The sequence below is a fragment of the Lissotriton helveticus genome (genome assembly GCF_964261635.1).
Source record: "Lissotriton helveticus chromosome 1_1 unlocalized genomic scaffold, aLisHel1.1 SUPER_1_unloc_15, whole genome shotgun sequence".
In the NCBI taxonomy this organism is placed as follows: Eukaryota; Metazoa; Chordata; class Amphibia; order Caudata; family Salamandridae; genus Lissotriton; species Lissotriton helveticus.
In genome coordinates, this window is record NW_027611654.1 from 3,110,465 (window position 1) to 3,254,643 (window position 144,179).

The window sequence follows — 144,179 nt, forward strand, 5'->3', positions numbered from 1 at the left end:
GGGTTCTGTTCTGCTTCTATGCAATCAAATTTCAGAGTAGCAGTGGGTAGAGAATTTTGAGGGCCTTTATAATCAGAGGGCTGATGGGAAAGTTAATATCCATGCTGCATCTGTGTCTGCTAGTAACAAAGTGGTGTTCACATTAGATGACATCACAAAAGGCATTCTAGCCCAGTCCAGCAACAAGGCCCCGGGCTGGACAACATACCACCTGACCGGTTTAATGGAAATATGGAAGTCTGTGCCACTTTTTTAATGCAGGTCTTAAATGTGGTTGTACAGCAGGGGCCCTTACCCTCTTGGTCAACCACAGTGATGGTCCACATTTTTAAGAAGGGGGATAAAGAGAACCCAGAATATCACCGTTCATTTTCTTACTGGATTCTACAGTTAAGGTCTTGGTAGGGTGATTCTAAATAGGCTGTGCGACTGGGCAGATAAAAAGAAAGAAGATTCTGAGTGATGTCCAGTATGACTTTAGTGTGGAAGGTCAACTTCATAGCAATGTCTGAAGAATTAATAATAGGTATAAAGTGGCTTGGCCTGAATTCTTACACCTGGCTTTGATGGACTTGACGACTTCTCTAACTAGGGTGAACCAAGCCAAACTATGGGCTTTGATCAGTGAGATGGGGGTCAATCCCAGAATTCTGGCTCTTTAGCTGATCCCCACTCCTTTACCTCTGCCTTGGTGCACTTTTCTCAAGATGCTAAGTGCACTCAATCATTTTGGAATGAGTTGTGGGGTTCGGCAGGGGTGTTACCGGCCCTTTTTTCTGTTCAGCTTATATGTTAATGGATTGGAGTATGCGCGATTACCTGTTTTGGCCAATTGTCCTAAGATTATTGACAGATCTCTCCCTGTTCTATTATATGTGGATGACATGGTCCTGATAGCTTGGACTGCACAAGGGTTGGGCCTGTTGTTGGCTGAATATGTTTTTTTGGGGGGCTTCTAGACGTAACGGCTAACTTTTCAAAGTCCTACATAATGGTAGTGGGCCCCAAAGCATCAAGGTATCAAATGGTACCCTGAGTAAAGTCAAGGCCTTCACCTATTTGGGTATTTTATTTAATGTTAAGAAGTGTTGGAAACCTCTGATTGAAGCCAAAAGATAGGAGTCTGTAAAAAACTATGGGGGTGGTTTCTAGTTTTGCACATAGGCTTAGGTCTAGGGTACCAAGGGATCTCACAAATTCATCAGGCCAAGTATATTGCAGAGCTGTGGTATGGAAGTGAGGTCTGGGGTATGTTAAGTTGAATCAGATTCAAATAATGGAGAATAATTCCTTGCGTAAATGATCCAGGTCCCCCACTCAACTCCAACATTTTCTGTGCATAATGAACTGGGTCTTGATTATGTTGCGGTATAGTGTAGTTCCTATATTCCCAATAGGCTCTGCGCATTGGAATAATATATCCTATAGATTTGACATAGGACTTAGGTCTACTAGGTCTCTATCAAATATATTAGACTTAATTGTGAGTGCCAGCTAGCTCAGAGGTCACTAGAAACTTTCTCGAATAAACAAGAAGGGATTAGTTTCTGACACCTGCATAAACATGACAACTTTGTTTCCCAAGATAAAACGTATCTTCAGAGTTGTGGAAACAATAGATAGATATTTTACTCAGTCAATCGTACATGCTTCGTTTCATCAGAGGTGCAGAGAAATAGAGAGACAGGCGTTTTCAATAAAAGTATTTATTAAACAGTCTTCTTTCTCATGCAGAAGAAATGTACTGCTACAATCGTAATACATGAGATGTATCTGAGACAGGAGTGTAAACATTTCTTGCTGGCTCTGGTACAGATTTGTTTATAATTGAACTGTGTTTAGTGGTAAAAAGGAAGTTATAAAATTGAAGGAGTCTGACATTCAAAGTCAGCTAGTGTTTAAGCATGCAGCAGCGTGGTACACTCCCTGTGTAACACATGTCAACACCAGGACTTGATATGTAATTTATATTCATATTATTGGCAGGATGTACATAGACTAAACCATCATAATTTTTTGATGTTATTTCAAATAAAGGGATTTCAGTTTCCTCCATGGTTACACATTAAGTCAGCATTAGCATCCTATCAGAAGGAGCCTCTTATCTTTTCCCAAGTCAGTATCTTTGGGCGGTTGCAGTGCCAGGGCTTCAAACATTCAATGCACCAAGTAGAGCATTCCCTCTGAGGTGCCTAGGCGCTATACATGGTTGAATATAAAGGCTGGTGGTACATAAACAACATGGCGGCATAAACAGTACTACACACATTGCTTCCTTGTATTCTGTGTCCCAGGGAGGCTGACATGAGTTCTTCTGTTTCATTCTTACATTGTTCCTCTTCACAAGATGGGGTGTGATTGCATCAGAGGTTTAAATAATGACCTCAAAGCTTCTCGGCAGGTGAGCACTGTAAATCATAACTGTACATTTGGGTCGCCGGCAGGTGAAATAATTCACAGTAATCTTGAGAAACACATCCTGTCAAGCTATACTGTTTCGCAGCTTCACCTGTGGGAAAAACACACAGACAATAATCAGTCATTAACAATGCTGCTACATACTTTTTTTCTCCATCTAAGAAAGAAATATGCCTATCCTGGTCCAAAGTTCCCAAGATCTCAGATTGGCCATTAATACACACACTGGTAGATGTTGAAAGCAACCTGGACCTGATTCAAGGACCTGAGATTCCAGGTTGAATTGTGAGTGTCACGAAAGCTAAGGTGGGAATTAAGAGGTCTGCCATGAACAAGGACACCGTGGGCTGGACTGGTAAGTAATAGATTGAGCCTTACCTTGTCAAAAATAAATGTCAATCATCCACATTATTTTAAGGAGGTTATCCAATAAATCTTTTTTTTTCAATCCTTGTTTACCTTTGTCATTTACAGTAAATGTTGAACACTGTACTTGTTAAGTTAACTGATTACCTCTACTCAAGAATGCTCAGTTGTTTTTCTGCAAATGTCATAGCGATCTGTACCACGTTTATGACAGAAATTTCTTATTTGTATCTCTTATCTCTTTATGCTAACACCTCTGGGGCTCTTCAATATTCTTCCATTGTCCTTAAATACCACTTCCTCTTGGTGACGAGCCTATCCTTGTGGTTTATCACATTACAATCCTCTGGCAACCAATGTTGCAAAGTGAGAAAAAATATGATCCATCTCTTGTTCTGCTGGGGGTACAGCAGCAACAACACAATCCTGTGGTTCCCATGGCTTCAACATGTAGTTTGGCGGAGACTGACCTGAATGTGCCACCCTAGATGAGTTGCACAGTCTGCCTTACATTTATGAAATCACCTGGCATACCCCGTATTCACGAATAGCTCAGACACACATGTTCACTATGCTGGTTCTGGTATTGTTGCTGGCTGTCTGTTGTGTCTGTTTCAAGTCATGAATTAAAGAGCATGAAACGGTGAGTATGTAACTTGCTGTGCTTGCATAGAGCACAGGACACACGTAAGAGTGAACTGCTACTGTTAGAAAAGCTGGATTATCACCCTCCTGATCACCTGCTCCTTACAGCATTCCATAGTGTCTTATTATTTCAGAGGGTATTGCTCTTGTGTAGTGCAATCCCTTGGGATGTACTGTATGATAGATATTTAGTCAGAGCAAAAAGGTAAGAATGGCAGGAACTGAGGGAATTCTAGTATTTGGCATCTAATTATGTATTCTATCATCTCATCCCCCAACAGATTACCAAAAATAATATGAAAACACATTTTCTAGATGTATATTGATTAGGTGGGACAGAGTTGCACCACAATCATAGAAGGCCCTACTCTGTGAGGCTCCTAATTACTCAGGGAACAGCATGGTCTTTCTACACCCAGCAGTCCATGCTGACTCCCCCTGTGGGAACATGCCTTGCAGACATCTGGGCATGCTATGAGCCATATCACAGGTCCCAACAACCTCCTAAGCCACTGTGGACCTAAAGCTTTAAAGCACTGGGGTAGAGTAGACTGTGCAGCGGACACACACAGTGGGCGCGCCAAAAGCAAGTCCGCCCGCGCCCGTCTGCACCCGTCCGCGGCCGTCCGGGGCCTCAAATGCTGTCCAATTTAGTATTCAAGCAGCAAACTTAGAAAGCTACACCTAGGGGTTTAACACACTGGAGTCATAATATATCAGTAGAACAAGGAGTACAGACATGTGCTCACTGCCCATTCAAGCTAACCACAGCATTAGTTGATCGCACAAATCCAGAAGTCAAGTGGCTGAAATGCATACTCATTAATTTCAGGTCACTAAATAAACACAAAAATGAAATATATGACTGCATCATAGAAAAGAATGTGGACTTCTTATTTTTGACAGAAACCCGGCTGGATGAATTCTCAGCTCCTGATGTCCTACAGGCACTCCCACCGCAATACGGGATCCTGAGAGTGGACCGCCCAATAAAAAAGGGGGGAGGCGTAGCAGTGATACATAAATTATCTATAGACTGCTCGATGCAAGAGGCAGTGATAGGTTACTGCGAAGCTGCATCATTCACAATAAACGCCAAGCTCACACTAAATGGTTTTCTGATTTATAGACCGCCGCACCCATCTTCAGGCTTCAGGGAAAGCTTTTGGAGTGTCTATTCCAACCAGCACTACATCATCATAACCTGTTAGTTCTGGGGGATCTAAACCTACATTTTGACAGCAAAACATGCGGGGAAGCGCAAGCCTTAATCCAAGAGTTGGCAGGCTTCTAACCTGAATTAAAATCAACATGGATAACACATCAACTAGGACATCTTTTAAACTCCATTTTCTCAAACCTCCAGGGGCTGTCAGTTGACTGCCCAACAGCGGCCGTGTGTTCGGACCACTATTTAGTCACCTTTGTAATTCCTCTAACAAAACTTCTATCAAAGAATGACACGCCTTATAATAGCAGACATAGGAAATTGAGACATTTCAAGGAAAGCAGCTTTACACAGGCTCTGTTAGCAAACCCCCCCTCCCTTAAACACAGAGATTAACCAGGAGAGTCAGGAAGTAAATAACTGGATTAAAGGTGCACTGGATGTGGTGATCCCATGGTCAACCAGTACCCCACGCAGAAACACGAAGAGTGCGCTGTGGTTCAACCAGGATTTAAGGATGGAAAGACAGGCGTGTACAAAGCTAGAACGTAAATGTAGGAAGGGCTTCTTATACTCTGACAAGACGGTATATAAATTAAAACTGAGACAGTATCATGCACTTATAAAGAAAACACGGGCGGCATACTACACGGGGAGAATAGAAACAGCAGAGAACTCATCTAGGGTATTATTCGGCATTTTGAAAGAACTATCCTCACTAGAACGAACTGTAGCACCAGCCCCTTGTTCAGAAGAATCATGCAATAAAATCGCAGAATTCCTCACGGAAAAGGTGTCTAATATTCATGACACCTTTCCAGACAATGCTCAAAATGGACACTTAAGCCACAAGGAACAAATGAAGGAGTGGGGGGAAAATAGCATCTCCCATTTCACTCCTCCTTCTCTAGAAGAGCTGAGAAAGATAGCACTGAGCATAAAATCGGTCTCACCACAAGACCCAGTTACACCCAAGGTCATCAGTGCAGGACTAGGGACAATATTACCATACATCCAGCAGCTGTTAGAGTGCTCATTCAGAAAAGGGAAGGTACCTGATATACGGAAAAAAAGCCTTTGTCTGCCCACTGAAAAAGAAGCCGACAGCTGACGGAAACATAATGGAAAATCTACGACCAGTCTCACTGCTCCCTTATTTCTCAAATATAGCTGAAAAAGTGGTCAATGTACAGTTAGTAGCACACATTAAGAAACATGACCTATTGCACCCAACACAGTCAGGATTTAGATCATCCTACTAAACAGAAACAGCACTGCTCTATGCTACAGAGTCAGTACGAAAATGAAAAGACGAAGGCCTGACAACTCGACTGGTTCTCTTAGACCTCAGCGCAGCTTTCGACACGGTGCCACATGAGATGCTAGTGCACCGACTCAGAAGGCGCAGCTTTCTGGTGTCACAATCCACATACACCTCAGAGCACATCAAGCTAGCACAGGGAGTGCCACAGGGTTCAATACTGAGCCCGACGTTGTTCAATCTATGGTTGCCCCCTTGTCCGAGATTGTGGAAAAACACAGTGTCACGATAGTGTCATACACAGATGACACACAGCTTGTGGTCATCTAAACTCCAAATTCAGCACTAGCGGCCAATAGCTTTGTGGAATGCCTGAAAGATTTAGCCAGGTGGATGACAGATAACTGCCTGAGACTAAATGGCAGTAAGACGGAAATATTAATAGTCGGAAACACCCCCATCCATCTGGTCATCGGCATGGTGGCCAGTAAGCTTAGGACAAGTCCCCACCCCGAAGACGGAGGTAGAAAACTTGGGGATATGGAGAGACCATAGATTATCCTTTGAGACCCAGATCAAGAGGGTTGCAGGCAGATGCTTCGGAATCCTCTGAATATTAAGGAAGACCCTAGATATTCTACCTCTGGCGGCAAGAAAAACCCTGACCCATGCACTCGTCACATCTAGATTAGAATATGTAAACCTACTGTATCTTGGTGCCAACAAAAAAGGACTCCAAAGGCTACAAACTGTTCAGAACACAGCGGCCTGTCAAATATTTAATCTGTCAAGGAAAGCACCCTAGAAGAATGCCCTAAAGACACTACAGTGGCTACCCATCCAGAAATGTGTAACATTTAAGGCACTGTGCATTGGACACCGCATCTTACAGGGCAGATGCCCTTCGTACCTTAATGACCTCATGACTCCATATAAAGCATAAAGGCACCTGAGATCCACTGGGACCCATCTGGTGAAAGTCCCAAGGCTCAAGAAGGCATGAATGGGGGCACGCTCCTTTGAATACTTGGCAGCAAAAAGCTGGAACACACTACCTTTGACCCTCCGGGAGGAACCATCAGAGAAACTCTTCCGTAAATAATTGAAAACATGGCTGTTCACCCAATAGTAAGAAATAGTACATGAATCTGTAAGACACCACCTCCTGAAGATTGCAGAATATTTGATATAGCACAGGGACACACATGGGGGTGTAACCAGGCGCTTCACAAATGCAAAACATAAATAATAAATAAAAGAGTACTGCCCATTCGCCCCACTTTCTGATGACTGCTGCCGGTGCCGCCCGGTGACTTCACATAATGCTGATTGGAGTTGGCAGGACTAATGTCTCCACGGCCCATCACAGATGCCCTGTGCTGTCCTCAGAGGTCCAGAATGCTGGACTAGGCCCCATAGCTCTAGCAGTGTCCACCAGAAGAGAGTCATTCAAGTGAATGTGAGGGCCTCATTTGGGGACACATTTCTTACCCTCACACTGGAGCTGCTCCAATATCAAAACAATGGTGTAACCTGTATTTTCCTGGGCTTGTTGAAGTTAGGCTCACCCCCCCACCCTTTACTTGGGCATCAATTCAAAAGATCCTTTCTACTACCTCGGTCCTGGTCTACAGGTTTGCCTCCCAAGCTTCTAGAGACTGTTGAACCTTGGACACTATCACCAATGACTGGATGCCTTGCTCATTGTCGGTCTCCTTCATACCCCTGTCTTATGAGCCAACCCACTGGAGTATAGGGCCTTAAATTATGCACCTGTATTTGTTGATGCTACTGCACTACATGTTTTGGCCTGGTTGATTCACACTTTCCTGCAGTGGCAGCCTGCCAGTCAGCCACACTGTTTAACCCCACCTGGACTGGACAGTGATTGCTGTCTCTCACCTGTCTCACATCACGGTGCACCTGGGCCTTGCCTTCTTTACATTTATTACTCAAACTGGCTCCTGACCCAATGTCCTCATGTAAATCCTCTCACCAGCTACTCTTCAAGGGTGTAGTCAGGGAGGGAGGCAAGAAGTAGGCCTATGTATCGCCATCACCGGAAAGAACCCTAGACGCCATCCTCAAGAAAGTTAAATCCTTAGCGACCCAGCTGTCTTCCATGGGCCTGAAGATAGCCCATCATATGAAGACACCAAAACCACATAGAACAACATAAGCTCCTTTCAGGCCCCAGTGGGCACAGTGGACTAGTGGCTAGACAACACACAAGACCAATTTGGGCACCAGGAAGGGATGAGTACGGACAACTTTCTTGAGCTGGACACCATGTGGATACATTTGGATTGCCTCTCCAGAGATTTCATGGACTCCACAGAACTGGCCCGTTTCCTGGACTGCCTAACCCTGTATGCCATGGACACCACAGCCCCATAACTCAACGAGAGGATGGGGCTGTACATGGAGGGGAGCGGCAACCCTGCTGGAGAAGTCCACCTGACCAATCATAAAGGGGTTATTCTGAATATAACATGTTACGTAGAGGCTGATTAGGATAGTGGGGAGACCGCCAACAACAGGGTCTTGGTGGTAGTCTCCCCACCATCCTAAGCAGCTTTTGTGGGCGGAAAGCCTGACACCCATGCATCCAATGGGCTCCTTGAGCCTGCCGGTGCTGGGTCGGGTCTCCCAATCCCTACAATAGTGCCAGTGAATACCAGGCACCGCCGTAAGGACTAGGATGGTCACTCTCCACCAGCCTTTTTTTTGGCAGTTCAGCTGCCATGGAAAGGATGGAGGGATGGACATGGGGGGTCCATAGTAGGCCCCCTCCACCCTGGGACCTTTTCTATGGGTGTGGGGGGCACTGTGGTGTCCCCCACCAGGTCCATGTACCATGTGTATATAGGACAGGGATGTGTTACATATCCCTTTTTTCCATTGCGGTGGGTTTTGCAGCAGCCACACCCGTCGCAATGGAAAACCTGTGCAATGCAAGCGCCGCAGGCACCATCGTATTATAGATTCATATGTGGGACACCCATCTCCTTTAGGGTGGGGCTGCCCGCCATCCTAATCAGGTCCATAGGTCAGTGGCAGACCTAACTCAGATAGATTTGAGGGAAAACTTGCGTTCATTCATGAAGCCCACAGCCAAAACCAACACTGATTCCCATGCTTCCCAGGGTATATGACCGTGGCAGACCAGAAGATGCCCTTCTCACTGGCTCCCTCGGGACCTGCTGTACCCCTCCCTTATTTTCTCTCCTCTCTCCCCCAGAGATGGGACACTGGCCATAATTATCTCTTGCACCTATGGCCATCATGAGTATCCCAAGCCCTCATATGTCTCCTGGAGTGGTATGAAAACAAAACAAACAGATACTGTAAAACTGCCTGAACAAACATTTACCACCCTTTTTTTTCTTTGTCTGTTCCACAACCTCATTGGCTTAACGCCCCAGTGCCAAATCCCCCCATCTGCCTACTTCCAGCACATGACCTTAGATCATGTTGGGGTTTAGGCTGCCCCTCGCCTGCCCCTCTCCTTTGGACCCACAGCACTTCATAAAAACTGTGCTCTCCCTCCTTTCTCCAAATGTCCTGGTCCTTCAAACTACCTCCCCCACCTTCTACTCATTGGTACTGTGACACCACTGCAGTAGCCAAAATACACATACCTTCTTTCTTCCTGCTGTATACTTCATTGGTTTAATTTGTTAATTGCCACTACCATAGCCCACCACCCCTTACTTTACTCACACGCAAAGGTAATGTGCTGAACTCTCGTGTTGAATAGAAGGAGAGCGTATCTTCCCTGACCTCTAAGCACACTGACATTAGCCCTTTTCCAAGAGACACATCTTTCAGCAAGGGAGCCATAGAAACCCAAGCAGGACTGAGCGGTACAAGTCCTCTAAAACTGCTGAACCTCAAACAGTCATGACCCTACCGTACTCGGTGACACCAAGCTTAAGTCCAAACTATGTGGGGTGGCCATTCACGTTTGCAAATGCCTTCCCTGTAATGTTCTACATAACTGGTGAGATGATGAGGGACAAGCTCTGGACAGGCACTATGGTGTTCAGCGTGGGTTTGCCTGTTCTCCTAATAGTGACAAATCCGCCTTTCTTTCACACCGCAACTACCCCATCAATGAATTCTGAAAATTCCATATCATATTGGGAGATGATTGTAAACTAGCGCTGGACGCTGTTCTGGATGGCAAGGGCCATATCTATAATAAAAAGTCTTGAATGGCCCTACTAACAACACCTCTTTAGACTTGAGAAGGATTGGTACCGGTCCAATTCCTGGCCTTAAGAACACAAACAATGCCATTCTCATGGCACATACTGTGAATGGTTTGCAAATGCTCTTTGATTCTTTTATGGTCTGTATGGAAAGATTCAATTTAAAGGTGATCCTTAAGAAAACATTCACAATGACGTATGGTGAAGGAGTTTTCAAACACAACAGTTTTCCATTAAAGGCTACAGACATCCACAATGAATACCTTTTGTAAACTAAGGATTGTATTTGAAGGCTCTGGAAATTGGAAACCCCAAATAATGCTCAAGAGCCAGCAGCCTAAAATTCGTCTGTTCTATTTTCAGATTTGCCTCTAAATCAGCGGTCAAGTCCAATAGTTTTAAGATTGCTCAGTGTACCTGGTTTATCTGCCACAAAGAACTGGGACTACCTTATAATGAGGATACCATCTGATGACAACCAATGGATATATGCTAATCTAACTGGGACAAATGTGAAACCACTCTGAACAGATGTCTCATTTCTTATTTGTCTTTCTCTTGATAATACTTTTAAAATACCCTGACTGGATTTTATTAGAACTTTGCATTTTCTCCTAGTCTTAAGTGTGTACTCTGAAGAAGGCACCATTAGCATCATTCTGTCAAAAGAAGAGCTGAAATGAAAATTAGGAGGGATCACACTGGCTGCAGGGAAGGGTGTGAAATGTAAACAGTCTCAGCCCATGCTATAACTTTACCTGGAGAAGGCACTCAGTTGTATTTGTTCATCACTTTATATTCACCAGTTTTCTATATATTGTGTGATGGCGCCCACTTGAATGGGACACTGATTTAAGGAGTCTATCCTTGACATGGAACCTCATTACAAAGCACTTTTGGGCTGATTCGCAAGCCTCTTGTGCCACCCATACGCACTTTTCCCATGTTAAAAATGACACAAAAGTGAAGCAAGGGGCTTGTATATAAGCCCCATTGAATTTTGTCGTCCTCTATACGTTCTACAGATACGGAAGACATAGTTTTAAAAACAAAAAGATCTCCATTTTACCCAATGCAGACCGGCCATTAGTTATCTTCACTGTGCCTATCTGTACATCTGAATTGAGTTTTAAAAATAATGTTGGAGAGTTAGGAAATGTCCTCTCCTATCAGTTTCTTCATCACATGAATTGGTTGTATGTTTTCCTATTCTTTTAAGATTTATGCATTTAATGTTTTGGTTGCAATAACTGTATGTGTTATATTTTTATGGTTTCATGTGTAAACTGAATAAAGATTGATTGATTGATTGATTTGAAATGAGCGTACAAGGCTGCTCTGCTCAATCAAACCAGAGACATTTTCATATACATAACTGCACATAGTGCTTATGTGCTTTGTCACTCTATTTCATGATGTGGATTTTACGCATTAAGACTGTTCTAATAAGCACCTTTCTGGCATTAGGAAATGAGCATTCGCCATACAGCAGGTGGCTTACTTCACTTGAGATCTGCCGAACACACACATAGGAGGAGCCACGCTGACTGCTGTAGAGTGTGTGTGTAATTCTAAGAAAGGGGTAGCCATATCCCATAAACACTTTAGAAGCTGAGTGCATTGTCTTTAACAGGCTGAAAAGGAGCCTGGTGACCTGGTTGTGGTACAGAGCAGCAGCAGCTATCTGGATACTGAGATACACACATTCCAATGGGTCAGATGTATCAAACTGTGATGCAGCGCAACTCAGAAAGACAACTTAAAAAAGTTTTGGTGCATACCTGCTCTCTGTCAGTGCAGCCCAGCGCCAGAGTATTTACCATTGCTTCATGGTGCAAGGGTGCCTGCATTGGAGTCAGTATTGTTTTTGTGAATGAGGGGACACCTTAGAGGTGTTATCCTCTTTGTAAGAGTGCTTCAGAATGCAGTACATGTGGAAAGAGGAAGTTATAGAGATATTTATTCTTGCTGTGCCTCCAACATTGTCTAGGTTTACGCTACACAAATACCACATCATCAGGTTCAAAGCGACATGATTTCTGCTTAGTATTTTGTGGAAATGAGCACGCTGAAGACATTCAGTTGGACTAGTGTGAGCAGCATTTAGTTTGAAAGAAAGGATTAGAAATCTAGAAGATTGTTGCAGTGGGAGAAATAACTCAAAATTACAGAAATTGGTTTAGCTCACCAGGTATGGAGGCTGTTCCGTGGAAGCTGGCGCAGGTGGTATGCTCCCCGGTGCACTGAACATCTCCAGCCACTGTGCAGGCGTCCAAGGCCTGGTCAGTGTAGCAATCTTTACATTGATATCCATTGGGGGTCTCGTCTACTGCAGGAAATGAAATAACACAAGACAGGAATTGAGAAATCTAATTATGTTCAGTAAAGGGGTGCAAAATGGAGGCCAAATACTCCTAACCTAACAACACCAGCATTAAATCCCACACTTTGTCTGAAAATAAAACAAATGTTATGTTCAACTTATGAGGCACAGATTTTTCACTCAATTTTTGCCCAGAATGACAATTGGGTTTCATTGACTGCTGTAGAATAGTGTGTGTTTTTGGTAACGCGCTAGACCTGTGCATTGTGTCACTCATTTTCACGACTCCAGCACCCTCGCAGTGTAGAGTTTCATGACTCTCTGGTGGCGCAGGCCTCACAATCATTTCTATGAGGCGTGGCTTTGCATGGCCTCATGGATTAGAGAAGGGTAGCTCAAAGGGCTGCCTTGCCTTTCTCTACAACAAGGAGGCGTTCCATGGGTGTTGCTGCGGGTGTTCCCGATCAACACCCATGGAATTTGACCCTGTCCCCGATTTATCAAATCATGTTAACCTGGGGCATCACCAAACATGCCTCCCAAGAGCAGTGTAATGAGGAGAAATGCTCATATTTCTCCTTGCTTTTTCCCCTTTGCTGCACTCATAGAATGAGTAAAACTCCACTTGTGATTCTTGCTGTGCAGGAAGGTGCCTTTTCCTGCATAAAAAACACTTTTACCAACAACACAGACACGCTTTTACCATGGTGCAAGGGTGCCTGCATTGGCGCTCGATTTCTAATTGTGTCCCGACGCTAGTTGAAAGGAGAGGAATGCGCTACATTGTGTAAATACGGTGGATTCCTTCCCTTTCAAATTGGTGTAGGGCAGAGCAGCAGAATTCCTTCAGCCACTGTCCTATTACAATTCTTTGTGAATTAGGCCCTGTGTTCTTCATGTCTGGCAGAATTCAGGCAACAATACACCTGCATATCAGCCATACTCCAGAGTGCAATGTACCCTTGCGTTTTGAGTAAAAAATATCTCTGCCAATGTGTTGAGTGTTTTTTTAACTCACCCAATTGCACATACAAAGTGCTACAACAGACATACATATTTTAGGGCATGGACAAAGTAGGCTCATGACCTCAGCAAGCAGACAATTTTCAGCCACCAGTATGGTGTACTGATTTCACCCTCAAATATTCACGATTCAATTAAGAAACATGTTGTTTGTTTTTCAATGTCCACTCCCTTGCTGACATTTTGAAACTATGAGCAGATGTAGAGCTCACTGGCACATGTAGACTTGCCTTCCCTTAGAGAGAAAGATGTTGTGTGGAGAAGGGACACAGCAGTTTGCCACTTCCTCTTCTTGTCTAGCCTCTCTTTCAAGGCAACAGCTAAATGCCTCAGCGACTCCACTGGCAGCTGCTCAAATACATTCAGACACTAGGGGGGGGGGGGGGTTGGCCAGGCAATGGCTGCATGGCAAATTTCAAGAGGTACTTGAAGGTGCTACGCTTTGGCGTCCTGATACAGACTTAAACACATGTGGAGGGAGGGTCATTTACTCAAAAGTTGACATCAGGCCCAGGCAGAGTGGTTGGAGAGCACAGAGAGGATCAGAGGCAGAGGGCAGGATACCTGAGGTCCCTTGTGAGGGAAATAACAGATGACGAACCTGAGAGGTCAACTAAGGCTAGAGCTGCTTTATGAGGAAGGGATGCAAGCCGTGGTGTGGCCCAGTGTCAGGGGAACCTCCGCGACATAGGAATAGAGGTCTGTTGGGCCGGTGAGTCACATGGGATGCAGGCCAGCAACATGGGTGTGTAGTAGGCCTCCAAGCTCCAAAGACTGCAAATGGTGCATGACTGATGGGCCAACACCCTGGGACACCATTCGCAATACAGAAGCAGCACCTACTACTAAAATTCCTAATGTGGCAGAGCATGCCCCTGTCAAAATAGACCATGGATGACATGAACTATTGAATGCCAAGAGAGGAGAATTTGAGCAATGGTGAAAAGCGCAGTACACACTAGTGACAGACTTGGAGACAGGGAATGGAAAAGGATCCCCAGTATGGTGATAGAGTAGAGCATCAGAGCTGATCGTTAACTAGATCCTTATATTCCAAGGTACAACTGAACTACGATATGGGGCAGCACCCTGGAGAATCAACAAGATGAGACGAGGGACAAGTCCTGGGCCAGGAGCGCTCGACAAGGCCTGAGGGCCAAAGAAAGGGGACTTGGCCTCATTATGGTCTGGCTGGACTACTCTGGAATGGGCTACATATGGAAACACTTTTTTAAACAAATCTTGAACTTCTTGGCCATAATTTTCGGGTCATCGACTCGTCCCATTCAGAGCACTGGCCTGCCATGAATGATCACACAACGTGATGAAAAGCAGCACACTGTCAATACTGCTGGAGCTCAGGAATCAGCAGTGAGAGCCACAATGAGTAGAGAGGACCCGCACAGTTACTTATATAGCAGGAGATTTATTGAGCATCAGGTCCGACTGCAGGCATAATTTTTACAAATGGCCGCAGTGTTTCCCAAACCCTCTGTAGAGTCACACCCACAGACACCAGTTGAACATCTCATCTGTCCTGGGGGAGCTTAAGAACATGTCTTCTCATGGGACAGCTTCCCTTCACCCGGGCTATCTAGCTCCCTGATCCGGCAGTACTACACCTAGAATAAGGTAACCAACTTGTCAATTAGACTTTCATTACTTGTCCGTGTGACTTTCGCTAGGACGTCTAAAGACACTGCATTAACAAAGGTGTTGGGCAGCATAAAATGTACCCCGAGTGGTTTGTAACTGCATACCATCCACTTTTCTTATTAGAAAGAGGGTGGACCCAGAAAACATACAGCCCATTGTCATCCTGGCTGTTCTGATACCTTGGGGGCCAGTTCACCTTTATTTATTTAGTTACTTTCACAATTTCTAGCCACTTGACAATTTTCCCATGTCCTGATAAATGCCAGTGTCAATCCTGGGCAGAAACATGTTGACCATCTACAGAGGTCTAGTTGATTAAAACTCTGATCCCTCTCTTTTTAATCCTATCCCAGTGGACCACTGAATTAAATTGATCTGGCCCTATGGAGCTAGTTTTAGTCACCTCTTTGATTGCTCTCTGCCCCTCACACACCCTATAAAATCACTCATCCTCAAAACACCTCAGCTCTTTCCTGCATGGAATTAAAGCCTACACCGTGGAACTTGCGGTCCAGGTATGATGAGGGAACCCAATGATGAAGCATGTCACCTTCGGGTGAGTGAAGTTTCTTGTTCTGAAATGACTTCTACCCTGGCAGCGGTCACACATACATTCCCTCATGGGGAAGTGTGGCTCACTGGTTAGATGCGGCAGACCCTGAAGCAGAGATTGGCCCGGGACCAGGGTTCAATTCCCGACGCTGCAGGGTCTTGGGTCAATGTCCGGGGACTCGATAATTCTCGCCGAGGTGCCTACGGTAACAATGGGTCCCACTCTGCAACTCTGGGCAATAGCTTGCTTAATCTCCACAACGGCCCCATCAACGCCAGGGATGCCTGGCTTCACCTTGGAGGTGCCCAAGAGGGACCATCTCACAGGGAAAGCCAGGACGGGTTCCCCAGCGGTATACAGCGCCAGGACACTCCGAGATGGAGTAATATTGCGCTTTCCAAGTATACTTACCGTACCTACCTTACCATACAGTCCTATATAGCACAATACATTGGTGTACATATTTTGGATTTCCTTCATTCTGTTTGTGTTTTATGACCAGATGTACGTTTTTGTAAGATTCATAACCCATCTGCCTACCCATGTAATCCTTGGTTTCTTCTCACTATCATGGTAAGGGTACCCAGATAAAATCAATGACTCAAGACACTTGGCTTGAAGAGTGAGGCCCCCGGGCATCAGGATCCCACCTCCGTTATAGTTGCACAATTGTCACAGTTGCCTATAGGTGAGCCCAAGTGAGGGACAGGATAGCTTTCTTTTGACTTACCCATAGGTATCCAGTGGGTATCAAGTCTTTAGTACACAGCATTATAGCAAGACAACAGTACATGCATGAGTAGTACGTCTACAAAGATACACACACCATTCCATTGCTATCTTAAAGAGCAGAGAGTGGGTCACCCCTCCCTAATGCTCTCCAAATAAGGACAAGCTCTGTTGAACTGTCTGTCTGTAATTTCACTGAATACAAATGTACATACGTATTATGTCAAGAGGAAGAAATTACTGCCTAACTTTACTCACTATGCCTTGATATAGTCTTTCTTCAAGAAACACACCCCTTCGACACTAAGAGAAGTAGGTTGTGCCATCACTGGGAAGGGAGAGATGGTAATGCTGCCAAATATGGTAACAATGTCCCTTCTTGCCTCTCTCTCCAAGTCATATCACAAATTAGGAGTGGCAATCCTAATATAGAGTTGTGAGATCCCAGGGACCATTTCGTCCTCATTAGGGGCTCAATACAGATCCAGTCCATGATCATTGGTTTTGCATACAGACCAAGCTCCACTGAGAATGAGATGTTCAGGGCGCTAACAAGAATTTAACTTCAAAAATGTAAATGTAGTAGTGCTTATATAACGCACGTATCACCCCCGAAAGGGGCTGAAGGCGCTGTACACATACCGCTGTGGAACCCTTCCTGGCCTTTCCCTGTGAAGTGTCCACTCCTGGGCACCCCCAAGGTGAAGCCAGGCATCCTAGCGCTGTTGGGGCCATTGTGGAGAGTAAGCAAGCTATTGCCCAGAGTCACAGAGTGGGACCCATGATTAGAATAGGCACCGAGGCGAGAATTATCAGGTACGGGGAAATTGAGCCCAAGACCCGCCAAGGTGGGAATTGAACCCTGGTCCGGGCCAGACCTCTGCATCAGGGTCTGCCGCTCTAATCATTGATCCACACTTCTCCACTCCACAAAACCCATGACATATACTGGAAGGGGGCGTCAGGAACAGTGCACCCGACCCATATCTGGACAAATCTAATCACCCCACTTCCAAGAACGGAGAAGACAGACAATACACACAGACTTCCTGCGTACATGAACATATTTTTAGATATACTGCTATTTGACTTTGATTTCACCACCAAAGTTATTGTGTGATGTAGTTATTAAACCAAGCATGAGCTCGGACCACAACCACATTTAAATATGACTTTGTGTTTAAGCAAGACCACAATAGTTCAATTGAACATGTCTCATTACAAGTTGCACCAGGAAAAACCATTCCTACTCACAACACTCCATACACAGCAGTGCCCTCAGCTCACATGCTATGGCAAAGGGGTAAGTGAGCCTTAGAGGGACATTAATGAGTGCCTCCACCATTTGGAAAAGGAAAGCATAGCCCACCAGAGGGAACTGTCCATGTGAATGTTAGAATTGACCCGCTCTTAAGAAGACACACACTGTAATCAATGTTCCCTCAAATTTCTTTCCTCTGTGTGCATCAGTGTAAGGTCTATGTGTGCTGCAACCAAAGCTATGTGCAGCAGGAACCAGACCACACATGTGGGTGCAGCGCTGTTAGACCTGGCATTTCTTGGTGTGATTACCCCTGACTTTTTGCCTCTACCTCCTCTATTTTTGAAGCTGTGATGGATTTCGTTTGACTGGCTTAGATGCTTTGGGCACTTTGCCACTGCTGATCAGTGTCAAAGTGCAAGTGCTCCCTGTATAAAGTGTAATGGTAATTGGCTGTGCATGATTGGTATGTTTGCCTTACTAGTAAGGTCCCTAGTAAAGTGCACTATGTGTGCCTGGACTGGTAATGCAAATGCTACTAGTGTGCCTGCAGCCCTAATTGTGCCACCCACACAAGTAGCCTTAAAAAGAGAACTCAGGCCTGCCACTGCAGTGCCTGCGTGCAGTTTGTTAAACTGCCATGTTGTCCTGACAAGTGCACCCACTTGCCAGGTCTTACCCTTCCCTTTCTATGCACATCAGATACCCCTATGGTAGGTCCAAGGTACCCGCCTGGGCAGGGTCCAGTGCATGTGAAAGGTAGGACTTCTACTGAGGTGTGTACCATGTCCTGACAGTGGAATGATCTCCATTTCTTTTTTCACTGTTGAAAGGCCATCTTGCCCATAGGATAGGAGGGGGAGGCTGTGTAATATGTTTCCAGCCTATCTTCCCAAAGGTATAAGATGGAGAGGTGAAGTTTAGTATGCCTGAACTCACAATTCAATAACATATCTTTTTGTGAAGGTGGTTTTTGCATTGTGTGTTTAGGAACCACTATTTTAGAAGTGGCTGGGTTTTTGTGCTATAACATTTCTGTGTGTGGATTGACTGTCTGGATCTTAAAGTGATAGCATCTGGGGAATGTTTTGACCCAGGGGAGCAGGTGAGACAGAAACAGGCTAACCTGCATCTGGAGTGTAGGGGGGAGGAGTGGCCCCTAGAAGTGAAGAGGCCTGGGCTGCAGCCATAAAACAATGGCTCCATACCCTGCTGAGTGATTAAGGATCCAGACCCCAACTATCAAAGGAAAAAGGTGTCACTGGCAGGGAGACACCCAGAACTGGTTTGGACAGGCACCATTGCCCCCCTAAACACAAAGACTTCAAAGACATTTAGGGGTATAACTATGAGAGCTTAAATCCCTGAATATTGGAATGGGAATTGCAATTGGATTGTTCAAGACTGAAAAGGATTGAATCTACTTTGTGGTTAAGAGGAACCTCTGCCAAGGAAGATACCACTGAAGAGACTGAAGGAAATGACTTAACCTTGCTGTGTGTTCTGGGACTGGCCTGCAGTTTGCTGTTTTAACCAAGGAAGAGGCTAAAGGGACTTTGCTGTGTGCTGTGTCCTCCTGCTTGAAAGGACTTTGCTGTGCTGTGTCCGGAAGTAATGTACCCACATGGGCCTGAGATGAGCTGGCTCCCTGTTGTGGAAACTCAGGAACACCAAAGTTTCTAAAAGTGTCTCAGCGACGCTGTGTGCGTAAACTTTTTGCAGCCTGAGACCCTCAAAATATTTGCCCTGTGTTCATGGGCACCAGAAGTTCAAGCGTGTCTCAGCAAAGCTTTGTGCGTTTGCTTTTTGCAGCCTGAGACTCTCGGAAGAATTGCCCAGTGATTGGGGGTGCCAGGAGTCTAAGTGAGTCTCAGCAACGCTGTGTGCGTGTGCTTCATGCAGCCTGAGACTTTTCTGAGGATTGCCCTGTGACCGTGCGCATCAGAGGCTCAAGGGAGTCTCAGCGATGCTGTGTGCATGTGCTTTGTGCAGCCTGAGACCTTCTTGAGGATTGCCCTGTGACAGTGCACACCTGATGCTCAAGGGTCTCTCAGCGACGCTGTGTGCGTGTGCGCTGTTGCAGCCTGAGATCTCCATTATCATCATCGACTCGTAATCAACCAAGTTGCATCGGAGGCCCAAGTTGCAAGAGGCGGAGAAGAGAGTGAGGTCGCACCCCCCTGGTAACATGTGTTGGCGCCTTGGGCGGGGTGCTGGCTCAGTGAGAGATGCACCCCTTCTGACAGCGCGAGCCTCTGTTCCAGCTCGTATCGCGGCCTGTACATGCCAAGCAGTGGCAGTACCGGGGCCGGAGCGTGGAGCTGCACTGTGGTTTACACCAGATCCGTGTTGGGGTCATATGTTGACCGAAGCTGACCGCGAGTCAGTACGAGGGGTGGAGAGACCATCTGAAGCACCTTGATCGGTGCTGGTGTATATTACGCATTGCAATAATGCTGCTTTACAAACTGCCTGATTGTTGTTTTAAGCATTGCATTCCTTTGCAGAATGAACTACCTGAGTGTTGCATTACGCATTGCATTATTTCTGCATAACCAACTGCCTGATTGTTGTATTATGCAATGTATTCATTTGCATCACTGCATTATTTTTACATTGCAAAGTGCCCAGTTCTTGCTTACAAACTGCATAGCCATGCATTAGGACTGCATAGGACCACCTAGAATTGCTCATTATTACCGCCAGAATGTACTAGAGGTGGCTGACCTAATAACTGGTCAGAAGGTAAATTACAAATACGCATATGTTGGATTTTTATCGTGTGGTTTCATCGTATATCTTTTTATGTCAGCTTATACTTCTTTTTATATGAAACTCATGTGGAGTCCTTTTGTGGTGTCACCATTGGGTCACTGGGAGCGTGGTTGCAAATACTTTACACATTTGCCTTGAAGATAAGCCTGGCCGCTTGTGCCGAGCTGCAATGGGATGATCGGGGTTATCTGAGAAGGTGTCCTTCCTTTCCCTGACGTGGAAGCGAGGGTCCCTACTTGGCCTACGGTACCTACCTCAGCCAACTAGGGAATCCCGGTTCTAACAAGCGCCAAATATCACTCCAAACATTTGCTTAAAAACATGAATATACAGTGTATTTTCTCACATACAGATCCATGTGAACAGTGTTAAGGGAGGTTTGAAACCCTCCACATAGCAATTTGAAACCATTGCAGCTATGTTGCTGCATTTCTTTTCTTAATGGAGTTGGGCTGCGGGGTGATTGTTTGCATTTGTTAAAGTTTTCATGTTACTTGCAGCTCATGACGGGCGCTGCGATTAACATAAAAACTTTAGCAAATGCTCTCTTTGAGCAGGAAAAATACAATTATAATAACTTAGTTATTACAATGTTATTTTTCGGAGTTTCAGGGCTGGGTTAGGGTAGGGCTGCATCAAATGCATTTTAATGGTGGTGTTCACATCACCGCATTAAAATGCATTTGTCACTCATTCTAGCGCTACTCTGACAATACTGCATTTGAGGCTCACTGCCAATGAGGCAGCACCAGCACGCTAAAACTGTCTAACATATACGAGCAGGCAACTGCACCTTCAAATTTAAAATGCCATGTTTCAGAGATAGCTTGTTCATGAACAGCGCTGATCAGGCAGGCCAGAGTTTAACAGATCAAAAAGCTGTGTCACAACCAGCCTTCCTGTGAGTCTACTCTGGGGGTACCAGCCATCACGTGTGTGATCCATGGGGCTGGTCTTGCCTGCTGTTTCCCACAATAACACCACCCTTTTGGTGACCAGAAGCACACATATGCTTTGAAGATTGGACACACTGGCGGGCAGTAGCTTTGATTTTCCTTGCCGCAGACACCAGCGAATAAGTCACATTAACTGAGCCTCTTACACAGGATGTTATAGTTTTACAGACTGCTGGGCCCATTCACTCCAAAGCCCTGCATCAGCCTGGACAGAGATTGTTGACAAAACCGTCAACTTCTCAGCCCCTGCCGTGCCCTCTGGACATGTGTACTTTTAGGAACCTTAGGCACAGTATTGGTCTTGGCACTTAATCCCGGGACTTGATTGTTGTCAGAGCAGCACGCAAGTGTTTAAGAGGGACTGGCAGAGGTAAGAGGCATTTTAAAAAACAAACCTATAATCAATATTTTTGTATGATCTCGGTTTAAAGCAATATTCTCTTATATACTTCAAAACACTTGGGGGCATATTATCAAGGGTGGCGATATGGAATTTTCTCCGCTTTAGCGGCCGTTTTCGGCCGATAAGCGGCGATAATTCTATCGCCCTATTAGCAGGCTGTTGCTAACAGCAGTTAGAGAAAGGTTTTAAGTGATAGCGAGCGGTTTGTGGTCCGCTTTGCATGTTAGCGATATTTATCGCTAATGACATGCAAAGTGGGTGTCCCCAAACTGTTAGCGACTGAAAACAGTCGCTAACATCGCTATCACCTATTAGCAAGGCAAGCGTAGCGATGGAAATATTCGCGCTAAGCGCAAATATCTCCAAATACTAACACCTGCCCAGACCAGTTCTTAGCCATGTTATCCAATGGGAGGTGGATAACATGGCTAAGAGCATTTCGCCCTTATTGTGTGAATATCTCAGCAATATTCATGCATTTCGCCACTATCGCCGGAAAATTTATCGCTTTCGAGATAAACGTTGCTAATAGCACGTTATCTCAGCGATACATTCCGGCGATGCTCAGCGATAAAAAAATCGTCGCTAAGCCTATTTAGCGATAAATAGTGCTACTTGTTGGTAATATGCCCCTTTGTTTTGAAAATAATCTGCATTGCCACACCTTTGAATCATTGTCATTTAACTAGTGTCACCATCAATGAACCTTGCTTTACCTCCCACCAAGGCAATTTCTTTCTTGGAAAGTGGACTGCTTGAATTTCAGGTCGCTAACCAACCCTTACCTCAGTTACAACCTTCTCCCCAAAGATGGGGTGCAGCAGTCTTACTGCCTTGTCACTTGGTAGCTGCTGCTGAGGGCACATCATTTCAGGGTTGAAGAATTAGGTTTTCAGGGAAAAGGATTGGTACTTGATTCAGGATCCCAAGAGTAAAGAGTGGAGCTTTCATTAGAATAATCTGCAAGCTGCAAAGAGAAGTGAATTAAACATCTTTCAGCAATTGAATGAACACGCAGCTCTGCCGGGTTTTCTCCCCTAACTGCCGTACATCGTATGTCCATAGGATTCCCTTTCTTTTCCAACTCCAAGCACCTATATTTTTTTGTAGTGCCTCTGTCCAATCATGTTGAATCACCTCATGCACTGTAGCTCAGCCATTCTAGTAGCAAGACGATCATTAAACCTTGAAGTAGTCTTCTTGTTTCTTAAAAGCACCACACGTACAATTGTCAAAGTGGGTGGGATTGGGAGGGCATGGTGGGTCCATACTTTAATTTAATACATTCCGCTATCCTTCTGTTTTTTTTTAAACGCATGTCCTGGGAAGGCAGAAATAGCCAAGGCCCACAGATAAGGCTCAGCATTCATGGCATTTCGGGGTGGGGTGGTTAGAGAAGGAAAATGACTCTGTCTCTTCCTTCTTGCCCAGAGTAGACAAGGACAGTGTCCACTTCTGCTCTTCCCCTTGCAAAAGCACTCACTGATTTTTGAATAATGAGTGTAAAAGCATTAAGGTAACCATGTTGTTCCTGCTTACATTTTACTTGCTTTACTTAAACTTACATTACCTATGAGTGTTTGCTTTTTCCAGCATATTACTCTTGTCTAATGCATAGTTTGAATTGAGTCGCATCTAGGTGTTTATATCGGGGCACAATTGTGTTGTAGCTGAAGGCAGTGTAAGTTTCTCCCAGGGGGGCAGTATGGTGTTCAGTGGAGGAGAGGATGTGGTACTATGGTCAGAGCTGCCGAAATTGAAACAGGGGAACTAGTTTCAGCCTTCATGACCAGTACACTGGACCACTCTCCAGAGGGACAACTTGTCCTTGCTTGATCTTAGAAGACCCCTCTAGACCTTGGAAGCCCTGGTGTCTTAGTACCAGCAGGTGGACCCTAGCGGTGGCAAGTGTGGGTTAACCTTAGATGCCTGACAATCACAATCCATACTGAAGCACACCCTAGCGGGACAGTGACTCTGTTACTGATGTCACAGGACCCTTGAAGAGGGTGGCTCTAGGGCGGTGCGATCACACCGGATCTGACTTCGGGTGGGGTATCAAGCTTGCAAGTATATTAAGTTTCTAAAAGCACTTGCTGACTCTTTCCTGGCCTCTAGCAATTGTAGGCAACAATAAAAGGGTCATGATAACTCTGGTGATTAATGTTCTGCCTAGAGAGACAGAGTTTTGACAAGTGGAAGTTTTGGCTCATGGAAAGGTAGCACATAGGGCTTATTTGCCTGATGCAAGGAACATGTACCATCCAGATCACAAAGTGCGCATGTAAATAGGTCAGTGGATTGCTGCTTTCATCAGTAAGATTCTTTTGTTACTTGCAGTTTATAAGTCAAAAGCCTAACATAGAACCGTGAGCTATTAACCATCTGATTAGCCTAATGTTGCAAAAGGTGTTCATTTGAATAGAAATCAATTCTGATTATGAAAGAGAACCCCCAATCATGGTTTTATGTTCTAAATTCAGAGTTTGGGTTTCTCCAGACCAATCACTATTAAACTACACTGCCTACTTGTATGGATGTCATGAGACTCCTACACCTTGTAGTCCTTTGTCTTATATAGAGATTTACACACATATGATTGTCTCTGTGTAATGAGGGTGATGTACAGTGCTCTGACACCCTACACTGGTATCAGTGGTGCTATAAATCAAGTTAAATGAATCTGATCCAGGGCATGGCAATTGAAACTTCAGGGGCACTGCTTAAGGGTGATAGTGAGGGAATCAGTGGTAGAGGGAGTCAATGAGGGCCACCAACAAACACTGTTGCACAGGGCTCCACCATCGCTAAAGCCGGCCCTGCCCTTGAGGGAAGGCCGCCTCACCCATTGGTTAATCCGTTGGCCTTGTTTCAACAATAGTTTCTGTAACTCGGCAATGCAGGATTTGCACACACACCAAACTAAGTTCACAAAATTCAAGGTCTCTCTGCTTCATGCACAAGCACTTTTAACACGTGCTGCCTGCTTTGGACCCACTGGTATTATGCCGAAATAGAGGACAACAATATGCTGCAGTGTTAACTAAATTAAGAAGCAAAAAAAGGCTGCAGCATAATGTAGTATCTGCAAAGATTTTGCCTTACTAGTACCAGTGTAACATACAAATGCAGCAGTGAGAAAGGTGATCAGTCAACTTTTGCAAAGGGCCATCCGCTTCACAGAAACACAAGTAGTATTTTTTAGTAACGTTTGATCCGTTTGAGCTACAAACAATGTATTACTTAAAATCATCAGATTATGTAGCAGATGACGTATTATATGGCAAATATGTCAAAGCTATAATTATGTAGGAAACATGTGCATACTGGAATATTTTGCCATTCTTGCTTGAACTGCTCTTGTGGAAAAGGGAGGAGAAGTGCTGATGATAGAAACTCCATGGCTCGGAGACAAATGGTTTGTGCTTCCACTTGTAAGCGTATTTGGGACACTCTGGGATTGGAAACAAATCTCACTTTGTATGCAATGTATCCCGAGCAAAATCAAATTATATACAAAACAACTGTCAAATAAGACATCATGTTTCAAATTAGGTGTCAATCTTCTTCTTTAATGTTCGTTACAGCATCTCTTTGATTGCTAGCCAACACGTGTTTCGGCTAATTATAGCAGTTTAGGCATTTAGACTTCATCAGGGCTAGAATGTATAACAAAAACAACAGTTACAAACTAAATATGTCATATAAAACATATTTAAAAAAGCAATTCAGAAGAGACAAGTTTTGTTCTCAGCCCCGTGACAAACATGTAACCTCAAAAGACAGGAGCATTCAAATATAGATTTCACCTATGTGTCAAGGTAACAGATTCAATCAACACACCCAATGTGAATACACCATATTCGAATAAACCAAAAGTTACCAAAAAAAAGTTTTTGTTTAATTTGAAAAAAGAAGACAAGAAGTGCAAAGAAAGACTCAAAAGAAACTGAGCAAAAACCAAAATTAAAATTATTTAAATAATTAAAGAAGAAGATTGACACCTAATTTGGAACATGATGTCTTATTTGACAGTTGTTTTGTATATAATTTGATTTTGGTCGGGATACATAGGATGCAATTTGTTAATGTGGTTTTACTACATCATTTATGACGATTGATAGACGTCATTATTATCCCTAGTAGCAGCCCTAATAAGTTCTATTCATTACTGTTGACAATAGAGCGCGAGCCTACAACCTTCTATCTATTGCAAATCTCACTTTTTGAATGTATTTTAATGTCAATAACTCATATTAGACCTCTAATAGTGTGTATTGGTTGGTTGATTTGAAAGCTGTTACTGGGTAGTGAAATGTGAAACAAATACTAAGAAATAGAATGATTCGCTCTTTCTGGCCACTATTGCTTTATATATAATGTCACACCTAGCAATAAATCACCCTGCAGCCCAGACATTAGGCAAGTGCTCCCTCCTTGTTCCCACAGGCTGCCACCTCTGCAATCTGGAAATTGCAGTTTTTTGCGCTGCTCGCCTTTTAAAAGTGGTGAGGTGAGGGTTCTTTGGGGATGTGTGTTGCGCCGCACACCCACAGCATTGCGGACTTGGGCGTGCACCTTAAAGGAAACAATGACTGTAATGCAGACTATTAAAAGTTCAATATGACCTAACAAACCACTTAGCTTGAAAGTAGGAACTAGGCTCCAGAAACTCATGCAACACCACTGTGAGAGGTAGAAAACGGTGGGATATTTGCTTACCATACAGTTGCATACCCAAGACAAATAATGTTAGAAGTTGGCAGGTTGTTACACTGTCCAATTAGGTAACCTTCCTCCTAGTCAGGATAAGGGTGATGCACTACTGGAATAACCCCTGCTCACCCCCTTGGTAGCATGGCATAAGCAGTCAGGCTGATCTCAGAAGCAGTGTGTAAAGCATGTGCACATAACATACAGTAATACAGTGAAAACACATCATACCAGTTTATAAAAATATCCAGTATGTATCTGTGTAAAACAAGACCAAAATGATAAATAATACAATACTAAAAATATGCATTTTGCAAGAATAACCTTAAAACTGCAGTTCCTTGATGTCAGTAGTTCTGTCCGGTGCTATCGTGGTTCTGAAAACAACCAAATCCAACAGTTTCGGTTGACTGCGTTGGTGCAGACTGGTATCAGGGTCAGAATAATTCTAAACAGTACCTTTTGTTCTGGCTGACCATGGCGTTGCAGGCAAATGGCGGCAGTCGGCAAGGCTGTGGTGTGTAGTGGAGTGGTGTGGATTGCGGTGCCCGCAGTGGACAGGCAGTGGTTCAGTGGCAGTCATCCAGTGGTTCTGGTGAGACCAGAGCTGCGCTGTAAAGTGGGCAGTGCGTGTCGTAGTTCACAGTGCAAAATGCAGCAGTGTATTAAACAGCCATCGATGGGGATGAGACGTGGCAGTGCTTAATGTAGCTTACAAACGGTGCCCCCAGACCACGGTGCAGACCACAGCAGCAATGTCAGATGACAACAGCATCCTTGGTGAGATCAGAGTTGCAGAGTGAAGTGAGGCAGTGCAAAGTGCAGTGCCCACAGCCCGCTGTAAAAGTGGCAGCTCTAGCCGTCCTCGTCGGTGAGACCAGGGTTGTGGTGCACAGTGCAGCAATGCTCTCTGTGGTCCCTTCAGGTAATGGAACCAATGTCAGTCTTGGTGGTGGTGGGAGACTGCGGTTTCCCTCTCTGGCAACACAGACACGTGGTCCCAGAGACGGTACCCAGAGGAAGGCCAAGTCTTTGCGGTTCCTGGGACTTCTTGAACAGGAGGCAAGCTCCAACTCAAACTCTTGGAGAAACTCAAACAAAGAAGTTGCAGAAAGTTCAGTCCAGTTCTTCCTTTGCCCAACACAGAAGCAATAACTGGAGGTCAACACAGTAAAGCACACATAGTTCCTCCTCACAACTTCTCCAGCTCTTTTTTTTGGCAGGTTTCTGAGTCCAAAAGAGTTCTAAAGTCCTGGGGTCAGGGCCCCAATATTTATATCACATTTGCCTTTGTTTTCCTGTGTCAGAGCCTCTGTGCTCAGTCCAAGGAAGTTTTGTCCTCTCTGGTCCAACTTCCTGGTAGAGGATGGAGACATCATTGTCCAATTAGCAGACCAATATCTCAAGATATCGCAGGCAGGGGTGCCCCCCTTAGAACCCCCTAGATATAGTGAACCAGTTTTCAGAGTTTTACTCATCGATTTATCACCTCTGCAGCCAAAGTTAAATGATATCCTTTTACCACTTTGCCTACCTTTCTTCGTGGCTAATGGACGGGTGTATCTTGTGGGTAGGGTAATATTACAGAGAAGAAAGTGGTGGAGGCCATATCATCCCTATCCACCTGTAAATCCCCAGGTGAGGATGGCTTCCCTCGAGAATGTTACGATACAGGAAAGGCAACACTGCCCCCTCTGTACACAAGTGATTCTCACAATAAGGCAGCACTCGCTCTCATTCCCAAAGAGGATAAAGGCACCCTGAAATGTATTAAGTACCGCCCGATCTAGTTGATTCATGTAGAATGTCATATTGTAGCCAAAATCCTGGCAGTCAGACTAGGAAAGGTTATTCCCCAATTGAAGGAGTACCACCAGTGGGAATTCACAAGTCACTGTGTTGGTGGATGGTTTTCACAAAATGGAGGAAAACTCTTTTTCTTAAAAACCCCTCACTCATCACCTAGTGATGACATGCTTCATCATCGGGGTCCACCCTAATGACCTAGCGTCATCAGGGTGTGCTTCAACACCTGATTACAGTGGAGCAGGTTTGTGAGTGGTGGTGTGTGAAAAATGAAAAAAATCAGTGAGTTAAAAATTGTCCTGGTTTGAACTTGTAAAATAAAGAATTTTTATTGGCAAGCAACTGGACAATAATAAAAATAGTGGCGAGATAAAATAGGGCAACAATGAACCCGTGTATCTCTATAATTAATAGGGTCTAAGTGTTGGGTCTAGGTCTACATGTTTCAACCTTAATGGTTAAGGTTAACCAGGTTTTCGTCAGGACCATACAACCACGTGGTGGACGGTCTGCGTCCCCTAAAAGACGCACCCAATCCTACCACATGGGACCACTGGATGGCGAAAATGCGCCCGTGGTGTAAGCTCGCTCCACAATGGGTGAGCTAAAAAATCAAAAAACCTGTAAAAGAAAATACCGACAGTTGTCAAAGTATTGAACATATTTACAAGCCTGTAACGTAGTGCAGTGCTTCAACGTTGTGTCAGCATGCTGTCACACCCAGTTACATGGTGAATTCAGTGGTAACATCAAAACTTCTAGCGTTACCAGTGTTGGGCTCTACTCCAGCATACTTCTAGAGGAGGGAAGTGCAGGTGCGAAATGTGGGACAGTGTAGATTACCCACAACTTTCACACAGAGGGAATATCGTAATTTTCTCTATTCACAACTCACACGTGGTTCATAAAATGGTCACCGCGTGTTACATCCTCGCATACCGACTAGTTTGGTGCGAGACTATATCCAATTCGATCGTGCATGCATTGTCAAAGAGAAACTGTACAACACAAAGTGAGACACACACAACAAAGACACACGACAGACAGAAAGTATATATAACCAAGGCTCACTCTCAATGGAGTGTTCAGGGACTTCATGGGACGGGGGAGGTTACCCTCTTTAAAACGTATTCTGAAAGAGAGTGGTATTTTAAAAGGTAAATAAATGCGGGTAAGGAATATCATCCAACTCGTGTCCTGGGCGCGTTCGTTTTTGGCGCTTGTTGAAAAAAGACACGCCCGCAGTGAAACGGGTACTTTTACTTACAGTTAGTTGCCGAGGTATTCAGTTTGTAACCTACTGCCTGCACCGCCCCGCTAGTACTGGGCTGGGTGAAGGCGCGAGTGAAATAGAGTGTCGGCGCTTCCGTGATGGGCGTGGTTGAGCCGCAGTCACGTGGGCGGAAGGCCGACAGGGATGCACGGACGGTGGCCGCATAGCCTCAAATGGCAGCAGGGAATGTCAGAGATCGAATCTCGTGTAGGGTAGTAGGGTAAAGCCCAGGCTCGGAGGTACAATATTTCAAACTACAAAATTGTAAAATACTTAGGAGGTCATAAGGAGTATATCAGATAATATATACAAAGACCTGAAAGGCTGGTGAAATATTGGTGATCGCATCCTAGATAGCCATATCAAAGGGGGGGTCTGAGATAGAACTGGGGTGTATATTACCAGAGTTATGATTTAGGCGTGGTCATAATAACCAGAACGAACCATGACTTGATAAATTACAAGAGTGCTACAGTCATGTTTAAGGACAACTCATTGAATGGTTAGGAGTAGGCTGAATATTACTCAAAGAGTAGGCTTACAGTATTGAGGCCCATGGGACATTATCATTCAGGCCCGTGATATGAGTGGAAAGTCGGTACACCCAACGTTGTTCTTTCTCATATAGGATCTTGTGAGAGTTGGGTCCATTTGGAATCTGCTCAATGACAGTCCACCTCATGTCATTAGGAGTGTGATTAGTATCAAGGAAATGGTCAGTCAACTTGGTGGCATTTTTTCTGCAGCGTATTGTGCTACGATGCTCGCAGATACGTTGTTTGACCTTTCTAGTCGTCATACCAACGTAGTTCTTTCCGCAGATGCATGTGATCATGTACACAACGTTGGTGCTATTACAATTCGTGTGTTTACGTTGTTCCCACACTCTGCCTTCTTCAAGATTCAGTGTTTTAGTGTTCTCTGTCAGATGGCACACACTGCACTCCCCACATTTGTAGTGCCCAACAATTGGTGGCAAGTTCCACATTTCTGTAATGCTAGGGTTTGAGATGATCGTTGCATTCTTTGGTCTTGTGTTGACAAGGCTGTCTTTTAGACTTGGTGCTTTTTTATAAGAGAAGAGGGGTTTGTCCCATTTCAATGCGCCTGTGCTGAGGATCTGCCAATGTTTTTTGATGCTCTTGCTCACATTGTTTGAAACGGAATTGTACGTTGTAACACAAGTGAGGGGAATAGAATCATTCCGGGACATGTTTTCTTCAAGTAGAGAATCACGAGGCTGATTCCTTGCTCTTTTTTGGCACTTCTCAATTACTCTGTTTGGATACCCACGTTGTTTCAGTTTGCACGTGAGGTCTTTAGCTTGAAGTTTATAATCTGATAGTTTGCTGCAATTTCGCCGTAGTCTCAGATATTGGCCATAAGGCAGGTTTTCTCTGAGAGGACGGGGATGGAAACTCTCGTACCTCAGTAGATTGTTCTTGGCAGTGGGCTTAAAATGTGTTTTGGTTGTTAGTTCCTGCCCCTCTTTCTTAATTTCTATGTCCAGAAAGACCATCTGTCGTTTGTCAAACGTGTGAGTGAACTTGAGGTGTGGATCTCGAGTATTAATCCAGATGGTAAACTCTCTGAGTGATTCCTCAGGTCCTTGCCAGATTACCATGACGTCGTCGATATAACGACGCCAAAACTTGATGTGATCTCTGTAGGGGTTCTCTTGTGTAAGGATGTGCCTTTCCTCAAAGTTATGGACATATAGCCCGGCTATACTAGGAGCAAAGACACTGCCCATAGACGTCCCACCGATTTGGAGGTACAGGGAGCCTTCGTACTCAAAATAGTTCCTTTTGAGTGCGAGCATGGCACATTGTAGGATGAACGCCTTTGGTGTTTGATGTTCCCAACTGTTATTTTCCAGAATGCTCCTAAGGACATCCAGGGTGGCATCTTGAGGAATACTCGTATAAAGGCTCTCAATGTCAAAACTGAGTAGGATGGTTTCATCGTCTACTTGTACATTGTTCAGGATGGTCTTTCTGGACATAGAAATTAAGAAAGAGGGGCAGGAACTAACAACCAAAACACATTTTAAGCCCACTGCCAAGAACAATCTACTGAGGTACGAGAGTTTCCATCCCCGTCCTCTCAGAGAAAACCTGCCTTATGGCCAATATCTGAGACTACGGCGAAATTGCAGCAAACTATCAGATTATAAACTTCAAGCTAAAGACCTCACGTGCAAACTGAAACAACGTGGGTATCCAAACAGAGTAATTGAGAAGTGCCAAAAAAGAGCAAGGAATCAGCCTCGTGATTCTCTACTTGAAGAAAACATGTCCCGGAATGATTCTATTCCCCTCACTTGTGTTACAACGTACAATTCCGTTTCAAACAATGTGAGCAAGAGCATCAAAAAACATTGGCAGATCCTCAGCACAGGCGCATTGAAATGGGACAAACCCCTCTTCTCTTATAAAAAAGCACCAAGTCTAAAAGACAGCCTTGTCAACACAAGACCAAAGAATGCAACGATCATCTCAAACCCTAGCATTACAGAAATGTGGAACTTGCCACCAATTGTTGGGCACTACAAATGTGGGGAGTGCAGTGTGTGCCATCTGACAGAGAACACTAAAACACTGAATCTTGAAGAAGGCAGAGTGTGGGAACAACGTAAACACACGAATTGTAATAGCACCAACGTTGTGTACATGATCACATGCATCTGCGGAAAGAACTACGTTGGTATGACGACTAGAAAGGTCAAACAACGTATCTGCGAGCATCGTAGCACAATACGCTGCAGAAAAAATGCCACCAAGTTGACTGACCATTTCCTTGATACTAATCACACTCCTAATGACATGAGGTGGACTGTCATTGAGCAGATTCCAAATGGACCCAACTCTCACAAGATCCTATATGAGAAAGAACAACGTTGGGTGTACCGACTTTCCACTCATATCACGGGCCTGAATGATAATGTCCCATGGGCCTCAATACTGTAAGCCTACTCTTTGAGTAATATTCAGCCTACTCCTAACCATTCAATGAGTTGTCCTTAAACATGACTGTAGCACTCTTGTAATTTATCAAGTCATGGTTCGTTCTGGTTATTATGACCACGCCTAAATCATAACTCTGGTAATATACACCCCAGTTCTATCTCAGACCCCCCCTTTGATATGGCTATCTAGGATGCGATCACCAATATTTCACCAGCCTTTCAGGTCTTTGTATATATTATCTGATATACTCCTTATGACCTCCTAAGTATTTTACAATTTTGTAGTTTGAAATATTGTACCTCCGAGCCTGGGCTTTACCCTACTACCCTACACGAGATTCGATCTCTGACATTCCCTGCTGCCATTTGAGGCTATGCGGCCACCGTCCGTGCATCCCTGTCGGCCTTCCGCCCACGTGACTGCGGCTCAACCACGCCCATCACGGAAGCGCCGACACTCTATTTCACTCGCGCCTTCACCCAGCCCAGTACTAGCGGGGCGGTGCAGGCAGTAGGTTACAAACTGAATACCTCGGCAACTAACTGTAAGTAAAAGTACCCGTTTCACTGCGGGCGTGTCTTTTTTCAACAAGCGCCAAAAACGAACGCGCCCAGGACACGAGTTGGATGATATTCCTTACCCGCATTTATTTACCTTTTAAAATACCACTCTCTTTCAGAATACGTTTTAAAGAGGGTAACCTCCCCCGTCCCATGAAGTCCCTGAACACTCCATTGAGAGTGAGCCTTGGTTATATATACGTTCTGTCTGTCGTGTGTCTTTGTTGTGTGTGTCTCACTTTGTGTTGTACAGTTTCTCTTTGACAATGCATGCACGATCGAATTGGATATAGTCTCGCACCAAACTAGTCGGTATGCGAGGATGTAACACGCGGTGACCATTTTATGAACCACGTGTGAGTTGTGAATAGAGAAAATTACGATATTCCCTCTGTGTGAAAGTTGTGGGTAATCTACACTGTCCCACATTTCGCACCTGCACTTCCCTCCTCTAGAAGTATGCTGGAGTAGAGCCCAACACTGGTAACGCTAGAAGTTTTGATGTTACCACTGAATTCACCATGTAACTGGGTGTGACAGCATGCTGACACAACGTTGAAGCACTGCACTACGTTACAGGCTTGTAAATATGTTCAATACTTTGACAACTGTCGGTATTTTCTTTTACAGGTTTTTTGATTTTTTAGCTCACCCATTGTGGAGCGAGCTTACACCACGGGCGCATTTTCGCCATCCAGTGGTCCCATGTGGTAGGATTGGGTGCGTCTTTTAGGGGACGCAGACCGTCCACCACGTGGTTGTATGGTCCTGACGAAAACCTGGTTAACCTTAACCATTAAGGTTGAAACATGTAGACCTAGACCCAACACTTAGACCCTATTAATTATAGAGATACACGGGTTCATTGTTGCCCTATTTTATCTCGCCACTATTTTTATTATTGTCCAGTTGCTTGCCAATAAAAATTCTTTATTTTACAAGTTCAAACCAGGACAATTTTTAACTCACTGATTTTTTTCATTTTTCACACACCACCACTCACAAACCTGCTCCACTGTAATCAGGTGTTGAAGCACACCCTGATGACGCTAGGTCATTAGGGTGGACCCCGATGATGAAGCATGTCATCACTAGGTGATGAGTGAGGGGTTTTTAAGAAAAAGAGTTTTCCTCCATTTTGTGAAAACCATCCACCAACACAGTGACTTGTGAATTCCCACTGGTGGTACTCCTTCATCTTTGTTTTTTCTATTATTGTATCCAGGGGTACAGGAGTACTCCCCGTTCACTCTGGTGAACATAACCCTTGCTCTCTCCATTGTTTTTGTATATTCCCCAATTGATCCATATTTCTCAGGTCAGTTTTTTACCAGACTGTATCCAGCAATCATTTGTTGACCCTTGCCCACCTTTTGTGGCATGTCCAGGATGATGAAGAAGAGAAATACACAAGGCAACAAGGCAACAGGGATGTCACCAGAACATTTAATAGAGAATCAGATTGAAAATGTCTGCACTGCCAAAAGGTTCCAGAGGTCCCTGCAGGTTGTGAGAGTAGTGGGAGAAGCGGGTGCTGCAGTGAACCGTTACCTGGTCATAGTCAGGATAAAAGTAAAGCTGAGGAAAGCCCCAAAAAAACAATGCCAGAGATATAACACCACCCTCCTCAAAAATGTACGGAAATTAACGGAATACTCAGTCACCCTCAATAAAAGGTTTCAAGTCCTGCAAGAACAAGAGGATGAGAGAGAGCCAGGAGAAAGTCTTTAAGAGATGATCGAATAATCAGTGACATTAAACTTCCAGGAGATACTGGGTCCAATTAAACACCGCAACCACAACAAGATGATGGACAGAGTGCAGACACATTTTAACTACTCAACTCCAGTCAAGAGATCTGGGTTGAATCCATTGTTCTTTTGCTCACGAAGCCACCCTAGTTTGGATCCAGCCATATGCAAATCAGTCTTGACCGTGATCCTCATTGGAACAGTCCAGCCAGAACTGCAAAGCCAGGTCCTCCCAGGCCTGGAAACAAGCATTGTGGGACTAGTTTTGGGGCATCACACCTCATCAGCCAGGCTAGCTTGAATCTAGTGGCACAGTGAGCCCAGGTCTCATGTCTGGTCATACCCAGCGCACTTAGAGTGAGAAAGCAAAAGACACACAGATGATGGACGGAGTGCAGAGCAAATCCAAAATTCACCCCTAGTCAAGAGATCTGGGTGCAATCTATTGTCATTTTGCTCACCATGCCTCCCCAGTCTAGACACAGCCATATGCAAATCAGTCTTGAACCTGTTCCTCTTGGGAGCAGTCAATAGCAAACTGCTAAGCCAGGTCCTACCTGGAAAAGAAACAAGTATCCTGGGACCGGTTTTAGAGCATCACCCCTTATCATCCAGGCTGAATTGAATCCAGTGGCATAGTGAGCTTGGGACCAATGTCTGGGCATACCCTACCCACTTAGGGTAACAAATGCAAAAAGAGCAGATGACGGACGGAATCCTGAGCAAATCAAATGTTTACCTCCAGTCACAGATCTCGGTTGAATGCATTGTTTTTTATGCCACAACATTCCAGTTTAGACCCAGCAATATGCTACCAGTCTTGACCCCTCTCTTCATTGGAACAGTCCAGCCCGAACTGACAAGCCAGGACTGCCCTGGACCGGAAACAAGAATCCTGGGATTGGTTTTGGAGTATCACCTATCATCAGTCAGGATAGCTTGAATCTGGTGCTTCAGTGAGCACGAGACCCATGTCTGGGCATATCCTTCCCACTTCCAAATCCAAAAAGAACAGATAATGGACAGAATGCTGAAGTAATCAAACATTAAGCCTCAGTCAAAGGTCTGGGTTTAATTAATTGTTTTTTTGTACGCCACACCATTCCAATATAGACCAGCCATATGCTATCAGTCTTGACGCCTCTCTTCATGGGAACAGTCCAGCCCGATCTGCCAAGCCAGGACAGCCCTGGACCGGAAACACGCTTCCTGGGATTGGTTTTGGAGTATCATTCGTCATCAGCCAGGCTAGCTTGAATCCAGTGGCCTACCAGTCAGGAATCTTCGGGGCCTCTTATGAGGGAATGAACTGCAAGATAGTCCATGGAGGACAACTCACAGAAGACTTAGAAATGAGGACCACAGTCCACCTTGATTGTTTCCTCTCACATTTTTTCTAATCAGCAAAGCAAGGGCTACTTTCATTCAGTTAAAGAATGAAGGCAGATGCAGAAGAAGCCAGGACTTGGAAGCATTATTGGGTGACTCTGACGACTGTGGTTACCACCCTGTTAGTAAAAACAGCAAATTTTAATATTGTAGGTCATTTGAACCTTTATCTTGAATTGAACCTAGACACCGATATCTACAGTTGCTTAAGGGACATGGTAGCATGTAAATTCACTTAATTGGTTTCAGGCACCGCATATCTGGCTTGACACCTTCAGGACCCTGTTTTTTCTAATGTTCCCTTCCTAAAGGTCCAGACCCCACTCCCTATGACATGGTCTAAGCACTTTCTTATTTCTATATCTATAAGTCTTGAAGGCACTAATTTACCGTAACATCATACTCCTTCGATTGAATGCCGTTGGCAGAAGCTTGATTCTTGGCACTCAGAGTCCCAAATGTTCTTCAGACATGGAGGCAGCTAATAGCTCCTTCCTGGGCTGGATCACTCAATACAGGTGCCATCCTGCTAAGCTGACTCATTCTAAAAGACCTAAGGCCAATCTTTAGTTTGAGGAGTCCTTGACCCTAGCTAAAAAAACTGTAGGGTGCTAGAATGAGCTTGGAGATGCTCATATGAACTCGAAGCCAAACATGCTACATTGACACCATTAAGGCTTATCATAAACTGAGGCAAGGGTGGATCGTTTTGCAAACAAAATATAAACTAGCAGCAACCCTACTAAAACAACATTTTCTCTTCTAAAGGGCACAATGAAACCCTCATTAGCTGGAAAACACATTATATCAACTAACGCTTAGTGTGAAGAAATGGCCAAGTATTTCATTGGGAAAGTTGAGTGCGTTTACCACAATTTTGGTCCTGATAGCAAGAATTGGCACTCACATTCAGTGCTGTCCTTAAGACACCCTTCCCCATTTGCCCTGATGACCCTCTCAGACCCGACCTTTTCTAAAGTTTCAGGATTGTCTGCTTCCTAATTGTCTGAAATGTATATATCTGTTTTTGTCATCAGCCTCGGATCCGGAATTGTGGAGACATGCAAAAGTTGTTCCATTGCTTAAAAAACAGCTCTAGACACTTCTAAGCATGAAAACTTTGCCCTAGTTCTCTGCTTCCTTTTTTTGCTTATTTTATGGAATATCATATCAGTGCCACTCAAGCCCAGTTTCTGGATTCCAGCTCTATTTCAGATACCTCCAAAACCGGTATTAGACCCCTGCACAGCACGGAATATGCTCTGTTGGTAGTCATAGAGCTTCTACGTGTCTCACTGGATGAAGGCAGATCCTCTGCTTGAACTAAGCGCAGATTCAATACTGTCTCTCGTAAGATCATGTTGCACCAGTTGCAGGAGATTAGTAACGGTGGTAAATCTCTTTACTGGTTCAGTTCCTTCCTTTCTGACAGATCTTTCCAAGACATCTCCCTGCCCTACCACTCCCAGAGTCTCATCTTACAAATTATTAAAACCGCAAGTATATTTAACATCTTACTTTAGCCGGCATTTATAAAAGAGTTTCATAGACTACAGGATGGGCTTGCACGATTCGAAAGACCTACAGACGTCCTGGACACAATCTAAACAAACATCACCGTGTCGCCTGTGTGGCTATCAAAAGGAATCCCTAATCCATCTTCTATACGTAGGTTCAGCAGTTAGGGCTCTGAGGAGACAGTACTTAAAAGCTATTTTTAAAGAACTGAACATCCGCACGTGTATGTAAGCCGTAATACGCTGGCTGGGCTGTTCTTCCATAATTCTGGCTTGCCGAGGAGTAAAATACCTGGTAGAAGTAAGAAAACTTTTACCTCAAGCTGATCAAGAGGAAATCAGAGAGGTGTGACCGACAGGGCATGGGCCCTGCGGAGCCAGTTGTGCAATAAAGGGACTCAAAGTGAAACATATTAAGAATTTAACTGGTTAGGTGTTATGGATGTTGGACTCAATTTTAATCATTGTATTTTCAATATTTTATGCATTGGTAAGGTACCTACACGTGTAATCAACAGGATATTATTTAATGCAGTCTGGTTTTAACAGTGAATGCAAAGATATTACATTTTTGGGCTATTTGGAACGATTTTAATTAATCATACAATAAACTTGAACTGAACTGAATTGAACACTCCCAGAGTCAAATGCTATTCTATGGGGTCCCGCAGGGCTCTTCATTGAGCCCCACTCTCTTCAATATCCACATCCTTCCTTTGGCTTTGGTTGCAAAATCTCACAATATCACCCTGGTATCCTACGCTGACAACCACTCTACACAGACATCTACTAATTTCAAGAAGACTTGAAGAACCTGTACTCCTGAGGCACAGCTGGGAGCTTCGTTCGTGGAAACGATATTTTAAAAATTGTGTATGTAAATTGATTTTAATAATTTGCGCACTTACTTCTCACTGTTCTTTATATTGGGGCACTTTCCCTCACTCTATCACACCCGTGCAGCCGAGCTGAACGCTGCCACGGGATAGGAAATTGACATCGCCGCCATTTGCGAGCAAGCCTGTACTCAGGCCACGCCCACCTGAAAAGGCCACGCCCCCGCCTTCTTATAGAACTGACTTCCTGCCCATTAGAGAACCTGTACTCCTGAGGCACATCCGGGAGCTTCGTTCGTGGAAATGATATTTTAAAAATTGTGTATGTAAATTGATTTTAATAATTTGCGCACTTACTTCTCACTGTTTTTTATATTGGGGCACTTTCCCTCACTCTATCACACCCGTGCAGCCGAGCTGAACGCTGCCACGGGATAGGAAATTGACATCGCCGCCATTTGCGAGCAAGCCTGTACTCAGGCCACGCCCACCTGAAAAGGCCACGCCCCCGCCTACTTAAAGAACTGACTTCCAGCCCATTAGAGAACCTGTACTCCTGAGGCACAGCCGGGAGCTTCGTTCGTGGAAACGATATTTTAAAAATTGTGTATGTAAATCGATTTTAATAATTTGCGCACTTACTTCTCACTGTTTTTTATATTGGGGCACTTTCTCTCACTCTATCACACACCGTGCAGCCGAGCTGAACGCTGCCACGGGATAGGAAATTGACATCGCCGCCATTTGCGAGCAAGCCTGTACTCAGGCCACGCCCACTTGAAAAGGCCACGCCCCCGCCTACTTAAAGAACTGACTTCAAGCCCATTAGAGAACCTGTACTCCTGAGGCACGGCCGGGAGCTTCGTTCGTGGAAACAATATTTAAAAAATTGTGTATGTAAATTGATTTTAATAATTTGCGCACCTACTTCTCACTGTCCTTTATATTGGGGCACTTTCCCTCACTCTATCACACCCGTGCAGCCGAGCTGAACGCTGCCACAGGATAGGAAATTGACATCGCCGCCATTTACGAGCAAGCCTGTACTCAGGCCACGCCCACCTGAAAAGGCCACGCCCCCGCCTACTTAAAGAACTGACTTCCAGCCCATTAGAGAACCTGTACTCCTGAGGCACAGCCGGGAGCTTCGTTCGTGGAAACGATATTTTAAAAATTGTGTATGTAAATTGATTTTAATAATTTGCGCACTTACTTCTCACTGTTCTTTATATTGGGGCACTTTCCCTCACTCTATCACACCCGTGCAGCCGAGCTGAACGCTGACCACGGGATAGGAAATTGACATCGCCGCCATTTGCGAGCAAGCCTGTACTCAGGCCACGCCCACCTGAAAAGGCCACGCCCTAACTCCAGTATAAAATATGTGCATTCCTCGTACGCGCAGCGGGCGCGCCTAAGGCAAGCCCGTCTGGGCCCGTCCGGGCCCGGACGGCCCCAGGCCCGGTCACTATGCCCATTTTGCCAAGGCGCTGCCCTACTTATACCCGAGATACGCTTCTGGCTCTGAACCCGCATAAACTCCCCTCCTGTAATTACACTTATACGGGAGATGACTCCTTCATCCGCTGCAGTCTCTGCAACCCGCCCTGCGCGGAGACAGAACACCGTAGCCTTCAACTCGGCCTCCTCAACTGCAGATCGCTTGTCAAGCACGCCCACGAGTTAAACCTCCTAATTCTAGACCACGCCATTGACCTTCTGTTTCTCACAGAAACATGGCTTACTTCTAACAACGGCGCCGATATCGTAAATGCCCTCCCTCCCGGCCACCAAATCTGCTCATTGAACAGACCGTGTGGCAGAGGAGGTGGTTTAGCGATAATCTACAAAGATTACCTTACCTGCAGAATTGCTGACGGCAACATTAGAGACTGCGAAAGCTGCCATTACACCGTACAAATCTCGCCAGAAACGTCCCTGTCTGGGCTGCTTGTATATCGCCCTCCAGGTCCACTTGCCGAGTTCACCAGCAGGCTCATTGACCATGTAACCCTTATGGCCACGACGTCCCCTAACTTCCTTCTGTTAGGAGACTTGAACCTCCACTTCTTGGACCCATTGGACACCCCCGCAGCCGATTTGCGGCTGGACCTCGCCTCTATTGGTCTTCGCCTAATGAACTCTCAGGCCACTCACGACAAAGGTCAGCTACTGGATCCGATTTTTACAAACATTCAGGACCTTAAAACCTGCCCGCCACTCCCCCTTCCCTGGACAGACCACTTACTGATTCCCATCGAATGGCACCTCAACACCTCCCCCCCCCCAACCGCCTAAAATCAGAACTCTCATCAGGCGTTGGCACAAACTTATACCAGAAGACTGGGCACTCAAACTCAGGGATTCCATCCCCTCTCCCACTCAGAACCCTATAACCCCCGACATTGAATTTAATGCTTGGCTCACCCAATCTTTGGATTGCCTCATACCCCGTTCTAGCACCCTCAAACGCACCAAGAGAGTTAACCCTTCCCCTTGGTACACCCCTGAACTGAATGTTCTACGGAAGGAATGCAAGAGAACTGAACGCGCATGGAGGAAAGACAAATCAGCAGACAAGAAAGAAATGTTCCGGTCCTCCCTAAGAACTTACAAACTTGCGCTTCATAAAACTAAGAGTTCATTTTTTGAGGAAAAAATTAAAAACGCATCCTGCTCCGCTCAGGAAACCTTTGCTATCCTAAAAGAACTTCTTCATGTCCCAGATCCCCCAGTAAAACCCACGGACCCTAAATCCGCGGAAAACAAATGCATTAAGCTAGCAACTTTTTTCGATGTGAAAATCCCAAAAATTCTTGCCTCCCTTCCATCTATCGACAGCGGTGGCACAGGCTCAGACTGCCGCATCCCCCTTTCTTGTCATAGTCGGCCCGTCGATTTCTCGGTACCCTCTCTTGACACTTTCGGTCCAGTCACCACAGAAGAGGTAGCCACGACGCTTGCCACAATCAAGAGTGGCTCTCCCTGCGACCGGGCCCCCCTACGCTTCCTCAAAAAAGTGGCCCCCACCATTATCCCTCCGCTCACGGCCCTCATCAATGCCTCTCTACTGCAGGGAGAGGTCCCTCCTAGTTGGAAAGCAGCTGTTGTAAAAGGTCTCCTGAAAAAACCTTCATTGGACCCTCAGGATTTAGCCAACTACAGGCCAATCTCCCTCCTCCCAGGAAATAGCAAAATCACAGAGAAACTTGTGAACAAAAAGCTATCTCTATTCCTAGAATCAAACAACTTGCTCAGGAACTCCCAGACAGGCTTCCGCCCAGGCCAGGGCACCGACACCGCCCTCCTGGCGGCAGTGGAGAAGGCCAGAAGCATTTTAGACTCAGGAGGATCAGTGGCAGTGATCCTCCTGGACCTCAGTGCGGCCTTCGACACTGTCAATCACCAGGTTTTAATCCAGCGGCTGAGAGACACGGGAGTGAAGGGCACGGCCTTGAAGTGGCTTGCCTCGTTCCTCGATGGCCGCTCTTTCCAAGTCTGGGAGAACGACAGCCACTCCCCTGCGGTCCACCTCCGTTGTGGAGTACCGCAGGGTTCATCACTAAGCCCAACGTTATTCAACGTTTATATGTCCCCGTTGGAGGAGCTGGTCACCCCGTTCCGAGTGACGATTATCAGTTACGCTGCCGACACCCAGCTGGTGGTGACCCTCTCACACCCCAACCAAGAACCCTCCAATCTTCACGGCTGTCTTACGGAAATCCATGGTTGGATAAACACCTCCGCACTCAAGCTCAATGGGTCCAAGACTGAAATCTTGCTGCTTGACCAAAAAGGAGCTTCCCTGCCACCAAACATCTGGCCCGCCTGCCTAGGTGACCCCCCTTCTCCCAAAAACGAAGTTAAAAGCCTGGGTGTATGGCTCGAGAAAGATCTGACCTTCAGAGTCCAGGCAAAGAAAACGGTGGAAATATGCTTTGGACTCATCAGAGCTTGCAGGAAGGTGCTCCCCTTGTTACCCCCTATCTCCCGGAAACTGCTGATCCAGGGCCTCATTTTGTCCAGGCTGGATTACAGCAACGCAATCTACTTGGGAGCCCCGGAAGCCACATTCAACACCTTACAGAGAATCCAGAACGCCGCTGCCCGGCTCCTAACTAACACCCCAGCAAGATCATCAGCAAAACCAGCCTTGAAGCAACTTCACTGGCTTCCAGTCAGAGAGAGGGTGGTTTTCAAGGCCCTCTGCCTGGCTCACAAACTCCTTCACAACAAAGGTCCTCCAATTCTCAAAAATTTCATTATTCCATACGCAGCTACCAGGTCACTCCGGTCAAACCAAAAGAACTTCATCACGGTCCACAGAGTGAAAAAAGCCAGGTCTGGAGGCCGCCGCTTCTCGGTAAATACTGCAAAGCACTGGAATAGTCTCCCACGCAAACTAAGAACCAAACCAAACATTCTCCATTTCAGGAAAACTTTAAAAACCCTCCTTTTTCCATGATCTCCCTCTTCCTCCGCTGCTGCTCCCTCTTGATTCTGCAGGTTCTAGCGCTGGGATGCTCACGGGTTACTACGCGCTCTACAAAAACCTTAAATAAATAAATAAATAAATACTTGGTTGTCATCTTCGAGTGGATGGTTGCCAATTGCCTTCATTTAAACTTGAATGAATCTGAAATTCTTCTCCTGGGTAGAGATACTCACCTATGGGTCAACCACTAGAGGCCTCCCACTCTAGGACTATCCTGCAGCCTACACCTGCGGTCAAGAACTTGGGAGTCTGGATAGACAGTACCGTGTCCTTTGAATCTCAGGTAAAATCAGTAGCAGGCATCTGTTTTGAACTCTTACAAGGCCTTACGAGCCCTAAAACCATTCTGGAACTCTTTGACTCTGATTCGCGTTAGATGATCATTCAGTCCAAAATTTTGTCTAGGCTGGACTACTGCAATGCTTTGCTTCTTGGGTCTAATAAGACAGTGAACAAAAGGCTCCAGCTAGCCCAAAATGCTACAGCACGGCTTCTTTTATCTCGTCAGATGCGTTGCTCTATCTCTGGTTTTATTCACTGACAGCAGTAACTCCCAGAGGAGCATACAATTCACTTAAAGGCACTATTTATTTCTCATAAAATCCACACAAGCTCTGGCACCACCATCTTTGCTAACTTGTTTCACCCCTATGCACCTTCTTGTGCCTTGCACTCAGTGGACCTCCACTTAGCCAATGTGCTCCGGGTGAGAAGAGGAAGAACCGATGGGCGCTCCTTCTATTCAAAAGCCGACAGCCTAAGGAACTCTCTGCCTTTATCTAACAGGTGTATCCATGACCACTGGGCCTACAGAAGGGCCATGAATACCTGTCTATTCTCTGTCTAGGTTAGTCTTCCCCTGCTGGTCTTGCCTTTTCCAAATCTAGCGCTGGGACACCTTGTTGCTAGGTCAGCCATGTGCTCTATACATACACAAACATACCATAACGCCAGTTCAGTCAGAAGCAAGAGGTTGAAGGAGGCACGCTTGACTGACTTTTGTCCCTCCCACCACCCTAAAAATCTTGTATTAGAGATGTTCATCATTTGCTAGGAGAAGGTTTCAATATAGAATATTTATTATCTCTTGGTCACTTGGACAGGTGGCAGAATTTGAGGAGATCGAGACAGGCAGGAAGGGTTAGGGGCATTCAGACTATCATCGGATAGAGGAAAAAAGGGCAGCGAGGGATGAGGCAGGTGGACGGCAGGGGTCGAAAGATAGGGGTTGGGGAGGAGGCTTAGTTAGGACAATGTTGGGGAAGTTTGTTGTGGGGAATTGTTTAAGGTTGGGGGCGATAGAATATGTCTATGTATTAGTGAAGCCTTTGTTTCCATTATTGTAACACATGAAAATGCTTACCTCTCCAATAAAGCGGCCTTTTAACCCATTTGGCCTGATAGTAATGCTCATTGCCTGATTGGTGAAGTGCCATTGTTTCAGCCTGAGGAGTCTTTGACTATTGGCTCACCATTGGAGTGCATTAATTATGCTGAGAGAGCTGCTGGTGGAGCATGGATGGTCTTTTGTGCAGCGGAGTTACTAGAACTAGTGCATGCTGCCAGTGTGTGGGCCTGTTTCTGGGTGCGGTCACAGCGTGTTGATGCACCAATTCCAAAACAAGGTCTGTGGATATTCATGCACACCATGTTTGATGGCGGCCATCTTAAGTTGGCATGATTTGCGTTCCGGCATCAATTGACAGTGTATTGTATCAGTGATACGTACATTAAAAGCATTCTAATAGTTTTTTAACTCACCGAAATGGCTTGAGGTTTGCATCCACTTCTGGAGATCTCATCACATGTGTTGGTTCTCAAGTACTGTAATACAGCATGTGTGAAACCCGGCCCGTTGGATGAGAGTCCGACCAGCACCGCAATGATGTCCTTACTTTTGTCACGTAAACAAGGGAAACAGGCTGTGGCCATTTTGAGCACACAGTGGAGGTAGTCTACATTTTTTAAATCAGTTGGTTGGCGCTATGGACACCAGCTAAGATCAAATCTCTGATGATATGCTCAGTATTTCATTTTGGCAAAAGCTTAACATTCATTTAACTTGATATTTACATGCGTCAACAGAAATTGGCAACCTTTTCTGAAAAGGACTTGCACAAAATCAGTATACTACATGTGACAACAGTGATTGGCAAGGTTGCTATAAAAAAAAAATATTTGATAAATTTTCTTTTTTGCTTTTCCTTGTGATTCATTTGATGTGCTTTATTTCTGTGCAATAGTGCTCTAATATTCCGTGGTATATTATTAGATTGGTTATAATGCAAACTGTTATTCTACCTAGCCCTTTCTTACAGGAACCAGGTGAGCCACCAGTAAAATGGCAATTTTGCCATCAATCTTTAAATGCATACTCAGGTGAAACAGATGGTATGAAATTTAAAGCGGATAGGACATTAAGTTTACTTTATTACTATCTGGGAACTGAAGGCCAAAATGTATTTGGCCATTTACCAGAATACACTGATGTGGACCATAAAGAAATGAATGATTTTCAATTTGCAACAGAGTGTATATTTTGAAAGAAAAGTTTATCTTGTTGTTCACAAACATATTTTTTTTTGCATTTTATTTGCAAAGGTCTGGAATAATTAATCAATTGACGTGTAAGTGACTGCTTTAAAAATGTTGGCAAGTTACTGTGAGTTTGAGCGGTTCACATCATAAATTGATTTAGTATCAAATAGTATGTAGATTCAATTCAAAGTACCGCAATGCATTGCATAGCATTAGGAGTGAGTTGACTTAGATGTTGAAGTGCATTCAGGAGAAAGATATTGAAAAAGTGGATTCTACACCACTGTTGTCACCTATATTCTAGTAAAGTAGAAAATAGGCAATGTGTGCTTGTGTGGATCTAATATCTCTCAACAATACAATCAGGGTTGAGAGCTACCCTCTACCATAAATTGATGATCTGATTACAGCAGTAGGTCACTTCAAATGGTTCTCGAAATTGGACCTTTGAGCAACGTACCATCAGGTAGCACAGAACAGACATTCTGTTCACTCAACAGCTTTTGTCACACCTGTTGGGGCATCCCAGTTTTACAATCATTTGGACTAGTCTCAGTGGCATCAATATTGCAAAAGGGTTATGACTAGGATGCCGAATGATATTCCTAATTTAGCTGTCTTCGAAGACACCATTCTTGTGCCTGCTGAGAGAGACACAATAAAGTGTTGGAAGAGGCTTTAGTGACCTTGCAGAAGAATAGGATAAGTGTTATTTGGCGTGAACACAATTTAATATTTAGGGCACCTCCTTTTTAAAAGGATGGGGTCAAACCCAGCATTATGGAATGCATTATTAAAGCACCCCATCCAATAGATACAGAACAACTATGTTAATTTATTGGTATTTGTGAGTTGTGTGTAAAGTCTATTTGAAATTGTGCAGGCCTTACAGCATGTTTCAGGAGTCTCTTAAGGAAAGGTGCAGAGTATATTTGGATTTTAAACTGTCCAGATCAAACACTGCACAATAACAGTTCCTGCACTCTAAGCATATGTTGAGGGCTGTCAGACGTATGTTACAGTTGATGGCAGTTCAAATGGTATTGTGGTAGCTCTATCACAAATGGTTGGAGGGAATGAAGTTACAGTTGGATTTGTAGCAAGGAGAATGAACGAAGTGGAATTGAGGTATTCGGGTATAGAGACAGAAATGCTAGCTTGTGTGAGTGTAGAAAAATGCAGTCAGTACTTGTGGGGATGGAAGCTTTGGTTAGGAACAAACCATGAATCCTTGCTAGACATGTGCCCTCATACTCGCAGATTCTCATTCATTCACGCAGACACTCCACACAAAGTCACTCTTTCATATGTTCTCTCTTTATCCCTCATTCACTTATCATCACTCACTAAATCCACACACCCTCCCTGACGTTCATATGTGCACTCTCCCCAGCCACTCACTCTCCCACTTCCACTTTTCTACTCAGCTACATTTTTAATTACTCACTCTCAATCAGAATCACTCACATATACACTCACCCTTGTTGATTCCCATTCATATTCATCCACAGTCACACTCATAAACCCACTCAGATGCCTACTCTTAGTGATTGTCACTCCTCCACACACACACACACACACACACACACACAGACACACACACATATATATATGAACACAATCACTTTCTGTCACACATACACTCTCACACACTCACTCTCAAAAATGCACAAAACAACAACTTTTCTTTCTTCTGTTGATTCCTCCCTTGGTGACTCATTGTAGCAGCAGGATAGGAATCCTCCACAGTACACTCACTTAGCAATGCATGATTCCTACACCAGGAACAAGGAGCCAGACAGAGCAGAAGACTTGCCACAAGCATCCCTCCATCTTCCAAAAGTGCTGGATCTCACTCCTGCTGTCCTGTGTCTCTCTTCATCTGTTTCAGGGGTACTTTACTCAGTGCCTGAAAGCTCCATTATAGTAGATATTCTGGTTTACCTGAGTTATGCACAGCATGTCTGCTAAATAAAATGGATTGTGCCTGTGTGAGTGGACTGTAATATGGTTACGTCTCTCACACATACTCACTCCGAGCTTTTGTCTACATAGTGAAGCCTCATTCAGTAGATAACTTGTGGCTCAGCTCCTTCCTCCTCTTGATAGAGCAAGGACTCATAGAAAAATCTGCTCCTTTAACTTAACAAGTATTATAAACAGTTTCATGTAAAACTAATGCGCACCACATAAATATGCAGTTTAGTGAAGCATGTTTATGTGTTTGCTAACACTAATAACATGAACGAAGGACTAAACTTCTTTTAATGGGGAAATCTTTTCTGGCCTTGCGTCAACTGCATCTACGTGGTAAGACGTATTAATGCTTGGAGGGAAATTCTTGAGCATGAGCAAAAGGTAATGGAGTCTTGAAGACTCGTGTCCATGGCATCTGCTTGCTTGAAATGAAAACATGCAATTGTACTAATGTTAATGCGGGGAACGTTTTAAAAAAGTAAAGGGGAATAGAGTAGAAATGAGTGGTATACAGTGAAACATTTATTTTTCAAAGTAATATATGTCTTTCTGACTTTATCACTAGGGCATATTTGGGCCTCTCATGTAAGGCTGGAGTGGGCTGAACCACGTGATATTCGTGCATGGACATTGAAAGCTAATCCCGAATGATGACACTAAGTTCGGGAGATGGACAAGGTCTCAGGATGCTTGAACCTGAGAACAAGCAGTGAAAAGTTACAGTGAAAGGATTCACATGTCGCATTTTTGACCAATTGTTGTAGATGCAATGAGAATGTGGATGGGAACAAAAGTTGTGAATAAAAATTAAGGGATGGGGTTGCGAACAATTATTTAATGGAATAAAGTGATATGTGAGCATCAAGTGATGATCACCCCCCTTGCCTGACTAATCCGATTTAATATTTTTACGATATTGAAACATAAATGGGTGGAACATGTAGAACAAAAGGTGTAATTGAGGTAGTCTTAGTTAGTTAGTCAGAACTGCTCGAACGAGAGATGAGAGAACCGAAAGCTGAGGGAGAGATGCTTTGAGAAGCTGATGAAGAACCAAATGCAGAACCTATTATCATAACTAATTGAAATAGAAAGAATAATCTCGAGAAGGAAGACAGTGTCAGAGAGCGGTGCAATGCTGTTGTCAGTATCTTAGAGAGGTAACTATCCTGTCCTGAAGCCTTTGTCGCCTGATCTATCCCAGGGGACTCTTACCATTCCTTTGGCCTGGGAGTTGGCCTTCACTCCATTCTTGGTAATTATATTTTTCATGATTTAGATGTTCTTTTCTCTCTATCCTCTCCTTTTCCTTAGACACTGTCCATTGAGTAAGTTCATAAAAATGTTGTTTGATGATTTAACTGTTTTTCTCTCCTATGAAAAAGGGTGATTGTATTGTGTTTTTGAAGTGGTTCACACCGATTTAACTTAGATGAAGATTTAAACTTACACTGAGTGTGTGGTTATTTGATTGATGGTATAGAAAAGTTAATATTGTGTTCATTATTACCATCAATTAGTTCAACCAATGGTCCATCAACCAGAGTAATGAACTTTTTGATCGGTGACCGGTTAGTTAGAAATAAGAAATGACTAATGTTAAATTGTGAAAACATAAACTTTGACTCCAGCGGTTTACTCAATTTAAAAGCATGTTTATGGGCCCAGGTGAGTATATGGTAGTGGAATATCTGTTTTTGGTACGCCGCTGGATCACTCCCGTAATCAGGAGACTGGAAAGGCCAAGGGGGCCGACCTGTGCTTTGTCAGTGTTCATGAAAGTTGTGTTCTCATGGGCACTGCTAGCAATAAATAAATAGGAGTCTGACCAGAAGTGAGCGGCACTATTGGCGGCTCACAGATGGCGTTTTAGGGACCTGAAAACCTCATTGATGAGCTGCCACTGTTTTGGTCCTTTAAGGGGCCTTTTCGGGATTATAGCAACTGGTCCTATGATCAAGCCTGGGGACGCTTGTATCTTGTTTCCCCTTGTCCCAAAAAATTGTCTAGATTTCCTTTTTTTTGAGGTGCATGTTTCTCAATAAGAGATCTTCCTATGTACACTTAATGTGGGGACCAGTACCCACTGATGAATGTTTACTTTATTGTGGGAGAAAAATAGTAGAGGAGGGCAAGTAACCTTTTACTCACGGTTAAGAAAAATCTACATTTGAAAAAACGTTATCTCTGGCCCATACCTTTGAGAACATGTTTGATGGCAATAAGGAAGTTGTTAGGAAGGGTACTCTCTCACAATCTTTACTTCCCTATATATGTTTACCCTGATATGACATTTTATTGAGTCAATCTATATGAAAGTTGATATTATGTGCTCCATGTTGTTCTTTCCTTTATATACATCAGAGGTGTGGGTGCTCTTGATTTTGGGTTTAAGAGTTAGGGCAAGGAAAAGTGATTTAGAGTACTGAAGATTAGTGGTGAGAAGTGGTGCCACTTTCTGAGTACATATGCTGCCCATCCCCTCTGTTACTGGAGTCAGAGACACAGTCTATACAATCCTTCCTTATACTCTATGTCACAGAAGTATCACACTGTACAAACCTTGAATTCCCTTAGGTCACAACGTCAGTCAAACGCTGCATGTACTCTGCACATCCCTCAGTTACAGGTGACAGAATCACAGAGTGCATGTGCCCTGCACAACTCCTCTTTTACAGGTAGCAGTGTCATGGACTGTACATACTCTAAACATCCACTCTTGTAAAGTTGTCACAGGTGGCACAATCTCTCAGTTACAGATGTTGAATTCATAGACTCTAACTCCCCTGCATGTCCCCCATGTTATAAATATTGGAGTCTCAGACTGCACATCCCCTGCATATCCCTGATGCTACACATGCCAGAGTTACAGAGTGTATGTGCCCTGCACGCCCCTCTGTTACAGAACATACGCTGCACAACCCCTGGGGTACAGATGTTATAGTCATGGACTGCACATGCCCTGCATACCCCCTGAGTTACAGATGTGGGATTCACACTCATTGTACCCTACACATACTCTCTGTTACAGATGTTGGAGTCACAGACTGCACATACCTTGCACACCCCCTGAGGTACAGATATGGAAGCCACAGACTGAATTTATCTTGCACATCCCCTCCATCGAAGATGTCATAGTCAGAGACTGAACATACTCTGAACATCCCTTCTGTCCCCTTTTGTACCCCCTATTACAGATGTGCACTGCCATGCATGCCACCTGAGTTACATATATGGGATTCACAGACTCCATGTAACCTGCATCAACCCTCAATTACAGATGTCAGAGTCACACTGTATGTACTCTTCCCATCCACTCCATTACAGATGTGGAAGTCACAGACTGCATGTACCTAATACACCCCCTGTGCTACAGTTTTCAAAGTCACCAACTGTACTTAACCATACACAACTCCTCTGTTACAGATGTCGGAGTCACAGACTGCATATACCCTGCACATTTATTGTGTACTGGATGTCAGAGTCAGTATAAACTCTCGTACATACCTTCCAGATCTCCTGTGTTGCAGAAGTCGGAGTCACAGCATACTCTACTGACCCGGTACGACATCAACGTGTTTTGTAAGGAGAACTCTCTTCCACAGGCGGCTTGTTCAGCAGCATCGAGACAGTCCTTGTATGCAGTTAGAATAGGATAACCCCCTGTTGGCACAAATGCATGTTTTGATTAAACAAAAAGCAAAACTCAGTATGAGTTCCTGAGCAGACATGGTTACCTTAAAGGAGCCTGGGTGAAACAGCCAAACCAAGAAAAAATAAGCGTTTAACGTGTACTAATATCTTTATTTCAGTTTTTATCCTCCAAATATATTCTTTAAGTAGAGAAAAATATCCCTCCTGATTTGTTTTTTTAAATGGGGTGTCACGCATTACCTGTTCTACCACAATGATTTCTCGTCTTTCACTAATTTTCAACACACATATTTTTACAACTTTTTGCACAGTTAAAACCCACTTTCAATAGCTCCGGGTAGATTTCCAACCTATAATTTTTTGCCAACTGTGCCACTCCATACAAAAGCCTGTCTTATGCAAATCAGTACTAACCTAATACCCATGAGAACAATCCATCTGGAACTACCAGGCAAGGCATTCTCTAGAAGGGAACACAAGAAACCACAAATCTATTACACCATTATTAGGCCTCATTAGTGAATTACAGATCCGGTGGCGCAGCAAGCAAGGAATGTAGGTCAGCCAGTAAATGTTCCCCAATCGTTTGCTACCATGTGGATACAATAGAAGGGCATTCTGGAGGTCATGGAGGCATGTTACAACCAGCCCGTAGATGGCAACAATACGTTCTTCATTTGTGCTGGTGCTTGGCCCTCCTCTCATGGCTGTGATATATATTTGTAACAATCCACCACATGGTGGCTCTCTCTTTCTGTTCCTAGAAATACACAGGAGCAAAGTGTTTACCAGATCAATATAGGATTTATAAACTATTAACAGCAAGGTGCAAGCTCAGGCCTTTCTTACAGCTTTGGTTCAGCTAGTATAGTCCAAATTGTCATACATTTAGGTCTTTAATGGCATGTAGGCTCTTGTATATCTAGTCCCCTCTTCCTTCGCCCTCTTACATTCCACTCAGGCCAGAACACTCCATGGAATTGCCATGCACTCAAGAAATCTCAGTATTCATTCATTCATTTCTTCATTCCTGTAGGTGTGCCATTTGTACTGGTACCTGGCATAGTTGACAAGGACTGCAGGCGGTGCAAGCTGCAGTGGCCTCCTAAGAAATATCCCGGGCCCTGGCGCCTATTATTTTACAAATTAAGCACTGGCCAGAATGTTGATGTGAGAAGTTGGCCTGGTAGGGGATGTTTCCAATTCTGGAACCACCTACTACCTGACCAAACTATCCCTTATGGTGTCTGGTTGTAAGTCAACCTTATTAGACAAGCTATCCTAGGGGTAGCATGGACTAAGCAGCCTAAAGGCTTAACTTAAGAGGTCGTGTTAAGCGAGCTGTTTTACCACATACAATCCTGTAATACCAAATGAAAGGACACCACACAAGTATATATTATAAAAATATATGTGTTTATTACTAAAAACAATCCCCAGTATTCTTTATGAATAAAGGGGCACAAGCGTTAAATCAAAAGCACTGTTTAAACATACAAAGTTGCACAATTATGGATGAGGGCAGGGGGCCACTCGAACCATATACTAAACAAGTGGTATAAGAGAGGCCACTCGAACAGTGGTTAGGCCTAGGGCCTAGGGAATCGCTGGGAGCAGTCAGGACAAGCAATGCTGACGTCGGGAATGGCCCTCGGGATTCGGGAGATGTGCGGAAAGCGCACGCACGCACCAATGTTAACCAATGGTGCGTAAAAGTTGTAAAGTTAAAGTTAAAGGACACTTCCCCTGAACCTAGAGGAACAAAACTTAACACACAGACCCTAGAGGTGTGCACCAGTGTGGGAACACCGGCGGAGCAAAGTTACCTCACCCACAGGAAGTGGGTGCACAGGGTCGAAGTGGCGTCGGGTTTTGACTCGCAGGCTCTTGGTGCTTGAAGCTGAAAGGGCTGCAGGCGGGTTAAAGATGAAGTGTCCGGTGGAGTCCAAGGGTGGACTCAAGTTGTAGAGTACCTGAAAGCAGAGGGGACAGAGTCTGGGTCACTCAGCAGTGACCAGGGTGGAACCAGGACGGAACCAGGCAATGTCGGGCGCAATCAGGTGGTCGTCGAGGAGCTTCTCTCCGCTGTCACGCGGGCTCTGGGGCATCTGCGACGTACAGGAGCAAGTCACGATCTGTCCCACGCAGGCTCTCACCGTCGGTGCAGTCGGCTTCAAGTTTGGAGCAAACAAGCCTTGGCAAGAGCAATCCACGCGGGATCGGAAGATTGCTTCTCACTCGGACCAGGAAGGTCAGAGTTGGGGCTCCTTTTCAGGGGAGCTGTTGTGGATCTGGAGCAACCAGATTCACGAGTCTTCTTAGTTAGTTCGTCGGCACAGGGACCACTAGCCAGCTGGCAAGTGACCGGGCCAACGCGTTGAGCCAAATAGAGCCAAAGGGCCCCACGCAGCACTCGTCGAGTGTGGAGGGCTGAACTTCGGCTCAGGAGCAGCTCAGGGTGGGGGCTTCTCAAACCCCGGTGCACAGCTTCGAGGATCACTCGTGGGCTGCACGGTCAGCGTCTCGTGGTCAATTCAAGATGGCGTGCCCCACGCTTCCGGTCGCCTCCACGGGTCTCAGCTTTGCAGGGACTGTGGATCGGGCTGTTAGAAGGCGGGCAGGCTTGATCTCGTCGATCTCAGTCGCTCGAGTTCCGGCGGGAACTGCAACTAAGTAGACGTCGAGGGCTGGATGGTGCCTGCTGCTGCAGGGTGGTCACTCCTTGACCACAAGGGAGATTCTTCGGGCTTCCACGTTGAGATGGAGGGCGAAGGGTCCAGAGTTTCGTTTCAAATGTTTCTTCCAGGAAATCTGATGTGCATTGGCACTGCTCCCACTCTTATTCGAATCTGGTGGGCGTGATTACCTGCTAGGTCCCCTCCTATGGGTGGGACCCAGGAAGTGGGTGGATACACCCCCTTCCTTTGATCCAGGCCGCCCTGGCACGAGGGCTGGAGTGCCCCAGAACCGGTTTGGCCGGATTATGCAAGGGGCAGCCTTGTGCGCCCCAAGCAGTGTCTGGTTTCTTTCAAACCTCCCTGCTACAATACACTATCTCCTGTCTGGAGGGCGGTGACACCCTCCTGTGACAGGAAACCCTTTGTCCAGGACCCATTTGGTTGAGTTTCAGTCAACTGCAGGGGTCCAGACATTTGTCTGTGGCAGAGGCATCCATTTTGTGGATCTTAAGGTCTTTGGAGAAATTAACCGCATTAAAGTAAAGTAACATGTCTTACCCCTCTAGAGGGGTGGAATGCCATCCCCGTCGCCAGAACTGGCGAGGGGATGGTATTCCAAAGCGTATGACACCTTACACGACATGTTTTGATAAAGCCAAACCAAAGTTGCTAAATAACCGCGAGGATTATAAGGCACTTAATAGTATATGGTATGGCATTATCCTGAAACAGCTTAGGGATTTGTTCCCGACGGCTGCAGACAGGCTCAGCTCATGCTAGAGCTCCATCTCACATAAAACCACGCACTCAGCCTCCAGGATTGATGAGGCCCACTATAGGAGTGGCTTACAGGTTTACATGTGTCCATATATAGGTTTAGATATAGATATACTATACCTAAGCAAGGGGTGTTTACACCACCTTACCCCAGCTGAGTGATCAGCCAGTTGTGTCAATTTAAGAACCAGCCAGGGGTGGCAAAAGATATGCTGCAGCCCCTGGTAGGCCTTGGTGGCCCCTATGCCCTGTGCACCTATAGTGCATTCTACAGGGGCTGACAAGGAGTCCATTTCCAATTGGTATGTGCCTATAGCACATGTGTCAGTAATTTAGTGAGAGAACAGCAGGCTGGGGGTCTGATCAGCAGGCCCACAGCCTCAGTAGTCGAAAACCAGTGAAGCAAAAAGCAAAAATTTGGGGTGACCATAGGATAGCAGACCCTACTCTCCTACACAACCCCCCCCCCTTGTGGTCAAGGAGTGACCACCCTGCAGCAGCAGGCACCATCCAGCCCTCGACGTCTACTTAGTTGCAGTTCCCGCCGGAACTCGAGCGACTGAGATCAACGAGATCAAGCCTGCCCGCCTTCTAACAGCCCGATCCACAGTCCCTGCAAAGCTGAGACCCGTGGAGGCGACCGGAAGCGTGGGGCACGCCATCTTGAATTGACCACGAGACGCTGACCGTGCAGCCCACGAGTGATCCTCGAAGCTGTGCACCGGGGTTTGAGAAGCCCCTACCCTGAGCTGCTCCTGAGCCGAAGTTCAGCCCTCCACACTCGACGAGTGCTGCGTGGGGCCCTTTGGCTCTATTTGGCTCAATGCGTTGGCCCGGTCACTTGCCAGCTGGCTAGTGGTCCCTGTGCCGACGAACTAACTAAGAAGACTCGTGAATCTGGTTGCTCCAGATCCACACCAGCTCCCCTGAAAAGGAGCCCCGACTCTGACCTTCCTGGTCCGAGTGAGAAGCAATCTTCCGATCCCGCGTGGATTGCTCTTGCCAAGGCTTGTTTGCTCCAAACTTGAAGCCGACTGCACCGACGGTGAGAGCCTGCGTGGGACAGATCGTGACCTGCTCCTGGACGTCGCAGATGCCCCAGAGCCCGCGTGACAGCGGAGAGAAGCTCCTCGACGACCACCTGATTGCGCCCGACATTGCCTGGTTCCGTCCTGGTTCCACCCTGGTCACTGCTGAGTGACCCAGACTCTGTCCCCTCTGCTTTCAGGTACTCTACAACTTGAGTCCACCCTTGGACTCCACCGGACACTTCATCTTTAACCCGCCTGCAGCCCTTTCAGCTTCAAGCACCAAGAGCCTGCGAGTCAAAACCCGACGCCACTTCGACCCTGTGCACCCACTTCCTGTGGGTGAGGTAACTTTGCTCCGCCGGTGTTCCCACACTGGTGCACACCTCTAGGGTCTGTGTGTTAAGTTTTGTTCCTCTAGGTTCAGCGGAAGTGTCCTTTAACTTTAACTTTACAACTTTTACGCACCATTGGTTAACATTGGTGCGTGCGTGCGCTTTCCGCACATCTCCTGAATCCCGAGGGCCATTCCCGACTTCAGCATTGCTTGTCCTGACTGCTCCCAGCGATTCCCTAGGCCCTAGGCCTAACCACTGTTCGAGTGGCCTCTCTTATACCACTTGTTTAGTATATGGTTCGAGTGGCCCCCTGCCCTCATCCATAATTGTGCAACTTTGTATGTTTAAACAGTGCTTTTGATTTAACGCTTGTGCCCCTTTATTCATAAAGAATACTGGGGATTGTTTTTAGTAATAAACACATATATTTTTATAATATATACTTGTGTGGTGTCCTTTCATTTGGTATTACAGGATTGTATGTGGTAAAACAGCTCGCTTAACACGACCTCTTAAGTTAAGCCTTTAGGCTGCTTAGTCCATGCTACCCCTAGGATAGCTTGTCTAATAAGGTTGACTTACAACCAGACACCATAAGGGATAGTTTGGTCAGGTAGTAGGTGGTTCCAGAATTGGAAACATCCCCTACCAGGCCAACTTCTCACAGTTGAGGATTGAGTCACGAAACAGATATGTGGCACTTACCAACGGTGTTGTTCTCCAGCCCTTTGATGCAGTGAGTGACGTCAGGAGGGCATTGCTTGAAGATACCTGAGCATTGGCTGGTGCCGGTAGCAAGACACCGCTCGCACATTATGCAATCTGCTGGAAAAAGAAAATCGTATAGATGATTTAGCCTTAGAGCGGGCCCATTTACTATTCCTGTGGAAATGTTTTAGGAATAAGGAGAACCCAAGGAAGTTCTATTGTTCAGTGGTACAAAATAAAACAAAAAATAGGAAATGTATCAGAGAATTCCAGTTGTTTGGATGATAGAAAAGTGAAGTCATGGAAACACAAAAGGGTTTGTAGGGAGAGATGAGCACAATCGGAGGCAGAATGAAGAGTGTAATAGATTGAGACAGAAAGAGACCAATAAAATCACTCAAAGGGATAGATGGGGACTCTGGCCACCGACTGACATGGCCACCTCAGGGTAGAGCTTTGAGACTCCAGAGGGGAGAATTTTTTCACACAGTTGTCAGGAGAGGCTCAAGGAGACTGAAGAAAAGCAACATGAATGAGACAACAGCAACATACATTTGAGGTTATTTTCCACATGAGTAATTACAGTTAAACTCAGTTCTTCAATGCAGTCCTGAAGCCTGGTCTTTCCTTCATCTGAGCCTCACAACTCATTCTGTCAGGAAACAGTCAGTTGGTTAAGAGATGAGTGACTTTACTTGCTTTTAAACACAGACGCTGCTTCAGTGGATTTAAATCACTCTTGAACTCTGGTTGGACTCATTGCGCTGGCAGAGTGGAAGGGGAGGAGTTTTCATGTCAACAGATTTGTGGAGGGAAAATTAAAACACCATTGCTGTAGCTGAGGAAGGAAGAAGCCTGATTCTAAAGAGTTAAGAGCAATTGCCTTTCTTGAAGGCTGCCCTGTGTTTTTAAATTGTTTTTTGAAATGAAATGAATTGTAAATTTGTAGAGCGCGATTGCTGCCCTGAGGCGTCCAAGCGCTAGCGGCCAGTTATAAAATTGCTTAAGAAAAGGGAATCGCTAAGTAGTTAGTGTGGAACATTAAAAAGAAAGGTCTTCAGCTCTTTCCGAAAAGAGGAGAGATTGGGGTTGGACCTGAGTTGAAAAGGAAGTGAGTTCCATAGCTTGGCGCCATTGTGAGTGAACATCCTGCCACCAGCCCTTGTCTTTTTTATTCTGGGGACTATAGCCATACATGCCTGGCTGGAACGAAGATTTCTGCTAGGTTGATACTGTGTTATTAGGTCCCGGACAATCGCCGGTCCTGTGTCCCAAAAAGCTTGGTGGGATATACACATCGCCTTAAAGGCAATTCTTTGTTGTACTGGAAGCCAATGTAGACTGCTCAGTCCAGGTTTGGCTGGCAGTCTGCGCGGTAGCTGAAGCAATGTGCGAGCCACACAGTTTTGCACAATCTGAAGCTTGCGCAATGTATAATCCGGGGCACCAAGATAGAGGACGTTGTTAAAGTCCAAACGGGACTGAATCAAACCCTGAATGGCCACCTGCTTTGCCTCCACAGGCAAAAGAGGGAGAACTTTCTTCAACATCCTAAGGATACCGAAGCAGGCAGCCGAGAGTTTTGTAGCCTGGGTGTTAAAAGATAGGGCTTTGTCCAGCCAAACCCCAAGGCTCTTTATATTGTCCTTGGGTGTTGGAGGGGTACCAAGACATGGGGGCCACAAGGAGTTGAAAAGAGTGGGGTTTGTGGGACCCAAGAGCATCAGCTCTGTTTTCTCCGCATTGAGCTTAAGGGAAGAAGAAGTCATCCAACCCTTTACCTCCTCTAAGCATTTTTCCAGCCCACCTGAGGATGGTGAACCCGGCTCCTGCGCCAGGGAGACCACTAGCTGAGTGTCATCCGCGTAAGAAATTATCTTAATGCCAAACGGACAGATAACCTCAGCCAGTGGTCTCATGTAGATGTTAAAAAGCACAGGGCTTAGGGAGGAGCCCTGCGGGACTCCACACCTCAGTGGCCTGCTTGTGGATACTGTGTCTCCATCAAAAATTTGAAAGGACATGTCGCTCAGAAAAGATTTGAGCCATAGCCATGCTCCGCCAGTTATTCCGACATTCGAAAGACGGCTCAGCAAGGTGTCGTGGCTGACCGTGTCGAATGCCGCGCTTAGGTCAAGGAGGATCACTGACACTGATCCCCCTTGATCCAGGATCTTTCTTGTTTCCTCGGTGACTATCAGCAGAGCGGTCTCCGTCCCATGTCTGGGTCCAAAGCCTGTCTGGGTGGCATCTAACAGCTGGTTATTCTCGAGGAAGTGCACCAGGTGGGTATTGATGTGCCTCTCGAGAATTTTGCTCACCCAGGGGAGCAGAGAGATCGGACGGTAGCTACTGAAGTCACCGGGGTCCAGATTTTTTTTTTTACCAAAGCACGCACCATGGCCCGCTTCCAAGCAGGAGGAACGGTACAGGAGGTGATGGAGGCATTCAGGAGGTTCAAGATGATCGGTAAAATAACCTGCGGTGCCAACATCATGACTTCTGGGGGTGCTGGATCGCATGGAGACCCAGATTTGACCTTGCGGGCTATAGAATCTAAGGATTCAGGGTCTAATGGTGGCAAGTGATCAAGAGTTATCAGGCATTGAGATGGAATATTCCCCAAGTTTGTCTGACCCTGGGCTGTGGGCACTGGGGCTATAGAGAGAAAAGAAGAATACATTTGATTAACTTTCTGGTGGAAGAATTCTGCCAAGTCATTGCAGTGGGCTGTAGATTTATTCAAATGCCTATTAGGAGAGGGAAGTTTAGTCAAATTCTTCACTATTTGAAAGATTTCCTTGGGCTTGGACTTAGCTCGCATGATTTTATCAGAGAAGTACATAGATTTGGCTGATTTGACCTCAGCTTTATAGGATTTAATTGCCTCTCTATATTGGGCTTTATCATCCAATGCGTAGCCTAAGCGGCACCGTCTTTCTATTTTCCTGCAGTGGCGTTTCTTTTCCCTAAGGGCCTCTGAGTACCAGGGGGTTGTTTTTTGAGAGCGTTTCAATGTGATTTTACTTAGGGGTAGGGTGGCCTCGAGGGACTGTGCAATCCAGTCTTCATATTCCTGATTGGCCACACATGGGTCCTCATTATAAGAGGGCTGGTCAATCCCGAGTTTGCTAGACCAGGATTCAACTGATAGTCGGGCCCAACTTCTAGCCTTCCTTACGATGGGTCTAGGAAGGACTGGCTTAAGTATAGTCCACGTGAAGGGAACTAATAGGTGGTCTGTCCATGGGAGGGGGATTGGCAACCCCACCACAATCTCTGTACAATTATTGAACACAGGATCCAGTAAGTGACCTTTAATGTGGGTAGGTGCCTTCACTCGTTGGACTAACTGTAATGCAGCTAGATCATCTGCAAGTGACATAGCAGTATGGTCCAGGGCGACATCAAAATGGAAATTAAGGTCCCCTAACAGAGTATAGTTCGAGGCAGTTCTGATTCGTTCAGCTAAAATGGGCAGAAGGTGATTGTGGAACTGTTTAGAGGGTCCCGGGGGGCGATATACGACAGTGCCTGAAAAACAGTTATTCGGGGAAAATTACAGACTAAATGCAAGACTCTCGCAATCTGGAATTAGTTCACGAGTAACTCGACAGTAATATTGCTCTTTATATATGATGGCTAGACCTCCTCCTCTCCCTTCAGGGCGATCTTGCCGAGTAATTTGAAAGCCTGAAGGGAGGGATGTTGGTATGTCGGGGTCAGAGTCCGTCGTAAGCCACGTTTCTGTGAGAAAGACTGCATCTGGCATACGTTCTTCTAACAGAAGGGCAAGTTCCATCCTATGTTTTGGAAGGGATCTACAGTTTAGCAATAGCATGCAGTAGTCCCGTTTCGCGTCCCGTAGCTGCATGGGCTTAAGGATCTCTTTACACCTTGGGCAGATCACTGGTAGCTCTATAGCATAAAAAGAATGGGAACAGCATTCGATCCCTAAAGGCCTCATACTGTGGAGGGCTTCCGAGCTATAGTACCTGGCATTTGGCGGCTGAGATGGAGGGGGCATGGCCCTCGGCCCGGTCCAGGCGCGGACGGGCACAGACGGGCTTGCCTTTGACGCGCCTTCTGCGCGCCGCTGTCGCGCCCGCTCCGCCCGCCCGCTGCGCGGACGGGAGGTCGTCATGATTATATACGGAGTCGAGGAGGGCTGTTTTATTTTTCACAGGCCACAGGTGACAGCGTAGACTCTGCTATGCAACATGGGAATTCCTATCAGAAGAGAGTTTTGAGGAGAAAACTTGGCTAGGCAGGAAAGAGCTGTGTGACATTTCTGATACTCTGTTTTTCGGCTACCCCTGTTTGAAAGCATGCAGCCATGACTTTTAGAATCCGAGAAGTCTGTGAAAAAAACAACACATTCTGTCAAGAAACACAGCAGGGGAAAGCTGTGTGACATTTCTGATTCCTGGGTGACTGTTTTTCAGCCACCACTGTTTTGAAAACATGAAGCCATAATTTTCGGAATCCCAGAAGTCTATGGAAAAAATGATTAATTTTGTCAGGAAACATAACCTGATTCTGAAGAATTGAATGGAGTTCCTTTTCTTGAAGTGGAACGGATGCTGGGTGTTTTTGAATTACTGTTGTGCTTTCTACAGGGCGAAGGGTAAGCATATTAGAACTTTCAAACCTGCGGTATTTTTCTTCATTTGACAGCTTAGACTCTGCTACACATTAAGTAGACACGGACAGTTCTACCAGCAAAGGGTACAGACCAAATTTAGTTAAGCAGAGGGAAGCTGTGTGACATTTCTGATAAATTAGTTTTCAGCGCTCTGTGTTTAAAAACATACAGCCATCATTTTGGAGAATTCCAGAAGTCTATCCATATCCAGATATGTATTTGCGTTTATAGGGTTACTACCTAACTGCTTTTTGAGGTGACTGGATATCATATATGGTTACTACGCAGTACTTATGTCTTGTTTACACTAACATTGAAGTATAACAGTATGGCCAGTGAAACACCAAATAGAAAGCCTTTGTTTACACAAGTTGTAGGGAAGACTCTACCTTCGGGCACTTGTACTACTGTCCCACAAGATACTACTTCTATAGACCTTATTTTATGATTGGGATCTATGGATGTCAAAATCTCGTTTCTCGCGACCGAAATGAAGTCATTAAGGTTGGACCTAAACTCTTTTCATACCAAAGTGCAAACTCTAGATAAACAAACCACCCTTTTGGAACAAATATTAGATAATGCAAAGTATTGGGTTCCAGATATCTAGCATTTCAAAACAAAAAAAAAAGATATGGAGTTCACGGCCCGAAGAAATAATGTTTGCTTTCATGGAGTTCCAGAAAAAATGGAAATGAATAATGATGTGAAGAACTTGCTACTAACCTCAATACTGCGGTTACTGAACATATCTTTTGAGCATCCCCTTGAGTTGCAGCGAGATCAAAGGATTTGGTCAATTACTTCAACTTCAACCCTTAAATCTAGACCTGGACCATTTATTACTTGTCTCCTGTGTCGATAATAGGTCTGTCAAATACTAACAGCTGCTCGTAAACATGGTCCTTATGCCTTGGAAGGCCATAAAACATTTATTGCTGTGAACTTCTCTACTGAAACAAATGAAAAATGAAAACCGATCCTACAACTTAGGTCAGGACTTAGGAAATGGGATATTAAATATGGTCATTTAGAACCTGCTACAATGTGGATCACAATGGATGGAAAATCAAGGGAATACACAGAGTCTGGGGATCTGGTACGCTTCCTGGAGAGTTTAGAGGACCAACACATGCACTTAACACCACCACTTCTGACTGAAACAACTATGAACAGTCAACTTCAATTACAGAATGATCTTCAAAGCCACCGTACTGGTAGATTACACAGCCATACCTTTAGGAGACAGTGTGACAGAGGTCTCCTGTGAAGTCATCCAAATCTGTATTAAAGTATCTGATGGTAAACCTTCAACTGTTGCCTCCTCCAGCTACATGAGTATATATGTGTAATACACTTTTCTTACTGTTTTACTGCAGTTATTACCTCTGATGGATGCGATTTATTTCCTTTTCTCCTACATTGTTGTTCAATACACCATTTATATCTCATAATGTATTTGCACATGCAAATCTCCTAGATGGACTTTGTAACTCCATGGCGTATCATAATCCGTTTACCATAAGTTGTTTTCTTTTCTCCCCAACCGGAGTGTGCATCTCACATTGAGGTTTATATCAACCGACAAAAGATATACATTGTTTGATCTGTGGTGTTATTTTCCTTTCTAGCAGTTGGAACGGTGTACTTACACCATTTAAAGGTTAGTATTAATATTATTCTGTGATTGTATTTGCACATATTAGTTTCAGGTTTCTTATACTCTGTATAGTTTTTTGTTTCTGTAACACAAATCAAACATACTCCGACATTTCCAGTGAGCATCATGACAACTAATTCTATGCACATTGTATCAATCAATCAATCAGCATACTTGTAAAGCGTGCTACTTACCCGTAAGGGTCTCAAGGCGCTGAGGGTAGGGGTGGGGGATGCTGCTACTGCTCAAAGAGCCAGGTCTTGAGGAGCCTTCTGAAGGTGAGAAGGACTTCGGTCTGCAGTATGTGGGTGGGAGGGTGTTCCAGGTCTTGGCGGCGAGATAGGAGAAGGATCTGCCGCCGGAGGCCGTTAGTGGAGCTGGCGGGTGGGGATGTGGAAGCTGTTCAGGTAGGCTGGTCCGGTGTTGCGGAGTGCTTTGTGTGCGTGGGTGAGGAGATTGAAGGTGATCCTCTTGTCGACGGAGAGCCAGTGTAGGTCTCTCAGGTGGGGCATGATGTGGCTGCAGTGGGGGATGTTGACGATCAGTCGGGCGGAGGGGTTTTGGATGCGTTGTAGTCGTCATAGGTGTTTGGCTGGGATTCCTGTGTAGAGTGCGTTGCTGTAGTCTAGTCTGCTGCTGACGAGGGCCTGCGTCACCGTTCTTCTTGTTTCAGTGGGGGTCCACTTGTAGATCCTGCAGAGCATGCGGAGGGTGTTGTAGCAGGAGGAGGAGACGGCGTTGACTTGTTTCGACATGGAGAGGGAGAAGTCGAGGATGAATCCTAGGTTGCGTGCATGGTCGGTGGATGTTGGTGCTATTCCCAGTGTGGTCGGCCACCAGAAGTTGTCCCAGGCTGAGGGGGTGGGTCCGAGAATGAGGACCTCCGTTTTGTCCGAGTTCAGCTTCAGAAGGCTGCTCCTCATCCAGTCGGCGACGGCCTTCATTCCCTTGTGGAGGTTGGTTTTGGCGGTGTGTGGGTCCTTGGTGAGGGATAGGATGAGCTGGGTCTCGTCGGCGTAGGAGATGATGTTGAGGTTGTGATGGCAGGCCACTTGTGTGAGGGGGGCCATGTAGACGTTGAACAGCATCGGGCTGAGGGATGAGCCCTTGGTGACGCCGCAGATGATGTTGGGCTTTACTAATTCCATTAAAAGGAAGAACATTCTTTCCTACTTAGGGGCCGATTACGATGTTGTTCGGAAAGGCTCCGAATGGGATTCGGAAACTCAGAATCCGATTGGGAACCTATGTTTACGACCAAATTGCACACATTTCCAACCAACCAATTACAATGCCTGGGGCTGCCCAATTTGGATCCGAAAGGCATTTACACAGACCAAGTCTTTCGGAGGTGAATCGTTCGGCTCTATGGGCAAAGTTTCGAGCAAGCAATTGGGATGAACGATATGGACAGCTGTTCCGATGCGGTCTGCCCGACACAAAGCGGCTATCAGATTCTGACTTTGCAGGTCCACCTTCACCCTAAGGCCTCCGGTTGGGGCCCAGGGGGGTACCCAATGGACCCATCTTCTCAACCTTGCTCAGTGTGGCAGACATCATGGGGTGCCCACCACAGGGTGAAAGGTTTTCTCCAAACACCCCTTTTTTCAATGGAAGCCTGTGTTCTCATCCGGAACATAGGTTCCGATTGAAATCAATACAAGTCTGACCCAATGATGGTGGAAAGCATCATAATTGGTTAGTCAGAATTGCAGAAGCTGATTCAGTCGAAAATGATTCCACAACCAATTCGGTCAGAAGAGTTTCCGAACTACATTGTAATCAGCCTCTAAGTCCCCAAACATAGTTATTGCTTTCATTCACGAGACACATCTATCCGGTATAGAATTAGAAAATTATAATGCAATTGGGTAGCCAGATTCTTTACAGATGTAAACCCCCTTCTTACAAGACAGGAGATCCTATATCACATACTAATACTAGAAAATGTAGTGTAGCCGTTCTGATATGGAAAACACTGCATTGTCAAATACTTCAGTCCCGGTCAGATGCAGATGGTCAGTGTCTTGCTCCGGATGTTATCTTAGACAGAATGACACATGGCAGAAAGCAATATTAGGAGACATCTGTGAGGATCATGGAATTTCTGACATATCTTCAGATAAGGGTTTAGTAAACACTCTGCAGTACATGATTCCTATTCTGGAATATAATATTGTCTTATTTCACATTCTATCATACCACAAGTACTTGCGTGTGACATTTGAGAAATAGCACTTTCCGATCATGCTCCTATCAGTCTACAGCTTGATTGGGGGTTAAAACACCCTTGTAGGAAACAATGGCATTTAAAAATATCCCGATACTGACTGGAAAATCCCAATTATTTTCACATTTGACTACTTATATGAAAGACAACACAAGTTAAGTTTCTTCTCCTCAAATATTTTGCACAGCTGTGAAGCCACCGGTAGGGGCAAATTATGAGAGATTCTGCCATAGCCAATAAACGCAGAACAGAACAACAGATCATTTTAGAAAATGATGTCAAAACCCTGACACATGCTCACTTTCCCAATCCAACTGAAGCTTCCAGATCTAGATTGAAAAAAGCAAAATGGGGCTAAAGACGCTATATACTTCAAAAGCAGGAAATATGTTATTTACTAACAGCGCAATAAAAACAGAGGAATTTGCGAAAGGTGTTAGGCCAAGTTGTCCCAAATATGGGAAAGAAGAAAGCAATGGCAAACATATGTTCTTGGATTGCCCAGTACTCCAAGATTTTTGGCGGGATGTAAGTAACAAAGTATCTTTAATACCTAGAGGGTCGCTCCAGGTAAGCAAATCTCTTGTCTTTCTTGGGCTTTTGTTTAACTATGAATCGTTGCACAAAATATTAACAACACGTATTTTTTTATTTAATATTGCTTGAACGCAGGGAAATTTGTAAGAATTGGATTAAAGCTACGCTCCAAACAAAGCAGAATGGTTGGCTTCAAACAAGTCTATGGTTTTGCTTGGCAGTGCTTCTAAGCTTAAGCGTAATGAGTTCTGGCTCCCCTTTGAGAACTGGGTAAACCCTGGTGTAAATGTATAATTATGGTCCTATGATTAGGCCTTTATACGATTTTGCTAGATTACTCCAGTGGTGCCCTCAGCGAGGGTCCTGTCGATTGTAAGGCTTCCTATGGTCAGAGTGCGAGAAGCAAGGTATAGTGTGACCCATCTTAGGTCTAAAACAAAAGGGCTCCAGATGGTGCTACTTCCAGGGAGGCCCCGGAGTTCGGTTGCTGTTGACCTGGGCTGATGAGGACAAAAAAAAAAAAAACTGATAGAAACTATGACAGTTATTCCGGCTACTTATAACTCTGGAGGTAAGCTAATAACTGAGACTCAGGAAGCTATAGTGCTCAGAGATTGATGATGATCACCACAAAGATCAGGATTTTTTTGAGAAAATAAAACTTAAGCTTCAATAAGCAGGATTGGCTCATACTGGCAGGCAAAATAACAAATGATAAAAGTGCCCAAGCTATCTCTAATCTTCCATGCAATATTACACTGGTAGAAGATGGTTTTCATGGGGAATGTTACCGTTGGGTAAAAAAAGAAGCAATAGGTGCCCTTTATGATACCTATAAAGAAGCAGAGGAAACTGGTAATCTCACCTCATTCACAAATTATTATTATTATTGTGTATTTTATATAGCGCGCAGCTACCCCAACGGGGTGTCCCGGCGCTTCTGAGTGAAAGCAGAGTGATAATCCTGGGGGGGTTAACAAAAGAGGAAAGTTTTTAGTGCCTTACGGAAGGATAATTCTTCCTGAATCATCCTAATTGCGATCGGGAGTTTGTTCCAGAGAGTTGTGGCACAGACCTGGAAGGTTTTACCTCCAGAACGTGCTTTCCTGAATCTTGGTATGGAAAGCAGATGTTGGGAGTTGGAACGGAGGTTCCGAGAGTTACAGTAAGGACGGATGCTAACAGAGAGGTAGGCCGATCCCCTACCCCTAGTTGCTCGATGGGCTAAGGTCATGGCTTTGAATGCAGCTCTTTGATGGATTGGTCCTATATAATATAATAAATAAAATAAATAAATAAAAAAAATAAAGCTAGGTCTTTCCCAAACCTGAGATAGATCCATTATACTGCAGTAGCTAGCATCCAATTTCCTTTCTGAATACTGATTAAAAGATATTACCCACCAAAAAACTTAAACAAGTTATCGCTAAACTCATACATAGTTCTCAACTGAGATTCATGCAAGGCAGAAACTCTCATAGCCATCTACGCACTTTGGATCACATACTCTGGCTTTCCAAGGATGTTGAAGGAGGCGGATTAACCTTATCCTTAGATGCAGAGAAGACCTTTGACCGTATTGAATGCAGCTATAGGTTCTGTACACTACATAGGTTTGGATTAGGCAATGCATATATCTCTAAGGTCAAATGGTTATATGAGACAGCCTCCGACAAGTGAATTGTGGGGGTTTCCTTTAAAAAAAAGTTTAGTACAAAGATGAAGCCGCCAGGGTGGCCCTTTATCGCCAGTTTTATTCCTTTTGCACTTGAACTGCTGGCTGCGGCAATAAGATGATGATGCCCCACTATGGGTTCATACTGAAAGACAAAGTTTACAAGCAACTTCAGATTTGCAAATGTTTTACAGCCATAAATCACCTACGTCACAAACTTCCAACCCAATTATTCAATCTATGCTTAAGATTTGAATGCATGCCCACAAACTCCTAAAGAGTAACCAAAGACTACATGGAAAGGCCCCCATGTGGCATAAAACCGATATTAGGATATGTAACCAGACTATGTCCTCGGATGTATGGGAGAGAGCAGGTATTCTAATATTGGATCACTTGCTTACTTTAGAAGGTGATCCTAAAACATTTGAAATACTTCAGGTATAATTCCAACTCCCTTTCTTCCAAACGGGGAAATACAATTAAAACAAGCCCTATTTCGTAGACTAAGACCATATGTTACAATACTTAAAAATTGGGGGGGAAATTCAAAGGTGCAGTCTCTGGATTTTAGAATCTCATAGTGTATACATTACACTCATACCCATTACTAGCAAAACCTCACGTCAAATGGCAAGGGTTAATTACTGTAGCTAAATTCTGATGAGGAATGGGCCGATGTTATTGTGAACATGGATAAGGGAATCAGAGAGGCCAGAATGATACTCTCCTCAAAATTCTTCAAAACTGACACTCATCACCACAAAAACTCAAGACAGCAAGTTTACTATGCCGATCTACCTGCTAAAGTTGCCCACAGGAGGACTGCGATATACTACCCAATTCATTCCGATGTCCAGTCTTGCTTTACAGGTAGAGAAAGCAAAAAACAATCTCCATGTTTAAAGAATGTACACCCATGCCTAGGATTGGACCTCTGGCTTTGAAGCACAGCAAATATAACCAGATAAAAACAAAATTTAAAAACATCTTTATTGCTCATTTACCTTCAAAACTCCAGCATGGTTATTTTAAAAGTGCAGAGAAGAACAAAAGGAGAGAGTGAGAAGAGTTATGGCTCACTTTTCTTCCCTAATGAAAAGGAACTCTCTAGCCCAGTTCAAAACATCTTTAGATGCCCCTCGCTCAAGAGAGTTCAGAAACCCTTTAGGTGTTTAAAGGAACCCTCTTCGACTAAAGCAAGTTAGTGGCATGCTTTGTCACAGAGTTCCTGTTCTTGGGTGTGCTGTGACACCTGAATTTCAGCACAGCAGCTTTTTTCAGAGTGTTGCAGGAATCAGAGGATTAAAATGAACTGGAGGTTACCCACAACTCAAGACAATTTTAATAATGGAAACTTCTGGTAAGATTAAACACATAGCTGGGTATGATATGAGATGGCGATGATCTCCCATATCCTCATTCTACATGTTTCAGCCATCTAATAAAGTGCCTACAGGGTCAGTATGGCTTTCTTCAGGACCGAGATGTCCCTTCAGTATTGTGTCATTCATAATTGATGACCACATGTAAGCTACCACATGCAGTACTGGTATAGTGAATTATAACTTAAGATTTCTTCTATCACTATGTGTGATTATCTGAAGAGAATAAAATAAGTGAGACATAATTTGGATTATTTGGTGGCTGTTTGTGATGCTAGATATAGCCAGCGTAGCTCTCATATGCCATGCACACAGTTCTAAACAAACTGGACAGATTTTATTCAGGTTCCTTTGGTGGTTTGTCTGTCAACCCACAGTATTGGGCTTCATGCAGTAATATTTTGCTTAATGCCTAAACCACTAGTTCTTCCACATTAAGATTATCAGCAATGGCTGACTAGTTACACCACTTAAAACGTGAACCATTCCCAGCATAGAATTGCCTCGGATAGATGACTGCGAAAACAGTAGTTTCCAGCTGTGTATCGACACTACGGGCACAGGCAACCTAGTTAATGGCTATTTGCACTAGCCACTTGCTACCACTCAAACATACATATGTCCAGGTCCGGCCTGTGAAGCTTGCTTACACCCTTGCCGTCCCAAATGGAGATAAAGAAAGTTCCTTGGTAAAGTTCAGGCTTTGGCTACCAGATGAGAGCTAGAGGCTCAAATGAAACTAGATCTTAAACCAGCTTTATCCTTTGAAACATTTCTGCTATGTCAATTAAACAAAGGTAGCATCTGCTGCTTTAGAGAAGCCTGAGAGAAGTCGGAACTCATCATTATGTTGTTTTCTTCATGGAAGAAACTAAAAATAAAACATGAAATGTGTTTTCTAATGAACATATGTGTGAGTGTAGATCACCTTGTGGTAAACTACAATTCACAACCTGACAATTTGGAATTGTATCACTATCACAGGATTCAAGCATATTCTTGGACATTTTATTTTACATCATAAAAATCTGATTTTTTAAAGACTCACACTCACATTTGTAACAAGAAATGAAAGGTGTGAAGTAAAAATGAAAATACAAAATAAAGAAAAAAGCTGATTATTACAAGATAATTGTGATCAATCTTCCATTGCACCTCTTGCAATGTGTATGATCAATATTTAAAATACAATCCTCATTATGTTAATGATAATTAACATTCATTAAAACAGTAAAAAAAAGTGCTAAATTGCTATGAGGTCATTATATTGCATTTTCATAGGAAGGCTAGCAGGACAAGCCCCAAGGTACAGAACTCAGAACCTTAGCAAGGTCCAGCCCGGCTGAATTTCAAGCTGACCTAAGGTACAGTTCAAGAACCCCTAAAGAATATACGTCATTCTGAATATTTTTACCTATAGCCCCTCCTAGTTTGTGGGATGGGGGTTCCCTGGCAATTACAAGTTGTCTAAATTGAAATAAAAAAATGAAAAAAAGAGTGAAAGTCAGGAACAAGGAAAATGGGCAATAATATGATAGAATATAAAGACAGCTGGGGACATTTAAACTTACAGCTAAGTTCTGGAGCGAATTAAGCTCGGCCCTGATCATTACTCTCTTAATATCTACGTGTGCCTTTGTGTATACTCACAACAATCAAGACTGTACAAGGGCATGACCGTCTTACCTGCGGTTATCAGTGCCTGGAGCATGGTCACAGCTGCAAGGAAGGCCCTCATGGTGCAAGAAGAGTGAGGTGTAGGGTGATGGAGTCTCTGACCTGGATCACTTGCCTGGGCCTTCTGCACAGCTCATGCTCAGGGCATGCCTTTTATACTCTCACAGAGGGGGCGGGGCACAGGATACCTGAGTTATGTGCACAGGTTGTGGCTGTACCTTTGTCTGTGACTGGGAGCATGTCTCTGGTTGCTGGCATCATCCCTTAGAAATATAGTGAAATTAACTGGATCAAATGATGTACTGCACATTTATTAAGTAAACACCAAATTGTTCTGAGGCCATGGGGAACACTTTGGGAAAGGGTGTTTAGTGGCCAGTGAACATTATTGGCACTCTGCTAATTAACGCAAGTGTTTGGATGAAAAACAAATCAGTATGGTGCAACCAGGTGAGCGGATAAGCCCTGTAACTCCTCAATTTTGTGTGGGTAACTCCCTCACAATAACAATTAAAGCAAAAACCTAGGCACACATAATAGTAAACAAACAGTATGTAGGTTAATACAACAACTACAGCGTAGAAGCCACAATTTCAAAAGAAATATCTTCAGATGAGTTGAGTAACTGTCAGTCTTTTATTTTTCTTTAGCAGAGAGCTAACGAACAGAAGAAAACCATCCGACACGTGTTTCGTCGCATTTGAAAAATAAATCTGCGACTTCCTCAGTCCTGGGAATGATACAAGGAGTATGGATGATACACATGTCATGACAAAACACTAAAAAGAGTATTGTGAAACGGAGTTGGTGTTAACTAAATACAAATATGTGCAACCCACATCACATTAAGACCGTGTCAACAATACGAGAATCAGCATAGCTAAAGATGTACAGCAAGTGTTCATGTCCTTGGTGGAAAATACAGTCAAACAAACGTGACATTTCAAGTGCCCTAAGAATGAGACTATGACTAGCAAAATATCATGCTTGGATACTATGTAGGATGTGAGGGATATAAGTCATTTGACAAGTGTGTCTGAAGATACTTATAATGTACCTGTATACAAAGGATATTTGTCTTGGCCGTCTATGAGAAGAACAGAGAAAGAGGTGGGAAAACAATAAGGAAATAGCCATAGGAATAGAAACATAAGCTTGTAAAGATGACATTTAGAGTACCGGTCTTAGTCAGACTAGTAAAAGGACAAACTATGGGGCATATCATCAAGCCCCAGATATAAAATTATCGCCGCTTTAGCGTAAATTTTGGACAGAAAGCGGCGATAATTTTATCGCCAAATCAGAAAGGTCAAGCTATCGCGTGAATCCATGCATTATCACCCTTTCCCAAATCGCCCATGTGTGCATCTCTAATGAGATGCAAAGTGGGCGTTCCTGCCTTGACATAACTGGAGAAATGTCACCAAGCAACAGTAGAGATAACCTCTGTTATCGCTACTTTCCTTACACCTGCTTCAGAACTGACTTAGCCATTATATCCTAGGTAAGGTGGATATCATGGCTAAGTAGGCCTTGCCCTATCAGCAAGCTTTCGCCAAACCTTGTGCGATTATCACTGTATTTCCAATAATAATCGCACAATCGGCAGCTTGCGCTCTGAATTTTATCGCTTTGGAGATCTGCGATAAAAATCAGAGTTGGTCGGCGATAATTATCCTCACGTTAAGAGCCCTGAGCGATAATTATGGCCTTGATGATATGCCCCCATGAAAGGAAAGGGGAAAGAAAAAGGAGGGTGGGAAACAAAACCAAAAATATATAGTTGAAGATAGAAAATAAAACAAGTGTTTATCACTCAGCCGGTGATAATTCCAACCCGGCTGGGCTAAACAATCAAACAGATTTGGCTGACTTAGGGGTACCCAGGGATTGAAAAGTGAAACTGATTCAGAATCTCATTGCGCCATCAGATATGGCAAGCACGGAAATATTCAAGATGCTGAGTGACTGAACACCACCTAAGATCATAATAAGACTCGCTCACCAAAGGGCCGTGAAAAAGAAACATCCGGCACATTTGATAGAGTCCTGGAGTAATGGACAAGAAGCAAAAAATAATGAGCTTATCGGCAGGGCACTTTGAAATTATACTTTATTCCTAGTGTAGATAGGCAGCACAACAATAAACAAAGTTACCGAGGTATTGGTAGTATTTCGTTGTGGGCGCCATAAGGGAGACTCTGTGTAAGACAGAGAATTTCAGTAACGTGAGTAGATCTGAAAAGCAGATCACTCGTACGTTAATCACGTGCATCAGGAAAGTTAAGATTAAAGATTGGAAACATTGTATAAGAGCGTGGGCATCGTTAATCCTACCTGAGGCTTGTAAGCCAGAACACCTCCCGGCCAATCACTGTGTTCCGGGTTGAGGACACGTGATTAGAAGGCCAGAAGCTGTCAGAGAGCCACCAGAAATAGCTGGAGCGCACACCTTATTCTTCTCGCATGTGAACTCCTTTTGGAGAACCTCTGTTTCATATCCATGAAACATGTCTGAAATTCAGTGTCTTCACTGCAATTCTTCCTGGCCCTCAAAAACCCCCCAAAGGGTATCGCTTGGATCTGGTGCGGAGGATGGGAATTATCAGCATTCAGAACAGCATTGCATGCGGTTTTCTTGCGGAAAAACCTGCGTTGTAATTGGTAATTCTTAATGTACAGTTCAAAATCTAAGAATTCTAATCTCGTAGTGCTGGATTCAATGGTGAATTTCATTCCCCATGTGTTAGTGTTCAGATGTGTGAAAACTCTTCCAAATGCTCCTGTGTGTTTGACCATAGTAAGAGACAATCATCAATGTATCAACTCCAAAAGATAATGGTTCCCCAAATCAAATCGGCTTCCAATGTACCCATAAACAGATTCGCAAAGGATGGCGAAAATTTGGATCCCATGGCCATTCCCCTGGTTTGCCTGTACCAATGTTTGTCAAACATGAAGACCTTGTTGTACAAAATCAGTTCCATCGTGGAGACTAACATGTTTGTATGTTGCCATAAGGTCGCTGGTCTGTTGTGCAAACGTTGTGTTACCACTTGCAGTCCTAGGTTCGGTCTTATGCTAGTATACAAAGATACTACATCTAATGTGCCCAGTATGGTGCCGGGCTGCCTATGTAGATCTGCCAGTATACTGAGAATATGTTTTGTGTATTGAATATATGAAGGAAGGTTACGTACCAATGGTCCAAGGAAGAGATCTATGTATTCTGCGAGCCTCTCTGTGGGGCCTCCCATCCCTGATAGTATGGGCCTGCCAGGAGGGAACGGGAGGTATTTGTGCACTTTGGGAAGAGTGTAGAGCCATCGGTAAGTGGGTCTAAAGACTTTTAAATAAAGTTATTCGTCTTCATTCAGCAATCCAGCAGTGTGTCAGCTGGTGAGTTTCTTGTTGATTTCAATGGTGAGTGGTCCTATTGGATCGTGGGTGAGACGTTCGTAGCAGGTGGTGTCATTTAGTTGAGTCCGAATCTCATTGTGGTAATTGCTATGATTCATGACCACTACATCCCCACCCTTATCTGCTTCTCTTATGAGGATCTCAGGATCGCTGCTAAGTGTCTTGAGGGCTAGGTGTTCCCTCAGTGTCAGATTGTCTTTATACTTGAAGGATATTTTAGGATTTCTCCTCTCAAGTTTATCAATGTCTTCTAGTACACCTTTGTAAAAATTGTCAATAGAAGTGCGCCCTGGCAGAGTGGGTATCCATTCGGATTTATATTTGAGACCACTAGCCATGCTGTAATCAGATTCAATGTTAAGTTGTTCAATTAGTAATTCCATATCATAGGGTGACTGTTCAAGTAGTGTCGCTGGAATAACATTAATGGTCAAAACATCAGACCCACACTCAATAGGGATGTTTTTTACTGTTTTATTCACGGATTGGTTGCATGAAAAGTGTTTCCTAATTTTGAGACCCCTGATAAATTTAAACAAATCAATTTTGAGTTTGAAAATGTCACCTGAGGCATATGGGATTGAAGCTAAATCCCTTACTCGGGAGAGAGATCATGTCTGAAGTGAGTGGTTTACAAAGAAAGGTTTATGACCTGAACCTCTTTCCCGCTGGCTTCTATTTGTTCCTCAATTTCATTGGAAGGCTAGCAGGACAAGCCCCAAGGTACAGAACCTAAAACCTTAGCAAGGTCCAGCCTGGCCAAACTTCAAGCACAACCTAAGGTGCAGTTCAATACCCCCTAAAGAATATACGTCATTCAAAATATTTTTTCCTATAGCCCCTCCTGGTTTGTGGGATGAGGGTTCCCTGGCATATACAGGTTGTCTAAATTGAGATAAAAAATGAAAAAAGAGGGAAAGGCAGGAACAAGGAACAAAGGGCAATAATATGACAGTAGATGAAGACAGCTGGGGACAGCAAAGTTTTGGAGCGAATTAAGCTCTGTCCTGATCATTACTCTCTTAATATCTATGTGTGCCTTTGTGTATGCTCACAACAATCAAGGCTGTACAAGGGCATGACCGTCTTATTTCCAGTTATCAGTGCCTGGAGCATGGTCACAGCTGCAAGGAAGGCCCTCATGGTGCTAGAAGTGTGAGGTGTAGGGTGATGGAGTCTCTGACCTGGATCACTGCCTGGGCCTTCTGCACAGCTCATGCTCAGGGCATGCCTTTTATTCTCTCACAGAGGGGGTGGGGCACAGGATACTTAAACTATGTTCACAGGATGTGGCTGAACCTTTGTCTGTGACTGGGAGCACGTCTCTGGTTTCTGGCATCTTCCCTTAGAAATATATTGAAATTAACTGTATGAAATGATGTACTGCACATTTATTGAGTAAATACCAAATTGTGCTGAGGCCATGATTATAATTGCTGATCTCAATTCCTACCAAACAAACATATACAAAATATAACTAGGAGTCATAATTATAAATAATCTACTTAGGGGTATTTACCACAGGGTGGAGTATTTTCTGCCTCAATCAGTCACTCAATCAATCTGACATTTATAAAGCACATCAAATCACCTGTCAGGGTCTTGAGGTATTGGAGAGATTGACTGCTGCGTGGTAGTTTGCTCATTTGAACATGCAGGTCTTGCGATCTTTTCAGAATTGCTGGAGTGACAGATTGAGGTTTGATTTGCTCTGTTGCCACAGGTTCTGCCATTTTTGGATCTCAGCGAGTGCCCACGTAGTCTCATTGACGTATAATGTCATTGTATTCAGGCATTAGTGTGTATTAGTTGCTCTGTTGTCTTCTTTTACCTTTGTCACAGGTTCTGCCATTTTTACCACGGGTGCTCCCCTGTGGCCCCTCCCCCTGGCTCAGCCCCTGGTCCTGGTCCTGCCTCCCTCCTCTAGTCCCGCCCTCCTCCTCATGGCAGCCGTTGCAAGGGAGTGCGTATGATACCTAGACCACCGGTCCAGGTCAGCACTCACCCCATCAGCTCCACGTGCAGCGCCTCTGCTAGAGCCCTCCTCCTGTCTCCAGTGTTCGTGCCGGCAGCCCTCCTCTTAGCTTTTGCCCGGTATCTCAGTGAGTGCCCACTTGGCCTCATTGACGTATAATTTCATTGTATTCAGGCATTAGTGTGTATTAGTTGCTCTGTCGTTGTCTTTTTTCCCTTTGTCACAGGTTCTGCCGTTTTTCCCACCACTGCTGCCCCTGCGGCCCCTTCGCCTGACTCAGCCCTCGATCCCACCTCCCCCTCCAGTCCCGCTCCCTCCCCTACTCATGGCGGCCACTGCGCATTTGCACAGTGGACGCGCTCAGCGGGCGCGCCTAAGGCCAGCTTGTATGCGCCCGTCCGCGACCCGACCGCTGCCAGCGCAGAAATCCTGGTTCTCCTAGTCCTAGGCCACATTGCTACAACTCAACCAACCTCCACGCACTAAATCCCGGATGACATGCCAACTGCTCAAGACCCTCGCCAAACACCACCCATGGACAGTTCTCTGCAGACCCTGCAGCAGATCCTTCACCATCGATATAGCTCCCACTACTGTCGAAGGCCCGCCTGATACACACACCACCGAAACCCTGACATGCATTCTCCTCAAAGTGCGCTCCATGCACTGACACGCCATAGAAATCTGAGACCTGATCGATACCCTCTCACACGATTTTCACCTTTTTCACAGAAACCTTGACCATCTAATCCTCCAGCCCGACATCGCCACGGCCATCCCAGACGGCTACAAGATCCAGAGAAAGGACGGCCACCTCCACCCGGGAGGAGGACTCACCATTGCTCCCAAGACCCCCTCCGGCTCTCCACATCCAGCATGAGTGACCCTCACTCCAACACTGAGCACCTCCACTTCCAGATTTAGACCAACCCCAAGACCACGCTATGTGCCACCCTCATCTACAGACCACCAGGACCTCACACCCTGCCCGCTACTACCATCACAGAGGTCGCCACACCCCACGCCATCATCTTCATGGACTACATTCTACTCAGGGACCTGAACTTCGAACTGGACAACGGCAATGACCCCGACACCACCATTTTCCTCAACAACCTTGCCAACCTCAGACTAAAGCAGCTGGTCAACATGCCAATCCACAGAGCTGGACACACCCTCGACCCCATCTTCGCAGGGAAGGACACACATCCGCTTCAGCCACACCACCCACTCCCTCTGGACGGACCACAACTGCGTCCATTTCACCTTCAACACCACCTCTGTACCCAAGCCCACCCCGCGCCCTCCACAATGGAACTGGAGCAAGGTCACAGAGGAACACCTCAACAACACCCTCCTCCATACCCCCAGCACTACGACTGACACCAACTCCGGAGTCAAAGAATTTTACTGCTGGATCTCCTGCTGCGCTGACAAGCTCACACCACTCCACCCTTCCCGCCAAACAACGCCCTCCGAAGGCGGCCTGGTTCACTACAGAACTACAAGAAGCCAGACGCTCCTACAGACGCCTAGAGAAAACCTGGTGAAACCGGAAAAAAACAGAAGCACAGAGCACCACTGGTACGCCGTGAAGGAATACCACCAACGTAAAAGAGAAACCAAATGGACCTTCATGAGAGACAGACCAACGCGACCAACGCCAAGTAACTGTTCAACGTCATACAGCAGTTCGTAAAAACCTCCAGCGATGCCATGAACATCATGCCTTCCCAGGATCTCTGCGACAAGGTCAGCTCCTACTTCCATCTCAAGAATAATGAGCTGGTAGTATTCCAGGCGGCTTTCAGCTGGCGTTGTTTGGTGGGGACAGAAGGGTGCAAACTTGTCTACACAGCAGGAGATCATCACTCAGCCTCATGCTCTTCAATACCTACATGGCCCCACTAACTCCCATTGTCAGACAGCATGGGCTCCGCATTGTATCCTATGCTGACCAAACCCAGCTCATCCTCTCACTAACGAAGTATCCCAATAATGTTAATATCCCCCCTTTCTTAAGCTAACTCAGCGAATCAGTGCCTCCTGCCCAATATCATGCCGACTGCTTTAAAATAGAAGTCTTTCTCAATACAAGTTCTTCAATTTATTTTGATAATTATGATTAAGGAATCACTTAAAATGTATTTATAGAACTTCTATTCTATCATGTGAATTAAAAACTTCTACAACACGAAGAATTGGAGCCTCTCTTCTCCTCTCTCCCTCGGTTGAGGTGAGCATAGTCTGCTTTCTGTTTCTGCCAAAATGCTTCATCTGCTCGCTCAACCTGCGGCGCCAAAGTTTTTCAGGCCGCCAAGAGAAAAGTGAGCACAAGTCGCCACCACCCTACAAAGCAGAAGGTGCAAACACAATGAAACTACGCTACGAAGATAAGTACAAAATCCCCCAACCCCCTCACTAATATTTTTTTCTTTCATGGGTGTGCTATACCCTGTTAGGTATAAAGTGCACGCCGGCCCCCTGATGAAGGCCGCAATGTCAAGCTTGAAGGTACGAGATACACATAAAGTCACAAAAGCGGTACCGCATAAGCAGAGCTCCGGTGTATTTAACTCCCATATTTCCTTCTGTTTAACTGCTCATTGACATGCATAGACCAGCTTCACCATGTATCTATGAAGATAACCATGATGGGGTATACACCCTTGTATGCATGGGATGGGGCTCACACTAAGCCACTAACGATACGATTAACATTAAACCTGTTGTACTTTTGACTATTAATGAGAAAAGACACTATTGAGACCAACTACTTTGCCTTGCAATTTTATAGCCCGATATTATTGATCACCGTGAAATGTGAGACATATGAATGCACAATCAAGCGGATGTGTACTAACAAATCCAACTGTGCCACATTGCTATGCACCACGGGCCATTTTGTGTATGAGAATGTTTGTGTTAATCACGTCACTGAGACGGCAGATAAAGAAAAGAATTGCCATTTTCCGGTTACTTATTTTGACATTACTTCACATAGTGTTTTTTAAGTATGATACAGCTCAATGAAGCACATGGCTGTCACATAGTAAGACATCTTAGAGACAACATGACAGTAACATGTAATCTCCTGATTTTTTCATTATAGAAATGAATTACTCTCCACAAAGAATGGAACTATTGTAGTTCCTAATAGATACTTGTGCAACACGCAAGATACTCCCACACTTCCTTTTGAAGTCCTGAAGAAAGCCCCATTGACCGTACAGGCATATACACAGGGCTGAAATATGTTGACCTATTCATTGGACACTAGTATTGCGTAGGACTAGTAATTCGTCCACACACGCACCACTTTGTTTTTATTAACACTTGATTCCTGTCTCATTAAAATTCCTTTTGGTCAAGGACATACAAGGTTTTTAACATTTCACTTCCCTTGAGCACCTTCACCGCATCTTCAATCACTACTGCAATAACCAGTGGTATTCCTCCTGGTGGAGGTAAGCAAACTACAAAAGGGAGCCCAAGGATGACGCTTACACGTTTTTAGTCCTGGTGGAGAACCAAGATATACCGCCTTCCGACCTTGCTGAACGTGATTGAGGGCTTCTTATTACAAAGTTACTAGCCCTGGTTACTCAGGTCAAGTCATTCATTCCCCATTGATTTTGGATAATATGGTAAGGAAGCTGAATGAATCGCAACTCCTGTCTCCCCCCGATTGATTTACGGCAATGTTATTAGCTCATCATGTTAGCCCTCTTACCTCAATGTTTCCTTACTTTGTCCCCATCCCACTACTGTGAAGCACTCTGATACCCTTTGGGGTCTTGTTCACGCTATACAAAACATTTTACATAGGGCCTAACAGGCTAGGGAGGTTGATCTCAAATCTGGAGAACCAGGTTTGAGTCTCAGTAATGATGCTTAACATCCTGTGATTCTGGGCAAATTACTTAATCTCTCCATGCCTAACAAAATCGAATGTGTCCTTGTGCTCATGTAAAGCGTTTTGATTCCTGATAACTTTGGCTCAAGTTTGCGCTATATGAAACCCCAGAAACATAAAAAAAGAAGCACTGGCCGCTGTACATGAGTTCAACTCGTAATGCAGTGTGCAGTCCTTGCCTTGCTTTGGGACAGCTGTGCTGCAGGATAGCAGGCGCAATAGCGCCAAAGTCAAAGTCGGGACTTACATTTTTTTTATTTTGGAATATTCTTAAAGCATTTCTAAATATTCAATTACATTTTAAATAACAACTAATATCAAACAAAACACAAACATGAAATAAATATATGTTATATGTTGTGCAAACACAAATATTTTTAATAACATATTACCAATATGTTAGTGTACATTTTAAATCGATTTTTAATGGATTTTTTTTTTAATACCACCCATGATATATATCACTAAAATATCTAAACATTTTTATCAAATATTAATTATTGATTAAAATGTATTCCAAGTTTCTCAATTTTAAATTGCTAGCCACCCTTATGATTTACTATACCAACATCTCAATCTTTTAAATATTCTGATTTTTAAATAAGATTTTTTATTGAAATTTATGTTAACACTCATATCCATTGAAATAGCAACAATCTAATTAAGAATATCATCCAATTAATTAAACTTTTCATAAATATTTAAATGTGTCCAAATATTTACACCAATTTCATCAATTTGTGTGTATATACCCGTACACCCTATATGCCCAGCATCCCACTACTAAAACGTTTAAACATCTATCATCTATACCCGGACACACTATTCTCTGACCTATATTTTAATGCAGTTAAAGGTGCGATAATGTAAATGTAGTATACTTGTAAAGCGCACAGCTGCCCCAGCAACGGGGCGTCCCGGCGCTGTATAACTCTGGGGAACCCGTCCTGGCTTTCCCTGTGGGATGGTCCCTTGCTGGGAGCCCCCAAGGTGGAGCCAGGCATCCCCGGAATTGGTGGGGCCGTTGTGGAGATTAGGCAAGCTAATGCCCAGAGTTGCCGAGTGGAACCCCTGATTAGAGTAAGCACCGAAGCGAGAATTATCGAGTCCGCTGACCAAGGTCCACGACCCTGCCGCGTCGGGAATTGAACCCTGGTCCCAGGCTGACTTCTGCTCTCAGGCCTGCCGCCTCTAACCAGTGAGCCACACTACTCCACTATAATAAATGACCTGATATTTTACACAAATAGAACAGCTAAATGGCGCAATGCCTTCACAAGGATGCTTTCCATAAAAGCTATGAAAAACATCCCTCATGCACAAAAATAATGACCACACCATCAAAAAGATGCAGAGCTGAACTATGCATTACCATATATAAATCTGGAATTGTGTTGATACAAGCAGCAAACAAAGAACTAGAGAAGTTTGACAAGGTATTCCAAACGGTAAAAGAATCACTAGAGGGCCCAAGATACCAACTACACCTGACTCCACCAGTAGACACTCCTGACAGCAACGATATTACTACCAGAGGTGCCAATAGACCTAGGGGCCACTATGCTCAAATCTCTAATTCGGGAGATATATTTGAAATAGAAATGACAGTACCTGAGAACGAGACAGAAAGAACAAAGAGGTCTACTTGTCAGGCGAACAAAGAACAGGACCAGCTCCAAAGAGAAGAGTCGTCGTCGCTTCCAAACAATGAGACCTCACACGTAGAGCGTACATCGGCCCAAGTGTATTACCCTATGATAACCAGGAATTGGATGAGGTAGAAGATACCAAGCTTCCTTTACCTCTCTCTAGTACTATACTAGAGTCTTGTAGACCCTCACCCACAAAAGCACTCCCAGCATCACATAACTTAGTTAACACTTTCGACATCTCCAATAGATACGGAACTGACAACCAAACAAGGGATACAAAGAAAATGACGGCGGAACTGAGAACAGATCCAAAACAGAGAAGATCAAAATGCAAACCTCGGATAAACAGGTTAATCATCCCTAAGAAACACTTCAAAACAGAAAAGATATTAAAGAGGTTCAGAAACTAGTTGGCAAGCTGGCACAAGACACTATTAATACCTTACAAGCGATTGAAAAAATTTGGGAGATGTCGGTGAGCACTCACTCTAAGGTCACGCATATCCAAAATGTCGTACACTCCTGACAAAGAAAGAGTAACGAGATGGCCATGCCTTTAAAAAATAGGCACAAACGACCAGATAGGACGAAATCATTGTCAAAAGAGGAAACTCTTGCCTTAATCCGAACATATGAACTACCGGACCACGAGGGAGAGGAAAGAATTGAAACAGTCCCACTCGACTCTAACAGAACATCCAGAAAGAATGATAGTAAATCCAACCCTCACAATTTGCAGCATGTCCAGCTAACAACAACCGAATCCAAAAATGTGAACCTTAGTAACCCAGAGAAACCTCTGACTGGCCTACTACTCAATTGTCGTTCGGCAACCAAACATGCATCAGATATAGCGGCCCTCATCATCAACAAGGATATTGATCTGGCAATCCTTACAGAAACTTGGCTACCGGAATCATCATCCCCAAACATGGATCTCTTAGTACCACCTCAATATAACATTATTAGACTTGATAGACTTAAAAAGTCAGGGGGAGGTATAGCCTGCATTCATCGATCAGGTATAGAGGTCAAACAAATTCAAGCCGACCCTCTAGAATCCTGCGAATATCTAGGTCTTAATATAGGATCAGCTAGCAAGCAAAGATGCAACTTGCATGCTTTTTACCACCCACCAGGAGATAACGCAAAGTTCTCAGACCAGTTAATGGAGATCATAACGGCCAACTCTAACAACGAAGCCAATAACATATTTCTAGGCGATTTCAACTTACATTGGGATGACTGCAATGACAAACTGGTCAACACGCTTAAAGATTTCCTCGTCGAACTAAACCTCACCCAAGCATGCACGCAACCTACACACTCGAAAGGAGCGACATTAGATTGGATTATTTCTAGAAACAAAGATACATCAATCCTCTCCATAACTCCGTGTGACTGGTCTGATCATCACGCCATAACATTTGTGATACCCATAGTGAAAAAAGTCATGACCGTGCAACTCTTCAAGCCCAAAAAATGGATTTGAGACACAAAAGAGGTGAATATTGAGCTACTGGTCGAAAGCTGTGAGAGAGACCTAAAGCCACCTAGCAACCTGCAGAATGTTAATGAGCTGACCGATCACTACATAACAACAGTCGAAAATATCGTCAACAACACCATGCCATTAAAACTGAAAAGAGTCTTGGAGAAGACAAAAAATCCTTGGTTTAATGGGTCACTAAATGAAGAAAGGCGCAAATTGAGAATGGCCGAAAGAAAATGGAGACAACACCCTTCATCACCTGAGCTGAAAGCCCTCAGAAAAATTAGAAACCAATATAACAAAAAGATCATCAATTCAAAAAAGGAATTTATAAGATCAGAACTGGACAATGCCAAAAACAGACCACGAAAACTCTTTGAAATCCTAAAGCAACAATCAAACAAACTAGCCAAATCCGTTCAAGAGAACTCAAAAACACCCTTAAGCTGCGAGGAATTTTCCACCTTTTTCACGGAGAAGGCCAAATCGTTGAAGTAGAGCTCAAAAGCGTCGCGGCGAACCTTCCCATCGAACCATTGCCTACGAGCGATACTGACTCTAAAACGGAGTTTACTAAGACAAACAACTAGGCAAATTGGGAAACATTCGAACTATATGACCAGTACATGATCACCAAGACGCTCTGAGAAATCAAACCTAACAACCACTACCAAGACCCCCTTCCCGCAAAATGCTTAAGAGAAATCAGCCACATTTTGGTTCCAATCTGGACCAAAATAATAAATGCTTCACTATCACAAGGGATCCTCCCTGACTGCCTAAAAACAGGCCAAGTTGTTCCCATAATCAAAAAACCTTCAGCTGATACATCAGATCCGAACAACTTTCGCCCAGTGACCAACATCCCGTTACTGGCCAAACTAATTGAGAAATGCGTGCAGAACCAACTGAGCCAACACATCACCAAGTTCTCCTTGCTAGATGAATGCCAATCAGGATTCAGAGCAGGGCATAGCACGGAAACAGCGATCCTCCATATTGTTGATGACGCGCTACAGGCTCTTGACCAAAATCAAGCTTGCTTACTGATTCTCCTTGACCTGTCATCGGTTTTTGACACGGTAAATCACGAAGTATTACTGACCAGGCTGCAGGACAGGATGGGATTGTCTGGAAATGTGCAGAAATGGTTCGATTCTTTTTTACGGAACAGAACACAACGATTCCTGGTCAACCAATCAATCTCACCTCCAAGCCCTAACTCAATTGGAGTCCCTCAAGGATCGACGCTATCCCCAGACCCGTTTAACCTATACGTCGAACCTCTTACAGAAATTCTCCGAAAATCACAGATATCCTATCACATGTATGCAGACGACACGCAAATATACATAAAGATCGCCTCCCTAGAAGACATGGAACTAATGAATGAGACATTAAAAATGACACTACAATGGTTAACTACCAATCACCTGAACCTAAATGCTCACAAAACAGAGTTCCTACTAATTTCACCACCAAGGAGCCATACGGAAATAAAGGAATGGACTAAGTTTGTGACTGTGCTAAACTGCACCCCAACCCTAGTCAACTCAGCTAAATCGCTAGGAATCACCTTAGACGAGAACCTGGACATGAAAGCCCACATTAATTCAATGGCTAAAAGTGCCCGCTTCCACCTGAATTACTTAAGAAAAGTGAAACCATTCATCTCAGAGGCGGATCTCAAACTGGCAATCCAATCCTTAGTTATCTCGAGGATTGAATATGGCCGCACCACCCTAGCTGGCTTACAAAAAACGTCCATAGCACCACTAAAAGCCTGCCTTAACGCTGCGGCAAGACTTATCACGGGATCTAGGAAATTTGATCATATATCCCCTCACTTAAAAGCATTAAACTGGCTACCTTATGAAGCCAGAATCCAAATGAAGATAGCATGTATCACCCATAAAGCGCTCCACTACAACACTCCAAGATACCTAGCCAAGAAAATTCAGCTATCCGGAGGTAACAGACCAGCTAGGAGCGCTGAGGAGCTGCTGTTACGGCCAGCTATCTTCCAAAAGAAAAAAAACTTATGACAGAGCGTTCTCAGGAGTAAGCATGGGCGGATCTAACGGATCTCGCGTACGCGAATTTGCGAATTTACGGATTCGCAATCCGCAAAAATACGCAAACTCTCGCAGATTTGCGGATTTTTACGGTTTTTGTGTTGGCGAGCGTTCGCGAGGATTTGTGGACCATTTCGCAATTGCGAACTTACTTTTCGGCTCGCAACGGCCACGACTATGTTGTTTCTACGTCTGGTTTATCATCACAGGTTCACAGCACCCTCTGTTTCACCACTGCCACCCTCTGGTACACCCATGCCACCCTCTGGTACATCGTCACTGCCACCCATTAGGTTTGTTTATCACTGTAGATTATGGGGGTGAAAAAAAGCAAGCACACCTGCCCTGCTTCAACTGCCATGAATTAATTTGGGGTTGATTAATGTGTCAGTAATTTAGAAACTTCCAGTCTGGCTGGCACCTGCTTCCTTCCTTATCTGTAATTTGCTTTCTGTTGCAGTGAAAGCAAGCACACCTGCCCTTCTTCCACTGCCATTAATTAATTTGGGGGTGATTAATGTGTCAGTAATTTTGAAACTTCTAGTCTGGCTGGCACCTGCTTCCTTCCTTATCTGTAATTTGCTTTCTGTTGCAGTGCAATTTTTTTTCACAGGACCTTTATGGTCTACTTGTAGCTATTCTATGAGCCTGCTGTTTGGGTCATAGCAGGGTCATAGAATAGTTGCAAATAGGCAACTGAACTCTGGAGGGGCCCCTCAGGAAGCACTAGAGTGAATGGTTACTAATGTTAAGTTTGAACTTTTGCACCTGGTGATTGCTTTCAGTTTAGCAAAAATCGTTTTTCTGCAATTTCGCGCAATTTGCGGGGCGCGAATCCGTGAGAGATCGATTTCGGAAGCCGCGAATGCGTGCGAATACACTATTTTTTTTTTTGCGGCGTGTATGTTCGCGTGATTTTTTGCGTGTTCGCAAGGCGCTTGTAGTGATACGTTTGCGAACTTACCCACGCGGTCGTACACGGGCGCGGCCATCTTGTTTGCGTGACGTAATTCCGTTTCCGGCCGCTATGTGTAATCTCGCAAAGTGTGCTGCTCGCTAGTACAATTTCGCACGTGATCGCGAGGAAAATCTCGCGCGAACTTACCCACGCGGTCGTGAATGGGCGCGGCCATCTTGTTTCTCATTCATTGCTATGGTTCTGGGCATGCTTTCTGTATCCTCTCTGAATCTCTGCCATCCTTTGCTTGTTTGAAGTTTATTTGATCTATTTTACTTATTATCTATCCCTCTATTTTTCTAGCTCTATATTTTTGTGTTTTCTGCTACTTTTAGTTAATTTTAAACTACTTTTTTAAACTCTTTTCTTTTCTTCTTCCCTATTCTATTTCTTCTTTATCATTTAACTTCATTTCTGCCCAGACCATGGTAAAGGGAGCCGGGAAGCACCCTGAGAAGGGGAAGGGTCCCGCACCCCGTGCCCGGCTCCCGTGCGGGCGTTTGAGGGGGGAGCAAGTGATGCCACGGGAGATCTTTAGTGCGGAGGAGGTGGGCGCACTAATCTTCTATGTCCAGCGCCGCTTCCCCAAGACCATCCTGGGAGGCGGCAAGATCGCAACTGGCTATGGCATCCGGGAGCGCCGGAAGCGGTGGGAGAAGGTGTGCCGGGCCATGTTTAAGCTCTCTGGGGTCCGGCGCACCTATAACCAGGCCACCCACCGCTGGACGGATGTCATGGACCGGGAACGGGACTTGCTGGACGCGCTCGGCGTAGTGGTCCCCGGGCTTGGTGAGTAGTAGTAGCTATTTCTAGCTATTTCATCACTACTCTGTTTTATCCGGCTCTGTTATTTGCAAATCTTTGTTCTTTACCAAGAGCAATAATGCTGCCGATTACATTGTAGGTAAATTATATTTCAAAATCTTCTATGCATTTCAGGTGCACTGCTCTCCTTCTCAGTAGCCTTGCTTGCTACTATGCTTATTTGTTTTGTATTTTGTGTTCATTTCATTGGCCTGAGAAATTATGTATGAGTGTAGTGTAAAGAACTGCGTAATGCTAGACACTAAGGGTCATATTTTCAATTACCGGCGCATCCCTGCAAAGTAGCAGGGATGCGGCAGTAATTGTGCGCCATGCCACCACCACCACCCATGGGCCCAAAACGTCACAGAAGCCTTACGCATCTGTGCCGTAAAGGCGGCGCATTGCTGGGGTTGCGTGCCAACCATGGCGCAGCTCCAGCAATGCTCTGGGGTGCCCTATCTCCCCAATGCTGCATCAAGCCGTACGTCGGCTTCAAGCAGGCGCAGGGTTTCAATCACGCATCATTGTCCTAAAAGTGACTGATTGACATCTTGTAGATTTCCCTCAGCCACTTTTAGGATTCGTTCCTGCGCAGGAACGCCCTCCCTTGCGCCGGAGGAATGGAGGAATGTGAGCCGCAAGGGACTTCTAAATCAGCCCCAACAGACTGAAGTCCAGTACTTCCTTTTAGACACATGGCTATAAGAAGAAATAGTGGTGGTGGTCGGTGGATTGATAGTTTGAGTATTCACTGATCTGCAAGCAGGATGGACTTTGTCTGTCACTTCGCATGCTGCGGACTGCTGCCTGCCAGGCCTAGGCAAACCTTTTTAGTAGTCTGTTTAGTGAGTTACATAGGAACTTTCAAAGTCAACGGTCCGCAAATCAGGCAATACGAATAACATAGTATACCACATGAGATAGGTCAATATATCCCGTTGAATAGTTGTCTATCTATTTGCTATTTCTCCAAAATATTTTGTTATTGTTCTTTTGAAATGTTTGATTTGGTTGACAAATCTCATCCATGTTTTCTGGTCTTTCTTTCTTTCATGTTGTACATCAGCTCCCCCCAAGGGCAAGAGGACACAGGAGGAGGAGGAGGAGGGTGCTGTTCAGGAGGATGCAGGCCAGGATCGGGCAGGCGAGGGCTCCTTTGCTGGACCCAGTAAGTTTTAATTTTAATATAGAGTACCTATTTTTTCCTAGCGTTCCTCATTCGATTTTTTCTAAATCGTCTTTGATCTTCTTGTAGACTGGATCTAAATTCTTATCCTGCCTCGACTATGACTCCCTGTGGTATTACTAGATTATTCTTATTAGTCTGTCTGTGTAGCTAACTAAGATTGCACAATTGGCAATTCCATTGGACTCCCATTATAGTCAGCAATAGCTCTATGCACTGAGTGCAGTCCTCTGGGATTGTCCATAATGTCTTTTCAAGTCTTCTAAATGTTTATGCTTTGACAATTGCCAACAATAAAAAGGTGAATGACCACCAAGAATGAATAAGATACTACTTTACTTTTGGTTTGGATAGGAGGACAATCCATTCTACTACTGTTGCAGGGACAAATCTGCACAAACCGAACTATGAACACTAAATAGTGCATTGTTTATCAATTATAATAGGCGCAGGTAGACTTTCTTTCCACATACCTCAGTGATATCAGACTTTGAAGAACCCCCCAATCTCCTTAATGACTAGATAGTGTGTCAGAGTCATTTAGCTCCCAAAGTCACCGATGATTGATCCCCAATGATCATTAGATTATCCAACGCAGGACAAGAGTACGGAGTCAGAGTCAAAAAGTGCCAGAGGCACTCATGCTTGCAAAAATTCCAAAACCTTTAGCTCATCCACTCTAGTCTGGAGGACCAAAAACCACAGAGTCTATTTAAGTTTAAAAGCTTTATTAAAAGTAAACACATGTATTAAAATCAAATTTGTCATAAAAGTAAACGTTTTACTGAAAATGGAAAAGTGCTTAGTGCTAACGATTAATTGGACACATTTCTTGTGGAAAAAGGGACATTTTTACTTTAGAGTAGACAGTTACAAATTATTACATTGTATTTCGTTTTTTTAACATTTGTTTATTCCTCCTAGACCAAATATTATATAGTAGTGAGTGGTGTATTCTAACATTCTTAAATGTACTTTGTAGGTGGAACATCTGGTGGCGGGGCCAGCGCGGAGGTGGTGGTGTTGGGCGAGGACTCAGGGGAGGAGGCGGTGCAAGTGCCGGACGTTCCTGTGAGGGTTCGCACGGTGGTGGCGGGAAGAGGTAAGCTATATATTCCTTACTTATTGAGATTGAAGACTGCATAGTGTGCTTTCTGCACGGGTGTATTATAAATCAACCAGGTAGTAGCCTCCTCTAAATGTACTTCGACTTAGCTGTGAAGTTTTTGGTGAGAAGAATCCCAATAAGATCTTAGATGAACTTGATGGATGGGATGAACGAAAAGCGAAAGAAGGGTGTAAGTAAGTGTGGAAGGACGAGAAATTTTATGATGGCTGGCAAAGAAGAATGATATGTGTTTGCTTGGCCCCCGAGGTGGCTGGGAAGGAAAGAATATGGTATGGTGCATGGCTGGGTCCATGATGAAGCAAGGATGGGTGGAAGGACAGCAGCCTGGGTGGGTGAAACAGAAACTGTATGTGTGCATATACTTTGAATGGATGGATGCCTGGAGCATGGTATTATCTGACTCTTAGATAGCACATGTGTATCTAGAGAGAGTAGATAGTCACTGGATGAACTAAGTGTTACCTTGAAGAGCATGTAACACCGCACCCGCACGTCCGTTCCAGTGTAGGGAAGGCAAGGAAAATAAATTGTAAATTTGTCTAATACTACCATGAATAGTAGCAGTAGTTTGTATTGCAACTGCAAGCACAGCATATATCCGGTTATTACGGTGGACACTCCGTACCTCTCTTAATAACTTAAGTTTAGTAGTAGTACGTCATTCATGTGTGGGTGTATCACTGTTCACTCAATAATAAGCAAAGCACCTAAAGTCATCCCATATGTCATCAAATACATCCCATGTGAAGTGATAGATAATCAAATTATTTAGCTTCTTCATTTTCCTTTTCTAGTACTCATTTGCACTGTAGGGTGAAAGGTAAATTAATTAAGCAGTAGCCCTTGTAACAGAGTATTCTCAGTGCCACCCCTAATAGAAAAGTAATAGCTTCACCACCTGTATGTACTGGACCGGAACAGTAACGCAAGTCTGTCTCACTCATCATGGTGTGCGTCTGTTTTTCTCGGGTGCAAGTTCACTGCGCTGGCATTCTGCCGGCTTGCATAAGATAACGTACCAATTTTCCTAAACAAGACAGAAGAAGAAGAATAAGACTGGTGTACTGTCATAGTCGACTGTAATGGAAGTCCATAGTGGTCGTAGAATTTGTTCATTAAACTCCCACTAATGTTAGAGCAAGGATGCAGAAGTGGGAGGTTAGATAGATACTGTCCTCAATAGTTATGTACTGTGCTTTCAATTTGCTACTTGTACTGTGACACAACTTTCGGCTCAATCACTTTGTGTTATTAATGTTAAGGAGCATTGGTTACAGACTATGTCTTTCTTTCTTCATATAGTTGCTCCTTCCAAATCGACATCACGGAGGGAGCAGGCTCGAATGGCCCGGCAACGGAGGCTGGATGCCACTGTCGCCGAATATCGGCGGCTGGTGGCCCTGGAGGAGGAGGACACGCAGTCAACCGGTGGAACCACAACATCCTCCACTGGGACAGCTGCATCCTCCTCCATGCCCCCACGGGCTGCCAGCCAGCGCAGTGCTCCAGCGGTACGGAGCCGGGCTAACAAAGCCAACCGCCACCGCCAAGCAGCAAAAAGACCAGCTGCCCCCCACAGGAGTTGCAAGGCATGCCAGCGCCGCCTAGGAGTCAGAATGTCCTACCTGGAGCAGGAGGTCCTTAGGTACAAGTGTGATGTATTCCTATAGGTTCTGTATCGATCCCCCTATTCCTGACCCTGTTCTGGTTAATAATTAACTAGCAGCCATCCCACGGTGCAAAAACCGTTATCTGATTAAGCCACACCACGGCACAGGAACGCGTTATCTGATTGGGTCATAACGCTTGCCATCTAATTAGGCAAGCACTATTCCTCCAGCCCCTGATAAGGCATACGGAGTTCTCAAAACAAATCAAACCTATGACAACCTGGGAAAATCCATGCGGCCATTGTTTTGATTTCACCGAGAACTTCAGTAAAGAATGTGCTAACGACCAGTCCGTATGACATCCTTATTGACATATCTATGTCCATCCTTACGTCAATCTCGGCACCTTACAGGTATAAATATTACCGACATTGCCTTAAGCAAACACACGCGGTGGTGACGAGATCGGAGCAGCGAGACTTGCCGAAGAGGCCAGCACAGAGCGGACCCCGCTGGTGCTGCCCCGCCTTCCTGACGCGCTGAGAACGAGACGCTGCTTTTCTCCTGCCGAGAAATCCAGCTCCGGCGCTTCCAAGCGGCCCTCGCAGGCAGCTGGAATATCAAGACCAGAGACGAGAGATACCAGCCCTCAACCATTCTAGATCTCAGGTACAGAACTGAATAACCCCTTGCAGAGAATTCTTGAGTCAGTCACTTGGCAAAACAAACTTAACTTAAACTGCTACTTATCTACTCCCGCCCACGTATTAGGCTTAGGTCAGGTACACTGGGGTAGGCGTAGTTAGAAGCACCAGTTGAGTACGATTAGTCCAATATATATATGTATGTATCTATTTTATCAATTTTAAATATCATATGGCTTAGAAACCATATCAATGCTTTTACAGTATTATTTTATACTTCTGCTTTTATTGTATGCACTTTACTTAACCATAAGTATTGCAATAATATCGATTCATTTCTCTTGTACGAGAAAAGAGACTGATCAATAACTAACATCTTTTATTGAACACGCCCGTCTCTTCCTTTTCTCTACATTCTGGTGAAACTAAGAATGCACTGAACTGACTGAGTAAAATAAGTTGTCTTTTGTTTTCACACGACTCTAGAGATACACTCTTGATTAGGGGAGAGCAAAGTTTTCATGTTCTATGGTTGTCAGAAACTAAATCCCTTCTTGTCTATCCAGGGAGGTTAAACTCCTCCTTGCCTATTCGAGAAAGTTTCTAGTGAACTCTGAGCTAGCTGGCAAACCCAAAACTTTAAGTCTAATATCGTCAGTAGAAGACCTAGTTAACCTCCGTCCTAGGTCTATACTATTGAAGGTATTATTCCAATGCGCAGAGCCTATTGGGATGATAGGAACTACACTACATGGCGCCCAACGTTTGGAAAGGCGATAAAACTAACGCAAGACATTAGAGTAACTCAGTCGTGCTTTTTCACACAGAACCACTTTTTTCCCATAATACTCCAAAGACGTCTGGAGTGGGTGAAAGGTCATATCCGCCAAACCTCGCAGGAGGAGACTCCTATGTATGGTTCTTGGTTTAGTCAACGTTGAAGGATACACTGTTCCAAAATATTGTGCATCTAATCTTTGTTTCCATAAGAAACCTGATCTGCAAACAAACGGAATAACCTTCTGGACAGTAAAATGTCAGACAGTGAAGGAGAAAGAGAGGCAGCTAGAATAGCAGCTGAACTCGTAGCAGCTGATAATACTATGCAAGAAGCAGACCCGGACATAATACTCATCCCGGTCAACAAAAGGAATTCTGTAACATTAAAACTTATAGAAAATGGACTGACACCTAGAGGTGGCACAGTCATATTCGTAATAGAGGCACACGAATATCGGCAGACAGAGGTATTCTATTCATGGATAAACTTTCCAGCAGCTAATGCTGTAACAAAGGTCTTCCACTATTACAAAACAGAGGAACCTCCGGATGAGTACATTCCTTTCGAGGAGGTGGAAGTACCACTCAAATTCCAAGAGCACCTGCTCTTGTTTAATGGCGCCCTAAAACATAATAATCACATCACCAGGCTCGGTCCACTAGGTAGACCAGGAGCAACGTGGCCGGTCCTAGCCGGATACACACCACATCCAGACATCGAAGGGATGTCTGCAGCAGCTCTTTTAATACAATTAAAACAATTAATAAAAGTACATAGACAATTAGTCCAATATGTAATGCGGACTTCAACAATCCAACCAGCAATCAAAATTCCACAGCTGACCCCTCATCAGGGGAACACAAATAAAATTACACCACAGAACATACAGTCCTGTCTAGGTAAAGTACCCGCAAAACGGGAACAAATACCTTTCTGGCTAGCACAAAAAATCACTCAAATAGAGGCGGTGTTTCCGGACACCACCCCGGTAGAAAAACACAGGATTCTGACTATCTGTCTTCCAATGGGAATCGCACCACACGTGGAGGACTGTGACACTTGGGGTACAGTCTTTGCTTCCATATACACAAAAACACATGGTGTACCATCCATGTCAGTAATACCAGATGTGCTAAAACAAATTCAAGATGAATATGGTCCAGAACCCGCTTTAACTCTGGGTATGAAATTACTGAAAGACTTCAAGCAGGTCTCGGCTATATTATTAGCCAACATAAAGGGAGAAGCAGCAAACGTGGCGATCCGCCAAAGGTTAAAAGAAACAGATATAGCAAACCAACCAACTGAAATTGCCAGAATCATAGAGAAATCCTATGAAGAACTAGGAAGAGATAGTCTGGGTGGAATACCGGTGAAACCACAACTGATTGAAAGTCCTGAAAAGGTATTCATTAAAAATAATTTAACAACACAAAAAAAGAGCTGGGAAGGAAATAAACAATCCTATCCTAAAGAAAAAAGATTCCAGACCAGAGGAAGGTCTCCTCGGCGGAGAGAAAGATCTCCTGACCAAGGACGCAAGTCTCCCCAAAGGGAGCCCTCTGTGAAAAAATACAACCTTAGAAATAGGGATAATATAAAGAAACCTGATAGATATTGAGATAATGATACACGTCCCTCTCAATCTTTTCAGACTTCCTCGCAGAAATCGGAAAGAAGAGGACCTGCTCATCCAAATAAAAAATTACAATTTCCAAAAAAGAAGGTAGCCAGCATTAAAGTAATCAATAATGCCGAGAATACTGAGGACACAACTGAAAAACTGAGAATGGGCTCAGACAATGCTAGACAGCGCAGCAGAAGTGAGCATAGCTCGCAAAGTCCTTATGAATCATCTGGAGACAGTGGACATGAATGAATATATTCAAGTGGAAACTGCAGACACCAGAGTTAGCAAACCTCACAAAATATATGAAATAACATTACGTATAGAGGGGGATAAGACTAGAAATATAAGGGGTCTATTTTGGGATAATCTCTCCCAGGGCTATGACATCCTTCTAGCTGAACGAGACTGGCCACCCGAGTTTGTCAGGGAGTGCCCTCATGGCGAAGAAATAATTATGCCTGCCTTCTCAAATCATATTCCAATTCATAAAAAATATACACTTGCAAGAAAGTGGGCAGTAGCTCTAGCTCCTGCTTTATATAAAAATCATGTAGGATGGGATAAGGACTCTCCTCCTCATAAAATCCAGTTAAAATCACAACCTACTGCACAGAGGCAGTACCCAATTAAGCAAGAAGCTAAAAAACAGGTAAAAGAGATCCTAGATCAACTTGAATACCAGGGGGTGATTGAAACTTGCACCTCACAAATGAACAACCCTTTGTTTCCTGTCTCCAAACCAGACAACTCATATCGTCTAGTTTTGGATTACAGACACCTTAACTCATGTTGCAAAACTTTTGCAGTGCAAAACTCGCATAGTGCTGCACTAATGAATAACATAGTGCGCAAAAAATACAAAACAACATTAGACATCGCTAATGGATTCTTTTGTCAAAATATAGCACCAGAGAGCAGATATTTGACTGCGTTCTCGGTAAATGGCTCGCAAAAAAGTTTCTGCCGTTTACCCCAGGGGCACAAGAACAGCCCAGGATTATTCTCAACGAGAGTAACAGAATTACTACAAACATATGATGACGAGGCATTATCATATGTCGACGACATTTACCTAACAGATGATGACTTGGATACTCACTTGAAGAGAGTGAACACCATAATACTTGGGTTCGCAGCAGAGGGTTACAAATTCAACTTTAAAAAATCAAGAATTGCCCATCTAACAGTCCTGTTTTTAGGATATGAATTATCAAGTGAAGGCAAAAGCCTGGCTGACAATTTCCTAGAGAAATGTGCTGTACTCCAAGCTCATAGAACACTAAAAAACTTACAATCAATTCTAGGCTTCCTAAATTTCGGAAGAACATACATTGCAAATTACGCAGAAAGGGTCAAACCCCTTTATGATCTAATAAAACCAGATTTTAAAAGAATCAATTGGACTCAAAAACACACAGAAATTTTGAGATCTTTACAAACAGACATGTTAATTAAAACAAAATTAGAAACACGTGATAACACACGCAATCTTGTGATTCGAGTCATCCCAGGAAGATGCGGATTCACATACCTGACCTCTAATGAGGGAGAAAAGGTACCAATTGCATTCAAATCACACTTGTACACAGAAGCTGAAAAGAAGTTCAGTATTAAAGAAAACATTGTTCATGCAGTTCAAACGGCTATAGCAAGAGAAAAAGACAACGCTGACGGTAGACGTATCACAGTCAGAACAGCGGAATCAGCCTTTGAGGCATTAACAACCCCATGTAATTTACCAACAACAGCGTTGAATCCAGAATGGATACAATGGGTAAATTCAATTACAACGGACAGAGTAAAATACTACTTTGATCCAGAATTAAAGGAATTAAAATATCTAGAATATGAAATGACATACCCTCTGCCAATCGACATTCTGCCCTTACGACAGTACGCCTGTGTAATCTATACAGACGGGCATGCTCAACCACCAGGGTGGGGAGAACAAGCATATAACCCCACATGTGAAATCAGAAAAGAAGTGTGGCACGGAGGGAAACTGAGACCTCTGCTAATAAAAACACACTCAGTAGGAACTAATTCAGAAGAACAAACTGAAATAATAGCATTGAAAATGGCGCTAGATAATGCAGATCGCGAATTCCCGACACTTATAGTGTCCGATTCATATTACTGCGTCAAAACATATAACAACGATTTGCAGAAATGGATTCAGAACGGTTACAAAGATGACACAGGTGCAACAATAAAGCAAAAGGTGCTTTGGAAACAAATAGTTCTTTTACAGAAAGAACTACCAAAAACTCACGTGATACACTCACTGAGTCATCAGCGTGATGGCGTTCACGTTGCAGGGAATTTATTGGCTGAGAAAGCCACAACGGCAGCAACTGAATCGGCTTCCGTAGTTAGAAAAAAGCGTGCAGTAAAATACATTGACGGTGAAACAGTGCTGGCGGTGAAAACGTCATCAAAAGGCGACTGCTCAACACTACCGATCAACTATCCACTCAATTATACATACATAATCGATGCAAACTCCGTTCCTTTTGCTCGAATCCCTGGAGTGGGGGACAGAGTAATTCCAAACACGGACAGGAGAGGATTGTTAATAGCAGACGCACATATGGGTGAGGGTCTCAGACACCTCAAACTAAAAGATTCCCTGGAAGAATTACAATCAGTGTACTGGTGGCCAGGTATGAGCCTGCATCATCACATCTTTGTACAGAACTGCCCAGACTGCAATAGAGATCGCAGTGGCGAGAGAAACGGTATATTACCATGGCGTTTCACTCCAGAATGGATCAACAATAAAAATTAATGCGTCCAATTAACATATAAAGACTATTTTCCACTTGTAATGTAGACCCCAGCACCCGGCTGACGTCTGGACTGTTATAAAAAGATTTGCTAGTCTATAACGGCATATACGCTAGAAGCATGCTACGTTTGGCTAAATGTTTTTTCCTCTTGCCCTAAAGCGTGTGGAAAAACATGGCCAAATGAGCATAGCATAGCGGGACTCTTCTCACTTCCTACCTGAGGGAACGGGATGGTGTAAAGAAAAAACCAAAGGCATAAAGTAATCTATAACAGCGAAGGCATTAGGTTCGGGAGCTGGTTGGGTCAAACATCTAATAAGTGTCCAACGTAGTCTAAACAACCTGCCAAGAAATTCTCTGAGGGGATTCAGTCCGTACGAAATATTGTTTGGAACTAGAATGATGGTCTTAGATCTTGACAGTCAGACTTCAGTGGTTAAAGAAAAAAGCTTTGATATCAAAGATCGTTTGGCTATTTTGCAGGACTTAAACGAGACAAGGAAAGACCTGAGCAACATAAAGTTGAAACAACAGCCAACGACCACTGAAGAAAAACCACCTGTCCCAGCAAGACCTGTCTGGATTCCAAAAGTCGGGGATCTAGTCAGAGAAAAGATCGCGGTAAAGAAGGAATTTGGGCCTTCTTACAGAAAAGCAGTTCCTGTCTTGTCTATCAACGGGACAAGATCAGTAGTACTACCGCCCCTTGCTGGTAAAAAGGAGAACAGAGTTGTATCAATCGACCTGATAAAACCACAATCATGTGGCCGATAACAAACAGTAGGCCAAGTGGACTCCCGATAAGTAGTAGAACACCGAGGTTTGCTACAAACACAGAGGTTCAATCTAAGAGGCTACTCACATTTGAAATGCCAACAGAACAACAACAAGGACTATGCAACAATGCTATGGAACTTAAACCTCTAAAAACCCAAATAAAAACATTTAGCAGAGACACACCAATCTACAATGAAGTAACAAATGACTATGCTGCTGCAACAAAACACACTAATAAAGCAAACAGTAATCCTGAAGCAATAGGAACAATAGACAGAACGGCATCCGGCTACTTCATCAACTTCAATGATTCATCTGAAGATCTGAGTGAATCAAAGGAACAAACATCAACAAAAACCTTTAAAGATAAAGCTAAGGAACTTTTTCAACAGAAACCTATCTGATTTCTCCATGGATTGAATTCTGGGTGGCCTTAGGTGCACTTATCCTCATACTTTGGCTCATCATGGTACTATGTTTGGGACATTTCATTGAGGGAAAATATGCTAAAATGGACACAGCAAGCCAAAAAATCAACTTGGTCCTCAAACCACACACGTCTTCACACGTCGAGAAAAGAGAACTTTCTTCAGTCAACTTCACAGCCAATCCTATACCCGGTGGGGTAGCATGGGACAATACTGATTATGAAATCTATGGTCCGATTGAAATCCTGAAGTATCCACATCAAATCAAGATCTCATTGAGTGACTGTGTAAAACCAAGCTCAGTTGCTGATGATTGGGACTTTGAAAGTATTAATGATATGATGTCTGACCTAGTGATGTCTGCTAAATTTACAAAACATGATTATTTGCAGGGTTCGTCTAATTATGATAAAATGTTCTGCTATAATCACTATAGTAATCATTATCTTCATAAATCTGCACAACCTAGAATTTTTTTTAATTATAATCAATGGGAACACTGTGCAACCCCTCCAAAAGGTAGCTCAAGAACTTTTTATGACAAATATTCATATTTTTCAGGGTTCAACACAAGTAATGCAGAAATATTTTATTTCAAATTATCGAATAAGACAGGTACAAAGACCATGCTTACAAACACTAAATTGATATATTCAGACTCATTTTTTGAGCAAATGAGTACATTTGGTTTTGATTACTGGGACAAAAATGTTGAAGTAAAAAGTGTTTGGGGTACTAAAGAATGGCAAGTACAAGGTATAGAATCATTGTTTAGAGCCTGCATGATCCCAGAACAAATTATATTTTTAAATGACACTGTTCAACAAACTACCTGTCTTGGCCTAGCCAAAATCAAAGACTTAAACAAACCATCTATTCCAAAGCCAACAATGAACAGTAATATGTCTATAGATGAGGAGATAGACGTAAACCATATATTAAGCCAAAATAGAACACATCCTGATTGGAAACAGTGGTTGATCTGGCCCACAGATACTAATAACTGTCAAGACAGATTCCTGAACAAAATCCAGGGGTTCACATTGACCAGGCCAGACCCTAGATATTCCCAAAGACAACACCCAGGGATAATTACAACGTACAGTGTGGGCAAGCTCTGCCTTCAATGGCTACAAACATCCACACTGGCAGAAATTAAGCAACACCTAACTTTACTTACTGATGGTGCTGACTTGCGTGATTTCATTATGGGACCGCGCAAACAGCGTCAAAAACGCTTCATAGCAGCCTCTGTATATGCAGCTTATAACGAAGCCTGGAAAATAACTCAAATTGAAACGTCAGAGAGAATACGGGAAATTGACCGTATTAATTTGGAAAAATCACTTTCTGTAGTGGACAATGGGTTAATGACTCTGTCCTCCAGAATATACTCTTTGGACAGCATTGTGTCTTCAGCAATCGACATAATATCGCAAGACTTACTGTTGTTACAACACGGTCAGTCCCAATTGCGTTCTATTGTACAACTTGGCTGGACGTTACAAAATCTGCGTTCAGGCTATGTGCCTTGGCGTTTATTCAACACAACGTCACTATTCAATATCTTTAACCTTACTGATAAACAAATCAGTATGGCACAGAAGGGTGCTGATTATACAATCCTGAGCATTGAGAAACTCGAGAGATTACCATTGACAATGTCAGAACGACCTGTCAGTGAATGGATAATACATGGGATAATTAATATTCCAATATCTACTTTCAGGTTTCAATACTGCCAAAAATATATACAGGCTGGCATGTACGAAAAATTGGGTAAAGGGTACATTAAGTCAACATGGAACTTGCCCTATTCACATGCATGTGTCAGTAATAAAGGCCGGAAAGTGTTTCTTAGTGGCAATAATTGTGCGATGTCACTAAGCGGTACACTTCTGTGTAATGGTATTAGTTTACACGGAGCCTGTGAAGGGTCCTCAAATAACCTTTCATGTCACCAGCTAGGCACACCTGCGACACAAATAGAACCATTCTTTAGGAGACTTTCGAACGGGAGTTACATTATAATTGTAGACCGCAGATGTTGTAGTTTGGTGCCCGGAATACCTTACCTCATAACTACGACTGCGAAGGTCATGTGCTGTGAACGAGTATTGTTCCCCAGCGCAATGCCAGACAGGGAGGCAAGGTTATGGCCGGATTTGAAAATTGCTTCTATTCGAATTGATACTTTAAGCAGAATGAAAACAGTGCTCCTTCAGACGCCGACCAGGCTCACGTCATCAAAAGAAACGTATGATCTCCAAGTTGCAAGGACAACGGCAGAGATTCATTCATTGTTATCAACTAATTCCCCCATACATTTCGCAGAAATCCTGAACGAAATCTTAAATATTTCTGATACCAGTGGAGTTTCAAATGTATTTAAGACAGTGTTTTCGGGGGCTTTAACACCATTTAAAGCCATTCTGGGTATTTTTCCGGACTTCGTCCATTCCATCTTTGGTGGACTTCCTCTCCTTTTGGGACTAGTGGCACGAATCCTATTTTTGATCCTGTTATTTCGCTATGGCAAACCGTGTCACAGACAAAACACCTGCGACAAGGGAAGAAACAATCCTAGCCATTGGATACCGGGACCGGATATCTAAAATCCTTGGACTGTCCCGGCTTAGAGACCTGAACATGACTTGGTTTCTTTCATTTAGACCAATGTGGCAAAGATGTGTTTTACCTGTATTAAGGTGCTTGCTATGCGGAGAAGAATGCGTGTTGGACACCTGCCTGACGCTACAATCGGATGCGCCAATGGACGCAGAAACTTTGTTGGGTCCGGTCACGGCTCATGCATTGTGCTGTCCCCAGCGGCTACCAATCCTGATGACGGCATTCGTGGAGACTTCACCACTACGATTGAGGGGTAGTGAAGTTCAAGATGAAAGCAGCATCGATCAGGTACGACCTTCTGTCAGCTATGCTGATCAAAACATCAATGGAGGCAATCATGCTCATGAATGCATGGTAACATCTTTTTCCGAGTTAGTGGAACTTTCACAGGAAGCTGTTGACAGCTTTTTCGACAGTCTAAATAATATGATGTTCTCACCAGAGCAGAAATAATGACTTTTGAGCAAGCTAGCACACGGCGTTCCCATCACCCTGAATTTGGCCTTCAACGTTAATGATAAAGTAACATGAACAATTTTTTTTCTCCAGTTCACGGACAGCAGATTTTTTCCCACAAATCCCCAAAATATTTTATTGTTTTTCGGGACACTTAACTTCTGCTTAAAGTAGAATCTATTCTTAGAGAACTAAATTTCTATTTTAGGAACTTTAGAGACATTAGCTGCCCCTTGGCATGTTCATGGATATTTTATTTTGTGATGAAATGGTCTCGCATTTTTTCTTCTGTATTAAGAGCCATTTCATGTGTTATTTTTCAATATTTTATTAATAATGATGTATGAATATGCGTGATTAAATTAGCATTTTTCTACTGCTTGAGTGCATATAGTGCTTATGATTATTTTTTTCTCGTGTATTACATAATTTCAAAATGCATATGGATGTATTTTGGGGTGGTACGGTATACACATACACTACTGTATATTTACTATGCCTAGATTTGTAAATATGGACATAGTCTGCGTGGAGTGGGTGTGATGTATTCCTATAGGTTCTGTATCGATCCCCCTATTCCTGACCCTGTTCTGGTTAATAATTAACTAGCAGCCATCCCACGGTGCAAAAACCGTTATCTGATTAAGCCACACCACGGCACAGGAACGCGTTATCTGATTAGGTCATAACGCTTGCCATCTAATTAGGCAAGCACTATTCCTCCAGCCCCTGATAAGGCATACGGAGTTCTCAAAACAAATCAAACCTATGACAACCTGGGAAAATACCAGCGGCCATTGTTTTGATTTCACCGAGAACTTCAGTAAAGAATGTGCTAACGACCAGTCCATATGACATCCTTATTGACGTATCTATGTCCATCCTTACGTCAGTCTCGGCACCTTACAGGTATAAATATTACCGACATTGCCTTAAGCAAACACACGCGGTGGTGACGAGATCGGAGCAGCGAGACTTGCCGAAGAGGCCAGCACAGAGCGGACCCCGCTGGTGCTGCCCCGCCTTCCTGACGCGCTGAGAACGAGACGCTGCTTTTCTCCTGCCGAGAAATCCAGCTCCGGCGCTTCCAAGCGGCCCTCGCAGGCAGCTGGAATATCAAGACCAGAGACGAGAGATACCAGCCCTCAACCATTCTAGATCTCAGGTACAGAACTGAATAACCCCTTGCAGAGAATTCTTGAGTCAGTCACTTGGCAAAACAAACTTAACTTAAACTGCTACTTATCTACTCCCGCCCACGTATTAGGCTTAGGTCAGGTACACTGGGGTAGGCGTAGTTAGAAGCACCAGTTGAGTACGATTAGTCAAATATATATATGTATGTATCTATTTTATCAATTTTAAATATCATATGGCTTAGAAACCATATCAATGCTTTTACAGTATTATTTTATACTTCTGCTTTTATTGTATGCACTTTACTTAACCATAAGTATTGCAATAATATCGATTCATTTCTCTTGTACGAGAAAAGAGACTGATCAATAAATAACATCTTTTATTGAACACGCCTGTCTCTTCCTTTTCTCTACATTCTGGTGAAACTAAGAATGCACTGAACTGACTGAGTAAAATAAGTTGTCTTTTGTTTTCACACGACTCTAGAGATACACTCTTGATTAGGGGAGAGCAAAGTTGTCATGTTCTATGGTTGTCAGAAACTAAATCCCTTCTTGTCTATCCAGGGAGGTTAAACTCCTCCTTGCCTATTCGAGAAAGTTTCTAGTGAACTCTGAGCTAGCTGGCAAACCCAAAACTTTAAGTCTAATATCGTCAGTAGAAGACCTAGTTAACCTCCGTCCTAGGTCTATACTATTGAAGGTATTATTCCAATGCGCAGAGCCTATTGGGATGATAGGAACTACACTACACAAGAACTTGGTGGAGGGCCTCCACTTCGACCATGCCACCCACCGCAAGGAGTATGATGCCCTGGCCGCAAAATTCACCAGCACCCTCCAGTAGTGGAGTGTCCCTTGCCCTTTTTTTAGAGACTTTTGGGGGGTGGGATTTGGGAGTTGGGTTCTTTTTGGGACTTTTCAAAGACAATCGTTGGGGTTAGGGAGGGTCTTGAGGGAGATTATTTTGTTAGGGCTACATAAATATACTTTTTTAAACTTTATCTGACCACACCTGTTTTTTACTGCTTTTCAGTCTGGTGGGTGGGTGTTTAACAGTAAGTTTGTTTTCCTGAAGAGTCCTAGGACTTTAGTAGTACTACCGTCAATCTCTCGTCTACTCCTAATACTCCATTATACTACCTCCCACCAAACGCTTATTTTACCTGTAATTTGTGTTAGAAATTAGGGCTAGGCCCAGGGCTGGCTCCACGGGAAATGGGGATTAAGGTTGGCAATCCTGGGCGGATGAAATGTCCTCATTGCGGTGGTACTAGTGGTGTGACACAGTGGCAGTTGCATGACTATGGAAAAAAAGAAAACGAAACCTGGTTTGTCCTTACTGTAGCATTACAACGGTTACGGTACGATAGAGAATATAGCAGGTGACAGTACACTAGAACAGTGCCACAATGTAGCCTAACAAATGGTAAAGTATTGCAAGTATAACTAGTACTTGCGTTGAATTTATTTGACATTGGCTCCTACTACTACAAGAAATAGTACTGAAGCTGAGTAAGTCTAGAATATATCCTCGTATTCCTTCACCAACCTTTTGCTATGACCTTATCCTCCCCAGCAAGTGTGTGTAATTATTGATGTCATTTAGTCAGACATCAAGCAAAACCACACAGCCCGGGGGAAGAGGGTTAGGGTTTGGAAAATGGATGGGAATGGGGGTTTCTTTTTGGGTAGGTTTTGTTGAGAGAAGAAAAAAAAAGCACAGCATGGACAAACAATAATTGAAGGTAAAGAAATCTTTGGGTACAAACTAAAGCTAACCACATGCAGTCACACTCATAGAAGAAAACAATGGATACTGTATCTGTATTCTGTATGTTGTTGGAGTTGTACTGTTGAATTTGGTAAGTAAGTTGCATGCAGCAAACATTTCCTCTTATTAGCGGCACTCCTCCATTCCAGCTGACGCTTCGTCCATCAATGTTGGTGACCACTGACAGAAGACACCCTGTTCACTGCCTGCCTGGCGGATGTTGACTGAAACCCGGCCTGTAATTATTGAACGGAAAACAGGAAGTGCTATTACAATACCACTGATAAATAAATATAAGGTATGTACGCTGTGTGGTGCAAAAAGTCACACTTTGATTTTCCTAATAGACAGTACAATATTTTTTAAATTGCGTACTCTGTCTGAGTCACCTTTTTAAGGATAAATAAGCATGGCCAAATTAATTTAGCGGATCTTTCCCCTCAAGCTAGGTGTACTGTAAACTGTATTTTAGAACAAAATTAGACCTTCCCAGCAATGCTCCCACCAAGACCCTTACTAAAGCCAGTCGCAAAAATGTAGAAGACCCCCAATCAGATCTCAAAAAACGAGGCCTAGCAGAAAAATGGTGACAAAACGTACTTTGAAAGTAAAAGTAGGCCCAAATACACCCTTACCCACCTTGGATTGTATTCAAACCACTTGCAAGCAAGCAAAAGTATCCATAGCCAGCATCGCTCCAAGAGTGCTCTAAGACCCCAGAACTCAGTTGCAATAGAATACCCCGAAACACATGCAATCCTGCTGCTAGGGCTAACCCTAACGAACCCTAAGTTACAAAAAGTGCCAAAGGCTTTTCCTTATGGATTTTGTCCAAAACACTTCTATCCGGTATTAGACCTTCACAGGAATGCCCCAAGAGACCCGCCAACCCACCCGCAAAAAAGCACGCGACAACACCCCCAAACAGCCAAAAAGCAAAATCTCATACTTACAATATCTCTCGCTCTTCGGTCCAAACGCGCTGTGCAGCTAGGTCATCATCATAACTCCTGTTTTCCACCACGGATTTCCTGAAAAGCAAATGCAATCAAGATTAGACTGTCGCAGCAGTACTTCGACAGAGACCCCGCAACCCACCCACAAACACCAGGAAGCCCCCCAAACAGGCCCCCGAAAACGCTACATTGAGCAAGATGTCAGAAGAAATAGCAAAAAAAAGGCTTTTCCTTATGGATTTTGTCCAAAACACTTCTATCCGGTATTAGACCTTCCCAGGAATGCCCCAAGACCCGCCAACTCACCCGCAAAAAAGCACGCGACAACACCCCCAAACAGCCAAAAAGCAAAATCTCATACTTACAATATCTCTCGCTCTTCGGTCCAAACGCGCTGTGCGGCTAGGTCATCATCATAACTCCTGTTTTCCACCATGGATTTCCTGAAAAGCAAATGCAATCAAGATTAGACTGTCGCAGCAGTGCTCCCAGACCCCAAAACTCACCCACAAACACCCGGAACCCCGCCAAAGAGGACCTCAAAGGCAAGCAAGTCAGCAAAAATGGCAAGAAATTTCCGCTTCATATTTGGTCCAAAACACTTTTATCCGTTATTAGAGCTTCACAGCAATGGGCCCAGAGCCGTCAACTCACCCGCAAAGAAGTAGAACACCCCCGCAAGTGCTGAGTCTTTCTTCATTGGGCGTAATCCAGCCCTCTGCTTTGAGGGAAATAGGAGTCTGGAGGAGGAGGATAGAGGAGCATGTTCTTCTGAACTTGTGAACCTGAGGAATGTAGACTGCGGCACCTTCAAATCAATAAGCAAACAAGTGAAGACAGTTCTGCTGATGGGCTTGTTTTTGGGATTAGGTGATTAAAGTTTGAATTAAATTAACTGTGCAAAACAAAGAAAGACAGACACACAGGAATAAAAGTGAATAAGGACGAAAAAGAAAGTTATTGATTCATTGTCTCATTTTCAGGGCTCGGTGTCAGGGAATAAGAGGAAGACTTCGTCCTCATACTCTGCGAATTCAGTCAGGATGAGGTCAGCGTCACCGAACAGAGAACAAATTCCCTCATCTACGTTGCTGTCCTCCTCGTCTTCATGCGGCGTGCTTTCTCGTACTTTGTAATCTGGTGGTATGAGGTGCTGATTCATCTTGATCATTGATAGCCTCTCCACATTTTTGGGCGAGAGGCGGCTCCGTTTGGGAGTTACAATGCCACCAGCAGCACTGAAAACACGTTCAAAAGACACACTTGCGAGTGGGCAAGACAAATAGTTTATAGCCAGGTTGGAGAGCTGTGGCCACAATTGTTTTTTCCCATGCCAATACTGCAATGGCTCATCATTAAGAAAGACCTCTGTTGAGTCATTCAGATAGTCCTGCACCATCGACTCAAGGTCCTCAACGGTTCCTCCACTTTGCTTACTTTTTGCTGTGCCTGTGACCTTTTTTCGAGAACCATACCCAAGCAAAGTTAGCCAATCCTCTTCAGCAGCCAATGTTACTCTTGTGTGTGGTGCAGATGATCCGGTTGCCGGTGTCTTTAACGGCTGAGAGGTCACTTGTGCCACAGCCACAGGTGCAGAAGTGGATTCTTTTGACTGGGGATGGCCTGCTGATGCTGATGCTGATGTACTGCCTTCTCCTTCAATATCCTGCTGTTCTTTTTCAAACCACTTGGCTGACCAGGCTAGCCATTGTTTGTACGTTTTAACATCTTCATCAGCAAAAGGAAAGAACGCTTGGCCTGCCAGCGCCTTTTTGTAGCGTGGATCCAGAAGAGTAGCACAAATGTAATGCTGTTCTGAGTTGATCTTTTTAAGACGTTCATCACCACGTAGGCGCTCTAATAATTTCTCCGACAAAAGAAAAGGGTCTTTGTTTTTTTCATCTTTTTCTAACTCAGAAGACACCGCCTTCAGTTGGTGCTCCAGCATGCACAACAATGGGATAGCTTTCCCAAATTACAGTCCTCCTGGCTGACTGCACGCGTGAAGAACTCAAAAGGACGAAGCGTGTCAGTCAGGCTTTTAACTATGTCCCATTGCGCCGCACCCATCCGCAGGTCCTTCTGAGCTGTACCCTCTTTTAAGAAATAGTGATCGAGTACCGTATACTGCTCATACAGACGCTCAAGCATGTAGAAGGTTGAGTTCCAACGTGTTGCCACCTCCTGGATGAGTGCTTTCACTGGCATTCGACGTTCAAGTAGCAGGCTCCTCAGATGCTTCCGGGCCTTAAAAGAATGGCTGAAATGGTTGCACATTTTGCGGCAGGTGGCCATTACCTCGCACGCTGGACTGTCTTTATCACTCAAGAATTTTTGAACTACCAGGTTGATACAGTGCGCCAAACACGGCACTCTGAAATAGTGACCCAGTGCCATGGCCTTAACTACATTGGTGCCATTATCCGAGGAAACATAACCAATCTGGCGTTGTTTTGGGGACAGCCAGTGAAAGACCTTTTTGTTAAACACGTCCAAAATGTTTTGTGATGTGTGACTTTTCTCCAAGCCAAACATAGCTAGTGTTGCATGTTTCCGAGCAGCTTTAAAAACTTGGTCCGGGTCAACACTTGCGTTTAGCTTTGCTTTAACACCTGAAAAAGAGACCCAGTGTGCAGTGATGCACATGTAATCAGCGCCTGCGCCACTGGTCCACATGTCTGTTGTCAGATGTATAGTGTGAACAGCACTCTTCTGCAAAGCTGCCCCAATCGCCTCCAGCTCATCTTCATGTAGTGCTGGAACCGCAACTCTGGCAAAATAGAACCGGCTAGGAACCTTCCATTTAGGGCAGAGCGTTGCCACTAATTCTAGAAAACCTACCGCTTCTACAAAAGAAAAAGGGAGAAGGTCCACAGCTAGCATTTTAGCCAGCTTAGTGTTATACAGACGCGTCAGTGGGTGGTTGCGTTCATATGGCGCGTCTGAAGAAAACATGGTTCTAATGTTGCCCTGGACCAAGCATTTACGGGATGATAATGACTTCGTTGACCCAATTATGCTCGCTGGTGAACTTTTGCGCGTTGGTGTCTAACTCGCTCCAACACTCTTAGTGTGCCTCACATGGGGTGTGCTGCTGACAGGGGTACTGGGTGCAAGTGAAGTGTTTGACACGTCTTCTTCCTCCTCGTCATCATCAGATGCAACATCAACGTTTTCTTGACTTCCAATTCGGGCTTCCTTGATCTCCTTTAGGTGCGCAAACCATTGGACAGCGTGCTGTCTCTCAAGATGACCTCTCTGGCCTCCAGTCCCATATTTGGTACCAAGCTTACCACGACTAACTGCAAGCTTACAAATGGTACAAATGGCAAACTTTTCCCTTTTTGGTCAAACAGTAAAGAAGTCCCAAACTGGGGACTTGAAGTGTCTGTGGGGGCCGGAGGAGGCGGCGATACTGGTGGTGGTCATGCTGCAAATGCCGGATGAAGTGGAGGATCTGGATTGCCCAACTTTTGTACGTTGTGCACTTTCACCGCCACTAATTAAGGTCGAGGTGGATGGAGGTCCCTTCTTGCCAGAAAGAAATATGGAAGCGGTACGAGTTGGTGTACTACTTAACTCCAATGATTGTGGTGGTGTTTCCACTGCCTCCTCGTCGACAACATCATCATCATCACGCTCAGCAGCTTTTCGGGCTAGGGTCAAAATGTCTGTTTGCTGCATGCCCGCTGGGGCTGCAGTGACCTTTATGATGACTGGGTCGTCGTTGTCAGAGTCTTCATCAGCAGCAGTATCCGCCACTTCTTGCTGAGCCTCATCATCACACTCCATAAGTCTGAGACTTTGGACAAGCTTCCTTTTACGCTTAACTACCTTTGTCAGATCATGGTGTGCCTCACTCTCAGACGGCAGTGGTGCTGGTTCCCAATTTTGATCCGTATCATCAGAAGGAGGTGTGCTTGAAGAAGATGTAGACACCACCCTTGATCTCTTCTTTGCTAGTGGTGTGGAAGACAATGAATGATCATCAGGAGGAGTGTCTTCCTCAAATGATACCTCGCCTTGATTGTCGATTTCCTGATGTGCCCCTACTTCGGGAGGAACAACTATTGTGGGCACTTGTGACCCTCCATGCACCTCTGCTTGCGCATCTCCTTGCGCTGCCTCTCCTTCCACATGTACTTGGGCTTGTACTTGCACATGTGATTGTTTTTGCGGCTGTGGTTGTTCAACATTCGTCAGATGAGCTACAACAACCTGTGTTGATTGAGGGACATTGCTGCTGCTTTCTTGCGATGAGCCAACATCACTGGTCGATGGTGATGGAACAACTATACTGGCTGCCTCTGCAGCACTCAAGGGCTTGGACTTAAGTTGGCGTGGTGGTGGTGGTGGCACTGAGCCCAATGGAGCGGGGGTGCTGCTCCCAGCTTGGTCCCCAGCAGATCCTGCTGCTGCTGCAGGCATACTTTTTTTTTTACTCCCAAAAAAAGGGGCGGCCGGCACACCAGTCTCCTTGGTAACTTGCTTCTTCTGCTCCTTACTGGCACCTTTCTTGCTAGATGAGCTACGGGTAACTTTTTTTGGGGCCATCTTCTTCAGAGCAGGTCAGAACAGCAGGCAGCAGTTGCACGAGTTGCAGAGTTGTCTGTGTCCAGACGTGACGTCGCGTGACGTTATGCTGCACACACACACCGCTGCAGGACTTCTTCCTGGCACTGGTGGTTCTCTTGAGTCTTGTGCACCTAAAAGCAATGGAAGACAGAGGAACATCAGTTCAGTTATACACCCCAAAAAATCGACAAAACACAGAAAAATCAGCACAATCCCATGCCATCCATGATGTTTACATTCAAGACACCACACAGAAAGACTAGGCCCATGCAACACTCACTACCCCTGGGGATAATGGATGAAAAGTAGGCAAAATAAGTGCAGGCCTCAGACACTGCCTCTCTTCAAAATGGCCCCTTTCCTTACACCCCAAGCCAGTCCACATCAACAGTACACCCCAAAAAAACTGAAAAACACGCACAAATCACCACAATCCAATGCCATCCAGGATGTTTACATTAAAGAGAGTGAGACCACACTACAGGCACACTCAGTCCATGCACCACTACCCCTGGGCAAAAGGCCACACCAGCAACCCAAAAAAAATGACAAAAATCACACAAAACAGCACAAACCCAGCCCATCCATGGCCTCAATGGTGTTTAAATTCAAGAGGACACCCCACAGAAAGACTAGGCCCATGCAAACTCACCACCCCTGGGCAAAGGGCCCCACCAGCAGCCCCAAAAAACGACAAAAACCACAAAATTCAGCACAATCCCAGCCCATCCATGGCCTCAATGGTGTTTAAATTTAAGAAGACACCCCACAGAAAGACTAGGATCATGCAACACACACTACCCCTGGGCATAATGGATGAAAAGTAGGCAAAATAAGTGAAGGCCTCAGACACTGCCTCTCTTCAAAATGGCCCCTTGCACCCCAAGCACATGTTGCCTGTACCAGCCAGCACTCAAGATGGCCACCACCACCACCCACATGGCCAGTCCACATCAACAGTACACCCCCAAAAAAACAGAAAAACAGCCAAAAATCACCACAATCCAATGCCATCCAGGATGTTGTTGCATTCTGCTTTTCTTTTCCTTCTGTCCTTTTTTAGTGTTGATTATAATTACCTCATCATAGATCTATGCTGAGGTAATTATAATCAACACTAAAAAATGGAAATGGAAACAACAAAATTTTAGAAAAGGTAAAAACATTAAAAGGTGAAAGTATGAAAGTAAGTACAGTCACTTACAACATAACAAATCCACAAGAATGGAAATAGATGGATTTGGTTAATTACATATGAACTCCTCTAAAAACATTAGAGCATTTAAATGTTTCATAATAATGAAAAACATTAGAGCATTTAAATGATTCATATCAATGAAAAACATCTCTAAAATTGAATAACCATCGGCTCTTTAAATAAAAATTGTTGCATAAAAGATGAAGAGAGGAACAATATCTCCTCGCACAAAACCAGAGAGAAATCACATGAGAACCATCTCCCATCTCAAACAAAAACCCAAAATATCACCAATCATGCCAGTTGGCCAGACTGTCATGAAAAGCAATAAGAAGGGAATCAAACTAGACAAAATGGCGTCCCAATAGAATTAAAATTTTAGGACGTAGGAGTTACCACGCTACCTGAAACACACTTAAATAAAGCATAAATAACAAAGCGCATAACACCTAGTGCATGGGGTACATGGCTACTTAGCGACTCTCTATAAAACTGAACACCTCTAACTGAATAGAGCACTTGCGTGGTTCAGTAAAATAAAACATGAATATACAGAACTGAGGACTCTGCAGCCTCATATTATTTGATTACAAAGAAATAGAGCACCTCAAACCATGAGCACGTAAGTGGCTCCGCAACATATGCATCATAAAATTCCAAACTGGAGAACTAAACTTCAGAAAATACAGGAGCGCCTCAAACACTGAGCACCTATGTGGCTCCGCACAATTTGCATACTAAATTCCAAAATACACACTGGTATTGAACTTCTTAAAGTTCAAGCTATAAATGTAGACTCTACAGGACTCATCGCAGTAAAGTGTGAACACCTCTATTGAAATAGAGCACTATTAAATAAGTGGTTCATCAAAATTACATTAAAATAAATCATCAGACCTACCTATAGTAGTTCCATATGCTCCAACTAAGAATCACTAGAATTAATTTAAATTCTTTTTTTTTTTTTTTTTTTTTTTTTTTTTTTTTTTTGTTGTCCTCATATATGCCACCAGAAAATGATTACTCTGAATAGGCGTACCTCAGGCCACTGACACAAACCTTCCTATTCCGACCCTCGTGTTTGTGGATAGCCTTTAAGGATTGCCCAGAGGTAGGATTGTTACCCGTCCAACTTCCTGTCATGATGATACTTGCTACTCAGGAAGGACAGGACCACAAAACCTCTGGCATAATCATTGGAGCTTAGGTTTATTTTATCTTTCGCTCCATGCATTTAAAGCTGACCACAGATTTACAGACTTTTCTCCACCACATAACATATCAAATTTACTCACCACCATAATGTTTTTGAGACAATCTGCAAATATTGGAGGGAGTGCCGATTTCCATACCTTACAGATCTCTCTTCTGGCGATCACTATTACATAAAAGATAAACTGTGATAAATTACTATCCAAAACGTAATCTAATTGGAGACCAAAAAAAACCAAGTTGGGGGTACATGGAATCGAAAATGTAAGTACATCCTCCAAAAACTTACACACCTGTTCCCAAAAGTTTCTTATATTGGGACATTCCAGAAACATATGAATATCATTTGCATCCTGCAACTTACATCTTGGACAAAAGTACTTAACTACCGACATCTTAGAGAGTTTCGCAGGAGTCCAATAAACTCTGTACATGGTATACAAATGGTTTCTTCGCAGATTAGCTGGTTTGATTATTTGCTGTGACATTGTAAAGGAGTCTTTCCACAATGTCATTATGTTATCCGAAGCCCAGAGCCCTGAGGGGTCCCACAGTTTCATAATTTCAGTTTCCATATTATCCCTATTATGGAGTAAAATTTTATACAATATGGCCATCTCCCCTCTCCTCACTTTAGGATTATTGATTAAATTCCACAGGGGATTCTCATTCTCTAAATCCCAAATTTGGCTTCCCCACCAGGCTGACAACTGATAAAACTTAAATCTCGTGAGAGTACCCCCTGTTAAACTAACCAAAAATTCCCAATTTAGGGCTTTCGAAGCACCCACCAAATCCCCCCATCTAAAAAGACTAGCTCTCTTCAATGGGAGAGCTAGTTGATCGCCCAAACATTCAGGAGTACCTGGAGAGTCCCAAATCGGAGCAAAAGAGTGATAATAATGAATAGATAGCAACTTGCAAATTTGATACCAGTAATGTAAAGCGGCTTTCAAAACCTTCAGTCTAACTTTTTAAAAAAATTTTTGATCCCCAAACTTAAACAAGAAAAAATCTGCATCAAATGGAAGGTCATGCAACATTGCCCGAAAAATTAAGCTGTTAGACGTAGAATCCAATTTATTGGCTAAGAGTCGAAAATTTTTAAGCTGAAAGGCATAACAATATAATAATAAATCTGGAAGAGCCAAGCCTCCTATTTTTAGTCCTCTCCTCAGCTTTTTCCATGCTATCCTTGGGGATTTTGTCGCCCAAATAAAAGATCCAATCCTGCCTTGTAAATTAAGAATATCTTTTTTATTAAATACTAAAGGGATAGAATTAAACAAAAATGTTACCTTTGGTAATATAATCATTTTTACTAAATTCACCCTACCATAAATATTTAAGGGTAGAGAGTTCCATTTAGACAATAATTTTTTAATCTCTTTTATCACGGTTTCCCAGCTGGTCTTAGGGATTTCTTCTACCTTCTGAGTCAGTTGGATACCAAGATATCTCATCTTAGATTTTGCTTCTGGGATAGGGACTGGACTATTCCAACACATAACCTCGGTTTTATCCCTATTAATACTATATCCAGAAACAATACCAAAATCATCAGCTAGTTTAAATAATCTAGGTATAGCTTCAGATGGGTTTGAGGTATAAAGAAGAAGATCATCAGCGTATAGTGCTGTCCTAATTATTAATTCTCCTATATTAAAAGGGACAATTACAGAGTCTTGTCTCAAAGCACAAACAAATGGCTCGATATATATATCGAACAATAATGGAGACAAGGGGCATCCCTGCCTTGTTCCTCTATGAATGTGCAACCAATCGGACAGACCACCATTTACCAATATCCTTGCTCTCGGGCCCTTATATAAAGTTTTAACCCCATTGATAAAAGTTTCTGGAAAACCGAACTTTAACATTGTTCTCCAAAGGAAAAGCCAATTAACTTGGTCAAATGCTTTGGCTGCGTCTATTGCAACTATAGCAAGCGGCTTCTTCTTTTCAATTGCATAATCTATAGCCCCGATTACTTGAACTGTGAGTTCATTTAATTGGCGACCGGGAATGAATCCCCTCTGATCTGGATGAATAATAGTTTTAATAACGTTTGCCAATCTGCTGGCCAAAATTCCAGAGTAAATCTTTAGATCAGAATTTAAAAGTGAAATGGGGCGATACGATTCTATTTTTGTCGGGTCTTTATTTGGTTTTGCGATTAAGGAGATTGTAGCATCTAACCAAGAGGATGGAATTTGTTTTCCCAGAATAAAAATATTATTAAATAATTTCAATAGTGGAACTAGAATTTCTTCTATATTGTCCTTATAAATCTCTATTGGAAGCCCATCCGGGCCTGCAGCTTTATTTCTTGCCATTTTCTTTATTTGAGATCTAATCTCTCCTTCAGTTATTCCCTTTGCCAAAAAAGCTCTGTCTGTATTGCTCAGCTGTGGCAGGTCCCTCAAGAAAGACAAGTTTTCTAATTCCTCGTCCGACTGACTGATTTTGTCACAATAAAGCTCTTCATAAAATGTTTTAGCTTCCTTCTTAATCTCTCCATCCTCTGACAAGAATACTCCAGTTCCGCGCTGTATCAATGATTTTATATTATTTCTTGTCCTCTCTGTCCTGGCTTTCCATGCTAATAATGATCCACATTTCTCCCCATACTCAAAATTACGCAATTTACTAACTTCCCATTTATCTTTAAGAATTTTTTCAGTTCTGAGTCTAAAATTTGTTTGTAACTCAAATAATTCCTTTTCTAATCTAGATATGTTACTTTGATCCTCACCAATGGCAGTAAGAAGTTGCTGTTCTTTTGATTTAATCAAACTGAGATCTTTGTTATCCTTTTCTTTCATTAATTTCCTGATTAGGATCATCTGAGAGCCATATATTCCTCTTAAGAAGGATTTAAGAGTATCCCAAACAATATAGTCTGGAGCTGATTCTTGATTGAACTCTAGAAACTCTAATATGTGTTCCTTGATTTTAATGTTAAAATCTTGATTTAACAGAATAGTCCTATCTAGTGTCCATCTATAATCCGAAAGATTCATTTGAATATTAATAACCATCTCAACCACAGAATGGTCCGATAACCCATTGGGAATATAAGAAATAGAGTGGGTATTAGCCAATAATGATTGATCCAACAGAAAAAAATCTATTCTCGAAAACTATTAATTTAAATTCTTGTATCTCAAACCAATTAACGCACTTCTATGGCTCAATTAATTAAAGCCAATTCTACAAAGAATGAAAACATCAAATAAATTTAGCACAAATGTGGTTCATTTCCATAAAATAAAATTTTAGTACTCCTACGACTTTGTATAGTAGAACATGACCACTAAAAATTCAGTACATCGGTGACTAAATTCAGTAAGGATAATTTAAACAATTAAATGACAGTAAAGGAGCACATTAAGAAGAATCTCATTATATAAATAATTCATGTAAATCAAATCATATCATTTGAACATATGTAAATAAGCGTAAACATATCAGTACAAGTACACATGTGATTATCAAATAATCCAAAACAAGAAACTAAAACAATAAAAGTAGTCACCGTTGTCGTGCTAGACGTTGTGAGTGTGAGATCTGAAGAAATAAATAGTACCTTGACTCTTTGAAATAGAAATGAAAACATCCCATGGACTTGTTAAATGTAGGGTTTCAAAATTAACATAGCGTGCCAGTCGCTGTGACACGATGGTGAAATACGATGGCAGATTCTTAGAAAGGCAAAGCATTAAGACAGAAACGCTGTGGAAACGCTGTGGAAATGAAAGCGTTTGATTTATGACGACAGCACGCAGTAAACATCACGCTGTAGCGTCTTTGGTAGATGGCTTACGGCGAAAATGTGCTTGAACAAAGGCGGTGACTCATAGGCTGATATCACGGAAGTAGAACACGAGGAGAGCTTCCCTTCGCTAACTCCTCGAAACCTTCAGACAACGTCATCAAACTGATTGAAGAAAGGAAAGGGCAAGGATCGCTGCAGACCAACTGACAATTCAACTGTCAACAATTTATTTATTATAAATTTTACACTGGCGACGATTACGGAAGAAACTACGCGTGATGACACTGCAAAAGAAATTAAAATGAACTACCTGAACTTCATGCCAACCCTTTGATTTCCCCACCGGTGTCTACAACATCTGACAGCCATAAGTAAGTAGAGGGTTGGTATGAGCGTGAAACAAGCTGAAGTATTCCAAAAGTTTGGATGTTTAAATTGCCACCTGCTATGTTAATTCGATCTTGAACGAACTAATTTGCCACTGCTTGGATCGGTTTTACTATTTCTAACACTTCGAGGAAAGGGCTAAAAAGCACACCTCAACCGGAGATAAGTATCGAGTTCCGGTGTGAAGTGAACTTGAAATATGAAAAAGTGTGCCTTCGAGTAATGTTCGTTATTATAACATAAGGCAATTAATGTTTATCTATCATATTCCAAGTGGAACTATTTAATTTATCATATACAAAGTGGTATATTTCGGAGACTTCCCAAGGCAAACCTGTCAGCAAATTGTCTGAGGCGGCTACTTTCAATTTGTCTAAAACCTTTGAGGATATTTAAAACAGATGACTACACTATTTCAAAGTGGATTGTGGCTGTAAAACAAATGAGCGGCGCTTTTAAGGAAAGAAAACTGTTTGTAAACTCATTCCCTGCAAATATGGTGTACAAGCTGCGAGCAGTGTTTAAGAGATAATTAGGTGCCAGCGCGCTCAACTTAACGGAACATAAAATATGACATCGGAAAAGATCGTACAGTTTTATTTTAGGAAAATGACTCATGCAGTGTTTCAAAATTCAATGTTTCTGGAGCATATTTAGTGCCTAGCGATGAATTTTCACATATTACTTACAATTTTACTCATGATGTGATTTTCAAAAAAAGTAACGACTTACGAGTATATGGCTCGAACACCTACATCGTCTTCAGAACACTGTGTGACGAAGTTTTAATGACATGATAATCACCTTGACAACATTACTCTCCATGTTCACTCCGTCCAAGCTAAAAGCTAATAACATCACTTTACTAACGCAGCACAGCGTACGCGACGCAACATAGCGTCAATACGTCACTGGCAGCCATTTTGATTTCACTTTGCCGATATCATCGTAAAGAATGCCGAGAAATATTTCCTACATCGATCGAAAACAGAATTTGACAACTTTTGTGAAAACCAAAATCCAAAGGTACTTTGAAATATTTGGTTACCTATTGTGACTCTCTACTTCGCTGATGTGCACAGCTCAAGAACGAATTATAACGTGCACGATTCAGATCTTCAGTATGCTCATCTGTTAAATGTATAACAATTTAGAGATAACTCCAGTATTTCCTTACGTTACATGCAAAATTTAAAAGTTCTACTTTCTCATCTACAGTTTGCATGGATAAATTAATTTATGTGTATTCCAGTTATTGCTGATTTAGTTTATTTTATGAAGTGAGCCAATTTTATGCTCAACTTAAGTTGAAGTGCTCCGTTTTAATTTATTCAGACTTTTGATTGCAGACATTCATATATTCGTACGTTAATTGCAGTAAATTTCATTTAAGGAATTATTGAATGTATACGTTTGCAGGACCACATTAGTGTCCAAATTCTGAGATGCTCCATTCCTTTTAATGTGAGAAGTTCTAGTACTTCTTGGTTTTAGGAGTTTACGGTTTACATCCAATGATAAACCGTGTTTTAAAAATAATTTCAATCTTTTAAAGAGCTTTAAAGCTTGTTGAACCACATATGTGCTCTAAAGATATTTAGAGGTGTTCAAATTTATTCAATGTTTGTAAGAGCCCAATTGCTCTAATTTTAATATGTGAACCACATATGTGCTCTAATAATTTAGAGGTGTTCAATTTGTTCAATATTTGTAGGAGCCCTATTGCTCTATTTTATTATGTGAACCACATTAGTGCTCTGATATTTTAAGAGGTGTTCACATGGTTTGATATTAAAGAGCCACATGATGCTCATGTATAGAACCACAGGGGTTCAGTATATTAGATGTTAGAACCATAGGAGTTCAGTATATTAAAGAGCCACAGGGTGCTCATATATAGAACCACAGGAGTTCAGTATATTAGATGTTAGAACCATAGGGGTTCAATATATTAAAGAACCACAGGGTGCTCATGTATAGAACCATAGGGGTTCAATATATTAGATGTTTAAAGAGTCACAGGGTACTCTATAATTGATTCAACGTTTAAAGAGCCGATGGTTGTTCAATTTTAGAGATGTTTTTCATTGATATGAATCATTTAAATGCTCTAATGTTTTTCATTATTATGAAACATTTAAATGCTCTAATGTTTTTAGAGGAGTTCATATGTATTTTACCAAATCCATCCATTTCCATTCTTGTAGATTTGTTATGTTGTAGGTGACTGTACTTACTTTCATACTTTCACCTTTTAATGTTTTTACCTGTTATAATTTTGTTATTGTTTCTATTTCAAAATTTTTTTATTTTGAAAGTAACTATACTTCACTTCTTACTTTCACATTTTGATATTTTATCTTATCTATTTACGTTACTTACTTCCAGATTTATTCTTAGTAATTATGAGTTGATGAATAGGATATAAGCAAGAATATAATTAAGTAAAGTCTAAGATGGATTTCCACCGGGAGCAGCAGGCAGCTGCTCAGCCTCAGATATCTTCAACTGTCATTTCAAACAGGAGCAGCATCCAGCTGCTCAGCCCCACTCATTCCAACTGCCCACACACTCAAACCATGCACACAGGAACATTCCAATGACATCACACTTTCAGGCTGAGCAGCAGGGGATGAGATGAACAGGATATAACAGATGTTTACATTAAAGAGAGTGAGACCCCACAGGCACACTCAGTCCATGCATCACTACCCCTTGGCAAAAGGCCACACCAGCAGCCCCCAAAAAACGACAAAAAACACAACAAACAGCACAATCCCAGCCCATCCATGGCCTCAATGGTGTTTAAATTCAAGAGGACACCCCACAGAAAGACTAGGCCCATGCAACACTCACCACCCCTGGGCTAAGGGCCCCACCAGCAGCCCCAAAAAACGACAAAAAACACAAAATTCAGCACAATCCCAGCCCATCCATGGCCTCAATGGTGTTTAAATTCAAGAAGACACCCCACAGAAAGACTAGGCCCATGCACCACTCACTACCCCTGGGCATAATGGATGAAAAGTAGGCAAAATAAGTGCAGGCCTCAGACACTGCCTCTCTTCAAAATGGCCCCTTGCACCCCAAGCACATGTTGCCTGTACCAGCCAGCACTCAAGATGGCCACCACCACCACCCACATGGCCAGTCCACATCAACAGTACACCCCAAAAAAACAGAAAAACAGCCAAAAATCACCACAATCCAATGCCATCCAGGATGTTTACATTAAAGAGAGTGAGACCCCACAGGCACACTCAGTCCATGCATCACTACCCCTTGGCAAAAGGCCACACCAGCAGCCCCCAAAAAACGACAAAAAACACAAAAAACAGCACAATCCCAGCCCATCCATGGCCTCAATGGTGTTTAAATTCAAGAGGACACCCCACAGAAAGACTAGGCCCATGCAACACTCACCACCCCTGGGCAAAGGGCCCCACCAGCAGCCCCAAAAAACGACAAAAACCACAAAATTCAGCACAATCCCAGCCCATCCATGGCCTCGATGGTGTTTAAATTCAAGAAGACACCTCACAGAAAGACTAGGCCCATGCAACACTCACTACCCCTGGGCATAATGTATGAAAAGTAGGCAAAATAAGTGCAGGTCTCAGACACTGCCTCTCTTCAAAATGGCCCCTTGCACCCCAAGCACATGTTGCCTGTACCAGCCAGCACTCAAGATGGCCACCACCACCACCCACATGGCCAGTCCACATCAACAGTACACCCCAAAAAAACAGAAAAACAGCCACAAATCACCACAATCCAATGCCATCCAGGATGTTTACATTAAAGAGAGTGAGACCCCACAGGCACACTCAGTCCATGCATCACTACCCCTTGGCAAAAGGCCACACCAGCAGCCCCAAAAAAACGACAAAAAACACAAAAAACAGCACAATCCCAGCCCATCCATGGCCTCAATGATGTTTAAATTCAAGAAGACACCCCACAGAAAGACTAGGCCCATGCAACACTCACCACCCCTGGGCAAAGGGCCCCACCAGCAGCCCCAAAAAATGACAAAAACCACAAAATTCAGCACAATCCCAGCCCATCCATGGCCTTAATGGTGTTTAAATTCAACAAAACAGTTGTATCATGCACCCATAACCAACCCTGGTCCTACTGGATACTGTGGCTACCCACAATATAATTTATTTAATGTTCTGAAAAAGTTCCAAAATTGTAGTTGCAGCAACTGTAATGCCCCAAACAAACTTACTTGTGAAAGTTGATTTCTAATCCAAAAGTGATCCAAAGAAAGTCAAAAAGGCCTCAAATGCAAATATCCAGCAGCACCCACAAAAAGTAATCCTTCCAGCTCTAGATCCAAATGAAAGTGACCAGGAGATGGACAAAGCACTGGGAGGAGCCTGCTGAACAGGAACAGGAAGTTGGAGACTGTGGGGCACTTCCTTCCCCCCCCCCCAAAAATGGACTCCTTGCAAAAGAAAAGGCCATGCAAATGTCAACCTGAGGAGTGATTCTGATAAAAAATCATCATTTTCTGAAGGTTTATCCTGTTTGCTGGTGGATTTCTTGTGCAGAATTGCAAAATCTCTATTTCGCGAGTGCGAGATTGTTCCTGTCCGCCGCAACTACGTGTTCGCAATTGCGAACTCTCGCGAGGTGTGCTGTGCAAGGTGGCAAGCCGTGATTACGTATTTGCGGGCGCCAAACTCCCGCGGGATCACGCAGCAAGATCCAAAATGGCGCAGCACTCGCAAAATATGATCGAGAAAAACAACTCGGCAAACGCTTAATGACGGAAAGTGAACGCCGTGCACCACGCCGCGCGCCGCAACCAAGCAAAAAATCCGCCGCGAGCGGATTCACGGATTTTCGACAAATTTGCGAGAGTTCGCGGTTTGCGAATTTGCCGAAAATCCGAAAAATCCGCGAGCGGAGCGGATTTTACGCCCATGCTTAGTGGGCAGCTATACTGTGGCTCTCCTTTGAAGGCAAAGGTAGAGATAAGCTCCTCACTACTAGAGTTGAGGATGCTAACAATTACCAAGTCCTGAAAAATACGCTGGTTGATGGGTTTGGCTTAACCACTGAGCAGTACAGGTTGCTGTTCAGGGATACCCAGAAAACTCAGTCTCAGGATTGGTCTGACTTTGTGGATTGTGCCACTAAGGCTTTGGAAGGCTGGTTGCTGGGCAGTAAGGTTACTGATTATACAGGGTTGTACAATCTGATCATGAGAGAGCAGATTTTAAATAACTGTCAGAACCAGTTGTTGCATCAGCACCTTGTTGACTCAGATCTGACCTCTCCCCAAGAATTGGGAAAGAAGGCAGACAGATGGGTCAGAACAAGGGTCAAGCAGAACCAGACTCAGAACCAGGGTGGTCAGAAGAAAGCAGACCAAAAGGGTAGTAACAAGAGTGAACAAAATGACCAGAAGTCTTCAACAGGTCCCCAACAAACCATAGAGGGTGGGGGTCAGGCTTCACAGCAGAAAAAGAAGACTCAAGAAGGCCAGTCAAAAAGGTGGTGCCAGACCTGTAAAAGTAAGTCTCACTGGTTTAGTGAGTGCACCAAAAGAGGAGGGCAAACTCCTACCACTACAGCCCCTAAGGCAACTGCACCCCCTAGTACAGTCAGTAGTGGTAGTGCACCTCCCAAGGTATTAGTTGGGTTAACCTTGGGAACTGAGGGGTCTGACAACTTAGTTGGCACACTCACTCAGGCTGTCCTTGTCTGTACAGGGGATATAGATATATCCCCTGATATAAGTCCCAATACTTTGGGCAAATACAGACAGACACCTTTAATAAATGGCAAAATGGCTCAGGCCTATAGGGACACTTGTGCCAGTGTCACAATGGTGACACCTAACTTTGTGGACCCTGGACAGATCATGCCAGGTACAGATTTCCTGGTGACCAATGCCAGCAACGTCACTACCAGTCATAGTATGGCGATTGTTGCTTTCTCCTGGGGAGGGGTGAAGGGCCAAAAGAAAGTTGTGGTCAGTTCAGACCTCCCAGTGGATTGTTTGTTAGGCAATGATTTGGAGTCATCACTATGGTCAGAAGTGGAGCAGAGGACTCACATGGAAATGTTAGGCTTGCCAGCACATGTGCTTGCTGTGACTAGGTCACAGGCCAGAAGATGCCCCACTGAACAGGTGCTGGATCCTGGAACAATGGACCAGACACCTCCCACGAAGAAGAGCAGTAGGGTTAAGGCATTGCCTTCCACCTTGCCCCAGGTTGGGGATCAAGTCTCTGAGGAGGCTGATCTCAAAGAACTGAGGGAAACTGAGCCTAAAGAGCTTGAACTTGATCAAGTTGAGTTTCTGGGCTCAGGGGGACCCTCCAGAGAAGACCTGGGGAAGGCACAGTTAGACTGCCCTTCCCTTGAACCCCTCAGACAGCAGGCTGCTGCTGAGGCTGCAGGGAATGCCACAGGTACCCACAAGGTATACTGGGATGATGGACTCCTGTACTCTGAGTCAAGAGACCCCAAGCCTGGTGCAACCAGGAGGCTGGTCATCCCCTTGTCTCAGTGAGGTTTCCTTCTTACCTTGGCCCATGAAATTCCCCTTGCAGGTCACTTAGGCCAGACAAAGACTTGGGACAGACTTGTCTCACACTTTCACTGGCCTCACATGAATGAAGATACCAAGGAGTTTTGTCGCTCCTGTGTCACTTGCCAAGCCAGTGGTAAGTCAGGTGGCACAACAAAGGCCCCCCTCATACCACTACCTGTGGTGGGGGTCCCCTTTGAAAGAGTGGGGATTGACATTGTTGGTCCAATGGAACCCCAGACAGCATCAGGGCACAAGTTTATACTGGTGGTGGTGGACCATGCCACCAGGTATCCTGAAGCTATTCCCCTTAGGACCACTACAGCACCTGTGGTGGCAAGAGCCCTAGTTGGAGTGTTCTCCAGAGTGGGCTTCCCTAAGGAGGTCGTTTCTGACAAAGGTGCAAACTTCATGTCAGGATATCTGACTGCAATGTGGAAGGAGTGTGGTGTCAACTACAAGTTCACCACACCCTATCACCCACAGTGCAATGGGCTTGTTGAGAGATTCAACAGGACCCTCAAAGGGATGATTCATGGACCACCTGAAACTCTCAGGAGAAGATGGGATGTCCTGATACCCTGCCTCTTGTTTGCTTACAGAGAGGTCCCACAGAAGGGGGTTGGCTACAGCCCTTTTGAGCTTCTGTATGGGCATCCTGTAAGAGGACCCCTGTGTTTGGTGAAGGAAGGATGGGAGAGACCTCTCAAAAAGCCTGCAACCAACATAGTGGACTATGTACTTGGTCTCCGCTCCAGGATGGCTGAGTATATGGAAAAGGCTTCTAAAAACCTTGAGGCAAGCCAAGAACTCCAAAAAGCTTGGCATGACCAAAAGGCTGTCCTGACTGTGTACAAGCCTGGACAGAAGGTGTGGGTGCTGGAGCCAGTGGCCCCAGCAGCACTCAAAGACAAATGGTCTGGGCCCCACACAATCATTGAGCAAAAGGGAGAGGTCACCTACCTGGTGGACCTTGGAACTCCCAGGAGCCCCCTCAGGGTGCTCCATGTGAATAGGCTCAAGGCATATGTCGACAGGAAGGACATGAGCTTGCTCATGGCCACAGATGAGGGACAGGAGGAAGAGAGTGACCCTCTCCCAGACCTGCTCTCTCAGAATCCTGATGATGGATCAGTAGATGGTGTTATCTTTTGTGGCAGCCTCTCTGAACATCAGCAACAGGATTGTAGACAGGTTCTGCAATCCTTTAGACATATGTTCTCTCTGACACCCAGCCAAACTGATTGGTGTACCCATGAGGTTGACACTGGAGACAGTCTGCCTGCCAAGAGTAAAATCTACAGGCAGCCTGATCATGTCAGAGACTGCATCAAGACAGAAGTGCAGAAAATGTTGGAGCTGGGAGTCATTGAGCCCTCAGATAGCCCTTGGGCTAGTCCAGTAGTTCTAGTGCCAAAGCCTCACACCCAGGGTGGTAAGAAAGAGATGAGGTTTTGCGTAGACTACAGAGGCCTCAATGCAGTCACTAAGACTGATGCCCACCCAATACCAAGAGCAGGTGAACTTATAGATAGATTGGCTTCTGCCAACTACTTAAGTACATTTGACCTGACAGCTGGGTATTGGCAAATCAGGTTAGCTGAAGAGGCCAAACCCAAGACAGCATTTTCTACCCCTGGTGGGCATTATCAGTTTGTGGTAATGCCCTTTGGTTTGAAAAATGCACCTGCCACCTTCCAAAGGCTGGTGAATCAAGTCCTCACTGGGTTGGATGACTTCTGTGCAGCCTATCTTGACGATATAGCTGTCTTTAGCTCCACCTGGGAGGATCACCTGGTCCACCTGAGGAAAGTGTTAGAGGCACTGCAAAAGGCAGGTCTCACTATCAAGGCCACTAAGTGCCAGATAGGGCAGACACAGGTTGTATACCTGGGCCACCTTGTAGGTGGAGGCCAGGTTCAGCCATTGGAGAGCAAGATACAGGCCATCAAGGACTGGGCTCCTCCAATCACCCAGACTCAGGTTCGAGCTTTCTTGGGCCTGACTGGTTATTACAGGAAATTTGTCAGAAATTATGGGTCCATTGTGACTCCCCTTAATGACCTGACAAGTAAGAAGATGCCAAAGAAAGTTCAGTGGACAGCAAGCTGTCAAAAAGCATTCAATGACCTAAAGCAGGCCATGTGCACAGCACCTATCCTAAAGAGTCCAGATTACTCAAAGACATTCATTGTCCAAACAGATGCTTCTGAGTTGGGTGTGGGAGCTGTTCTGTCTCAGCTGAATTTTGATGGTAACGACCAGCCCATTGCTTTTATTAGCAGAAGGCTGACCCCCAGAGAGAAAAATTGGTCAGCTATTGAGAGGGAGGCCTTTGCTGTGGTTTGGGCCCTGAAGAAGTTGAGGTCCTACTTGTTTGGCACTCACTTCATCATTCAGACCGACCATAAGCCCCTCTTGTGGCTAAATCAGATGAAGGGTGAAAACCCCAAACTACTTACGTGGTCCATTTCCCTACAGGGGATGGATTTTACAGTGGAGCACAGACCTGGTACTGATCATGGCAATGCTGATGGGCTCTCCAGGTATTTCCACTTAGAGCAAGAAGACTCACCTGGTCAAGGTTAGTTTATTGTCCCAAAGTTTGGGGGGGGGGGTCATGTAGGAGAGTAGGGTCTGCAATCCTATGATCACCCAGATTTTTGCTTTTTGCTTCACTGGTTTACGACTTCCCTGGCTGTGGGCCTGCTAATCAGACCCACAGCCTAGCTGTTCTCTCTACTCCAAATTGTACCCAGGTACTGAATTGGCACTGGGCCCTCTCTGAGTCCCTGTACCCAGGGCTGAGGTGCACCCAGAAGTCTCCCAGGGGCTGCAGCATGTATTATGCCACCCCTGGGCTGACTAACTAAACAGACACAACTGGCTGCTTGACAGCTGGGAGCAAGGTGGTGTAATCACCCTTTGCTTTAGATATAGTATACCTATATCTAAACCTAAATGGACACACAGATCCCTTATCAGTCACTCCTATGGCAGGCCTTAACAATCCTGAAGGCAGAGTGCTTGGAATCATGTGAGATGGTGCTCTGGCATGAGCTGAGCCTGTCTGCGGCTTTCGGGATCTATCCCTTAGCCGTTTCCATTATAGCGTCAGACCATATACTCTTAAGTGCCTTATAATCCTCTCGGTTATGGTAACTTTGGTCTGACATTATCTAAACATGTCGTGTAAGGTGTCATACGCTTTGGAATACTACCCCCTCGCCAGTTCTGGCGACGGGGGTAGCATTCCACCCCTCTAGAGGGAGAAGACATGTTGGTAACCTGTAACCCCGGTTAAAGTCGAACATAGCCTCAGCTCCACAAGATGGATGCTGCCACCGAGACACAAGTCTGCCCTCCTGCTGCTGGGAGTCCTCCCAGCGCGGGAGGCAAGGACAAAGGGTTTCCTGCCAGGGGCGGTGCCAGCACCGTCCCAGACAGGATTTTGTGTATCCCAGGTAGGCAGGGCTATAGAGGAAGGTGACTGCAAGTGGCACCCCGGTGCTCACTGTGCATATGCCGGCTAGAACCAGTTCCAGGGGCCCACCAGCCCCTGAGCTGGGGAAAGCCCGGCATGGGAGAGGGGTGTTACCACCCCCCTCCTAGTACCACCCATAGGGCAGGACTTAGTCGCGTGCCAGCCCCCTTTTGCAGGATAAAGGTAGGAGCAGGCCCCCTTCCAAACTAGATCATCTTTGAATCCTGAACCGACTTTCTACGAAAGAAACTCAAGACTCTTCCTAAGATTTCTCCCTTGTGACTAAGGAGTAGTCACCCTGCAGCAGCAGGCACCATCCAAGCATCGCGGTCTGCTGTAAGTCTCTCCTCCGGATCAAGACTGCCCAGCTCGACGAGAACCGGCTTCCCTGGCACCTCTGACCTCTACCTACATCTTCAGCCCAGCTGAGACCCGTGGGTGTGACGAGACCTCGAGGGACCGGCCATCTTCAAGACTGCACGACGCTTGCCCAGCACGACCACCGAGTGACCCTCGACTGAGTGCTTTGGGGTAAGCGACCCCGACCCTGAGCAGCTCCAACACCGAAGTTCAGCCCCCTTGTATCCACGAGATCTGCGTGGGGCCCTTCTGCTCTTTGCTGCTCACCGCGTTGTCCAGGTCACTTGCCCGTTGGCTAGTGGCCCTCTGACGACGAACTTCGATGACAAACACCGCTAGTCTGGTTGCTCCAGACTGGCCTTTGCTCCCCTCCAACAGAGGAGCACCCCGGACCCTCCTGGTCCACTCCAGACGCCATTTTAAGTCCACCGCGTGGGCTTGCATTTGCCAAGACTTGTTGCCCCAATCCTGGGTCCAGCGACGTCGACAGCAGATACCTTTGTGGGACAGCTCGCCCCTCCATCCTGGTCGCCGACAACGCCTCCTGGTCCGAGAGACTGCAGAGCCCAGCTTCGCCCACTCACCTGGTCGAGGTGACTTCGTCCGGTGCCATCCTGGTGCCCACCTAATCACTGGCTAGTGATTCAGAACTTGGTCCCCTCTGCTTACAGGTATCCATCTTCACCGATCCAGGCTTGGATCACCACGAACTTCTTCACTGGTCGCCTGCCAGCAACTTCTTTCTTCAGGCTCCATAGACTGCAACGAGGATCTCCGACGTCTTTTCAGCCCTATGCAGCCGCAGCCCCTAGGCTAGGTAACCTGAGCATTTCGGTGCTCCAGCATAGTCTAACTATCCAAGTGTCAGGATCCTTTGTCGTTTCAGCTCTACTTAGTCGGGTTCGCCCGAGAACACTAACTTTGTTTTTACTAGCCTCCATAGACTTTTTCCCGCCTTACGCGTGAGAGTTCCCACTCTGCACACGACGTCCCTAGGCCTCCTGCTTCTAATCTAAGGGTTCAGCATTGTAGGTCTAGCGTTTCTAAAGTCCATGAGAATAGTACTTACCTGCTAGTAATTTCGCATTCCACTTTTTGTGTATATGGTTTTTCGTGCCCCTCGGGCATTTGTGTAAATTGTGCGACTTTAAGTATTTCTTTAAGAGTTTTGTTGTGTGCTTAGCTCCCTGTCTCATAAAGAGCCAGGGTAGTCTTGTTATAAATAAATATACTTTATTTTTGATAACAACTTGTGTGGTGTCCTTTCACTTGGTGTTCAAGGGGTAAATGTGATGGTAAAACAGCTGGCTTAACACGCCCTCTAGAGTTTAGCCTAAAGACTGCACGTGTCCATGCTACTAGGATAGCTGGTCTATCAGGTTGACTTACAACCAAACATCAATAAGGGTTGTTTGGACTGATACATAGTGATCACTAGAATAGTGAGCACTGCATATCAGGCCAACTTCTCACAGTGTGCATGTGCAAACCAGAGGTCGTACTTATGACAGTGTGTGCACGTGCGAACCAGAGGACATACTTATGACACTGTGTGTGCACGTGCGAACCAGAGGTCGTACTTATGAGAGTGTGTGCACGTGTGGACCAGATGTCGTACTTATGACAGTGTGTGCACGTGCGGACCAGAGGTCATACTTATGACAGTGTGTGCACATGCGGACCAGAGGTCGTACTTATGACAGTGTGTGCATGTGCGAACCAGAGGACATACTTATGACACTGTGTTAGAAAGGCAGTCCCTGGGGAGGCCGAAGATTTCTGACTGACCACCCCGAGACCCACCTCTCCGTATGGAGTTGGCCGAGCGCCGTCGAGAGGCCTCCTGGGTGAGGCTCCTCTCCTAGAATCGTAACAGCAGAGCAATCACACCACTACAAAGGGATACCACACAAGAGGATGACTTCTTAGAATCTTTATCAGCAATAACGATTGGTTCTCTCGGAAGTATGTACAAGCGGATCGAGGGATCCGTAAAGTCTTGGTAACTGAGGGTAAGGGGTAGCGGGACAGTCTTAGGACCAGCAAGGTCGGGCCGCGGCAGCGCCAGCAGGCTTCAGAGGTGGTTTCAGCGAGGTTGGGCCGCGGCAGCGCCAGCAGGACTCCAAGATGGTTTCAGTGAGGGTGGGCCGCGGCAGCGCCAGCAGGACTCCAAGATGGTTTCAGCGAGGTTGGGCCGCGGCAGCGCCAGCAGGACTCCAAGATGGTTTCAGCGAGGTTGTGCTGCGGCAGCGCCAGCAGGCTCCGATGATGGTTTCAGCGAGGGTGGGCCGCGGCAGCGCCAGCAGGACTCCAAGATGGTTTCAGCTACGAGTTCTTCTCAGGGTCAGCCGCGACAGCGTCAGCAGGGCTTCGACTCCAGGATACAACTGCCGACCCATTCCAGAGCTGCCCCAGATATAGGTCTGGAGTCCTTTGATGTCCGGACCCTCGCGCCTGGGGGTCTGAGGGGCCGGGATTAGAGTGTCCAGACACCCAGCAGGGGGGTGGTACCAGCGCCCAGGGAGGCCGGAGGCGATCGAAACCAGGCATCCGGGGACGGTTGGAGGGCCATCGAAACTCCCCTCCTCCTTGACCCGTCAAGTGGCCGTTTTACCACCTGGTCGGGTCTTGGTGCCTCGATGTCGGGGCTTCGCTGGGGTTGTGGCCGAGGACGGTCGGGGCCACGTGGTCAGGACGTGGAGGGTCCAAGATGGAGTCGGACCTGAGATGGCGGCCCGGGTAGTGCCGGGGCCAGCAGAGTGGGGCGAACAGGGGTCGCCGTGTTCTCGAGGGGGAGAGCCGGGGGTCGCCAGGGGTCGCCGTGTTCTCGAGGGGGAGAGCCGGGGGTCGCCAGGAGTGGCGGCTCTCGTCGAGGGTTGGAGAGGTAGCTTCGTCGGGGAGGACAGGGGTCGCTGCTGTCCCGGGCCCACCATGCGGGAAGGCGCGGGACCACGCCACGAGGCCGGGTCCAACACACGTCCCCCCCAGCTGAAGGCGGGGAGAGTCACCCATCTTCTTGGGGGTTCTCCTCGTCGAGGCGGAAGAAGCGGGACAGGCCGTCGGCGTTGGCGTGGTCGTTGCCGGGTCGATGTTCCACAGCGAAGTCCATCCCTTGGAGGGAGATGGACCATCGCAGCAACTTGGGGTTTTCTCCTCGCATCTGCATCAACCACCGCAAGGGCCGGTGGTCCGTTTGCACACGGAAGTGGGTGCCGAAGAGATAGGGTCGGAGTTTCTTGAGGGCCCACACCACTGCGAAGGCCTCTCGTTCAATGGTGCTCCAGCGTTGCTCTCGGGCCAGCAGACGTCGGCTGATGAAGGCCACAGGTTGATCGAGTCCTTTTAGATTGATTTGTGAAAGGACCGCCCGACACCGTGCTCCGAGGCATCTGTTTGTACTATGAACTCCCGGCTGTAGTCGGGGGCTTGGAGCACGGGGGCGGTACACATCGCTGCCTTCAGAGTCTCAAAGGCGGCCTGACACTCGGGTGTCCAGTGCACCTTCTGTGGCTGTCTCTTGAAAGTGAGTTCGGTGAGGGGGCCAACAATGCTCCCATAGTTCTTCACGAAGCGCCGGTAATACCCAGTGAGCCCCAGGAAGGCTCTGACTGCGGTCTGGGTTACCGGGGGCTCCCAGGCCAGGATGGCGTCGATCTTGGGTTGGAGGGGCGCCACATGGCCGCTCCCCACTTGGTGTCCCAGATAGGTCACGGAACCTTGGCCTATCTGGCACTTGCTGGCTTTTATTGTCAGTCCGGCTCGTCGGAGGGCCGACAGGACCTGCAACAAACAACTAAGGAGTGACTTGCTGGTGCTGTGGGCAAAGAAATAAAGCCAGGAACACCAAAGGAAAAAACCTCCCACCATTTAGTGACAAGGCGATATTGGAACCAAAATAAGGAAAAAAGGGTGAAAACACATACAAAGGGAAAAACAATAACTCATATTTATTTAGAAAGAACCCTCACTCACCCTAGTGGTGACATGCTTCATCATGGGGTTCCCACTGGAGGAACCGAATGTCCCTCCAGTGTGCTTCAACGCCTGATTTACAGCGGAGCAGGTTATTGTAAAGTGAACTTGATAGGTATGTGTTTAAGTGCAGGTGATAGTGAAATATTAAAAAATATATTAGTTGTACCAAAAACACCTTTATTTGGTGGTCAGCTAATATTATTAAAAGCAGGGTGTGGGATAATGGTAGTGGTAATATTCTTGACCACTTATATCCCTTCAAAGCAGGTCGACATGTTTCAGCTTTCTATATTAATTCATGCAGCTTTCTTCAGGACCATTAAAGTGAATATCCCTGGTGGTCCGCGCTCGCTAAGGCGTGTCCAACCAGTGGATATGTTTATATGTGAAAAATTGATTTATAAAAATACCGGAAAATTTCGATTTCTGCACCCTAGTATTTCCAGGGGCCCATAAAAATCTGTAATTAGAAAGCACAGCATTAATGCGTTTCTCAGATCACTCTTTTTATGTACAGCATAATTCATTTCTACATATATCCCATTTAGTTCCAGCATTTTGAGTCACTCCTTAGTGACAATACTCCTTAACAACAAGTGAAGAATAAACTTGGGATGGTTACTTCCCAGTCTTTGCATACAATGTCAATAGGCTTACTTGATTAAACAAGCCTTCGAATCAAAAATAAAATATAAAACTCATCGAATTTAGATCGCCAATAGTAATACATGTTCAGTATAATTAGCTATGATGAGTATTTAAATAAGAAAACGGTCTGTTGAGATTGTTATGGTGCATATTTAGTTGACCCCATTACACTGTTAAATTACTAAAATGAGACCATATTCCTGCCGCGTGAAACACGAGACAGGAAATCAGGATCCATTAAAACAGAAACATTCTATGAAAAACTCCTGGTTTATATTACTCACAGCACGATATTATGGTGCTATCATCAGTAGGCTAAGCGGGGGAGGCTCTCTTCACGCTACAGCCACTGCATAGGAAAATAATTAAATCGTCAATCTGGATGTTAGTAAAAAGGTCGCCATCCCAACTTTTTTTAGGTAAAAGCGCAGCACTTACTTCACTAGTAGGGACTCGCCGCCAGGAACCTACTTGGTCCACTGCCGCCGCCCGAAAAGTGAGTTTACAGATGCGTAGCGTCATTAAAACGAGCGAGGTCAGGGGTAGGTCACGTGTTCAGCGTGCGTCGCGTCTTAAAGAAATATTATCTTTAGTTTACGGTTAGTTTAGGCATCGGAGGGTTTATGTTTGGAAATGGAAACAAAAAAATCTGTTGAAATGGTTTCCAAAGGCATCACGGAAAACCAATCTACAAGTGTTTATAAACATAACTTATAATTTCCACAAGCCTCAGCCACAGATGTTTATTTCTTTTTTTTCTTTTTTTCTTTTGTAAGCCAGAACTTTATTGGTACTGTTTTCAATTCAGAAAGTGCACCCTTATATGTGAAAACGGCTTTCTAAATGGGAAGTTGATATAAAAACCCCCATAGAGTCACATGTTTGGTACAGTTAGAACTTTTCTTTACTGCACAAGCCATACTTTTTATCCCCCAATATCTGTTTTAGTTTTAAATTGATCACAGTTATATCTGGAGTGGAGAAAGAAATATTGTTATTATATTCTATTAGTCACACATAGAGTACTTAAACAAGGGTGTCTGAGTATTTAGCTACTGAGGGACCACTCTCTTAAAAACCATAAAAGAGCCATAGGTGACAGAATCTTGAAAAATTAGAGTCATTGATTATATCCAATTAGTTAGTTACTGGGTCATATATTCATAGTAATAGGTCTCTCTAATTTGATGAACCCAATCCTAGGGTCCATAGAAGATGAAAAAATAAATAAATAAAGCCCAATCTAAAAGGATATAAAAAAAATTAAAAATTGAGAAAAAGGCAAGGGGAAACACAAACAGTTCTTGGGACAGGACCTCCCAGAGGTGCTTAAGGTGCTCGGCCCAGTGGAGGCTGTATATCGCAATATCGTCCAGGTAGGCGGGGCTGAACTCTTCTAGCCCCGCCAGTACCTTGTTCACCAGCCTCTGGAAGGTTGCTGGGGCGTTCTTCATCCCGAAGGGCATCACCCTGAAGTGGTAGTGGCCATCGGGGGTTGAGAAGGCGGAGCGCTCTTGGGTGCCTGGGGTGAGTCCGATCTGCCAGTAGCCGTAGGTTAGGTCGAAGGTGCTCAGGTTACGGGCCGCCCCCAGGCGGTCAATCAGTTCATCAGCCCGGGGAATGGGATGAGCATCGGTCCGGGTGACGGCGTTCAATCCCCGGTAGTCTACACAAAACCTTAGTTCCGGAGGGGCGCCAGGGACGGCGGCCTTGGGGACCAGGACAACAGGACTGGCCCACGGACTGTCCGAGGGTTCGACTACCCCCAGGGTCAGCATTTTGGAGACCTCGGATTGGATGCAGGTCCGGACTCGGTCGGGAACTCGGTAGGCCCGGTGCCGCACAGGGGGGCTGTCCCCGGTGTCGACATCGTGGACGCACCACTGGGTGACTCCGGGGGTGAGAGAAAACAAGTCCGCAAATTGACTCATTAGCTCCTGGCAGTCTTGGTGCTGTGCGGGGGTCAGGGCGGAGGAGAGGGTGACCCCCTCGACGGAGCCATCCCTCTCGGAGGGGCTCAGGAGGTCCGGTAGGGGCTCGGAGTCGTCCTCGGCCCCGTCATCAGTAGCCATCAGCAGGCTAAGCTCTGTTCTGACAAAGTGGGGTTTGAGCCGGTTGGTGTGGAGGACCCGGAGGGGGTTGCTGGGGGACTCCATGTCCACCAGGTAGGTGACAGGGCTCTTGCGCTCCACCACTTTGAAGGGCCCCGTCCATTTGTCCTGGAGGGCACAGGGTTCGCCTGGGGACATGACCCAGACCTATTGTCCCGGCTCGAATTCGATAGAAGAGGCGTTTTGATCGTACCAGCGTTTCATCTCCTCCTGGCTGGCCTCGAGGTTGGCTTCGGCAAGTTCCCGGAACTTCCGCGTCTGATTGCGAAGGGTCAGGAGGTATCGGTAGACGTCGGGGGGCGCATCTTGGACTGCCACTTCCCAGCCTTCCTTGACCAGGCTGAGGGGACCCTGGACGGGGTGTCCGTACAATAGTTCAAAGAGGCTGAATCCCAGGGACTTCTGGGGGACCTCCCGATAGGCGAAGAGGAGGCAGGGCAGCAGCACGTCCCACTGGCGTCGCAAGGGCTCCTCCAGGCCCATGATCACCCCCTTGAGAGTTCGATTGAAACGCTCCACCAGTCCATTCCCTTGGGGATGGTAGGGGGTCGTAAACTTATACGTGACCCCGCACTGTTGCCACAGGGACTTCATGTATCGAGAAATAAGTTTGTACCCCGGTCACTGACGACCTCTCGAGGGAAGCCCACCCTGGAGAAGATCCCCATCAGCGCTCGACCCACCACGGGGGCCGTTACAGTCCGGAGAGGGATGGCTTTGGGATAGCGGGTGGCATGGTCCACCAGGACGAGAATAAACCGGTGTCCTTGGGAGGTGCAAGGCTCCAGAGGTCCCACAATGTCTATCCCGACCCGCTCGAAGGGGTGTTACGACTGGGAAGGGCTGGAGGGGGGCCTTGTGCTTCCCTCCACTCTTCCCGCTGGCTTGGCAGGTGGGGCAAGTCCGGCAGTGATTGTTCACAATGTTTCTCATCTTTGGCCAGTAGAAATGGGTCACCAGACGGCTGTATGTTTTGTCCTGCCCCAGGTGCCCGGCGAGAGGCACATCGTGTGCCAGGTTCAGGAGGAAGTCCTGGAACCGGAGGGGGACCACCAGCACACGGCCGGCCCCCAGTTCGGCGATCTTTTGTTCGCTATAGAGGAGGTCGTGGTCCCAGTAGACCCAGTGGGACCCCGATGGGTCTCCGGCGGCTTGAGTGGCGGCTTGCTGTCGGATTCCCTCGAGGGAGGGACAGGTTTTCTGCTCTTGCCGGAACTGTTATTGGGTGGGGCCACCTTCTTGGCGCCATTGGGCGAGTTCTGGGAGATGGCCGAGCTCAGCAATTTCTCCCCCGTCGGGCCCCAGGGGCTCGGGCTCCGGCTCGGGGTCTTCGGACACGGCGGCTGTCGGAGGGGCGGGCCACTCCGGTTCTTCCGTCGGGGTGTCTTCCGTCGGAGCGGTGGTTCGGGTGGCCATGGAGCGGGTGGTTGCGCAAACGCACTCGGGAAGGCCTAGCATCCCCAGATGCTCTCTCCGCTCTACGTGGGCCCAGGGGGAACTTTCTAGGTTGTTCCGGAGGAGGCAATCTACCGGAGCATCGTCCCGGTCGGTCACTTTCAGCATGCCCGACACCCCTCCCCACTCGAAGGGGATACGGGCCATTTGGCACAGGCTCTCAGAATTGTCCGCAGACCGCACTGGGCACAGCACATTGGGCAGGATTTGGTCGGGGGTCACCAAGTGGCATAGACGGCCGTTACGCTGGCTCCGGTGTCGCGGAGGGCTTCCGCCCGGTGTCCATTAATGGTGACCCACTGGCGGTACTTTTGGGTGTTGCCCGGGATCGGTGCCCGGGGGATCATGTCTCTTTCTTCTAGGCACACTAGGGACATAGCGGCGGGCTCCCACTCGTTCTGTTCGTGGTCATAGTTCTCTTCTTCGCCCCTTTCTTCTCCCACGGTGGCGGCGGCGAGCTGGCGGTGTGGAGGACCGGTGGGGCCGGGTCGTTGGTTCATTGGGCAGAGGGGGTCATTGGCATAGTGACCGGGTCGCTGGCATCTGTGGCAGGTAGCGTTCAGGCGGGGCCCCAGCCGTGCAGGGGGGGCCCCTCTCCTGGCCAGGGATGGCGATGTAGAGGTCGGGGGCAGCCCCACATGGGAGTCTCTGGTCCTGTTCTGGCCCCACCCGCCGCCTCGCGGGCGGTGGTTCCCCAGGGAACCTCGGCCGGAATCCCCCATCGGGCTCCGGGGGACCCGGGTGCTCACGCATCGATCGGCCTCGACGGCGAGTTTACGTGGCTCGGTCAGTTTGCTGTCGAGGAGATGCTGCCTGAGTTTGATAAAACAGTTGTTGGAGAGGTGCTCCCATACAATGAGGTTGAACAGTTGCTCGTAGGTGGTGACCTGGCTGCCCTTGATCCACCCCTCTAGGGCCCTACTATAGAAGTTCACGTACTCCACCCATGTAGTACCGGGGAGTTTCTTACAGTCTCGGAACCGCTGCCGGTACATCTCAGGGGTGAGTCCATAGCGTGTAAGGAGGGCAGCTTTCATGTGTTCATACGAGGTCATTTCGGCATCGGGGAGCTCCAGCAGGGCGTCTCTCCCTTCGTTGACGAACTTCCCCCACAAGCCGGCGCCCCAGTCTTTGGCGGGTATTCGATGGGAGGCCATGGCCACTTCGTAAGCCTTAAACCATTGCTGGATGTCGTTGTTTTGTAGTATTCTTTGACGACATCTTTGGGGATGTGGACCTTCGTGTCCGCAGGAGGAGGCGGGTTCCGGTTCGCGGAGGCGCTGGCCTCGCCATTTTTGGCCTTGATCTCAAGTTCTTTTAAGCCCTGCTCGTGCTCGAACGTGAGCTTCTTCTCCTCTAAGTCTCTCTGCCTTCGTTTCTCCTCTAGGTCTCCTTGTAGTCTTAGTTGCTCAAGAGCTATCTTCTTCTCGGCTAGCTGTAGTTCTCCGTCCAGACGGAGTCGGGCGAGCTCCAATTCATGGAGCCGGCTCTTTTCTCGCTCTCGGGCGTCTTCGTGGGAGAGGCCCGGGTCTACGTTGGTATTTCTTCCTTCCGCTGCGGTTGCGAGGTTACCCCGGTGCCCATCTGGGACCGTGTTTTCTCCGCTCTGGGGTGGCGTCGCTCCTGCCTCCACCCATGTTTGTAGGGCTAGCTTAAAATCTTCCTTGGTGCTTAGTCCAGTGGTAGCGATGCCCAGGTCTTTGCAAAATTGTTTCAGTTCTTTATGATTATAATCCTCTAATCGTTCCTTTTGGAACTCCGTGGTCGGTCCGGTTTCTTTGGTAGTCATGGTCGCGGTGTGTTTCGATCCGCAGTGGGCGAGTCACTCTCTGTACGATTTGCGTCAGCTCGGATCGCACCGCCTGCCACCAATGTTAGAAAGGCAGTCCCTGGGGGGGCAGAAGATGTCTGACTGACCACCCCGAGACCCACCTCTCCGTATGGAGTTGGGCGAGCGCCGTCGAGAGGCCTCCTGGGTGAGGCTCCTCTCCTAGAATCGTAACAGCAGAGCAATCCCACCACTACGAAGGGATACCACACAAGAGGATGACTTCTTAGAATCTTTATCAGCAATAACGATTGGTTCTCTTGGCAGTATGTACAAGCGGATCGAGGGATCCGTAAAGTCTTGGTAACTGAGGGTAAGGGGTAGCGGGACAGTCTTAGGACTAGCAAGGTCGGGCCGCCGCAGCGCCAGAAGGCTTCAGAGGTGGTTTCAGCAAGGTTGGGCCGCGGCAGCGCCAGCAGGCACTCCAAGATGGTTTCAGCGAGGGTGGGCCGCGGCAGCGCCAGCAGGACTCCAAGATGGTTTCAGCGAGGTTGGGCCGCGGCAGTGCCAGCAGGACTCCAAGATGGTGTCAGCGAGGTTGGGCCGCGGCAGCGCCAGCAGGACTCCAAGATGGTTTCAGCTACGAGTTCTTCTCGGGGTCAGCAGCGACAGCGTCAGCAGGGCTTCGACTCCAGGATACAACTGCCGACCCATTCCAGAGCTGCCCCAGATATAGGTCTGGAGTCCTTTGATGTCCGGACCCTCGCGCCTGGGGGTCTGAGGGGCCGGGATGAGAGTGTCCAGACACCCAGCAGGAGGGTGGAGCCAGCGCCCAGGGAGGCTGGAGGTGATCGAAACCAGGCGTCCAGGGATGGTTGGAGGGCCATCAAAACTCCCCTCCTCCTTGACCCGTCAAGTGGCCGCTTTACCACCTGGTCGGGTCTTGGTGCCTCGATGTCGGGGCTTCGCTGGGGTTGTGGCCGAGGACGGTCGGGGCCACGTGGTCAGGATGTGGAGGGTCCAAGATGGAGTCGGACCTGAGATGGCGGCCCGGGTAGTGCCGGGGCCAGCAGAGTGGGGCGAACAGGGGTCGCCGTGTTCTCGAAGGGGAGAGCCGGGGGTCGCCAGGAGTGGCGGCTCTCGTCGAGGGTTGGAGAGGTAGCTTCGTCGGGGAGCACAGGGGTCGCTGCTGTCCCGGGCTCGCCATGCGGGGAGGCGCGGGACCACGCCACGAGGCCGGGTCCAACACACTGTGTGTGCACGTGCGAACCGGAGGTCGTACTTATGAGAGTGTGTGCACGTGTGGACCAGATGTCGTACTTATGACAGTGTGTGCACGTGCGAACCAGAGGACATACTTATGACACTGTGTGTGCACGTGCGAACCAGAGGTCGTACTTATGAGAGTGTGTGCACATGTGGACCAGATGTCGTACTTATGACAGTGTGTGCACGTGCGGACCTGAGGTCGTACTTATGACAGTGTGTGCACGTGTGGACCAGAGGTCGTACTTATGACAGTGTGTGTGCACGTGCGAACCAGAGGCCATACTTATGAGAGTGTGTGCACGTGCGGACCAGATGTCGTACTTATGACAGTGTGTGCACGTGCGAACCAGAGGACATACTTATGACACTGTGTGTGCACGTGCGAACCAGAGGTCATACTTATGAGAGTGTGTGCACATGTGGACCAGATGTCGTACTTATGACAGTGTGTGCACGTGCGGACCAGAGGTCGTACTTATGACAGTGTGTGCACGTGTGGACCAGAGGTCGTACTTATGACAGTGTGTGTGCACGTGCAAACCAGAGGCCATACTTATGAGAGTGTGTGCATGTGCGGACCAGATGTCGTACTTATGACAGTGTGTGCACGTGTGGACCAGAGGTCGTACTTTGACAGTGTGTGCACGTGTGGACCAGAGGTCGTACTTATGACAGTGTATGTGCACGTGCGAACTAGAGCCCATACTTATGAGAGTGTGTGCACGTGTGAACCAGAGGTCGTACTTATGAGAGTGTGTGCACGTGTGGACCAGATGTCGTACTTATGACAGTGTGTGCACGTGCGAACCAGAGGACATACTTATGACACTGTGTGTGCACGTGCGAACCAGAGGTCGTACTTATGAGAGTGTGTGCACATGTGGACCAGATGTCGTACTTATGACAGTGTGTGCACGTGCGGACCAGAGGTCGTACTTATGACAGTGTGTGCACGTGTGGACCAGAGGTCGTACTTATGACAGTGTGTGTGCACGTGCGAACCAGAGGCCATACTTATGAGAGTGTGTGCACGTGCGGACCAGATGTCGTACTTATGACAGTGTGTGCACGTGCGAACCAGAGGACATACTTATGACACTGTGTGTGCACGTGCGAACCAGAGGTCATACTTATGAGAGTGTGTGCACATGTGGACCAGATGTTGTACTTATGACAGTGTGTGCACGTGCGGACCAGAGGTCGTACTTATGACAGTGTGTGCACGTGTGGACCAGAGGTCGTACTTATGACAGTGTGTGTGCACGTGCAAACCAGAGGCCATACTTATGAGAGTTTGTGCATGTGCGGACCAGATGTCGTACTTATGACAGTGTGTGCACGTGTGGACCAGAGGTCGTACTTTGACAGTGTGTGCACGTGTGGACCAGAGGTCGTACTTATGACAGTGTGTGTGCACGTGCGAACTAGAGGCCATACTTATGAGAGTGTGTGCACGTGTGAACCAGAGGTCGTACTTATGACAGTGTGTACGTGTGGACCAGAGGTCGTACTTATGACAGTGTGTGCACGCGTGGACCAGAGGTTGTACTTATGACAGTGTGTGCACGTGAACCAGTGGTCGTACTTATGGCAGTGTGTGCACGTGCGGACCAGAGGTCGTACTTATGACAGTGTGTGCACGTGAACCAGAGGTTGTACTTATGGCAGTGTGTGCACGTGCGGACCAGATGTCGTACTTATGACAGTATGTGCACGTGCGGACCAGAGGTCGTACTTATGACAGTGTGTGCACGTGCAGACCAGAGGTCGTACTTATGACAGTGTGTGTGTGCACGTGTGGACCAGAGCTCATACTTATGTCATCATCATCAAAAAACTTTATTTCGGTTAACATAACCTCAAAAAGTACAATCATAAGACACAATAATGCAGTTAAAAATTGTAACAATAAAAAGGGGAAAGGAATGTGCATCTTATGGATTTATCATAAAAAAGTGCAACGGCTGAAATTTGTAAATGGCAATCTGTGGGACTCCATAGTCGGGGTGTGCAAATATGCTAAATAAATAACTAAATTACCTAAAAACATTTACATTACAAAAGTACAAAAGCAGGAAGATCTTTACTCTAGTGTTCCTCAGGCGTAGAACCCATAAGTTAAAAATTTCCTACGCCGAGGTGTAGGGTCAGTAGCACTGGTAAATTTTTCTGTTAGATTTGCAACCTTATTTAAAAATAGCAGAGTCATGTAATATGATTAATATCCTGCAGCAGATAAAATAAATCACAGACGAGGAGAGAAAGGGCTCAGTGATTTTTCTCTCACGCTTTCAAATATTTTCGCCGCTGATGCCACATAGAATGTAGAAACCCTGCAACAGAGTACACTGCTGGGATACTAGTGTCATACTTCAATATCCAAAGGGCCTCAGAGCAACATCTTGCGCCGAGGTTCTTACAGATCTGGACCAACCAACGTTTCCTTGCCTTTTGGTACGCAGGGCAGATAAATAAGACATGCGGGGTGGTATGCTTACTAAATTCGCACACAGGGCAATTTGCAGTGTGCACCTCCCCCCATTTATGGGTAAAATATCCTAGAGGGATGGTTTCGTATCTGAACTGGAGATATAACTTCCTCGCCGCAGTCGGTTTTATTTCATCTAGGATTGGTTCAAAACTCTACCTGTCTTTGGTTTCAAGGAAGACTGATGTTAGTCGTCCAATTCGGGAACAGCTCTGAAGCTGGGCTGATTTGAACCCGTCAAAGTGTGCTTTCAATACTTTCCTTGGAAGACTGGGACCATAGGTGTCAGGCTGGTCCCACATTTCATCCAATCCGAGTCGCAACAGCCACTGTTTAATATAAGAGAGCCACGGAAGTCTCGCAGCCCCTCTCAGATGCACTATTTCCCTCAATTCCTCTCTATATGATGATAATTATGGGGTAGCCCATAATCTACGCCAATAGAGTAGGGGTTTCAGAGCTAATATGTCTGTGATAGCTAAGAGACCTAGATCTAAACGTAATGGAATAAGTGGAGTGCTCTTTAGGAGATTTACTAACTGTCTCAGCAAGCTGTTCTCTACCTGGATAAGATTCTCATGATTTACATGCCCCCAGAGCTCCGCTCCATATAAAGCCCCACCTTGTGCTTGTACTTTATAAATTTCAATGGCCGGACTCAGTGGTTTCGAGCTAGATTTACAAAAGACCTTCATGATGCCTCCAGAAGATTGTGTTAGTTTAAGAGCTGATTTTCTAACCTGGGCCCCTCATTCCATTGTTTCTGATATGGTGACCCCTAGATAATCAAATGTGGTAACTCTTTCTAGGGGTTTCCCTGTTAGTGTGGGGTTTGATCTTGTGCTTTTGGGGCAGTTAAACGCCATACATTTGGTTTTCTGCAGATTTATTTCTAGTACCCTTTGTCTGCAGAAAAGTCCAAATTTATCAAGCACCCTCTGGATCCCCATGGGGTATTTGGACACCAGCAGGGTGTCATCTGCAAACATCATTGCGGATATTGGACGGGAGGCTAGTTTTGGGGCATCAAGGTCTTTTTCTGTTGCTAAATGATCTATTAGACCATTGATATAGAGGCAAAAAAGGGTGGGGGCTAGCACGCAGCCTTGGCGTACTCCTCGCTTGATTGGGATTGGCAGAGTAAGGTTCCCCTCTTTGCCAAACCTGATTTGCGCATAATTAGCCTCGCGTAGTAGCTTAATAAGACAAATTATATGTGAAGGCGCCCCCATTTCTTGAAGAACAGACCAGAGTTTGTCCCTAGGGACCAAATCGAAGGCTGACCGGAGGTCAACAAAAATGAAATAGAGGTTGCCACCCTCTTGAGACACAGTCTTCCAGTATAACATCTGGAGCCTAAGTATTTGGTCGATAGTGGACATTTTATCCCTGAACCCGGCCTGTAGGGGGGGTAAGTATATTCCGTTCCTCCATCCAAGTCTGAAGTCTAAAATGTACCACTCGGGCAAAGATCTTTTGTGAAATATCAATCAGGCTGATTGGTCTGTAATTTGATGGCAAAAGTGGGTAAACTTTTTTAAAAATCGGTATTATTTCTGCTCCAGCCCAACTTTGCGGAATTTTAATACCCTGCAATATCACGTTAAAAAAACCCCCAAAATATGGCACCCAAATAAAAGGTTCGTTGCGAAAAAGGTCCCCAGGGATATATCTAAACCCGTGGCTTTTCTGGGTGCAATTTTTACTATAGCTCCCTTAATTTCTTTTAGAGATATAGTTTCAATACCATGGACATCAGTGACTGGTTTAGTACCCTTTGGGGAAGCGTGTGTATCAATCCCTAACTGGTTTTCACCCTCTAGGTCATTGGCCACTACACCTTCTAATGAATAAAGGGAATGGAATTGCTCCCTCCATACTTCCTCTCCCAAATTTGGGTCTACCAGCTTCCTAGGACCAGAACTGTCCACATTAACTACTCTCCAAAATTATCTCATATCCCTCGCACCCAGAGCGTGTTTCAAATCTTCCCATCTTTCGGTTTCCCATTTTTCTTTGCTGCTGCAATTGCCTTTTTATGTGTCGTTCTTGCTAATTTAATTGACGGACGATCCATCGCCTTGATAGAAAATACCAAGGCCTTTTTTGTTGTACGGCAGTGGTTGTTATACCACTGACTTAAGGGTTCTTTCCTTGCTCTAATTGTTTTATTCGGGTAAAAGAAATCTAGAGTGGCTTCTTCTAAATAGGCATGGTTCATCCTTGCCTTCTCCAGATCTATCCCGTCCCCTGTTTCATTTAATGAGCGGGAAGCAGTTTGAAGCACTGGGACCAGCACTTCATAAAGGGCACTCAATTTATCTTGGTTGCGGCAAATATCCGTCCATCTTACTCTTCGTCTATAATTTGCTATGGACATCCTAGAATCTATAGCATTTTCTTTTGAGTAGTCGCTCCCTTGAATAAAACCCTTTGGCTCCAACACCAGCGCATGGTGGTCGCTATCATACCGGTGAATGACCCTAAAATCTAGAACCCTCTCCCAAGATTTGGACTCAATTAAAATATAGTCTAATAGGGAACCTCGATCGTTTCGAAAAAAAAGTATAGCTATTGGAGGTTTCAGAAGTGGTTCTGCCATTACAGGCTCTAAGGGAATATTTAAGTGTAAGGCAGTTCATTTGGATCACCAGGGGAGACCATTTTTTTACTGGTGGACAACTGGTCTCCGGGATAATCCAGTAATTGTCCTCTTCAGATAAACCCTCCTTGCTTAGGCCCACCAATGGGTCATACTGGCAGTTAAAATCCCCGCCCAGGATCAGTGTATACTGACCATTACTGGTGGCTAGGAAATTGGATAATTCCTCCAGGGTTTGTGACTCTTTAGCTAAAGCTGTGGGTCTTGAATATACATTGATAAGAGCCACAGAAATCCTTGGTGAGAAGTGTAATAAAACACCTAGTATATCGTTTGACCCTGTGTTTATTTGCTCAGCCTGACATCCTAGATGCACACCCACCCACGTAGTGAGGCCCCCTGATGGTCTCCCTCTACCTTCAGTGGATGCTGGGATGCTAAAGGCGGCAAAGCCTAACCTAGAGGAAACCCCTCTATCCCACGTTTCCTGGAACATGCAGATGTCAAAATCATCGGTGATGGAACCCCAAGTGGGGTTCTCCACCTTGTTTTTCAACCCCGCCACATTCCAAGATATGATTCTTACTTTGGGGGGGTTAGTAGGTTTCAGTGATAGGGATTCACACACAGGTGAAAACGTTGTTACCTTTATGGTTTCAGAATCCGCCATGGAATTGAATCCAGATGAAAATGCTATTGCGGTATTGGCTTGCCTAACAGGTTCTGCTTCATTTTGGGGGCCGGCAGGGGAGCCGCTCATGCTCCCTCTGTCATGTTCCCCTCTGTGAGCAGAACATGGTTCTACTCTTTCCCCCTCCATGTTAATTTCTTGTGCCACTGGGGCCGATCGTCTTATAGTAGTGGGTGGCTCATCCCCTAGTCAATCTACTCCCTCTAGGCAGCTATACCTATTTGCGGTGGATATAGAATATATGGGCTTTCCCTGCCAGTACAGATCTGTTTGAGGTGGTCCGAAGGTTTTGTAGTCATTTCTTCTTTGTTGTTCCCTTTGGTAGGAGTCATAAAAACGGTTATTAGGGGGGTAAAAATACCCTAATGGAAGGGCCTGGATACCACTAGGTGATATTCCTATTTCTCTACCTAAAATACTTTTGATCATCCTTGGATTTCTAAAATTGATTATTATGCAGTCCCCGGCTATGTCTTTCCGACATTTTCCAAGCCAGCCCACCCTACGTGTTGTTAAGATTTCCTGCACATTCTCCTATCTAAAATGGCAGATATTTACCAACCAGTGCACACACTTATTCATTAGGTCATGATGGGACTCTAACTGTTCCTTTCTTAATTCAGGAGCACCAGCTAGTATGAGAACGTATGGAGTAGATGCTGGGGGAAGGCTAATAACTCTTGGGGTATATGAACCATTAGTGTCATCTTTTGTGTTAGGGGCACGACCCCCTGCATGCCCAGGGTTTGCTATTGGGTGCTCTGCAGGGCTAATATGCGGTGGTAAGCTGATAGATTGGGTTGGAGTGACCTCCGGGAGTTTGGCCGTGTGGCCCC

General features: G+C 45.1%; 1 protein-coding gene across 1 annotated transcript; it reads right to left on the bottom strand.

Moving 5' to 3' along the window:
- Positions 1–2,177: 2,177 nt before the first annotated feature.
- On the bottom strand, positions 2,178–70,628 carry LOC144805575 (phospholipase A2 inhibitor and Ly6/PLAUR domain-containing protein-like). The gene is made up of 6 exons (XM_078672099.1): positions 70,577–70,628; positions 56,756–56,932; positions 51,083–51,238; positions 17,726–17,734; positions 12,261–12,401; positions 2,178–2,509 (listed from the first exon to the last, which is right to left on the bottom strand). Exons 1-6 carry the CDS (start codon positions 70,626–70,628, stop codon positions 2,385–2,387), a joined length of 660 nt encoding a protein of 219 aa, XP_078528225.1. The 3' UTR covers positions 2,178–2,384.
- Between the last annotated feature and the right edge of the window lie 73,551 nt (positions 70,629–144,179).

What these genes read in the sequence shown, in the direction of transcription:
- LOC144805575 (XM_078672099.1), bottom strand. Translation starts at nt 70,628, where the DNA reads ATGAGGGCCTTCCTTGCAGCTGTGACCATGCTCCAGGCACTGATAACC. An exon ending in CCAGGCACTGATAACCGCAG is followed by an intron (nt 56,933 to 70,576) that starts GTAAGACGGTCA and finishes ACATTTCCACAG; the next exon opens with GAATAGTAAATGGGCCCGCT. An exon ending in CGGAACAGCCTCCATACCTG is followed by an intron (nt 2,510 to 12,260) that starts GTGAGCTAAACC and finishes TTTTTCCCACAG; the next exon opens with GTGAAGCTGCGAAACAGTAT.